General features: G+C 41.7%; 9 protein-coding genes across 13 annotated transcripts; 6 read left to right on the top strand and 3 right to left on the bottom strand.

Annotated features, from left to right (window-relative positions):
• Positions 1-1,161: 1,161 nt before the first annotated feature.
• On the top strand, positions 1,162-6,297 carry dact2 (dishevelled-binding antagonist of beta-catenin 2; the record flags this gene model as incomplete). Its single annotated transcript, XM_080739984.1, has 4 exons — positions 1,162-1,467; positions 3,333-3,468; positions 3,799-4,095; positions 4,439-6,297. 4 exons carry the CDS (start codon positions 1,162-1,164, stop codon positions 6,295-6,297), a joined length of 2,598 nt encoding a protein of 865 aa, XP_080596110.1.
• A 33,797-nt stretch (positions 6,298-40,094) lies between these two features.
• Positions 40,095-65,526, top strand: lrrfip2 (leucine rich repeat (in FLII) interacting protein 2). Of its 5 annotated transcripts, XM_080740968.1 has the most exons (15): positions 40,095-40,279; positions 41,792-41,944; positions 50,458-50,544; positions 57,873-57,914; positions 58,216-58,347; positions 58,999-59,070; positions 60,631-60,801; positions 60,924-61,016; positions 61,470-61,562; positions 62,389-62,490; positions 62,871-63,003; positions 63,888-64,058; positions 64,367-64,446; positions 64,619-64,723; positions 64,843-65,526. In XM_080740968.1, the coding sequence occupies exons 2-15, from the start codon at positions 41,855-41,857 to the stop codon at positions 64,951-64,953; spliced, it is 1,482 nt and encodes a 493-aa protein (XP_080597094.1). In that variant the 5' UTR covers positions 40,095-40,279; positions 41,792-41,854; the 3' UTR covers positions 64,954-65,526. The 5 variants fall into 5 exon arrangements, with proteins under 5 accessions (XP_080597094.1, XP_080597090.1, XP_080597092.1 ...); XM_080740964.1 differs by lacking the exon at positions 58,999-59,070; XM_080740965.1 differs by lacking the exons at positions 40,095-40,279; positions 58,999-59,070 and adding an exon at positions 40,292-40,565.
• Positions 65,527-67,405: 1,879 nt separating this feature from the next.
• On the bottom strand, positions 67,406-73,857 carry mlh1 (mutL homolog 1, colon cancer, nonpolyposis type 2 (E. coli)). The gene is made up of 19 exons (XM_080739973.1): positions 73,580-73,857; positions 72,897-72,987; positions 72,703-72,801; positions 72,336-72,409; positions 72,160-72,232; positions 71,975-72,066; positions 71,839-71,881; positions 71,315-71,403; positions 71,094-71,206; positions 70,804-70,897; positions 70,547-70,700; positions 70,100-70,422; positions 69,805-69,932; positions 69,535-69,643; positions 69,339-69,402; positions 69,077-69,241; positions 68,840-68,932; positions 68,110-68,223; positions 67,406-67,675 (listed from the first exon to the last, which is right to left on the bottom strand). The coding sequence occupies exons 1-19, from the start codon at positions 73,777-73,779 to the stop codon at positions 67,520-67,522; spliced, it is 2,274 nt and encodes a 757-aa protein (XP_080596099.1). The 5' UTR covers positions 73,780-73,857; the 3' UTR covers positions 67,406-67,519.
• A 1,474-nt stretch (positions 73,858-75,331) lies between these two features.
• Positions 75,332-77,700, bottom strand: LOC308297204 (DNA mismatch repair protein Mlh1-like; the record flags this gene model as incomplete). The annotated part of the gene is made up of 6 exons (XM_080740620.1): positions 76,926-77,700; positions 76,243-76,333; positions 76,049-76,147; positions 75,682-75,755; positions 75,506-75,578; positions 75,332-75,412 (listed from the first exon to the last, which is right to left on the bottom strand). The coding sequence occupies exons 1-6, from the start codon at positions 77,123-77,125 to the stop codon at positions 75,332-75,334; spliced, it is 618 nt and encodes a 205-aa protein (XP_080596746.1). The 5' UTR covers positions 77,126-77,700.
• An 8,465-nt stretch (positions 77,701-86,165) lies between these two features.
• Positions 86,166-91,635, top strand: fam83ha (family with sequence similarity 83 member Ha; the record flags this gene model as incomplete). The annotated part of the gene is made up of 6 exons (XM_080740619.1): positions 86,166-86,347; positions 87,196-87,652; positions 89,988-90,152; positions 91,077-91,201; positions 91,369-91,563; positions 91,611-91,635. Exons 2-6 carry the CDS (start codon positions 87,200-87,202, stop codon positions 91,633-91,635), a joined length of 963 nt encoding a protein of 320 aa, XP_080596745.1. The 5' UTR covers positions 86,166-86,347; positions 87,196-87,199.
• On the top strand, positions 91,626-97,151 carry LOC308297101 (uncharacterized protein). Its single transcript, XM_080740508.1, has 2 exons — positions 91,626-96,112; positions 96,229-97,151. Exons 1-2 carry the CDS (start codon positions 91,649-91,651, stop codon positions 96,238-96,240), a joined length of 4,476 nt encoding a protein of 1,491 aa, XP_080596634.1. The 5' UTR covers positions 91,626-91,648; the 3' UTR covers positions 96,241-97,151.
• A 1,617-nt stretch (positions 97,152-98,768) lies between these two features.
• Positions 98,769-101,013, top strand: LOC308297202 (androgen-dependent TFPI-regulating protein; the record flags this gene model as incomplete). The annotated part of the gene is made up of 6 exons (XM_080740618.1): positions 98,769-98,915; positions 99,022-99,147; positions 99,432-99,533; positions 99,618-99,733; positions 100,746-100,897; positions 100,991-101,013. The coding sequence occupies 6 exons, from the start codon at positions 98,769-98,771 to the stop codon at positions 101,011-101,013; spliced, it is 666 nt and encodes a 221-aa protein (XP_080596744.1).
• Positions 101,014-105,425: 4,412 nt separating this feature from the next.
• herc4 (HECT and RLD domain containing E3 ubiquitin protein ligase 4) lies at positions 105,426-120,618 on the top strand. Its single transcript, XM_080741163.1, has 24 exons — positions 105,426-105,687; positions 106,134-106,403; positions 107,032-107,191; positions 107,879-107,955; positions 108,079-108,300; positions 109,014-109,105; positions 109,456-109,586; positions 110,169-110,329; positions 110,741-110,817; positions 113,014-113,144; positions 113,326-113,385; positions 113,626-113,737; positions 114,757-114,946; positions 115,051-115,223; positions 115,339-115,458; positions 115,547-115,645; positions 115,763-115,930; positions 116,850-116,993; positions 117,101-117,267; positions 117,886-117,952; positions 118,098-118,180; positions 119,317-119,500; positions 119,813-119,915; positions 120,040-120,618. The coding sequence occupies exons 2-24, from the start codon at positions 106,178-106,180 to the stop codon at positions 120,246-120,248; spliced, it is 3,156 nt and encodes a 1,051-aa protein (XP_080597289.1). The 5' UTR covers positions 105,426-105,687; positions 106,134-106,177; the 3' UTR covers positions 120,249-120,618.
• A 1,133-nt stretch (positions 120,619-121,751) lies between these two features.
• cox5b2 (cytochrome c oxidase subunit 5B2) lies at positions 121,752-123,320 on the bottom strand. The gene is made up of 4 exons (XM_080739989.1): positions 123,170-123,320; positions 122,444-122,514; positions 122,151-122,250; positions 121,752-121,977 (listed from the first exon to the last, which is right to left on the bottom strand). Exons 1-4 carry the CDS (start codon positions 123,264-123,266, stop codon positions 121,865-121,867), a joined length of 381 nt encoding a protein of 126 aa, XP_080596115.1. The 5' UTR covers positions 123,267-123,320; the 3' UTR covers positions 121,752-121,864.
• Between the last annotated feature and the right edge of the window lie 1,308 nt (positions 123,321-124,628).

The raw sequence follows: 124,628 nt of genomic DNA, 5'->3' as shown, positions 1-124,628 counted from the left end.
ATGTCTTACAGAACATGTCACACTAACATGTTGCTGTTTTGTACCTGTTCCAGTGCCAGTATTCAGAGTAAAGTGAGTGAGTGAGTGACAAATAAACACTCTTGATCTCCTCTTGATTACTGTACAGTGTACAGTGTGCACTATTCCATACTGGCACAAGGGGTCAGTATCCTTCTATCTAGCTTTCCGTACTGTCTGACTAGAGTGTGATTGTCCATTATCTTTTCCAAAGTCACTTCCAGAAGTTAAAGGAACGACCTATGTTGGGGGCACTAAGTATTTACTTGCATGATGCCTGGTGCAGTTCTTTGTGACTCACAATTGTCACATCGAAAATGTAGTCTATATGGACATGAGAGTTGTTGACTCAGTCAAATTCTGAGTTAAATTTGGTGAGGGAAGACTGTCACTTCAGCAAAAGCACTACATTTACCACAGGGTTACATTATTTGGGCCTACACAACAATCTCATTATTTATTTAGCCTTTAGCCATTATATTATCGACTATTGTATACGAATTAATTGACAGACGTATTCCGTATCTCTTCGTTTTACCTTGTGTAATGTGCACTGGCCTAATGGTTAGGGTCAGGGATAGCGACCATGCATACCGTAGCCTATTAGCCTTGATACAAGGAAAGCATATTTATTAACAATATTTAGTTAGGCCTACATGCCGGGAACACTGGACAAATCCTTCATGTGCCTCAAATGCAACTGAACTGACCTAATCCAACCGGTTAATATGCATACATGATACTATATTAACATAGTACATGCCTGGACAAATCCTTTATTTGTGTAGCGTGTTGTTCTTGGGCGACTTGAACGCAGATCGTCAACAGATGTTCAATGGAAGAAAAGCAAAACCAGTGAGAAACCAAACCAATGGGGGGAGTGGTCGTTCGGCCAGGGGGCGGGGCATTGCCCCCTCTAACAGAACGCAGGGGGAGATAGTGTTGGACAAACAGGTTGGTTTCGGCTGGGCTGCAGGGCATCTCAGTTAGAGCAGAGAAGGAACTTTATCTCTGCTGCCATCTATTTCCACTCGTCTTGTCGTCGGTGCGTATGTACTGACACTGGTATTTATTTATTTTTGCACGTCTTTTCGTTGCTGGAATACTCTTGACTTGGACTCTGCTGCTCTGCAACAAAATAAAATGCTGGGAAGGAAAGTGTCTGGATCGGGGATGATGATGAGCGCGGCGGCGGGCACCATCACCACCGACCGCGGCCGGGTGGCAGAGAGGCTGCATGCGGCTCTGGCTGGACTGCAGGAGCTACATCTGCTGAAGGAGAAACAGGGCGACATGGTTCACTGGGCGCTCAGAATGGACCGGGAGGAACCCGTAGTGTCTTCTTCTTCTCATTCCTCCGTCCAGACGGCTGCTGATGCGGGTTGTCCGAATATGGGGGCCGAGGAGCAGCGCCTGGAGGCATCACTGACAGCACTGAAGCAACAATTGGTAAGATTTTTAATCATTAAGATGCACAGGCCTGTATGGCGGGGGTCTTCGACGTTTGAAGCAGGGACCCCTTAGCTTAGAGGATGAAGCAGGGACCCCCACAACCTTATCTTTATGATAGATTACGTATTGTTTCATCGTTTGACAGAACAATCATCATTTTTATTTAGGATTCATGTCAATTTGTGTTCTCAGATATTTAACCACTTGAACCGTCAATACTTAATAAACTTGACCTTTCACTCTGTACTTAGTCTGCTCCTTTTCATCTCTGCACCAAAGCGCTTTGCCGAAAATAGCCGATCTACAAAGCGTTGTGAGCTTGTAGATCTGCTATTTTTGGCTAAAGTTCTCAGAATATTGACACTATGGTTTGGAGGACCCCCTGTAGTAACGCCGAGGACCCCTTAGGGGTCCCGGACCCCCTGTTGAAGACCTCTGCTGTATGGAATTAGGTTTAAATTATCACTGTTTGTATTATGGAACAATATCCCAAAATGACATTGAAAATAAAAAATAAAGGACTTTACATAAGCTAGGTATGCCCGCTGAATCATTGTCTTTAGAATAATGCCCCTGATTACCGTTAGAATACCTTTTAGAATCAAAAGACCGTGAAACGATCAGCTGATCGACATTTACATTACATTGCAGTCAATACTAGTGATTTTTCCTTCTCTCAGTTGGGGGCAGGAAGTGGCCAAGGATAAAAAATAAAAGAAGTGTCATAAATCAAGTTTCATTGCAGGACCACGGGACTCTGGGGCAATGAGGTGGACTCTGGTGGGGGGTTCTGGTGTGCTTTAATTATTAACCACTTTAATGTAGGTGGAAACATACTGTAATAACTTCAAGGCAAGCGTGCTGGTTTGACTTTAGGTTTGTGTTTTTCAAAGGTGGGGGTTTTGCCTCATCACAATGCCACGGGACAGTCACATTTTCTAAGGACACTATTAAGCCATTTTATGAAGAGACTCTGACATGATTGAAGCTTCTCCGAGCAGAGATTGTTCCACAAATTGTATTTACAAATATTGTGGGGATTCAATTACTATTCTTGGTTTACAGCGGAACTGCATTAGCCTAGCCTACTCATATTGTAGAATATCCCCCAGCTGACTATATGAATCATAATCAAACTCAAAGGGGATAAAACATGACAGGGGCTTGTGTTTGTGTTTTCTTTTTATTTAAATACATTTTATGTACAGTATTTATTTATCTTATCTTTGTTTTGTCAAATGATGCCAGATGATGCATAACCTATCGAAGGGGAACCAGACCTCATAAGGTTGACACCACAGCTGTATACATGAAACGGGCTCTATCTTCTAATCTTCAGCAAACACACCCTCACACCAACCCTTCCTCCACCAGTAGTTTACACAATGGCCAGGCCCTCTCTGTGGGGGAGAAATTAGTTATCCACTCCAAACTCCTCCAGACTGCGCTCTGTCCTCCCGAGGTTAATCATCAGCCAACCCACTCGTTTGTTTTTTCTGATGGGTGTACATTAGAACCTCCTTTATACAAACAACACACTTACAACTGTCTGATCTTCCCTCCAGGCAGAATGATAAAAAAAAAAAGGTGTACTAAACCACAAAGTAAAATCCTCTGTCAATTTAATTCTGAGAGTGTGTACAACTGTAACCAAAGGTTTGCACAACGCATTTCAGAATGATTCACATTGAGAATACATGTCCTGACCTTTTGATTTGAACTTTATTCCCATTCAAATTTGCACTTGTAAAGTTTGCAAACAAAACAGAAATAAAACAGCGGGAATCAAGCTGTCATAGTTTGGTTCCTCCTGGCTTTGATGCAGGAGAGGTTCTGAATGTGTGTTTCTTTCTGCTTCACAGTGTCGTCTACGCAGGCAAGACGTCGGCCTGAAGAGCCACTTGCAGCAGCTGGACCAGCAGATCAGCGAGCTGAAGCTGGACGTGGGCAAAGCATCGACTGAACAACAGCTGGAGAGCGACAGTAGACCAAGCTCAGGTCAGTGGACGCGTGTGTCACACCAGTCCACAAATAAACAAACCCCAATTTACACAGCTGGAAGGCGTCTTGTATGCTGAGCTCCCAGTGCAACAAAGTACACTGTAAACACCCGAATTAACATTTTGGATTTTACAGTGTATACAATCAAGCAATCTAACAAAACACACACACACACACACACACACACACACACACACACACACACACACACACACACACACACACACACACACACACACACCACCCCCACCACATGCTGTCTCTTAGTCATTTAAAGAAGCAAAACCTGTTGTCACATACCATTCATATCATATCATTTCTCTTTAGGTTTCTATGAGCTCAGTGATGGCGGCTCCTGCTCCCTGTCCAACTCGTGCACGTCTGTGTACAGCGAGTGCCTGTCGTCCTCTTCCCAGACCAGCCTTCTCATCTCCGCGGGCCCCACCAGCCCCACTGCATGTCACACCCTTGGGCCCTCTTCTTCTCAAGCCGACGTGTGCCGTCGGCGGTCAGCTGACGAGACTGTCACCCAGCCCTACGCTCCACGTGCCACGGGTGTCCATCTGGGCAGCTGCAGGATTCGAGTGGGCACTGACCGGGCAAGACCAAGACCTGTGTCAACAGGTACGCAGCAGTCTCAGAAAAAAATGTATATAAATAGTAAGGTAAACATAAGAAAATCTGGGAACTAAATCCCAGAACATTGGTGAAGAAATTTCTTGGTAACGATTTAGTTCCCAGATTTGTCAAATATCTGATAAAATGCCCTTACTAAAAAAGCACCAGAGCCATTGTCAGTTTTACCAACGATCTCTTATTAATTGTATTAGTGGAGGCACCATGTAAATGTAGTTACTGTGGTTTATTGCTCATACTGGCATGCTGTATATTTAAATTGCCGGTTGCATTTCTTCAGTTTCGTTGAAAAGAAGCAAGTGCTGAATTTGATTGTGTGTTGTCTCACCAGGTGATCTAGATAAGGTGATGACCCTGGGCCTGGGCTGCTATAAGTCTGCGTGTGAAAGGAAATCGTCAATGTGCACCAACCTCAAGACCTCGATAGTGGACCCAAAGTTCCAGAATAACCTTGTGTCCCGCAGTGGGACAGAGATGTACCAGTACCCCAGCCCCCTCCACGCTGTTGCTCTCCAAAGCCCCATTTTTGCGCTGGATGGAGAACCGGCCATTCCCGGGCTCTCAGAGGGTACAGGGCCCCAAGCAGACGGCGTCCCCAAAATTGACACTCCCCAGAGAGCACAGGGGATGTCTGAGATCAAGCCCCTGGGTTACATAGACAAGGTTCTTCAACGCAGCATGAGCAAGATTAATATCCAAGGTGACGCAGGAAGAGACACTCTGCGTGCTGATTACCACAGAGAGGCTAGTGAAGTTCAAACGATGTCTCCTGAAGTGCCAAACGTTCAAGTATCTCCACTACAGCCGACATCAGTGCAGACACCGGACACCATCCCAGCCGAGAGCCACAGGAACAGACGGTGCATAGGATACTCCGGCAAGGAGCAGGCGAATATCGACCAATCAGTTAGAGCCCCAGACGTTTCATACCGCTACTCCTACCCTGCTGCCATGAGGGACTACAGCTCTAGTGAGGCTGTGACCTGTACTGCTCGAAACAATGGCAAGATCCCAGGAGACCATGCTAGCGCAGCAAGAACACACTCTGAGAAAAGGTACAGGGACATTCCAATGTCGAGGGGGGTTGAGAAGAACGTGGAGCAAAGGCACCTAATGAACCACAGCTCCAGCACGGAAGAAAGTCATGGTTTTGAGGTCCACGTGGGTCACAATTCCTCTGCCCCTGACTTTGTCCATGCCAAGTTCGTCCCTGCTGGGTCACAGCGGGTCAAGGTGAGGCAGGCAGACCGTAAGACCAAGGCTGTGAAGCTGAGAAGAAGAAGCACTGAGAAGCCCAAAGGTTCAAGACACCCCCAGGGCTACTCTGAAAGGACCGTGGAGGCCAGTGGTGGACTCAAGGCAAGGTCAGGGAAAGGAAAGATGACCCAGAGGTTGCCCAGCTGCCTGGAGGAGCTAGGGCACTCTGGCTCAGACTCAAGCCTCTACAGCCCCGGCCCCATGCACACCCACAGGGTCTATCCCAAGCCACACCAGATCCCCCCGATTGCCAAGTGCAGCAAAGGCCGCAGACCTCAGGGCCTGGAGTTGGAGCCATCTGCTGAACAGAGAAAGAGGAGGCAAGGGACCACAAAGTGGCCAACCGATATGGAAATGCACCAGGCGGCCTGTGGCCAGCGACAGAGGCCACGAGAGCCCCATACACAGGCACTAGCAAGTAGGCAGGTGGTTCGCAGCGTCAGCACCCGGTCACATTCGGACCACTGGGCAGGACATCGACGAGCCTTCCAGCCTGCTGTGTCAGCCGCTTCATTCTTTAGTAGCCTCAATGCCAGATACCCTGCAGCTCCTTTCCCCATGTCCAGCCAGTACCCACCCCGATGTGAGTCAGAGTACTCGGCGGAGTGCGCCTCACTGTTCCACTCCACCATTGCCGAAAGCAGTGAGGGGGAGATGAGTGACAACACCACCAATCGCTTTGGAGACAGTGAGTTCAGCCAGAGCTTCCGGTCCCACTCTGACTCTGACAGCAGCTTGTCCACTGACGAGGAGGAAGAGGAAGGCGGTCTGGTGTGGCCTGAGGCTGCTTTAGGACCCACTGCTGCCGGACTGGCCTTGCAGCAGCAGCCACGCCCAGAGCCCCCGGCCTGTCGCATCAAAGCCTCCCGAGCCCTAAAGAAGAAGATCCGTAGGTTCCAACCTGCGGGCATGAAGATCATGACCCTGGTATAGTGGAGTCTCTCCATGATACAGTGTGAAAACGGTTCAGACCCTTGAGAAGTGTCTGAAAAAAACTCATCTGTTTTGTGGATGAATCTTAATAACTATTTGTACAGAAACAAACACTGATCGAAAAGCAGTTTTCAGAGGGAGAAGAAAACAGCATTGCTAGAATTTGTAGCAGCAGCTGAAAACAAAAGATAAAAAAAAAAAATCTTATTGATTGCCATGCTTACTTTTGAAATAATTCCATTCTTGTGATTCTTTGCAAATGGATACAAGATATAATTGTTCAGAATTACAATAATTGTTTTTACGCTTCTTATATTTTAGAAGAAAGACTCCTGCACACTGTGTCCACGTGAAAAAATAAAGTTTTAATGGGAAACGCAACGTTTTGGTCCAGAGACCTTCATCAGATTATCTTGATGTTATCAAGTCTTGATAACAACAATAAAACCTTGTCTAAGGACCAAAACGTTGTTTCCCATTAAACGTTTATTTTTGCATTTGAACACAGTGCACAGGAGTCTTTCCTCTGTGTTATCGGCTCTTGGTCTTCTCTGGCACACCCCTTGTTCTGTAGGTGTGCAAAGGTTTTGCTTGTTTTTATACTTATATTTGCCATTAATGTTCAATTTCTGTACATTGATCTCTCTTTCTTCTTGCACATTGGTTTTACCTATGCATACCTGTATATTTCACTGCAGAATAAAACACTATTTAATATATGATGCTTCATCTCCACCTTTGTTTTTACTAAATTGCATTTACAATTTAGGCATTTAGCTGACTAATTTGTCCAGAGCTAATTACAAAGTCTAGGGTAAGTGGTATGAACATTAAACAGTTTTAAGTGGCCATGGATAATAATAAGCCATCGTACAACTGAAGGACAGCACTGGCAAATTCTCAGCAGTGGGCAGCTTTTAAACGGCATACATAAACATGTTTCACTGCTTATTACTTGAACTGGCACAACACTCCACTTGATGGACACCAATTACAGTAGCTTGAACTGCATTTGGCTTAAGTTCCAGTGTACACAGTCAAAACCAGAAGCTTAATGTTTAAAAATAGATCAGTGCTTATCTGTGCTCAGGCATTTTCCTATAAACTAAACATGCTCACAGGCACTCATACAATCTCAACAAGAATGTGGTTGATGAAATGAGCTCAGGTTTCTGGTTGAAGCCTGGTCTAGTTTTTAAAAAAGAGTTGGGGTCGATATGGCAGGAGGCACATAGGATTTAGTCGGAGCGACTGACGATAAGGGGTTCCTCATTTCAGAGCTGTCATGAAGAGATTAGACAGTGGGCAGCTGCACAGAACTGCCCAATAATCTCATTTCCAAAATCTGCTTTGGTATCTTGCTATTAAAATTCCTTCACTTTCAAAGTCCAGTTGAGCGAAAGGTTACTGTTGTGAATAAAACTAGTCGAGCCACAGGACTTCCAAACTCACAACTCCCCCAGGTCATTTGTACTAACATGATTTTCTCCCATTATGGTATGCAACCATTTAAAGTTTCCATCTAAGAGGTTAATGCGACTGACAAACAATTTCATTTAACCACATATAACACCTAAGTCCCTATTTTGGGATAAATTTCCAACAAAATGTTAAGTTTTCAATCATAGCGGGGGTGTCCGCTGGCCTACTGGTCACATTGCCACATAGGTATGGATGCCTGGTGGCGGCGCCGGTTCAATTTGGGCAAAAGCCCAAAAACAAACCTAATAAAATCAATCATAGCGAACCAAAGTTGATCTACAATCTCACAACACATCACATCTCGATGCGTTGTGACTCTTGTGAGCGTGTAGATTGCTATTTTAGCTATGACAAAGTTAATGGTTAAGGCTGATGAAGGCTGACTCTTCTGCTTGCTTTCTTTCTTTCTTTCTTTCTTTCTTTCTTTAAATGATCAATTCAGTTTCAAAAAGGAAAACCCTCAATTCTGTGGATAAGAGTGCCCATCAAAGGAGTATTTGTTAATTCACTAGCTAAATTTTTTTCTCAGAATGCTCAGCTCACACAGGTCCAAAGGGCGCAAGTTGTCATTAACATCAAAGATAACATTTTAAAAGTAGAAAGTTGTGCCAACAGCCACAATTGGGTCTTTCTTCTTCTTTTTTGTGAGGATTTGTAGATCCCGCTGACCTTTGAACCCCTCCATAAGCGCGTCAGGGAGTGGCCAGTGGGATTAGAGCTGTTGTTTTTCAAGCAGGCTCAGAAGGACAGCATGACATGCAGGCCTCTGGACAGGGCTTTGATGTAGAGTTGAGCAGGACCGTGGAAAGCTTGACCTTTTTAGTTTGCTGACCTTTCCAGCTGTTGAGATGGCTCATCTCTAGGCACGTTTCCCCCAGATTGGAGGGGTCATGGGCCGTTGTGCACCCCTTCTGTCTATAACTGTCTGTCTCTTTGGGGGTTTGTTGTTCAACTTGTTCAATTTGTCTGCTGTTTCATTCTCTCGGTTTGTTTGAGTCTGTCCTGGTACAACGATGATGATGGATCAGATGATTACCCAAGAACTGTTCAGTTTTACCATTTTATTCTACAATGTTCTCTGTGAAAGCTAAGTGCGTGGGGTTTCACAGTATCACTACCTCAACGAATACAAAACCAGGGTAATTGTATGCTGGTTTCATTGGTTAATTTGGTTCTCTGGCTGGGAAGGGAAAGCCCTGGGGTCAAGTTGGAAACTGAGACCTGTGGAGCAGGTGTACAAATCCACACCTGCAAATACGATTTGGTCTGTGGATGTTTTATGGGGTATGATATGAATTGAGGGAAAGATTATGTGTGTGTTCAAATGTGTGTGTAGAGAGGTGCTATTCTTTCACTGCCTCATGAAGTATGGTCCACGAGGGCTTGTCATGGTATACCATACTAAAGGATTACAGATGTTGAGTGGGATCTCATTACATTGATCTTGGTTGAAGGACTCGGCATCAGGAACTTAAAAGCTTAATGGGTAACTGATCATGTCTCACAACGTTCTATCTGATACCAGATCTGCCAATAAAGGGTCATGACTGACATATTTTACCCAAAGGCCATGAAAAAGGTGACTGTAACATCTTACAGTTCAGATTGATGTGAATCTTTGTATTGTACCTGGTGTTTCTTGGGAAAGAATAGCCGAACAGAAATAATCACAAACCAAATGAGTTGTTACTAGAGGCAGAAATATGTTCAGTAAACAATATACAACAACTAACGAAATCTATACTGCATACTGGTATCAGGAAATAAGCAATGAAAGTTGCTACTTAATCAAAGGAAAACATATCATGAGGTTTTCTTATCACACTCTCTTAAATAGTCTGCAGCAGCACACATGCTTGTCACTGTCCTTAGGGAGGCATATAAATAGATTGGTATGTCGCATAGCTCCTCTGAGGCTTGGGCCAGGTGAACACTGATAGGTAATGCAGGGAATACATGCCAGTGCATGAGCTACTTTGAGCAGTGATCTTCTACGTGTGAGAACCACCTTCATGTGGCGCACGGACGCAAACGGGAGCAGAATTGGAGCGGAGAGCGGGTCGGCACATAAATAACGTGCATGTTTACTATGAATGGCGACGCAGTTACCGTACGTAGTTCCTCACCCAAAACGTACACAAAATCAACCGTAACTATAAATGGCCCTTTACACATTGCACATCCAGTCGGCAGACCTTGCATTCCTCAAATCATTTTCCTCATCTAAAGATACAGTAGGCTACTAAAGCGCAGCTACCTTGTCAGGTCTTCCAAATTATTAAGGAATAGTTTGTGTTGACAAAGTAATCCAAGCAAGAATTTAATCTGGAAATAAAATCAAAGGCAGCACAGTTTTGTTGTTTTAACAATTATGTGACAATGTGACATCTTTGAAACAAGAAAAACATTGCAAATACACATTTAAGAGAAGAAGAAAGAACAATAAAAGTGTGTCTCACAGACAGGTGCTAATTAAATTTTGAATTGGTTCAGATTAGGTCACAGATGGGGGGAAAGGGAGTGAGGTACTCCTTTTACATCTGCATGAGGTAATCCAAAAGTTAAACATGGGCCCATCCCAGTCTGTCTCCAGACTGTCATTCCCAACACATAATATCTGCCTTTAAGCATGTTTTCTGTTTGTCTATCTTTTCTGTATCGCGTGTGTAAGTGCAATCATCGTCTGCACCATGCACCATATCTATACCAATTTGGGAAATGTGCTTTGATGGTGTCAGGCCTCTGTAGTCTGTATCCCTGTCTTGTAGCCTCAAATAGTGTTTTGCACGCACAATGGTCTGGTTGGATTTCTGTACAACAAGAGAGTGAGAAAGCTTGTGTGAAAACTGGAGGGCGAGTGCTGGGCCCCTGATATAAGATGTGGATTTAACATGTTGACAAGTAGGGAGCTCAGAAACTCATTACCACCCCGATGAGAGGAGCTTTCCACCCAACCCACAATGCACCCCTGGTGGAAACACAGAGGAGTCCATGCTTTCAGAGGCTTGCATGGCAAGAAGTAAGGAGGATTAACTCAGTTACAGGAAAAGCATAATCTTCTATATTCGGACATATTTAGTTATAAACACAATTACGTAAAATCAAATATCCTTTCCCAAAGGAGAAAAGATCAACCAAGCTGTTTACATGTTAACATATTAATGAATGAAACATCAGCTTGAATTTGCATCATGGACTCCGTCAGTGTCCGTATTGACACATTAGTAATAGTGTACTAGTTGAGGAACTCGATTAAACACCTGTTGATTTTACCTAGGACATGTGGATAGAATTTGTTTACTCTACCACTGCAGAGTTGTGTCTGCACTCTGCAGGCCTGCCATTGAGATTCACCCCAGTTCCTCCCTACCACCCTTGAATGGGGGAAGGGCTCTATAGGATTGGGTCAGTGAGGTAGCTTTTGTTCCTCTGCTTACTGTACATATGAATGGGGTTGGACCGGAATGTCCAGCCTCATGAATGTCAATTGGAGGAGGCTTGGGTTTTAAGGAGCAAGATCCTCTGGTTGCGTTGAAGTGGACAATGGAGATAGAGTAGACAGAGAGAGAGACGAGGGGACGGAAGGGGGAAATTATTAAGGGAGAGATGTGATACAGTGGACAAGTGTGAAAGACAGAGAGTGGCAGAGGGATGAATCAAGCAAAAGAGAGGGACATGCACGTTCCACTCATGTAAGGCTTGGCTAGCTCTGCTTTAAGTGCCACCTGCTTCTCTTTAAGCACATCCTGTCATTTAATACATAATCCCTTCATTCACTCTGCTGTGTTTACTAACCATTGTCTCATCTCCTTCAAGCTGTGGTCAAGAGGTAGTTCAAAAGTTCGTACTGTGTGTGTAGAGCATGCTCTCACAGTAACAGTGGGCATTGTGGCCCCGTTCGCCCCTGTGAAGTAATTGTCTTTTGACGCAAAGGAAAGCCTTGAGCGTGCTTCTGAAAAGGTCCTGAGATTTCCATATTTGTGGAGGCCAACGTCATCACCATAATGGGTCACACACAGTGGTGCTGTGAGCTTGCACATCTGCTATTTTTTAAACATTTAGGACAATCTTGAACGTGTGTGAAACCTTTTGGAAAATGTTCACATGTAATTACATGCCCAAAATAAGGATGTCAGGTTGAAAGTGGTTAACCACTTTAACCCTAGTGTCCTTATTCTGGGGGTGAACATTTGTGGAAAATAGCCACTTTACAAGCTCACAATGCCTTGCAACGTGATGCCTTATAAGCTTGTAGATTGGCTATTCGGTGAAGATATAGCAAAAACAGCGCTTAGTATAGGCATATAGAGCAGTGGTTCTCAAAGTGGATTTCAGGGACTCTCTATAGGTTCCTTTATGGGGGTCTAAATTGACCCTTACAAGTCTGTAACTCTGACAGTGTACAAATGTTGTACAGTACTCTGTCCATTTTGCACAAAGTCAAAGTTAAGGGGAGACCTTAAAGTTTGAGAACCCCTGCTATAGAGCCCTGGGGGGCTCCAGTCAACTACTAAGTAGTTAACATTTTGTGCAACATGTGGGTGTGCCATTCCAAATAATGGACGAATGAGAGAGCTTCAGGCAGGGTAGATAGAAACTGGACAATCCATACAAAGAAAAAGAACAAAGACAGACTACACAGTCAACCCAAAACAGCTCTCTGTATTTCCATTAGAATACACTCTGTTCAAGGGGGTGAGATAACTTTTTGTTCTACCAAAAGATGAGTATCACAGTTACCAAAAACTTGGTGCCTGGTGGCTTCACATGTTTGTCCATTGACCACATGTTCCTTGTGTCTATAGGAGGACCTGAGTTCAAATCCGACTCAGGACCTGAGTTCAAATCCGACTCAGGACCTGAGTTCAAATCCGACTCAGGTCATGTCTCACATGTCTAACTTCTCTCTGACCTTGATTTTCTGTCTCAGACTCTACTATCTAACAAACAAACAATTATAGTGCCAAAAAGTTATCTACAAAAAGGTTTTCCCTTAGCCTCTTCTGGAAAAGCCCCCTGGTCTGTTAGAATAATTATGAAGTTAAGTATATTATTGGGTCCTCAAAACACAGAAGTTAAAGAGTAAATTCTGGTAACAAGCTTTAGGGCTTGGGTAGGTGAAAATAATTATAGTTGAATCTCTCTGTAGCTTACTGGGATTCTACAGTGTGCTATTTGCAGCCTTTTACTTTAACCCTGGCGTACCAATTTTGGGCATGTCATTATAGGATTTTTATTTATTTATTTAATTGTTTTGAAAACAAAACATTTTTTTTAAATAACCGATCTACAAGCTCACGAGGTTGGCTATTTTCAGAATAGGAAGTTACTGTAAGTGGAGTCCTGTGAACCTTTTATTGTCATTCATATTCAGTGACTTCAGTGATGTAATTTACATCACATTGAAAGAAATGTTATGAATAATTCAAATAATAATAAAAAAGGAAATAGAAATAAAAAAAAAGGAAATGGGGGGGCGGGGGAAAACAAACAATAAAATATGTAAAAAAACGTAACATTTGCCTTGAGAGTGGGGTCCAATTGACTCCATCGACAGGAAATAATACCTAGTATTCTGTGTCCAGATATTCAGCCACTGATATCCATCTCTTTTTAAAGATAGGAAGCTTTAATTATAACTTTAATTAAACTTTAAAGACACACTGTGTTACAGTCTGTTTTTTCCTCCTTACTGTAAAGATAACGTTGCTGCTTTATTAGCATGGTATCCCATTTCAGAGGCCCTAACACTCTTTTGTTCATCTTCAGGGTTCAATTTAAAGAAAAAGGAAGAATAAATAATTAAAGCTGAATTGCCCCAGCACCAGATATCCGTGGACTCAGGGCTTTAGCTATCTCTATACTATTGTGGGTGTTGCCCGCTGGCTCATGTGTATATGAAACCACCAACTGTTATTAGGAGGTAGAGTTTAAGGACCTGACTCCTCTGAAGTGGTGTGTGTGTGTGTGTGTGTGTGTGTGTGTGTGTGTGTGTGTGTGTGTGTGTGTGTGTGTGTGTGTGTGTGTGTGTGTGTGTGTGTGTGTGTGTGTGTGTGTGTGTGTGTGTGTGCGCGCGTGTGTGTGCGTCTCAAGGGGGACATCAAAAGAGCTGTGAGAGTGACAGCTGGTCCTCCTCTTGGCTAGCCCCCCCGATAAGATCAGTGACAGGAGGACATGGGTCCTCAACAGGTACCACCCTCAGTGCCCAGCACGCCTCTTGATGTTCCCATATGGCCACTAACACATCTCTCACTTATCAAAACATCCAGTCATTTCTTTCTTTCTTTTTAGTCTATTTCAGAGGGTTTTTTTGTGTGGATGTTTGCCCTTGGAAGCTGAACATCAAATACTAATAGGAATAGCACAATTTATTATTATTGTTATTTCCCCATAATGCGGCTAAGAGCAAATACTTTACAAGTAGTGCACCCAAAGGAGAGCTTATTCGGGTCATTTGTCTTTCAGTTATCCTGACATGACACCTCCACACTGTTTGACTGGCCTTCACGTGTGACTGGTTTCCTTCTACAAGACGCCATAAACCCATTGGGAGTGCGTTCACAATGACCCCCTGAAAAGCTGTGGCTTCCTCAGCTCCAGGCCTAATGGACTCCAGTCTGGCATCTTTAAAATATTCCAGACATTAGGTAAAGCCCCCAGCTCACTCTCCCTCTTCCGCCAGTACACACGTGCCCCTTGAATAAAAGGTCATTTGCCATTGTTGGAAAGGTCAGCAGCAGTATCGTTTATGGCCAAGAAGCTCATCAGCTCCCTTTGTGGCTCTTAGCATACTCCTCGCCTCAGTCACTTTCATCATTTGGAATCGGTTTGTGATAATCTTTTTCCTTTAATATTTTTTTTAAAAATAAACACACCTTTAAAGATGGAGTGCCATGATAACAGGGATCTCTCTGTTATCCCAATCTCTGTAAATGTATTTTATGTTCGAAAAATAAACAAACCACCCTGGCGATTTTACTCAAACTAGCCCTTACCCGTTCAAAGATATGAGCTCCAAAATGATGTGCAGTATGTGGGTTATGGGATGTGCACTGTGCACACAGTATATGAGGGATGGAAAGTAACTTTAACTGGTTTAATGGCTACAGAGATACTGTCCCCCCCCCCCCCCCAGCCCGCCCGCCCGCCCGCCCGCCTGCACACACACACACACACACACACACACACACTCCCCCCCCCGTGTGTGTGTGTGTGTGTGTGTGTGTGTGTGTGTGTGTGTGTGTGTGTGGGTTTGTGTGTGATTGTGCATGGCCTGAACAACAGCGCCCCTCCCTTAACATGTGTGGTCACAAAAGGTACTGTAGGCTAAATAGATATAGATACAGCATAAAAATGCGAATATACAGCATACGATTTGTGAAAGTGACAAACGGGCTTCACAGTTATGTCAGGTGTGTTCATATGCTGATGGTGATGCGATTTCAGATCAATTGCTCGAGCCACCGAGGAGAAACGCTGGGACAGACAGACACTCACTCACTCACTCACTCAGTCAGACATTCGCAAAATTATAGTATAGATGGATATGAAGCATCGATTGAAGGTGAAAATGTAAAAATTTGCCCAAAGAGCAATCTGGCTAGCCATCGTCAAAAAAAAGTTATTGTGTAGCATTAGAGTCTGTTCTTGAGAGATTACCCAAAGAGTAACACAATAAACGCTAGAAACAAGTAAAAAAAAAAACCGGAGGTGTCACAAAAGGGGATATCCCGTTTTTCCGACGTAGCGATAAGGCAAAGTGTACTGACAGGGGCAAATGTACTAACGGGGTCTCATACCGTACTGATAGGGCGACATGCAAATAAATCCTGGCTTTTATACTTCTTCATCGTGGCGTGTTCCGTGACAAAAGTGGCTGACAAAAGTGGCTGATCTACAAGCTCACAGCGCCTCGCATCCGCGACGCACAGAAACTTGCAGAATGTATGAGCGAGTCACTGTGTCAGACGTCCAGCGCGGCGCAGCGCGGCGCAGCGCGGCGCAGCGCGGCGCAGCGCAGCGCACGTTATTATTTTTATTAATAATCAACGTAGCCTACAATTGAAACACTTTCACAAGCCACAGTGAGGCTTAATATTCACATTAAGGGTAACAAGCAGGCACGCTGCATGCACTGCATATTATTAGAACAAGTTTGCTAGTTAGTGTAAATCAGTGGCTTCCTCAAAGAAAAAGAAACGAGGCGAAAAAGCGTTGGAAACATAAGGTTCGGGCCTCGGCTATACCAGAAACCCTGTTTAGACTTGTATTTCGCCTTATCGCTACGTCGCCTTAACACTACGTCGCCAAAACGTGACGTGCCCGTCACAAAAGTGTAGTTTCTGACTTTTAAGGCAGAGTCAATTACATTTTCTCCAGAAACAGGCTATATCAAATATGAATGAATATCATAAACGATGCAGAATCACCTCCTGACAGAAATTCCCGGGTGATTTGTTTATTTTTGGAACACAGTTTGTATATGACGTGATCTAAGAGTCCCTTGTGGGGATTTCGACACGGAAAATAACAAGGGGAACCGCGGGGATCTAGTGGCAGTGACGTCAGACTTCGGTGGTCTATTGCTTGTCTACGGAACAGAATAATTATCAGTGGGGGAATAACCGTCCAAATTTAATTGCGATGTAAAAATGAAAACAGCACATTAAGCACACATATAAAAGACATTGCGGAGGTGGGGGTGTCCAATTAAATGTTATTCAGTTGGGGAAAACATTGCTTATGGGGGAGGGGAAACTACAGCATTTCCTTGGGGTCAGTAGCTTGCTGTTTGGTCTGTTTATCTCTGTCTCCAAGGTATAGTTAGTGGTTGAGGGTTGACTCACTTTCCAGATCTGAGACAGGTCCCAGCTCGTAGGTGTAGTGGAAAGGAACCAGGAGCCAGATATGGTACAGAGATAATAAGGCCCCTTTACCCAACACACCTTGAGCTGGGATTATAATACAGCACCCCCTGGTTCACTGTGTGTCTCTTTGTTCTTTTTTTATTATTTCAACCATTCTGTTTTGTTTATTATTTGAGAATAACAAGATATCCTGAATTAATTCATTTTTAAGGTCAGTTCTGTTCCATGTGGGTTTGTTCAAAGTGAAATACCGGTTTACTGGGCTTGTCATGCTTTTTTTCACAGCGCAAGTTCTCTAGAAATGGGTCTGTCCGTCTGTTCAAGGATAACCTCACAAACCACTGTACCAATAAGCACCACATTTATTGTGCACGACAGTTCTGAACTCAGCAATATCTGCACTTGGCTTCACGATAACAAACTACACCTGGGAAAGTCAGCGTCGGTGACACTGAAATCCCTAGCAAGGATGAGGTCACCTATTTGGGTTGTATTTTGGATAACAAACCTTCTGGTGAAGTTAAATTGGCTAATTCTTTAAATTATTTCTTCAGTAATGTAAAGTGTACATGATTAGAACATGCTTGAACATTCAACAATTAAGGTCTAATATTTCTACATTTGCAACAAAACTTGTAGAGCCATTTTGGGCATTAACAAAAATTTGAAGGTTATATTTATGTCTGATAATGATGTACCGTGCACGTTCAAAACATGTGTGACTATTGTTTGTGTAACTGCAAATTGTTGGAGCTTGTACTGAAAATAAATGATCTAGCCTGTAAACGTGTGATGTTCTATAACAGTGAAGTTGTCTGTCTGTTTGTCTGTTTTCTGGCATATATATGAACACACAGAGAGAGAGAGAGAGAGAGAGAGAGAGAGAGAGAGAGAGAGAGAGAGAGAGAGAGAGAGAGAGACTGGCCTCCAAGTACAGGGAGAGAAAGAGCGAAGGAGAGAGAGAGCCCTGTGTGACAATAAACCTGAAGTTGAGATGACATCATAGACTGGCCACGTGAAGTCTGAGAGCCATGCCATTAGCAGACCCTGTCCTGTCTCCTGAAAAGCGAGACAGTGGGGGTTGACTGGTGCATCATGGGACACCCTGAGGTCTTGTGTCTGCACTGGGGTTGGACTAGCCGGGAGGCAGCCCCTCTCTCAGTGCAGGGGTCAGGGGTCAGGAAGGGTGGGCTTTTGGGTCACCAACAGGAAACATGATGAGGGCAGACAGACACAGACAGCTGCAGCCAGTGGTGGAAAAAAGTACTCGCATGTTTTACTTACTGCAAGTAAAAGTATCAATATGGCAATGTATTCATGTACAAGTAAAAGTCCTCTATTCAAAATGTATTTGAGTAAAAGTACAAAAGTAATGGTATCAAAATGTACTTAAAGTACCAAAGGAGAAAGCAGTCATTATGCAGAATGCCAGTTTTCAAATATATAAACATCTTTGAAAATAACAGATCTACAAGCTCACAATATGACGCGATCAGCTATTTTCAAATGGACGAAATGTGTATATATAGGGCTAAATAACTGTAGTGGAGTAGAAGTACAGTGTTTGGATCTGAGATGTAGTGGAGTAGAAGAAAAAGTATTGGAAATTGGTAATACTCAAGTAAAGTACAAATACCTCAAAATTGTATTTAAGTACAGTACTTGAGTAAATGTACTCAGTTACTTTACACCTCAGCCTGCAACAATCAGATCCACCTGAAAGTAACACAACAGTCATGCATGGAGGTACTCCCACCGGTTCACAATCTAATGCAGTCAATATTAAAATACAGAATACCTGGCTAGATATAGGTGGACTATTTTATATATTGCCATCAAAACTGAGGTTACATTGAATGTGAAATCTAACACTAAATAGGATGTGTTGTACAGCTCTGTCGCAGTTTCTACACTTACATTGTTTATCCCAGTTACTACAATTACTAAATTGTTTTAGTTTCTCATAAGAGCTTATCCAGGTGATAGTAGATAGGATAAACGGATCAGGGGAGAAGGGCAGCTTAGATCTAAACATTTAAAAGCTTGTGAAATATAATAAACTCATAAGTATTTCTGTGTAACCGAAGAGGGTGAAAGTTTGAAGTGCGTCATGGTTTGGCCATTTGCTGTGTTTTGACACAGAACATGTATACTGATGAATGAGACTTTGAAACTTGACACAAAGCAACATATAGGGGAGATAATATGGCCTTCCTCAACCTTTTGTCCCGAGGCATTAGGAAGAGTTGAAGGGGAAGACTTGCAGGCAATTAAAATAAATTGATCTTTTTACTTGAGTGGGAGTAGGAGACAGGCCTACTCTGATGGGAATTGCGTTCCTGTCATTCTGTTGAATTCTGAATGGACTGATGCCCCAAATCCACAGTGATACTGAATAGCAACACATGGCAAAGCTTCCTTTATCTGCCGCTGACCATTAGCATTGCAGCTGACTGGCAGAGATATGCTAAATGAGTAGTAACTGGGCTTTCCTTTATGGTTCTTAAGATAAACATAACACCTGACGGTCGATGGGCTTAAAGTTAAACCAACATTTATTTTTATGTATGCTCCAGGCGACAAAGATGAAGGGATTTCTAAAGACACCTCCAGCAACACCTGGCTGTGGTTATCACGCCACTATCTCCTTAACAGCAGAGGAGTGGATAAAGTCTTCCGCAATCAGGACCACAACCCTGGTGAAAGTTCCCTAGACCTAAGGGTCTGGACATATGGGCCATTATATGGAGTCTATACAGTACCTACCGTGGCAGTAAATCATCACAAACCGTAAGGAAGTATGACAGTCTATCTGGTGCCCCATGTGCTACGGAGGAGGAGGAGGATTGTTTGGGGTGAACGCTGTCGCTAAAAGAGAAACGTTGACCCCTCAGGCCCCTTTGAACAGGACAATCCAGTGTGGCGCACCAAGGGACCGTTTGTTGGGGGATTTGCCAAAACCGACAGACTGAGGGGTTTAGAGAAGGTCTCAAGAGAATGGACTGTAATTGATATCCCTCATCTTGAATCCCTGCAGTATTTCTTACAATGCAATGAAAAGCAGACGGGGTCAGTTTTATCAAAACACCTTCGAGAATGGAGGATGAGAATGTGTTTGGGTTGCATATGGTTGAGGTGAGTCGGTCAGTCAGGATCAAAGAATCCTCCAAAATCCTATCTAACCCCAGTTATCCATCTACTCGGTTGGAACTGATACACTATCTACTTAATTGGCTGAAATGAGGTTAATGCGATAAAGCCAGAGGCTTAAATGACAGCTGCAATCCAGTTTTGTTCATCTATGCACCGACATTATATTGAGAGAACTATAGAAGGGTGTAAAGAGTCATAAAACACCTGCCTACATTATTGCCCGGTAGTAATTAGTTTAACTATGAGTGGGTGTCAAAGCTTTTAAAGCATATTAACACCACTGAGTCTGATAGCAGCATCGGGGCTAGAAGGGTAAATGGTAATGTTTGAACAATTCAGGATTAGTCACCCATCTTGCATGGCAAGGTAGTCCATTAAATGTTCCTGTTCATAACAACAATTATTTACCGTGAGAACAAAAACAACTCTTTTCAATTGACATAATCTCTCAGGCATGGGAAAGGTTGACAGTAACAGCAGATATCAACGGCAAGAGATTGCTTGCCTTGGAAACTCCTCTGTAATTGACCATGCTCACACGACATCCTTTTTGGCCTACTTCAAAATTTGGGAGGATTGACACAGAGTTACTTCCCCTCCAACCAATCCATTCTATTGATTGTCACTGGGCGTGCTCGCTCCAGTTGGATCAATATCGGTCCTGTTCATCACCGTCCACAGCAGCTGCACATCCCCCACGCAAATCAATCAGTGCCAGGACACCCTCAGCGGGATGGTTGGAAAGGAAGTCATTTTCACCTCTCTTGCCACTGGCCAAGTGTTTAGATGAAAAGGAATAGGGCGACAAAATATAGAAAAGTAAGACAAGTGGTGAGGGAGAGAAAGAAGGGAGGGGGTGGGTCAGCTTTGATCCTCGCTCTTTGTAGATCTGGCATCCAGATGAACTGTGTTCAACGCGACAGATTAGCCTTGACAGTTGTTCCAGAAACGAAGGCCTAAGCTGTCTGGAGATCCTCAGCCACGTCACATAAAGGCCAGAGCAGGCACACCGCGCCACAACCCCACAGCTGGGCTCCTCATCTGGCCTTATCACACGACCCCACAGTAAAGATCCACGGTGCAGATTACCGTGTTTACATTTATTTGAGATTTTTATCCTCAACATTCCTCTGGCATGAAGCGTGCTGTGAAACCCCATAGTGAATGCTCGGTTCTCAGAGAGATCCCGCGACCCCGCAGCGAAAGGTGCCTTATTTCCGTGGCGTGTGACAGACAGAGCGTATAAGCCAAAGCTTGATGCCCTCACACAGAGGGGCACTGCCTGGGCATATCTCAGTATGCCTCCACCAATCAGACACCGCAGCACCCTGGGAGATTCACTATGTGTTGTCATGGCAGTCCTCCAAACACAGTGGGGATGTAGTTAAGGGCTTTGTACTTCCTGTGTTTACCAAGTGTCTCAGGCAATCCTGCAGTGAGAACAGGATGCCGGTCTCCATAATAGCTGCAGTGAAATAAGCCCTGCACTGAATCCTCTGCAGACAGTTGTCCTACGTATCTTAACCTCAATTTATTCTCCATCTTACAAGTGCAACATGCTGTTGCACGCCACAAATAGACGATCTGCAAGCATACAGGATCGAATCTGTGCCACGTTGTGAGCCTGTTAATTAGATTGGCTATTCTCAGTGTCCAACACCGTTGCACGAGTCACGACACTGGTGTTGTACAACAAAGTGTAAATCAGGCTTTACACATCACATTACTACTCACGGCTCAACATTTGGCACACAATGTGACATTCTTACGCAGAGGTTAGTAGAGCCCTCAGTGATGTTAAGTGGATTTGTATTTGTATTTGTATTTATAGAAGGATCTAGGTAAGGACCAGAGGACAGTTAATCTGGCCTGTTTTAAAAAGTGGGCCGTCAGCAAATAAAGCCAACACCAATGTTGTCAGTACAATGTGTACCATACTGTGTTGCCAGTATACGCGGTAATTGCCGTGAGACTAATTGCCCAAACGTTGAAGCTCTGTATAAATGTATTTATAAATCGGGCTTAACACACCATTGAGGTGTGTGGAGTGGTTGCAGCTCCAGCAGGGAATAATTGTCTTCGCCTGGCTGTTGTAAACATCAGTTCCATTATGCGGTGATATGTGCTCTTGTCTAGCCATAATGAAAGGCCTACCCTGCCCCCTGTGACTGAATGGATGTTAATTGATGCTGTTGTTCTGTAAGATTGGAGTAAATAGAAATTTAGTTGATTTATTTTGTTCTACTACTGGTGGGAACACGCCCAGGTCCATTCCAAACAGTCTTTAAAACTCATCATTTGAATAAGCAGAGTAATGGCCACAAAGAAACTAAAGGTGCATACTTTATATATACGCTTAATGTTTGGTGTTTTATTGCCAGATGGCAGTGGTGGAAAAAGTACTCAAATGTACAAAAGTACAAAGGTATTTCCATCAACATGTACTTAGAGTACCGAAAGTAGAAAGTAGTCATTAGGCAGAATGTCCCATTTCAAGTTTTCAAATGTACGAAAATCTTTTGAAAATAGCAGCTGTACAAGCTCACAATGTGTTGCATCGCTACGCATTGGCCGAAATTTATGTTTTGTAAAAATAATCAAATAGACCTATACAAAGTAACAAGTATATTTCTCAAATAAATGTAGTGGAGTAAAAGTATAATATTTGGATCCGAGCTGTAGTGGAGTAGAAGTAAAATAATTATTGGAAATTGGAAATACTCCAATAAAGTAAATAAATAATAAATACAAATAAATAAAATTGTACTTATAAGTACAGTAGACCTACTTAAGTAAATGTACTTAGTTACTTTACACCACTGCCAGATTGTACTTTCTTCACAATTCCCACCAACTGTGTTATCTAACATGCCCTCAAGGCACTATCAACTCCCTTCAAATTTGTGTTTTACGTCACTGTAAAATGGCAGAGAAAGTGGTTCTTATTGGGTGTAATCAGGAAGACCAGAGATTTCTTTGGGTAGTGAAACCAGAGACACTTAAAAGGATATGATAACCTATCACAGGGTTGCCAACCCTCCTGAATCCGGCAGGACTCTTCTGAATTGCGACCCCATCTCCTGCGGTGCTCCTGAATTGTCATTGTCTCTGCCAGGCCGAAAGGCATGGGGAGACTATGTTTTGCACCCTGTCTGTCCGTCCGCGTGTCCGTCCTTCCGTTTGTAAACAGCTCTGGCACCATTGCCATCAGTGGTGTGATATGGATTTTAGAAGTGTGGGTCCTCTAAATTCATGACGTCATGCGCGCACGCTGTTTTTATTGTTAATTAGTGTGTGCATATGAGGCGCGCGTGCGTGCAGCAAAATAAGTGAGGGCTCGCCGAGCCTGCACGCAAGCCCATGGCATCTCACCCCTGATTGCCATGATGGCAGGGAAACTGTGCAGGCACACTCCCTGAACCTCTGCCCCCAATTTTTCACATGGGCCTGTTATAGCGCCACCAGGAGGTTGGTTTGTGCAAAACTAATTTTTGGACAGTACTCATACACATTTTGTTCAAAAACCATGCAAATCGGTAGACAATATGTCTACGGTCATTAAACGAAATGTGTCTTTCAGATTCCTTCTTGATTGGCTAAGATAAGATTGTCTTCCAAAGTTTGCAGGATTGGACCTTTTTGAACAAAATGCCTGAAATTATGAACACAGCGTGCAATTTTGGTGAAATTGTCCTTAACACAGCGGGTGCCCACGAGGTGTCTACGCGACAATTTCTTTGATGTCGCTGGAGGCCCACGACGCGTTGGACGCGTTTACTGTAATTACAGTACAACTTTATATCTCACCGTTAGGTCGGGGCTACGCCTGGATGTAGCCCATTAGCCGCTAGTCGCTTCGAGTCGACGCTGAGAGCATCGCGCGGCCGTTTTTCTCCGTATACTCCAATGCATTTCCCCATCTTTAAAGCCCTTTATCTCCGATGTTTGTTTTATGGCTAAAACTGTGGCCGCGTGCGGCAAAATGTCCAAATTTTGATCGGCAGTGAACAGCTATGATCAACATTAGCCCATACAGTAAGTTACACAATAACATCCTGTCTGCGCTCATGTGACCAAGTGACGTCATCACGCATGCATTGACGCAACAGGGCCTCGTATTCTTTTATGGAAGTGCTATGGGGGCACTCAGAGGAGATGACTGGCGCCACCTGGTGGGCAGTCGATGTGTTAATAGGCAGAGGAAGAAATTCCACAAAATTACAAAATAGGCCGAAGAAGACATGGCACCCTTTTCACATTGGCCTATTATAACCTTCCTGACCTGGCGGAGACCTGTGCTCGGAAGATCACTACTTCTAGTTTCTTCTAATTTCTCCTGTATTTGGTATCAAACACCCAAAATTCACCAGAACACAGGAAATTACATTTGCTATGTCTTGGGGGGTGTGGGCAATGCATGACAAATCATACAAATATATTTGCCTAAGTAATGACTAATAACTCATTAATAAAGATGTGTCTTACTTTGCTTCAGTCATCAAATCAATTTCTGTATGCCGATTCTGACAGTCCAATGTAGCAACCCTGACCTATCAGGATGCTTGTTGCATTTCTGGTGCTTGTTTCAAATTTCCTAAACTATTTTCAAAGAAAGAAAGAAAGAAAGAAAGAAAGAAAGAAATGAAGAAGAGAAGAAATGAAGAAGAGTAGAAAAAAAGAGTTTTATTTTCTGGAACATATGAGGCACATTTTCTAATAGCTGATGAATGGACAGGGCAATACAGGTTAAATCCGTTATCTTTCATTTATAGCAGTGATCCTTTTTCATCCACATAAGTTATATTAAGAAAATAAAAGAATATAGACAATCTACTGTACAAGCTAAAAATGTGTAGTTAATATTTGTGAACATTGTTCACCTTGAAATGCCCAAGATATAGGGATATCAAGTATCGAGTATATATTAAGTATATACCTGAGCAAAAACAATAAAAGCGAAGAATTAGTCAACAGGGAAAAAAGAGAAAATAGAAATAAAGTTCAAAGAGCAGTCAGCTGACTGGTGCTAGTCTTCACATTCCTGGTGCCCTTCCACTTCCTGATAGCCAACCCGATGGAATATAACCCCCAACAGAGCACTGAGAGAGGCTGGTGTTTAATGAGGGGCTTAAATTTAGAGCCATTAATTCAGTGTCTCATGGCCTATGTGTGTCACATCACATGGTTCTCCGTACCACTCTGGGTCCTGTTACTATTCTTTGTTGTTACAAATGTTTTCAAAACCAAATGGCGGCAAGTGAACCACAGCTAAACACCTATATTAAAGGCCCACTTGTGTTTACACAAAATACAACTTGCTTCAGGCACTCGACATAAAGGGCTTTGAAAGACGAACACCACAACAGACTGACTGCTTCAAGACACCTCAGTGGTTCTGAAGACATATTGTTCTAGATGTGAGCACAAGGGTTACACTGCTGCCTGACGCACCTCCTGGGGCACCAATCTTCCGGCTGCAGGGTCATCACTGATGTTTCACTCCTTTCATCCAAGAAGGCGGCAGGGATGTCTCCTAACTTGCAACTGCAGCCAGCTCAAGGATCCTTGCTCTCCTGACACTCTGTCACATATTAGTGCTTTATGTGTCTGGAATATGCATGAAAGGGGCATCCTCTTCCCTGAGTCAAACAAAAAACCTGATTGCATAACACATTTCAGGGAGGTGGAGGTAACGAAGGATGATTAGTAGGAATAGACACAGAAGCACCAATGTCTCTCTCACATGTCTCCCCCCTTGTCCACTCCCTCCACTGGCTCCCAGTTACGGCCCACACTGAATACAAAACACTGATGCTGACCTTCAAAGCAGCCAACAGTACTCCATACCTCCAAAACCTGATCAACCCCTACAACCCCACCCATTCACTCAGATCAGCCAACACAGGGATGCTGACAGAACCCTCTCTAAAACCCCAGGACAAAAATCCACTCGTCCTAGACAATTTGCCCTCTTGGCCCCCAAACTGTGGAATAAACTCCGTCGCACTTAAAAACTACAGACTCACTCCCTAGCTTCCGCCGTGGACTGAAGAAACACCTCTTCAGACTCCTCCTAAACCCATAGCACTACTATAACACTCCCCTTCCCTCAATGACCATACATGAAGCTAGATAGCTTTTCTCTTCTTTTTTTTTCTTTTTTTTTATGTTTCTAGAAGATGCATGGTCTACCTATGTTATTATTATTTTGTCTTTCTAGATTGATATCCCTATGCATTTGTTGTATTGTTATTGATGTACTGACATTATTATCTTGCTTATTATATTGATGTATTACCTGCTTATTGTAAGTCGCTTTGGATTAAAAGCGTCTGCTAAATGCCTAAACTGTAAACTGTAAGCACCGGGAAGGAAATGGACTGAAAGGTGGAGGAGCCAATCCCAAGTTCCTGTATGACACAAAAAAGAAGGTTGATTTTACTGAATGGGTTCCCAGATTGTTTTCCTCCAGGTGACAGGAGAGACACACCCTTATGCTGCTGTTCTGAGATGTGCCCCATTGCCTGACAATGTATCAGTCACTGTATTGTTTTCTTCCAATCTGCGTGCCTCCAGGATTCTATCTGGCTTAAGCAGAACCTTGTCATGGCGCCATCCATGACAAGGTTCCCTGAATGTGCTGCTGCAAGCTCGGGTTCTGGGAGTCGCAGAGTTTGCAGGTCACCTCTGAACCATACCAAAGGTGCAGGGACTGTGGGATGGGTGTCGTATGCAGTCCTGATAAGGAAACTCAGCCTCAGGGCCTCCTCCACATATCCACCCAAGTAATGACCCTATTGAGCATAGCTTCCCAGTTTCTCCCTCTACCGTGTTGCTATTGGCTCACAGCCTCTCCTCTTACATTTTCAGAGACCACAAGGTCTTTCGTTTATGGCTCTGGACCACATCCTAACCGTTATCCCCTAATGACCTGGCTGCAGACAATCAACAATTTCCTGCTGTTTCAGTCAATTGATATTTTGATTGATTGAATACTTTATTAACAGTTTGCAATTAGTACAGAGGTACGATTTACAATGATTGTTAACACAATTTAACACAAGAATCCCTAGGGGCTTATTTCCATTGTGGTCCTGTGTATTCAATTCATTAAGACATTTATAGACACTAGTCCTGTGCCCAGACAGATGGCGGACATCATCTCCAAATTTGGGCATCGTTTGAGCATGCGGCTGTTACCTCATTCTGTGCCAGATGCCAAAATGCCTCCAAGTTAGCTGTGCCGAGATTTTGTATGTTTTTCTTTACTATGCAATGAAAAAAAAAAGATTTTTTTAAATAATTTTTTTCCCCACAGAAACAGACACAGTTGTTGTGATTCAGTGGCAAAAAGAAATGGTTCCAGAGATAGAGCTGTTTGAATGAAAAAAATCACACTCGTGTGAACTGAGCGGTGGTGTGTGTGTGTGTGTGTGTGTGTGTGTGTGTGTGTGTGTGTGTGTGTGTGTGTGTGTGTGTGTGTGTGTGTGCAACAGCGCCCCTCCCTTAACATGTGTGGTCAGAAAAGGTTACTGCAGGAGTGCAGGCTACGGACACGGAGACAAACAGACAGACAGACAGACAAACAGACAAACAGACAAACAGACAGACAGACAGACAGACCCACACACACGGCCACGTATAGGAGCGTTGTGACCACCGCTCAAAAAGTGTCCATCCACTAGAATGGACACACATTTTCACACATTTTCTCAATCAGCTAAACGAGGGAGCGAACACACAAACAGAGAAAAGCATCTCTCTGATCTCAGGTCATTTTGACATCTTTAAAAAAAAAAATATATATATATATTTTTTTCTATGTAAAAAACACAAAAAACGTCATAAGCCGTCATTGGCACTCAGGGCTATTGGAAAAAAAACGTCAAAACCGTCATGTGGCACAGAATGAGTTACCATGGTGGCGACACTGTTTAGTATCAGTGATGTCAGCATGCTCATCTCCAAATTCGGGCAATGGACATTGTTTCAGCAAGCGGCTGTTACCATGGTGGATGTCACCATGCTCATCTCCAAATTTGGGCATTTTTAAGCATGCGGCTGTTTCCATGGTGGCGACACCTGACCGTCTGTCTGCATGTAGTATCAATGATGTCAGCATGCAGACAGACGGTCAGACAGTGGACGGACAGACAATTGGTAAATTAATAGTTAATATACAACAATAAACCAGTAAGGCTCCCTAATCGGGAGATAAGCGACCGTATGTCACTTATCTCCACAAATAGGGCAAAAATGTGTTTTGCCAAAATCTTCCTGATCCATGTTGATGACATGAGTGTAGACATACTGTGTACCGATTTGCGTGATTTTAGGGCGAAAATTGTAGGAGCAGTGTCCAAAAATGTGTTTTTAAAAATCGGCCTGGAGGTGGCGCTATATGGGACAGATTCATGTTGATGGGATGAGTGTAGACATACTGTGTACCGATTTGCGTGATTTTAGGGCGAAAATTGTAGGAGCAGTGTCCAAAAATGTGTTTTGCAAGAATCGGCCTCATGGTGGCGCTAGAAGAGGGCCATGTGAGAAATGAGGGGTGGGGTGTCCGCGCCGGCAAGGCGGACGAATAGGTACCGGCCCCGGCTGTCCCGGTCGCTCCTAGCCGGAGTTACGGCATTTTATGTGAGCTGCAGTGTAGGGGGTCCTCCACTGGGGGCGCCACCACTTTTGCATCCGTTCTGGAGCACCAGGAGTCGGTGGTCCCCGGGAATTCCCCGTGAGCAGCCCCGTTGGGGTGGTCATTTGGTCATGTTTGCGCATTTGGTCTGGGGGTCCCTGGAGCTCCGGGGGTCCTTGGAGGTTGTAGTTTGGCAGCCAAGGAACGTGTGTGCAAAATTTGGCATGGATCGGGGCAACGGTTGCGGAGATATGAGCAGGGAAAAAGTGTGACGTGTGAGGTGTGACAGACGGACTGACGGACTGACGGACTCACTCACAGTTTGTGCAGGTTTTGATAGTAAGTGCGACCTACGGTCGCAACAAGACATAGTCAACTAACTAGTAGCAATGAACGTCCATGTACAGTAAACATTTCTGGCGTTAAGCTTAGAGGGCTTTTCCAGGACCATTTTCAAATTTCAGACAGATGCTCTGTCTTTGGTGATGGCCTAGTCTAATGAATTTCATTGGAAGTGTCAGGGTGTTTCCTCCAAACAGTGCCAAGTTGGAAAAATATTGGGGTATTTGCTTTTGAGTCCATCTTGAACTGTTGTTAAACTGTTGTTGAGGTAATGGTCTGATGTCATACAACTTCAGGGGCCACATCAGATGTTGATAGCTGCGATGTGACAGAGAGGCAGCCATGCGATTCTCTGACCCGTAGGCAGTGTAAAGCCTTCTGAGGTTTGGCACAGGTTGGTTCGCTACAAGAGGGATTTTCTTGCCATCAATTGATAATGAGGTGTAGGAGGTGCGGGAGATGGCTGGTTTCATTTGCATCTGGGCCCATGTTATGATAGCAGCTCCTCAAGTCTTTTCAGGAGTCTGGAGGTGCAGCCTGCTGTCTGAAGGAGGGTGGTGACCAGGGGCGTCACAAGGGGGGGGAAAGTGGGACTGAGTTACCAGGGCCCAAGGTGGAGGGCCTTAATTGCGACCGGAGGTCGCACTTACTACAGAAAGCTGCTCGAGGTGTCCGTCTGTCCGTCACACACGTCACACGTCACACGTCACACTTTTGCCCTGCTCATATCTACGCAACCGTTGCCCCGATCCATGCCAGATTTTGCACACACACTCCTTACCTGCCAAACTACAACCTCCAAGGACCCCCGGAGCTCCAGGGACCCCCAGCTCCCTGGGGGACCCCCAAGTGTAAAAAATGAGCACATGTGCAAAAATTACCAAATGACCACCCCAACGGAGCTGCTCACGGGGAATTCCTGGGGACCACCCACTCCTGGTGCTCCAGAACGGATGCAAAAGTGGTGGCGCCCCCAGTGGAGGACCCCCTGCCACTGCAGCTCACATAAAATGCCGTAACTCTGGCTAGGAGCGTCCGGGAGAGCCGGGGCCAGTACCTATTCGTCCGCCAAGGCAACGCGGACACCCCACCCCTCATTTCTCACATGGCCCTCTTCTAGCGCCACCTACAGGCCGATTTTTAAAACACATTTTTGGCCACTGCTCCTACAGTTTTGGCCCTCAAATCACGAAAATCACTACACAGTATGTCTACACTCATCTCATCAACATGGATCAGGAAGTTTTTGGAAGAAAAAATGTTTGCCCTATTTGTGGAGATAAGTGACCTACGGTCGCTTATCTCCCGATTAGGGAGTCTTACTGGTTATTTTATACTTTAGCTATTGAAAAATAGCAGACAAGCTCACAGCGCGGCACTGAGTGCTGCGCTGTGAGCTTGTAGATCTGCTATTTTTGAAAACTCTTTGAATATTATGTATTTTTAAGCAAACATTTGTAACTCAAATTTTGCTTCTAGTGGTTCCCTCACTTCCCTGGAACTAAATATTTTGAGTTGGGGGTCTGTGGCCAAATACATACCATTTTGGGGGTCCTTCACATGAAAATGTTTGAGCACCTCTGACATAGAAACATAGGTTTAAAAAAAAAAAAAAAAAAAAAAAAACCTTAGAAGGATTTGAAATATTCAAAGACTTGCAAAAAAGTTCACGATTTTTCAAAAATAGCAGATCTACAAGCTCACGTGCCGCGATGTGAGCTTGTACATCTGCTATTTTTCAGTAGTTAAAGTACCCAGGGCCCAGAATTTGGTGCGACACCCCTGGTCGTGACATCATCATCTTTATCCAATGATCCAAGTAGGGATTAGATTGGTCTCTCTTTTATCTCATGTCAGACACTTAAAACAACAATCCCACTAAGCTGAGATAAAAAGTTGCACAATTATAAAATACAAAAGGACATTTGTCATTTTTAGACAAAAATACTGTCCACACACTCAGTATAACTCAGTATGTTTTTATCCAGCAATATTAGCTTTTCTGTAACAGTTGACAAAAATGTATATGAGAATCCTGACCTCAAGATATTGCAAAACAACAACAATAACAGCAACAACAACAACAACAGCAACAATAAGAAGAACAAACAAACAGATACTATTCTTTATGTTAAAGGAAGAGTAACCGTTTTTTCTTTTTCTTTGTTAAATAGCTCTATAACCTGATAGTAACCATTGCCATATAATCTGTAGTACTAGTAAGACACCTAAGGGCGACAGTGCCATGTTTTGGCCATCAGACTTACCCATATATGGAGACTCCTGGTACCCATATATGGAGATCCATGTACTGTATATGGAGATATGCTGTGAGAACCCAAACATGCCTTCTCAGTTATTCGTTATGTGAATGTCCTATTACGTCTATGACATCTGACATCATACATACAATCCCTTTTATGCCCATATACGGAGATCCCTGCTGTAGAACCAGCCCACAAATATGGGCTGTCTTCCTCCATATATGGGCATTCCCATATGAAGTCCTGTTAGATATGGGCTTAATATTGATGACATCAGGGAACTCCATATATGGGCATAAAAGGGATTCTGTTAGTGTGGTTCCCCTGACATCACAGTGATGTCAAACCCATAGACTGTATAAAAGCATACACGGACAGACGGCCGGAGACATGATGTGCCGTTTCTCATACTAAACTGCAACCTTCGGTTGCAATAAGTGTTTGTTCAGTAACAGGGGTCTCCCCATCTCCCCAGCTCTTTAATAAACAGGAAATTCATTTTCAGGTTGACAATTTTATCCCGTCAGGATATAGAACCCTTATGGCATAAAGGATAAACATGTGAGCAGACACATTAAACTGGGACACTATACATTTTAAGCTGAGAAATGAGTACTTTCTCCTGATTGGTTGAAATTGGCAACCTATCTGAAAATGTATTTTCTGTTTATTAAAGAGCTTGAGAGACAAGAAGACCCTTGTAACTGAACAAACACAACTATCGTTATATAGAGCTTTAACTTTTTGACCCAAAAAAGTTTTGTTTTAACCCAAAAATATCACTTAGGTTAACCTACCTTTAAAGAACGCCTTTAACATGAATAATCTCAACTGTGCAGTGTGCACAGTGACACACTTTCACACATAGCTCAGAAGGAGTGTGCTCCTTTGGTAGGATGATAGTAAAACAAGTTTCCTTTGACACACAAACACAACATGGCTGAATGAGGTGGTGGCCATTGGTGTGAAGTTCAAACCTCCCTTGCTTTTTCATCTAACACACTGCCACCAAATGTCAATAGGCAAACAAGAACACCAAACACCAAACCACCCAAGAGGATACAAGGTTAACTATTGGCCCTAGTATGACAGATGAAATGGGTTACATTCTGTTCAATTAAAAATTTCAATTTAGAAATGTAGGCCTAGATAGTTGCCTCTTCACACATGCACACACAGCAAACAAATTGCACATTTTACATGACAAATTTGATAAATTGGTTCCCGTTTTCCACAATACAACAAAAAAGTGGAAGAACCACATTAACTTATCTAATCTAAGATCATAAACATTCATCTCCAGAAATGTAAAGACACAATGTAATCAAACAGACTCCTTTCCATGGCCCTGAGATACAAGAGCAGCATTCTTTCCCCGGCCATTTGAACTTTCTCTGCTGCAGGCTATTTCTGCTCATCCAAGGCTACAATTGTTCCACTGTGGTCACCCACAATGACTTGGGTGTGTATGTACCTCGTCTACTCTGTGGCTCCACACACGCCGTTGATTCCTGTTTTGGCATCTGAACAGGCCTGAACGGGCACACCTCTTTCCCCTCTTCTCCCCAAGAGTAGGTAGGCGATAGCAGTTACAGACCTGTGTGAGGAAAACAAAGCCACCCAGGGAACAAATGCTTGACTGCTTGTGAAAAAGATAGTTGAACATCTCCGTGACAGTTGTTTTCTTGATGCTTTCTATACTGTGATGTGTTGGGACAGTCACAAATGTTGCGTAAATGCTGTCTACATATCAAAGACAGAACTGGTATTGAACTGAGAACAAACATCAAATGAACAACTGTAACTATAGGATTTTAAAACATTAACTCAAAGCATTTGATTACATGAGATCATGTTTGATGTTTAGATGAACAGCTGTCACTGTAGGATTTTAAAACGTTAACTCAAAGCATTTGATTATATGAGAACGTGTTTGATGTTTAGATTTTGTGCTTTGTTCATACAGTACAATTGTATTTTTTTCACTTAACCTGCTTGAAAAACAACAAACAACTTGTCTGACCACTACACAACACACAGATAACATAAAGTCATTGGGTTCATGTCCACAGGTGTCCAGGTTGGAAGCTTGGAGACATAAAGAGAATTATTTTATGACATCTGGTTTATGATCTATTTGCTCTGCTCATTTTGTTTACCCAAAATGTATTTTTCCAATGCTAGTTGAAGCAATTCCTAGAACTTTTCCATGTGCAGCATTATAAAAAAAAAATAGATGCTAACTGTATATGAATAATGTGTTAGTTGCAATATTTCAGATGGCTTTATTGTTGCTATACTACATTCTATAACCTTTGGCTTTGTCATTTTATATGCGCAACACACTAGAAGGTAATCTTTACGAGGCCATTCAACTGAGAATGCGGCTTCGAAAAAAAGAAGGACTCATTAAAAACAAGGAAGCACAAACATGGATGGCTGTGCCTGCACGTGTGAACAAGTTGATAACAAACTGCCTGTCTGGACAACATCACTGCATCAGCACACTGTCCAGGCAGCCAACACACTTAACCATTCTGTAGGCATTTAATTTCTGACATGGGCAGTTGGGCACAGGGCCATCTTTGTGTCCACGGACTGAGGACACTAACCATCCCCCTGCTATGTCTATTCCCTCTACACACTGTCCTTGGAAGTCTGCAAAAGGGGTAATCAATGACGCATGTGTCCCGATAACAAACAGCTCCCCATGGGGCAGCTTCAAAGGGTTTCAGAGGAGATTGGGAGAGGTTGCAGCATTGCTCCCTGTGGGGTAATTACATATTGGGGCTCCATCCTTTCTTAGCCCTTGTCTGAGGAGAGTCAGAGTTGGTTATAAGCAGACCAGTTAACAACTCAGCCAGTGCCGTTAGCGCAGTGGGAGACTCCTCACCGTCTGGTGCTATACACCAAGCAAAATTGCACCAATATACTCTCAGACGCACTCATAGGACAGCACACTGACATGATTGTGGACAATGGCTGAGTAGGAAATTAACTGAAGAAGAAAATTATACCGTCAAGCAAGATTGAGAGATATGTTCACTTTGGGTCCAGCTGTGTACACCCCTGTCCATTCCAGAAAAACAAGCAGAGCATTCAAGTGTTTATGAGTTAACGGGCTATAAAGCTAAGACAAGCACACTAAAACACTGTCTGTCTGACTGACTGCCTAAAGGGCCTTTTGTCTGTCTTCACAACTTCCACCTTTGATGTGAAGCCTGTCTAATAATATGCACACTTTTACTATAATTTCTGAGCATTCAAGCATTTCCTTCCCTCTTTAACACAAGAACCTTTCACACAATTCATGTCCTAAACTCAACTGCATTATAGAGCAAGAATAGATTTTATTGGCTTGGTACGGCTTCACGTTTACCTTGACTTGTTGGGCTGCTCTCAAGATTCATACATTTCTACAATTTTAATATAGAAATATAATATGACTCATGTGACGTTAGTCTCATGTGAGCTATTGGTACTGCATACATAGGGACATGGGACCTACACACAAAGTCAAATGTAGGAGCGGTTAGCACCGCTCAAAAACTAAAAGATATATTAAAAAAAGATGATTGATTAGTCCTATAGTTTCAGCTTTATGTGGCCCATCTGCTTTGGCAAAAAAACATTATTATCTTTATATTACAAAAGAGTAAGTGATCTACTTCCGGGTCATGTATCGCTAACTTAAATACCAAACCACTTGGCCAAGATGTACTACATATGTACTAAATATAGCTTAAAGATTCAAACACCCATGTCACCTTTGCAAGATGTCGTTTCCAAACCTCTGTATACAGTTGTATTCGTTATTACCCTCATATTTTGCCTCTGTATAAAATAGTCCGCCGGTCAAATATGTCCGACCGGAAACGTGCGCTGCGGCACAATAGTTCCGCCACAATAGTCCCCCCCTGCTTTCTGTGGCATTCTGGATCATTTGGAGGGCACGTACCTTTTAGGCGAAGCCCGAACTGGCGAAGTGGGGAAATGTCCGATACCGTAGCGATCTGGCGAACGTCTTCTGGACAGGGCGTTTATCGTGCGCTTGCCCAGGCCTTACGGCCTGGGCATAAATATAACGATTGCATTCACCACGGCTTCGTAACTCGCGCGGCGCTCCGCCGGCCGCGCGGCCCTGGCCCGCTCTTCGCGGCCACTCGCGCCTGCGGCGCTCGGGGGCGAAGAGCAGGACCAAGGTCCGCTGGCCTTCGCGCCGCTTGCAGTGTCGTGGACAATCGATTCGCCAGATCGCTACGGTAGGAGACAAATCCCCACTTCGCCAGTTCGGGCTTCGCCAGAACAGGACTTTCCCCATTTGGAGGGACTCTTTGCATTTGTAATATTATAATGTTATGTAACACATACAGACCTGAACAGAGTCATCGGAGTGGTTGTATAATAATCTAGATTGATTGTTGCCTGAACCTTGTCTTACTTTGTTCTAGTTATTGTACTCATTTTGCAGTTCTGGTCAAAAGTGATATCTAACCTTATTTATAATTATTGTCAGGGTATGATCAACAACAAGATAACTACACTCCACTGAACTAAAGTAAACGTGATGATCCTTTATTATTTATAACCTATCTGTAAAAGAGAGTTAATTCATGTTAGAAATGATGACTACATAGAAAGAAAGACAGTCAATTCATGTTAGAAATGATGACTACATGGAATTGAAAGACGGTGAATTCATGTTAGAAATGATGACTACATGAAACTTTTGCTACCAGCTGCAGCACAGAGACTGCATGGCTCATGTGGTCTCTGTGTTAAGACTGTAATCCCTGTCTGCACAGAGGTGATCAGAGAGAAAACAGTCATTACCGCTCCATGGAGAAGAAGAATATGAAAAATGATGCATGTAAAGTGTGTGTGTGTGTGTGTGTGTGTGTGTGTGTGTGTGTGTGTGTGTGTGTGTGTGTGTGTGTGTGTGTGTGTGTGTGTGTGTGTGTGTGTGTGTGTGTGTGTGACTGATCAGGGGATTCTCAGTGATTCCCACGCAGGTACTCTGATTGCAAATCCCTCTTACCGGTGTCATGTATAGAAAGTTTATATAGTGGGGTTAGAGAAAATGAAGGCACACTACACTCCTTCTATATAGTTTTTTCTTCACCTTAATGCATGCATAATAACATAGGGTAGTTGTACAAGTGGTGGTGTTTCTAAGTGGTGAACCGCCCCCAGTTGTACCATAGTTTCCCATGCAGTATTATATGAGCCATTAAACGAAACGGGTATTTCTTACATTGATGCTCCTACATATTATCATGCAAGCACCAGTTAAAGTTACTTTCCATCCCTCATATACTGTGTGCACAGTGCACATCCCATAACCCACACACTGCACATCATTTCGGAGCTCATATCTTTGAACGGGTAAGGGCTAGTATGATAAATAAGGCATTTGCTGACTTTATTTGTTTTGTGTGGGTGCTACACTATAGCTTTGCCCCAATTGCAATCCAATCCTTACTGTTGTTTATTTATAATGTTGGTAATCTAGAAATGTAAGATTATTGTCACAGTATACGGCCTATATTAGATAAAGCTAAAGTTTAACCACCAACTTTTAACCAAAGTTTAAAAAGGTAATAGGCCTACATTCTACCACAGTGTAGACCTACGTACATAATGATGCGATAGAAGAACTTTAGCCTTACTGGGCCTACACTTTCTTAAATATTATATTATACTGCCAATGTTCTCAAACCTTTTTAGGCTGTGACCCCCAAAATAAACATATACCGGGGACCCCCCCCCCCCCACAAGCACTTATAGGTAGAGGTATTACATTTTATGTGACTCGGTTCCACAGATAAATATTGTGAAAATAGCAGATCTACTGCATTGCGAGGCGTCGTGAGCATGTAGATCTGCTATTTTCACAATATTCGTCTCTTGCTTACTTAATATTTGACAGTTTGGCCAGTTCTGGTACCGTCTTGAAAAGCATTAAATTGTCACTTTATAAATATGTGTATACCCTGTATACACTTATGTTGGTTTGTTTACTGTTGAGTGAGACATTCTTTTTTTACATTAAGCTAATCACCTGGGGACCCCACAAAATAATTTGGGGTCCCGACCCCAGGTTTGAGAACCACTGTTATACTGTATTATACATATAGGTGTGCTTTCTATAGGTGTCACCATAATCATACCTTGACAACTATAGCAGCCTGCTCTGCCTGGCACTGAATCAGGTCAGGTCACAGGCCACAATGGGAGCCACAATCCTCTGTGCAGTTACAGTGGTGTAACCAAGTACATTTACTCAAGTACTGTACAGCTTTGAGGCCTACTTTTACTGAAGTATTTCCAATTTTCAGTACTTTTACTTCTAGTACATTCAGAGGCAAATATGTACTTTTACTCCACTACAATTATTTGAGAACTTTAGTTACCGGTACTATAGTTACTTTGTAGATTTTGATTATTATTACAAAACATACAACCACTTCAGCCCTTTGAAAATAGCAATCTACAAGCTCACAACACTTTGCATTGTGAGCTTGTAGATCTGCTGTTTTCAAACAATTTGTATACATTTGAAAACTTGTGAAATGGGACATAATGCACAATGACTTTCTACTTTTACTTGAAGTAGGCCTACATTTTGATACTTTTGTTCTTTTCCTCAAGTACATTTTTAATTACTTGTAACAGTGCATTTCTATACGTTGCAGTATTGATACTTTTACTTACAGTACAACATGTGAGTAGGATACTTATTCCACCACTGATCTTTACCAGAAGTTCGTTTTCACTGGAAACTTGAAACAAACAAAAACAAACAAACAAACAAACAAACAAACAAAACGCAAGTGATTAGTCTACCACTCTACCCAGTCCCAGACACTTAGCTAATAATTTGCCAACAGGTGCCAATGCTTTACAGACTATTTTATTTTCTATCCACTACTGCCTCCCCGTGGACAAGACATTATATTACGGGAGTCCAGCAGATGATGGGGGAAAAAAACAAAAGACAACTAATTGCACTGAATTAGACCTTACAATAATAACAAGTATATAGACAAATAAAACTATATATTTATGATTTATTAGCATTTCAATTATTTGTTGTTTTATTGCATTCTGATCTTTTCATATTCATTGTTAGGGAGGGACTGTGCCTAGCTGACATGTTTAGGTCCCCTGACTGACAACTCTGACATAACCAATTCAAACCTTTTAAGCAACTTGAAAATAGCTACAAAGCTCAGAATGCATACCGCATTGCTATTTTCAACATTTTATTACATTTAAAACGTATACTTATACTATAAAATGAGACATTCTGCATAATAAGTAGGCCTACTTAAATGATGGATAGTTAGGAACCCATGCTTACCTTTAACTCTGTGTTACAATGTAAATGTAACACTCTCAGGGTTATGGTGGTCTGTGGTCTAATGCAGTGGGGACCACCAGGGCCACATATACTTAAAAATATATATATCGTATTATTATTTGAAAATGTTACAATATTTTTGTCATTTTAACACTACAAATCTTGTATATGACTGGGTCCTTGGCACAACAAAGTCTATTCAGATGGAGGTCCGTGGCCAAATACACATTTAGGGGTCCTGACATGAACAGGTTTGAGAACCACTGCTGAAGTGTGCACTACCAGTAACAATATCCTACAGCAGGGGTCTTCAACAGGGGGTCCGCGACCACTAGTGGGTCCGCGGGGAGTGCAATTCCAAATAACGCCGCGGGGACACTGCAGGGGGTCCCCGAAATTGTTGGGGGAAAAATATATATATTTTTTATTTTTATTTAAAAAAAGAAAGAAAAAATAATAATTTGTCTTTAAAGGGATATTCCACTTTCAACAGGGAGCAGTGGAAGGGCCTCTCTCCACATACACACCCATTGTAACTTCAAAAATGTTAACCATGATAGATTCATTAAAAACACCCATTATTTTTTTCTGGTGACTCATACTAGATACTACCCTCCTAATACGTGAGCAGGTCGTGTTTTTTCGATAACTTTTTTCATTTATTTTTAATAATTATTTGGGAAAATGGAAAAAATGAAATACAAAAAATAATTATTAAAAATAAATGAAAAAAGTTATCGAAAAAACATGGCCTGCTCACATATTAGGAGGGTAGTATGAGTCACCAGAAAAAATAATGGGTGTTTTTAATGAATCTATCATGGTTAAAATGAAGTTTGAAGTTACAACGGGTGTGTGTGGGGACTGGGGAGAGGCCCTGGGCCTGGAGGGCCTGGTAACATTTACATCAAATATCTAAATATTCAATCAAGCTAATTCTGTTCAGGGTATTCATAAAAGCCTGATTAGATGATACAATTACCAAAAGTTTTTTTGAAAGTGAAATATCCCTTTAAATATAACAAAAAATCAAACCTCGGTTCGAAGTGGAGCGGTGAATTTGAGCAGCTGTACCCTATGTGAGTGAGTGAGTGAGTGAGTGAGTAAACTGTGCCTGTGAGTGAGTGGTGAGTGTGCCTGGCCTGCACAAAACAGCGCCCCTCCTTTAACTAGTGTGTTGTGTGTGGCCACTCAAGGTATTGCCAGGCTATTGCCAGCCAGCCACCCAGCCACCCACCCACCCAGCCACCCACGGACATACCCACGGACATACCTGTCTATTGGGAGCGCTTTCACCGCTCCAAAAACATGATTCTGTCTCTTTTGAAAAGCTTGTATAGGCTACATGAGTATTGTGCAATTGACAGATTGTTAGTGATAGATTGATAGTATTGACATTTATAAATGGCTGTGGTACAGCCACTCCGGGGTCCCTGCTCCATCTCCCCATCAGTTTGGGGGTCCCTGGTCTGAACACGTTGAAGACCACTGTGACCTACTGGTAAAGCCTGGTAGGCGAGGTTAACCTACTGGTAATAACCAGTAAAACACACACACACACACACACACACACACACACACACACACACACACATTCACATCCGGGACCTTCATTCCAGCAGTGTGTAAACTGTGGGTAGAAGGAGGAGGAGGAGGAGGACACAGGAGGAGTGGTGGAGGACAGACAGTGGAGAAAGAGAGGAGTGGACTGACTGCTGCTGCTGGAAAAAGCGCTCTGTGATGACAGCTGTCAGTTGTGGACAAAAACACTGTGAAGCTTTTGAAGAGAGGCTGAATCAATGGCTCTGTAAACGACCACAGGACAGGGGACGGAGCGGGGGGACACCCTGGGAGTATCGAGGCTGCTGTGGAGGTTCGACGTTGGGCCATATTATTATAAATATATATTTTTTTTTGGTGGGAAGAGGGGGAGAACCTGACGTGACGAGCAGTGGCAGTTTGCCTTGTCTGTCATAGGAAGAGTCGAAGAGGCTAGCCTAGCAGGCTAACCAAAAGCTAACTGGCTAAAATATTAGCTATAGCCTACGGACTGTGTGTGAGGGGGGGACTGGCCTTCAATGGTGGGGTCATCGCAGAGGAGAGGACGTGGATTTTGTGTGGATATTTTTCTTTTTCCCCCCCCTTTAGATTCAACTGAAGTAAGAACCCTGTGTTTAGTTTATATAACTTTTCAATTGTGACATTTGGGAGGTATTAAACGAGATGCTACTATGCAGTTAGCCTATCAATTAGCCCTGCCCAACGTTAGTTTGAGTAACGTTAGCCACTAGAATGAAGGAGCACATTGGTGTGATTTGGTGTTGTTCTGTTGTTCTGTTGTAGGCACAGCGAGTTTATTTTTGTATTTATTATTTTAGACACTTATTTCTAGGGGCTAAAGAAATCAGTATGGGTCAATATTCACTGAATATCTACGTCAATGTTTTCTATTTTTGTATATTAATGTGTGTGTGGTGTAACAGCTGAAGAATTCCAGGCGGTCCGTTACTTACGGTAGGTTAGTTTAGTGCGTTGATATTTACATGATCCAATCGGTCTGGTAACTTAACATGAATGACACAAAGCTGACTTGTCTAAAACCTTGACTGTCTCTCTAAAAGGTCTACTGTAAACTGTATTATGATCATCATAGCCATGTTCCAGTTTCTCAACCTGGTCCCCTATCTGGGCGTTTTCTGTACTTATCAGTGCCCATGCTGACTAAATTGCACTGCAGTCTATTGTCTGTTAACTTATTTCATGGCTAACAAGTTCAAAAGTTAACTTTGGCTTTTAATCATCATAGCTAACGTTATTGAGCCAATCAGGAAAATTGTCACATTCAGTGAGTACAAGGCTTATTGCTAAACATCCATGGCAATCAGATTAATATTAGTATAACATATGAAGTTAGGTGATCTGTAGCTTAATACTGTATTAAAACATGAAGACTTTAAGTAATGTTTTTTTTCTGGCTGCCAAAAGTTGACCAACCGGTTTGTGAGGTTGCAGGGGTCTTGCAAGTAAATTTTTACAGCTGGTCTCTGTCAGCCACAAGTGTTTATCCAAAGCCCTTATAGGAGCCAGACATGAGTGAATGTGGCAGTCTATTGTTGCAGGACTGAAACCAAGAGATAGGGATGGTGTTTTGTTCCTGAGTTGAGAGGGTGTCAGACCAGAGTGTTTGAAACTGGAGACATGCATTTATGCGTTTCCATCATTAAGTTCAGTGCTTTTGAATGCAAATGCAAAATGCCTCTATTTTATGATCTTACTCTGTGATGTATGGTTATGGCTGTGTGTTGCTTTATAGAATTAGGAACTATCACTCAGAAACTTACGTTTGTTTGTTTGTTTGTTTGTTTGTTTGTTTGTTTGTTTCCAGGTGAATTCCTAGTCCCTTGTTTTTGGCCTTAAACATCTTTGGAGGTGCAGTTGCTCTGGCAACATGGGCACACAAGGTGCTGGTAGAAAGCGCACTCCGCTTAAAGACCGCTTCTCGGCCGAGGATGATGCCTTGAGTAGCATCGCCCGAGAGGTAAGCTCATTCACGAATCACCATAATAACGCACCCTTTGTTTTTTGTTTTGTTTTTGCTTTTGTTGTTTGCAAGTGTGATCAAGTTGCACGGTTACTGAGGTGAACGTAGCATTCCAACTTGAAAGATGGGTCGTCAGATGATCCCCATATCAAACTTTAGACTAATTACATTTTCTCCCTGGCTATTATACAGCAATTTGGAAGTGATAGCAATGTATTCATAGTCATAGTTACTGGTGTTGTGCTTCAAGAGAGTGTTTTCTGCTGGTGATTCAGTCAGAGTGTATCAAAGGGTGCGTTCGTAAATGCGCACCGGGTGTGGTTAGGGTTAGGGGTTATGGTTAGGTTTAGGCATAGTTTTACTGAGGTTAAGGTTAGGGTTAGGCATAGTTTTACTGAGGTTAGGATTAGGGTTAGGTTTAGGCACTCACTACACTGAGCACACACCCGGTGCGCATTTCCGAACGTACCCTTTGATACGCTCGGACTGAAACACCAGTAGAAAACACCATCCCGTTGTGCTTCAGTTGTAGGCCTACTCTTAAGTTTTTTACTTAACCGTTTATGTCACTCATTCATGTTACTCTAGTCGTCCATGTAAATGTTTATTATACATAATTCCTCTGCACAAGGAGTGCTCAGTCCATCATTATTATGAAGCAGATATAATAAATCAAATGAGATGTGAAGGCAAATGTGAGGCAAATGTAACAAATGGGCCTGAAAGTTATATATTGACACATATTCACAATAGCGCTGATTTATCTGAGGTGGTCTTGTTATGTGGATATTCAGGTTTTGCTAGTCCATAATGTCATTGCCCCAGCCCAAAGGAGTGGAGACAGCTGGTTTGGACCACAGGGAGATTGACTTGTAGCTTGTAGCGTTTTTAGTTTGCTGTGGAAAAAAGGCGCAGAGGAGAGTGGCTGCCTGGCTTGTAATGACTTGCCCTGGGATTATTCCATTTAGTTCAGCTACAGGATTGTCATTCCTTTGCTCTGCTTGGAAGACAAGTCAAACAGGTGAAAACACGCAATGCAAGGCCAGCTTTTGCTTAGCAGGATATTGGCCAAATCAATTTAACCATCTTATCTGACCATGTATTGTCTCAGTCAGTAGTATGTCACTTTGCTTCTGATCCACTTCACAAAGGGCAGGGCATTTTCCCCATAGAAGTTAATATACCTATAAAATAGGTCCCCTGATCCACTCGAAGAATGTATCCGTCCTCGTGCGTGGAAGTTGTGTTGTCCCATTCTAAGGCACTAAGCATACTGTAAGACTCCATTTGCTCTCTTTATAGTCATGCAAGCCGATCATAGAAACATGAGTCATCTGACCCACCCAGTCAGGTCTTAAATGAATCACAGCCTTTCTGAAGCGAACCAAACATTGGATCAACTAATGTGCAAGGGGTTCATGAGGTCAGCCTCTAACCTGGCACACATCACCACACCTTCCCAAACAAATGCTCAAAACACAGCAGCTTATACTTCATCATGTGTATAGAGCTAAAGCATGCCTACCTCCCTGCTTGCTTGCCTGTGCTTGGCACGGATCACTGCTGAAAGAGACTGTGAATTTGTGAATTTGAGCCTGCACCATCCCCGGCCCAGTTTTGAGACCACTTGCATTACTGGGCACTCGGTTATTCTACATTAGTCAAGATACCAGCAGGTTGCTGGAAAATCTGTCATGGTCCAAACATTAGAATTAGATGATCACCTCATGCACATTGCCATACCCAGGCACAGACCTTAAGATCTAAGGGAGTTCATAGTATTTAATTAAGGAAATCACTATAAATCTGTGTGGGAGTGGACGCTATAGTTCATAGTCCATTTTATTTGAGCCGTGCTAGTTAATATCAACAAGACATTCTGTTGAAATGGAAAAGTGTTGTAGTCTTTTTCCATATACCATAAATCAGCCAACTGAGGCCTTTCACTGGCTGGAGAGTGCATGGGACATTACAGTTGTTGTCAATAACTGACTCTTCAGGCTGCTGTGTTGTAAAGAATTGATCCAGCTTTGACCTAATTGATGAAGCAGGCTTTAAAGATTCAATATTTGTGTGAAATGGTCTAGTAATGGTTTGATATCCCATAGTGTTTTTACTATACAGCATGGTTCCGCAGGAGGCTAGACAGTATCATAATGTAATTTTATGTTTCCTTTGCTTGATGTTTCGTTTAAACCACATTGAATTTCATTGTTGAAATGTGCTATACAAATAAAATTGCATTGCCTAGATGTCTATAAGAGGGTAGTTCTGTGTTCGTGTCCAGCGCTCGCTAATCTCACAAACTGCTGGACCAATAAGCGACAAAAATAGGGCCCCTTTGAACTTAAAAGCTCCAAATTATGTGCAGTTTGGGTTATGGGGTGTGTGCACTGTGCAGTCAGTGGCTGTGCACAGTATATGAGGGATTCAGTGTATAGGAGTCTCAGAAGTAATGTTGGAGAACCCAGACACATCAGTGATGTCAGTCATCTCCAAATGTAGGCACTGTTTCAGCATGCAGCTGTTCCCATGGCGGTGGTATCAGTGATGTCAGTCATCTCCAAATTTGGGCACTGTTTCAGCATGATCCATCGGCTCTGGGGCATATGCATCGGGGAACCAATGGAATCTGAATCGCTTCCATGTGCGTCACACTTCCATGTGCGTCACAGAAACAGAGCCTGCCTCTTCTAAGAACAGCTGAGGCATCAGGAACTGGATGGAAACATGCCAATAAAGTTGAATTGAATTGATAAGTCCCTGAAAAGACACGCTGTGATTGGCCAGTAGTCACTTTGACTGGCAGCGTTCCCTCAGTTTTTGTGGACGTCCGGCCTCCAGTTGTTACACGTCGCTCCAATGAACTGACGGCCGCGGACTTACGGACAGACAGACATTCGGTAAATTAATAGTTAGATGGCGGTGACACACAGGCGGTATCATTGATTTCAGTTATCTCTAAATTTGGGAACTGTTCATTCGGGCGTTTATTAGTAGGATATTGTGCTGTCACATGAAGCTGGACCAATCCTCAATATATTGTCCAATCAGAAAACCAGCAAAAGTAGTTAATGTAGCATCACATTTTAACCACTTTATCCATTTATATGTTGGCTATTCAAAGAATTGCTAATCTACAAGCTGTTTTTACAATGCAACAACTTGGTTCCACGCTGCGAGTTTATACAAATGCTATTTTTGAATTAGTTTTGAAAAATATCGATAATTTTAAATATTCAATCATTTAGAGTTTTTTTTGTTGTTGTTGAAATCCTCTCTTCTGGGGGTCCCTGACACAAAACCTTTTCAGATGGGGGTCTGTGGCCAAATCCACATCAATTTGGGGGTCCTTGACACAAAAGCTTTGAGAACCACTTCACGTTGTTCCGTTTTCTGTCTGACGTACAGTATCAGGCCCGCTAACAACCAGATTTCTATGATGGTGCACTTCTGCTGCAGCCGATCAGGTTTCCCCCCCCCCAGTCCCATGATGTAGGTGCCGGGGAGCTGGGGCCGGATGGGCAAAGGCTATAGATAGGACAGAGACACAGAGCTCAGCTGTGCTGGTGTGCAGAGCAGGTCATTCTGTCAGACAGCTCAACAGGTGCAGAGCACAGGGGCCAGCCATCGCTCTCTTCTCATGTGCTCGCCATCGCAACTCCCACTTCCTTTCGCAGCCTTGTGTAAAAACCACTGTGTGGCAAACTGGCAATGCATGTTTCCATTTACAAGTTAACATGAAAATGCCAAAGGATGATTGCCTTATTAGTCACACAGGCTAATGAGAATGAGCGTATAATGACGGGCATCAAAAGCACTCAAGATTCTCATCCGTTATGCCAGCACTTGGAGAAGGATTATGATGAGGAGGATTATGATGACTTTTGACAGATGCTAGTGAATACTATCGGGAGTCGGGACTTCCAATTAGGAAATACCACATGTCATGCATATTTGTTTTCTGTCAGTGCTGAGGGATTATGGCTTTTTTTTTTCTTTTTTTTTTTGGTTATGTAGTTTTATCCGTTGATCTGTGGAACATCCCAAAACCAGCTAATCATTAACCACTTAAACCCCATACGTTGTTGAGCTAAGATAAAATCAGCTGAGATAAAAACAGCTGTTGTGAGCTTATCGATTTGCTATTTTCGGCGAAGGTTTTCCCCTGAATACCAATGCTGCTGGGGTTTAAGTGGTTAATAATGCATTCCTTTATTTATACTGATTGAACATGTTGATGGTATTTTAGCTATATAATTGCTGCATTTGCTATAAATTAGTTTTAGTATGCTGTAAGTGACAATAAACCTTTTTAACCTAAGAATAGAATATCAAAGGTAAAGCCCCATATTGTATTTGTTTCATCATTTCCGGTTTTGTTGCTTGTCTTCTGTCCTGTATGAATTCACTCTCCTGATTGGATGAAATGAGATAAGATGTTTATTTGTCACTGTATGAAACATACACAATGTTGTTTAGTGCTTCCACATAAAGAAACGGCAGCATCAACAAAGAAAAATAAATACCCTGATCGAGAAACATAATGCCATCTGTTCATAGTCTGTTGTCAATAAAAACAACCCTAATGCATGCAGTAACTCTAATAAAAGATCTTGAATATTAAAATATTGAAATATAGAAACAAGGGGCAACCACAGGATATGCACTTGCCCAAATGGGTATCCTTCTGACCTCTAAATGTATTTTCTATTTAGTAAAGAGCTGGAGAGATGGGGAGTGTTGAACATACACCATAGCAATGATTGCTATGGGAATATAGAGCCATTTACGAACAAAAAATAAATACCGGACCGGCGGGTAGTTTACAGCACCTTTTTTTTTAATGGTGTACATGGAAATATATTTTTGAGGCAGATGGATGTACAGGCCACTTCATGTTTAATCACCTCTGCTTCAACTAGAATGCATTGTACCTATCATTACTGTTCGTAAGCCCTCTGACACACGCACAAAGTGTTGCTTTTTCTGTTGCTCTATTTTTGTCTGGTTTTTGGCACTTACTACTGCAGCTTGACTCAGTCCTTTAACAATAAAATAAAGATGTTAACCTCTCACCTTCATTGAGGTGCTCAGTAGAAACAAACAGGAATTGGAAATTAATCTGACATCTACAGTATGTAGCCCCTTTGAAAAAACTAAATAAAAAAGAACCTGGAAAAACTAAACACAAAATAACCGGTTATTTGGATAGCTGTTCAGCAGTAGTGGGTGGGGGTATCTTTTTAGTTTGCTTCATTCAGCTTCACTTGAGCCCATTATCAAAACAGGAATAGCCCATGCCCACAGGCCTTCCATTCTGGCAGCACTGATAAGCATTTTCCGGAATGTTGACTCTGTTTGTCTGCAGTGAGATACAGTATACATACACTAGACTAGTGTTTATGGGCTGCCCTATCCTTTACTTAGGGTGTGTGTATAGAGATAGAGAAGGTTTGGGTTCCATGGACATTTGTTGTTTGTGTGGAATGTTACGTTTCAGAATATTTAGCAACTGGGTGGTAAGGAGGGGTCGACTAGTTTACTGATTTGTGCCATGGGCCTCTTCTTGTGAGGGCTTGTCTAAATTAGCCCCTGCTGCTCAGGTATCTTGTATAATCAGCCCCTGTTCGTTTTCTGACTGTTTGGGGGCAAATTTGTGGAATGGCTCCTCTCACTTTTCACACACAGGACGTTTGAGGTGGCTGGCAACCTGGTTTATTACTAGTTAAGACTGTGTTTGCTATGAGGTGTGTTTCTTGCAAATGGAGTAGTTCAAGTTTGTGAAACCTCCATGTTTACTGACTGAACAAACCAAGCCCTCTTGTCTGTTTATCCTTTTTTTGATTCTTTGTCAGTTTGTTTGTTCTCCATTGACATTTCCCCGTACGAGGTCCTTAAATTAGCCTTCCTGGGTGATGGTTAGCACATGTTGGTGATGAGGCATCCCAGGAACTCACTCTGCATGGATTATGAGGCTGTGACTCATGGTTTGAACTGGTCAACCAGAGCAAACTGTCCAGTAGAGGCACTAACAAGAAGTATAAAGCAGGGGTCTTCAACAGGGGTTCCTTAGAGTTACTACAGGGGGGCCGCCAAATCCTTGTGTGATAGGATCATTCTTTAAAATGAACAGCTTGAACCCTCGCATCCCTGTTCCGAGGAGAGCTTTTGCCAAAAATAGCAGATCTACAAGCTCTCAACGCCTCGCAGCGGGAGCTTGTAGATCGGCTATTTTTGGCAAATAGGTTTGGTGTAGAGGTAAAAAAGAGCAGACCAAGTACAGAGTGAAAGGTCAAGTTTACAAAATATCAACGATTTAAGTGGTTAAATGCCTGAAAATACACATTAACATGAATCCAACATAGACCAATGGCAGTGCTCTCAAACAAGTACAGCGGTAATTTCCACATTAAACGTTTGCGAATCATGACATCCTTGATCAGAATGCTGTTTCTTAAGTTTATAACTTGAGAAGAGAATTGTTCATATTTACAGGCACTCATTGTTCTATTATAAATGATTAATATATTGTTTCAACAACTGTTGTGAAGATGACATGTTTAGCCAATGGGAGCTAGCCAAAGGCCTTTGGTAGGACATTTTCATCAGAGACATGGAGGCAGCATGGTACAGCATAGATACCTCAGTTAATGTTTAAGTTGAGTGTACATACTGTACATTCATAGAAAAGTAAGTTGTGTCTGTTTTCCATATTAAGGCCCCACTGACACAAAGCTGGCATCAGCCAAAAACAAGGTTCCACCACACGTCCTGGCCACGTCCTGGCCAATCTTGAAAACTTTGGATGTTTTTTTTTTTAATGCTGTTTTTCAAGTCACGGAAAAATGGATTTGAATGTCTAGTCCTGAAAATGTTGCTGTCCTGGAAAATATTTTATGTGTATAAAAACTGATGCAGATTAGGTTTTCAATCATAAGGTAGAAATCTGCCAGGGTTTACGCTATAGCCCACTTGATGTTTTGTCCTATAAGTCTTGACTCAAAATGTGCTTTCCCCTGGATTCCTCCATTCACCATCCTTATCGTAGCATGTCTCTCCATTGCTCTGTGCCTTTTCATACAGTACATGATGCCAAAACAATGTCATCAAATGAACTACAACGACACAACGTGCCTTCTGGCTGAAATCTGTATGATCCATTTAGTCCATAAAGAGTAGTACAAAAGTTATCTGATCCCACAGACATCTTGAAATGTTTACCCAGCAGTCAAAAACGTTTCATTATGCAATAAAAGAAAAGAGAGAGCCACACACTCATAAACATTATTTATTTCTCAAATAAATAGTGTCTGAGCAATTTACAAGTGTGGCTCTCTCTTTTGTTGCATATTGTAATGATTTGACATCGCCATCACTCAGCACCTCACAATATTATTACTGTGTGTGTGTGTGTGTGTGTGTGTGTGTGTGTGTGTGTGTGTGTGTGTGTGTGTGTGTGTGTGTGTGTGTGTGTGTGTGTGTGTGTGTGTGTGTGTGTGTGTGTGTGTGTGTGTGTGTGTGTGTGTGTGTGTGTGTGTGTACACGCGCGCGCGCCCTTGCTCTGCACAATGATATGCAACAAAGACTAGCATTGATGTTTTTGTGAAGTTGTTAATAGCACTTTATTTTTTTGATCAATGTTATAATTTTTGATCAATTACTTTATTAATAGTACAATGCAGTATTATCAAATATTACATGATAAGATATGGTGATGATATAGATGTGGGTCACATACAATGTCCTGGAAAGTTATATAAGTTAAAAGTGAGAACTCTGTCTGAGCTGCCCTTGGGCATCTTTGACCGTAGCTTTTGAATCAGAGGCAGAGGTCATCGTTGAGGGAGAGCTCTCTGTTTGGGTGTTTGGCCTGAGCAAATCAGAGAATGAGAAGAGAAACAGAAGTGAGTAGCAAGCTAATGACACATAATATGGCACACAGATGCAGCAATATTGACACGAGTGGCATGAAATGCTCAATTTGTTAGTCTTCCCAGTAGTGGTGCAGTGAACAACCCTATCCAAGCATATTTAGAAAATATGGAAAAATACAAACTAATCGAAAGACCCACTTATGCACACAATGAGTTAACCTGTTGATTGAGACAATCTGGCAATCAAAGCCAGGATTACATTAATGATTGGGAAACCCCAACACAGAGCTGGATTGCATTGGTTTCAGCAAGTTTGTACTTTGTGGCAGCTGACCACCCTGCCACAATGAATCTGAGTAGCCAGTATATCTAGCGAGCCTGTGCAACAGTAACATTAAATATTTAATTGAGTGCTGGTATTTTGGCGCTTCTCTTCAAATACAGGACGACCCACTTGAGCCCTTACTTTCTTGTCCACAGTGATATCACTGAATACTTATTTTGTTACTGTAAATGATGTATGAGAATATTACCCTGTTCTTGTTCTTTTTTTGTTGGGCAGGTCACTGCAGAAGGGCACCGCTGTCATTCTCCTTCAAAACTAATGATGTCAATGCCATTTGTTTCTTACAGGCGGAGGCCAGGCTGGCAGCAAAAAGGGCAGCTCGAGCAGAGGCGCGGGATATTCGAATGAGGGAACTTGAAAGGCAACAGAAAGAGGTACGCAAAGAAAAATAACAATTCAGTTGAATGTGATGTTCTTGGTCTTTCGGTTCTTCTATTCTTGATATAGGCCTTATCCTCCTGTTCCTGCAAACAATCAAGGATTTGAAGCAAAACGGCAACAATAAATTAACAGACAAAAAAAAGGAAGAGCTACTAAGCTCAAAATGTCACCTTGGAGGTAATAAATTACCTTTGCAGCTGTATCCAGTGTGCGGACTCTGTTTTCCTTTCACATTTGGCCTTTTAAATGTGTGTGCTTTATTCACTGTTCAGAGAAGAGAAAAATGCTCCCGGGTCTCAGTCTGATCATAATGTGTTCTATTGGCAGGCAAATGTGCAAAAGAACCATGCAGGCGGGTGTATGATGATAAAGTGTGTGTTTTCTTTGGCACTTCCTCCTTTCTGTCCAGATCTCTTACCACCACTCATCAAGCAGCAGTAGCAGCAGCAGGAAATGGGGTCAGATCCACCAGTGGATGGTAGGCAGGAGTGTTGGAGCGTCTCACTCCACTAACATAGCCTGCTGCGTCATACTGGGCTTCCATCTGAACCGCTTACTGCACCTTACCTCACAGAGGAAATATGCCTCTGCGTTGTATTTGCTTTGGAGACGTCGTAGTGTGTGTGCGTGCGTGCGTGTGTGAGTGCGGTAGAGTAGGCTTTGGCCTCTTGCCTCTATTTAAGCTTGACGGTTCTGTTGGTAAGAAAGCAGTTTGGACCTGGTCTTGACTTCATTCAAAGTGATGATGAATTGTTTTGAATAACGGCGTGTCATTTTGCATGGACCTTATCTTTACACCGTGGCAGTTTATGAACACGGTGAATAGAAGCAGACGTTTTTATTGTGTGCAGGCTTGCAGCTTTTTAATTACCGGTAGTTTAAAAAAAATGATAATAATTGATGAAGCTCTGAATGTACCTTGTAAGACCTGAATGTACCTTGTAAGAATTTTGGTTTGTTCAGACCGTATATGGTTCCTACTTCCTTTGCATGGATCTGCCATTGCAAAGCAGCGGTTTGGTGTTGCAGTGAGTGAGCGACTGTTCCCATTCAAGTCTCTCTGCGTCCCTCTGTAGTCTTCACCAACTTTCATTTCTACCTCTAGGCTGACTCGGACAAGGCCAGAACGGAAAAGGCCAGATCCTCTATTACTAGTAGTAGGTCCAACAGCCATCATCGCCGGGTCTGTATTTCCCACACTCTCACTTCCTCATTGTCTTATCTGCCTGCATTTCCTATATTCTGTCTCACTTATTCCTTTCTCTCATGATTCATGTTCCTCTGTCTGCAACTCTCTCTCATGGTTCTGTGTTTTCCACCTTGACATCAGCAGGGGTTGGATGATGACGTCATGTCAGTCCGCAGCTACAGGGTGTGTACCTAATCGGCTGTTAACAACATGCCCACATTTTTATATTTGGCCCGTATACTATTAAAGTGGTGTGCAGTACTTTGATTCAGAAGGACCATTCTGTTCTGGATTAGAAAGATTTTTCTCGAGGCTATGTTAATCACTTGAACCCAATGTACTGTATCTTGTTGTCCGTCAAATGCAGTGCGAGCTTCTAAGCTGCTATTTTTGCCAAATGTTCACCAATAATGACATGACCAACATTTCGCTTAGAGTTCATATTATATGGTTAACGCTGACATTGCTAAAGCGTTTATTGCTCATGATGATGATAAGATAATGTGCTGGAAGGCTGTAATATATTTACACTTCTTGAAGTGGCTTTAGTCTAATTTTTGTCTTTATTATTACTTCAAGTCAACAACTTCGTCGTTGCGTGATGGGGGCTCTACTAAGAGCCTTTCAAGCGCTCGTAGAAAAGAACTCATGGTACGTTTGTGTATGATATGCACATGCATGCGTGTGTGTGTGGATTCTGTGGAAGCACATGCATATTTGTGTGGGTTTTGTTGAATGCTGTGGATTGGGATATTTAGTTGAAGGTACAATAGTTACTGAAGCAATAGATGGTTAACTGACTAAAAGATGTTAAGGCAGGTCAACAAGAAATTGTTGAAGTTGAAATTGTTGTTGCTTACTTGCTTTTATTACACTAACCAAGCTATCTAGTACAGGGACAAATTACCCCCCCCAACATTATTCAATATTTTTGTGTTTGTACTAGATGTAGTAAAGATTAGGTCATGCATGTCTAAAGTTAAACATTCTGCCTGCCGTGTTAGCTTGTGTCTGAGAATGTGCATGAAAGATTTACCTTTATGTTGTGTTTGGCAACAAACTAACGCAGGGGTCTTCAACGTTTTCAGGCCAAGGACCCCTTAGCTGAGAGAGAGAGATGAAGCAGGGACCCCCACAATCTTTTAATAGATATAGTTTCATTGTTTGACAGCACGATCAACCGTGTAATTTGAATTCATGTTAATGTGTGTTTTCAGATATTTAACCAATTGAACGGTCAATACTTAATAAACTTGACCTTTCACTGTACTTAGTCTGCTCTTTTCCCCCTCCAAAGCTCTTTGCTGAAAATAGCTGATCTACAAGCTCTCAACGCCTCGCAGTGCGAGGTGTTGTGAGCTTGTAGATCTGCTATTTTTGGCTGAAGTTCTCAGAATATGGACGCTAGGGTTCAAGTGGTGAATATAAGAAAGGGGGGAAAAACAAGTTCCTATCACACAAAGATTTGGAGGACCCCCTGTTGTAACTCTGACGACCCCCTAGGGGTCCCGGACCCCCTGTTGAAGACCCATGACCTAACATATGATCTACTGTACTTTCACAGTTCACTTTGCAGTGTTGTTTGTGTCAGCACATCCTGGCGGCATGTCCGTGTGTGCAGAGCGCTTCCCAAGTGTTTAATCATGTCACAAGCCTAATGCCCGCAACTCCTGTTCTCCCTCCAGTCTGACTCGAGCATCTACTCGAGCTCCGCCTTGAAGAGCTCCCGCTCCACTGTATGTACCGTACAATGTGCCATTGACATTATATGAATTCACTCACTGCTGTTTTTAGCCTTGAAGACATTCTTTGGTTTCATTTAAAGAGGTTTGACATGGCATATTTGTTTTTTTTCCTCTGGGGGTGAACAGAGTTCTGTGTACAATGACCTGCATGGTCATTATAGGAAGGCCTCATCAACTATCGGCTCCTCTAGATCGAAGGACCTGCTGGTCAGTGCCCTCCCTCAATGTTGGTCTTGCTGGCTGCCGCCTCTAGCATGCAGGAGGCAAGGCTAGTTGGCAGGCAACAGCTTTTAATGTATACTATTGATCAGCTGTATGGTAATGGCAGGGTATCCTATTGATTGCCATTGTGCTCGTGTCGCTTAGATAATAACCACACAGTGTTAATTAAAGTTAGCCCTCCATTTATTTTTCCATTACATATCTTGAAGCTGAACTTGATCTCTGCTGTTTTTCTGGTTCGTACCATCCTGCTGCTCTTCCAGACTGGACTGTACCATGATCAAAGGAGCTACAGCAGCCTATCGAAGACCAAACCTCCTCCTCCCACTACTTCCACCTATCAGCCACGGGTCGGTCCCCCCCTCTTTGCTCATGTCCCATTTCTCAGCCCTGCTCCACATAGGCTCAAGTGGATGAGTGCCAGCCAGATTAACTCAAGCTAGTTGACAAAGTCTTATCTAGATGTTCCAGTTTATTGAACATATAAATCCACAGGCAGTTGAGGCAAATTTTAATACACTGATGGGTTGTGTTTCACACACGGCTGGTTTGTTTACAGCTTAAGGTGTTACAGCCAAGAACGTAACAAGATTTTCCCTCCTTGAACGGGATGTGTTTACAGTTTGAAGCTCTACAGTACATAGTCAAACAGTTCAAAGGGGAACCTTTCCGATAGTCTACAGTACGTAGTCTCATCGAAACGATTAAATCTTATCATACCCAACCCATTTGGAAGGAAGATTATGTCACATTATTCAAGTCATCCAATGTCTTCACAATAGAATGACAGGTTTTGCATTAAATTGATTGATTCAATATTTTAAATACCATTATCATATTTGATATTTAGAATAAGATGATTCAATTTGAGGGTACAATTTTCTTTCTCCATTCAGACCAGGAATGCTTTGCTTATTAAAAACAGACAATGGGTAAAGTAGTGTCACTTCTCATCTCAACACTAAAGCCCTTTTATCAGAGGGCCAGAAAAACACTCATCCTGTTTCCTCTTACTGCATCTCTCTCTTCAGTCCACCTCGCTTCACTTCCTCTGCTGTTATAACTTGACATTTTCACTGCTCCCCTGCTCCCTCAACAGGCCATCACCACCACAACAACCTCCTCTTCCTCCACCACCAATACCCCTGTCACGGGCCTGTCGCGCAGCTACAGCATGGTCAGTCTGCGTCCACGTGCTGCTGGCCAGTGCCCCTCTACATGCATGCTTCCTTTTACCTGATACCCAATCTTCTCTATTGACTCGTATATCTACATACAGTAGTATGTCCAAGCTTATATTTAGCTCCTTGACACTTTGGACACTTGATGGCGGGCCAGAGACTCGACAAGATAGGGCCTTGTGTCTCAATCCAGTGATATTAATTTCCCTACATAGTACAATTCTCAGTCTTTGAGAGACTTTGAGGGTGTCTGTACTCTAGTGAAAGGGTTAGTTTTTACCATCAGAGTACAGAGACCCGAGGGGAATAGCCTGCTCGATATGGGAATTAGTCAGAGGACTTGAATATTTAGGAAATGCTGCTTGCAGTCACAGGCATTCCACTCAACCCGTTAGCTAGTTCCACTTAAGATTTATGCTCCTTCTTACATCTTTTGCTGAGTCCTGCGCTCTCTTTCCCATGTGCCCTTAGGCCTCTATTTGTGACGACGGTATCTATGGCTTGGGCAACAGTACAAAAGCTGTAAGTCTGCTCAGTGTTTGTCAAACAGTGATGTCATTATAATCGTCATGGCGGCCCGCTCTACCAGACCATGGCTGGCCTGGCATCTGCCCTCATGTCAATACTGTCTGTTGCCCTCCCTTCCACAGCCCTCTGAATACAGCTGGTACTCTAACTCCACCCGTAGCAGCCCTGTGGTGAGCCCCTACTGAAACCACCCCCTTTCTCGCATGCTGTCAGTTAACCCCACACATGCACAGCCCCCAACTAACAAACGGCTGCCCCCACCTGTCCCCTCTGTCTTTCAATCCCCTATTCCAGGGGTTCTCAAACCTTTTTAGGCTGTGACCCCCAAAATAAACATATATGAACTGGGGACCCCCACCCTGACAAGCAAGTGAAAATAGCAGATCTACATGCTATGCTTATTTAATATTTGACAGTTTGGCCAGTTTGGTATTAAAACGGTCTTGAAAATCCTTAAATTGTCACTTTATAAATGTATTCAGATACCCTGTAGTGTATACACTTATGTTGGTTTGTTTACCGTTGAGTGAGACATTTATTTTACATTAATTTAATCATTTGGGGACCCCACAAAATAATTTGTGGCCCCCACTTGGGGTCCCGACCCCAAGTTTGAGAACCACTGCCCTATTCCCTGCCTCCACATACGGACACTAGAAACCAGAGATTCTCAACCTTTTTAATTTCAAGCTATCCCACTTTGATATGCATTTAGCTATGGACCCCAATTTTACTAAATAAATACAATGAGATCCCTGGGACGGTCGGACCTCAATATACACGGTCAAATCCTCAGTGTTTATTTAACTCTGAGAGTGTACAAATGCCAAACGGTCCATTTGCACACTTTTGGAGTGCGTAAGTGTCCATTTGAAATCCTGGTGGTGGTCCCTGGACCTCATGTGCGATGGACCATCAGTAGCAGGACTTGTTTTAATGCAAGTGCGTTGTTGGTCTTGCCTTGGAAGTGTGTGAATGTGATGTTGCTATGGCAATGCTGTTCAGGCTAGGCTGATGTTGTAGGTTTCATCCCGAATTAGTTCCAGGTGTTTGCATTTGATCAAACGGTCCTAATTGCATGAATTGGCGTTGCTTATTAGGGTTGCGGTCGTTGAAGTAATCCAATAATCCATTTATCAGAGAGACGGCTAGTGAGCTTAATCGATGTGTGAATGTGTGTGTGAGATGGAGAGGGACCCATGTGCATGTACAACAGCTTGCCTTTGCGAGTGGGGATTCTCACTGTGTGTTCGCTCCTCTCAGTCCTCAGACGATGACAGTGGAAGCACGGTTTCCCAGGAACGCTACAGGAGAGGTCGCAGGGACAGTGTGGTGAGCTACAGGGACTGAGATTGAAATGAGTTATTGGGCCATTCAGGACTATTTCACAATGGGAATCGCCTTCTACAACCAAAGCGAACTCCATTGTGACACGCTTAACTCTGTCAAAAGAATACAGGGATTACGTTAAGAAACCCTTACGTTGCATTACTATTGATTCATTGTAATCATATTAAGTCACAGTGCTAGAAGTTGTTCTAGATTTTCTGGTGGTTCTGTTTTGTCATTCTGGATAATGGGTTTAGCCAAAGAAACTGCCTAATATTATATAGAAATGTAGTTTTCTTGTTTCCTTTTTGTAAGTATGTCATTCTGTTCACCTGTGGCTCTTTACCAATCGGTCTCTCTATCACCTCTTCTCTGTCTATTTTTTGTTTTCTGTCTCCATCTCTGTCCCCTCATCCTTGTGTGTGTGTGATGATCAGTCGTCTGACTTCTCAGACTTCAGTGAGTCGGCTGCTGACTATTTCAGCCGCTCCAACCGCAGGGGTAGCATTGCAGGCTCTGATCTGGATGACGTGAGCATTCCTGACCTGGACGCTGTAAGTGCCTGAGCCTCTACCTCATGACGGTGGGCTGCCCAGTGCTCCGCATCACCACTGATGGTGGATGAGTGTTCTACTAATCTCAGACATAAAGTGCATGATACAATTACCTATAGTTGATTTCTCACTTCCCTTTTTTGGGGGGGGATCGCGTCTCACTCACAGCCTGCCATTTCCGGTGTTGATCTTGTTGGAGTAGTTTAAAGTGTTAATGGTTACTTAAGTGTAGTGTTGGCTAATGCTATAGATTTGGGAATGTGTTTTATTTTTGTTTTTGTTTTAAGATGACTGGTGTGATTGACCTGAGAGTGTTTTTTGTTTTGGTAGTCCACGCTGTGTGGACAGTGACACACACTTAACGCATCAGTGTTCTGGACTATGAGAGTGTTTTTTGTTTTGGTAGTCCACGCTGTGTGGACCGTGACACACACTAACGCATCAGTGTTCTGGACTAACTCCTTGATTCACAGGGAAATGACGGCTCCAAGCATGGACCACATTGGATGCATGTTCCTTAAGATAACTGTCCATTTCTTTTAATAAACTCTACTTTGTCTTCCTTCATTTCAGCTGGATGAAAAATGTGACAAGCAGTATTCAGACTATAGCCGGGTGAGTACTACAACACTATAACAGTCATGCTTTGAATTGAATTTCACACTTACTCTATGTAAAAGCACTGGGTACTTATATATACTCAAGCCAATGAGCTAAACCCATCTATCTACCTGACGGTTCCACTGTCAGGTATATAGGTATCAGGGCTCGGCATGTTCGAAAAAGCTGAGTTGGATCACCCAGTCTGGTGTCAGGTAGCGGTGTTGAATGACAGTCCTGAGCTTGGTTGCGCAGCATTTTCTGTTTTGTGTGTAGCCTGTCTGACCGGAGGTCTGTGGTGTTTTTGTGTTCCTAGCCGTCCTCGCGCTGTGCCACCCCAGGCCTCACGGCCGCCACGCTGGCATCCTTGGGGGGCACCTCTTCACGACGGGGCAGCGCAGACACTGGGAGCGTCCACGACCCCGACACTAGTCTGAGTGAACTTAGGGTAAGGTGCACACACACGCATGCACACAAACACACACACACACACACGTTTGTATTACTGTACTTGTGAGGACATCCACATTTTACACACTTCGCAGCGTGGTGTGAGCTTGTACATCAGCAGTTTTATGGTGTGCGACACTGCAACGCAACTAAGTATAAATCGGGCATAATTCTTTAACACGCCCTCACACATACACTCGCGCCGTACACACCAATGAGATTCATTACTAAACAACCTTGTTATACCCAAACGCTTTTGTGTACATAGTAACATTATTTATTTGCAATAGAATCAATATATCAAGTTATTCATCCATTTATATCAAATAGTGTTTTGTATTTATGGGTCATTTGGGTAAACACCTGTGTCATCTGCATATCAATCACACACCGTTCATTGCCTCTGTTATGTCATGACCTGCCTCCTTTCCTAAGTGTCTGTCATCACAGTGTTTTCTCCACATACAGTATGCACGGGGAGGACTGGATGTGACATGTGTCCTGTGAGCGCTGTGCCTCCTTTATCTCTGGGCGTAACTGGTCATTGTCATGTGTTATGCCAGCCGTGGACTTGTCTTTGAGATGTCAGCATGGGTGCTCTCTTTATTATCTCTCCTTTAACACCCGAACCGTTCCCTCTGCTTTACAGGATATATATGAACTAAAGGACCAGATTCAGGATGTAGAGGGGCGATACATGCAGGGGCTTAAAGAGCTGAAGGTAGAGGGGCTTGTGCTCGTGGCATGCCTTCTCTTGTCCTCTCAGAGCCGTATGGCGTCCCTAACATCCCCCCCCCTCTTCCCCCTTCCTGCCTCCAGACTCGTATCTCTTTTACTGTATATCGCTATAACACTCCTAACACCACGTGTATGTACAGGGCACCCACTCTGAATGGCTTGATCACCCCTCCCTTTTGCATGATCTTCATTCACTTACTTTATTTTTTCTTACAAGTCGTAAGATAGGACAGTGTTTCTCAAAGTGGATTCCAGGGACTCTGTGGGTTCCTTTATGGGGGTCTAAAGTGACCCATACAAGTCTGTAACTCTTGACCGTGTACAAAAGGAACCAAATGAACCCTGATGGGTTCATTTGGTTCCATTTGTACCCTGTCAGAGTTAAGGGGACACCTTGAAATGTGAAAGTTTGAGAAACACTGAGATAGAAGATTTCTTGCTCCCCCTGCTGACAGGTTCCTGTCATGGTTTGTGTGCCTGAAGTTCTTGTGATGTTCAGTGTTTGGATTTAGGTCTGAGGTCTGCACTCAGTAGTTCACTATTCTCTGCGGAAGTGTGCTGTTTGTGTGTTCCATTGACCACGGTAGTTTACTAACAAACCTGCCCTTTTGGCTCATCCTTGGTAGAACTGGATGCAGCTGGAACCCTAATAGTGTTAACTTCTTTTTCCCTGGTTTCAGCAGTCGTACTCTTTAAGATCCCCCTTCCTGCCTTGTTTCACTCCTCATAGTGATGCAATGCATTCATATAAGTTATGAAATTCAAAGATATTATCTATATCAGGGGTCTTCAACGTTTTCAGGCCAAGGACCTCTTAGTTGAGAGAGAGATGAAGCAGGGACCCCCACAACCTTTTCGTAGATTCCATTTAGTTTCATCGTTTGACAGCACAATTATCAGTGTATGTTGAATTCATGTGTTCAATTTGTGTTTTCAGATATTTAACCACTTGAACCGCCAATAATCAACTTGACCTTTCACTCTGTAATTAATCTGCCCTTTTTCCCCTCTACATTAAAGCTTTGCCAAAAATAGCCAATCTACAAGCTCACACCGCCTCGCACCGTGAATGCTTTGTGAGCTTGTAGATCTGCTATTTTTGGCTAAATTTCTCAGAATATGGACGCTAGGGTTCAAGTGGTTAATATAACAAAGGTTTGGAGGACAAAGATTTGGAGGACCCCCTGTAGTAACTCTGAGGACCCCCTAGGGGTCCCGGACCCCCTGTTGAAGACCCCTGATCTATATATAAATGTTGTATATCCCAGATTAGTCAAATTTGATCTACCAGTGATAATTCAGATTTATTTTTTATTATAATTATTTTTAAATATTGCAACACCTCTCCCCCATTTTTACATATTGTAGACATCTGAAAAACATTAAAGTAAAAAGGGAAAAGTTGTACTTACAAATACTCTGCATTCTCCCCCCCTACAGTTCCCTTTATGTTTAATTGTTTTACATCAGATGAGCCCACCTTAACTCCTTCTTTAGCAGCTGAACTGTACCGCAAGTTGAACTGTGTGAACCCCCTCCACAGGAGTCACTCACAGAAGTGGAGGAGAAGTACAAGAAAGCCATGGTATCGAACGCTCAGCTGGACAACGACAAGGCAAACCTCATCTACCAGGTAGACACTCTCAAGGACGTCATAGAAGAGATGGAGGAGCAAATGTCCGAGATGAAGAGGGAGGTGGAGGACAAATCAAAGGTGGGACCTTGGTTTCAGAGCAATGGAGATCCTGACACTTGAAATTCTGCCTTTCAAATTGTTTTGTATGGACTGGTTCGTCCAGTGTTTTTGGCTCAAAGTCTGTCTTGTATGTTTTCCAGGAACTAGAAAGACAAAAGCACACGTGTAATGTCCTGCAGCATAAACAAGAGGAGTTAAAAGAGGGAATTCGCCAGAGAGATGAACTCATAGAGGTATGGAAAACGTCTCGTCACACCTCGGCTCTGTCAGCGCCTTGCAGACTGCAGACGAGCTTCTACTCTACAATTATTTAATAATATGGATTGATTGACTCCATTTGCCCTAGCCCTTTTTAGAGTCTCGTATTCAAATGTGGCAGCTCTTAACCTATTTTCTCTATTTGTGAAGATTTCTGAAACTTTTTGGCCTACATGCCTAAAATAGGGATCCCAGGTTCAAAGTGATTAAACACGGTCCGTCCTGTTTCGGTCTCTTCGATTTTGCGTCTCAATTTCTGAATGATCATAAGCTTCACAGGCTGTACTTCACAGTTCTTCACTGACACATTTCAGTTGTCTCTACTCTCTACTCCGCTGTGCGTTTCCACATCACGTCTTTGGTTCATCTTTTTCCCCTCTTGTTGTTATTCTGTGCTGTCCTCTCTTTACCGTGCAACACCACCCCAGGAGAGTCAGCGAATGCAGACTAAATTTGATACCCTCACCAGAGAGGTGTTTGACCTGCAGGAAACGATAAACTGGAAGGACAAAAAGATTGGGGTAGGAGGTCTCAAAGGGGAGTGCCTTGACATAATATGACAGGCAACAGATGGCTGTGTTTTAAGCTTCAAAAGACAATTCATTTTTAACCAATCAAACAAAGTGCCACAAGCCATTTAGCTATGTTGCCTCTCATGTTGTAGCTGCATGACGGAGACCTTTAAACAGTAATCTACTGTTGGATCTAATTCACAGTTTGGAGTTTTGCATGTGTACTTACTATTAGAACACCACTGACAAATGTTTTAAGTCGGATGCTGCAGTGTCAGTGAAAAAAATGTATGGCATTTGTAACACTTTGGTTATGAAATCCTTATAACCGAAATGATCCCATTCATCCTTATGCAGTATCTTAGCATGACATCGCCAAACTTCTCCTTCACTTTCATTTACATTATAATAAATGTCACATAATGGCGCATTTTGTGAAGAATCATTCAAACTATATACAAAGTTTAGAGCGCATATCACACAAATAAGGCTTCTATAATCCTTGTGCACTATTAGAATACAACCCATAGCTGCTCTCTCATAAAGTCGGTGTTGTCGTCTGCCTTTTCCTTACATCAGGTTTGTTTCTTCTGTGGTGTGTGTTCTGCTAGCATGTCCAGTGTTCCTGTCTGTGTGCATTTTATACCGGTTCATACTGTGGATGCTGTGTGTGTCTGCATGCACACAATGCACATTTGTGCACGGTGAACCTGTCTCCGTAGAACACGGCGGTGCATGTCTTATCAAGCCCTGTCAATCCAACTTCTACATTGCCCTCCTCTCTTTCACTCTTCCTTCCCTCTTGTCTTTTCTCTCCCCTCTGTGGTGTGGCCAGGCCCTAGAGAGGCAGAAAGAGTACTTTGATTGCATTAGGAATGAGAGAGATGAGCTCAGAGATGAGCTGGCTGACCTCAAGGGGAAATCCAAAGCAGGCGAGGTAGGTAATCCTAAAGACTGGGCTCTGTGAATTCTCTCTGAAAGAGAAAGCAGGTTAGAGAAGTTACTGGCCAGTGAACCCAACTGCTGCCCGTTTATTTTGGTTGGTAGCCAGTAAAATGCCGTCACTCCTGTCACATGCCGTAGCTGGGAATGTCAAGCTTTTGTTGTTTGTGTTTGTTCCATTTCATTCTGTCCTGCTCCATCAACATTTTGGGCCCCATTCTAGCTGTGTAGTTTCCTTGCACTGTCTCGCGGGGAGGCCAACTTTAAAACCATGACTACAGTGCAAATGGCAGCCGTTTCAATGCTGGATTGGATTTTAGGTGGGTGTGCTTTGTCATTCTGTGTCAGTAATCTATGTACCTCCTTCCCTCACAGAAACACGGCCTGGTCATCATCCCAGAAGGTATGCCAAACGGGGATGTCAACCACGAGCCTCTATCTTCAGGAATCACTGTGGTCTCCCAGGAGGCTGCTCAGGTGCTAGAGTCAGCAGGAGAGGGACCACTGGGTGAGTCAGCCCACTTGGGGTGCAGCATTTAACACAGTGGATGCCACTTTTTCCTTAAGACGTCCACAGGCATCTTAGGGTCAAAGGTTAATTGGACGCCGAGCCGACTCACCGTTAAGATGTCTTGGGAAGTCTTACCTGGTTACCATGGTTACCAGGTAAACAGAACCTGCGGTAGCGGCTGGTGAGCAAAAACACTACATATCCATCCCATCATGCAACGCGGCTGCCAGCATCATGGTGCGTCTGTTCTCCATAGATTCGGTTCTATGCTGATGCAAAGAAACTGCTTTACTCTGAATCAACTTTCAGAAGGCAGGGAGACGCTCTTTTTCACGGCGACACTGGGCCATGGTTAGGATTTTAGTTTCGCGAAAGAAAATAAACTGACGTCCATTTTAAAACCGCCAGATTACACCCATGGCTCTTTTGGGCTCTTCAAAATAAAGCGTAAGTGAAGGGAGGCACTCTATAGGCAAATAATTGGGGTTAGATGGCAATGAGTTAATAAAACGAATCGATAGACATAGGTTAAAAAAATAAATGTTTTTTTTCCCCCTTGTCATTATAGGCAACAGAAAATAGCTCCACAAACTCGCAACATATTGACATTTTCTACCATTTCTGCACTGTGACAAAAAATCTAATTTATTTAGTCGATTATTTGTTGATTATAAAACACACAAAAAACATGCGCTTTGATTATTCGATTAATCAAGCAAGTAATCAATAAAATAATGACAGTTGCAGCCCTACAGCCAACATGCAGTCTGTCTGCTTATGCTCTGTCAACGCAGTCAGCCCACACTCTTGTCTGTCTGCTGATGGAGACGTTATGCTCTTTGTGTCAACACTACTGTAAATGTCATTAACTTGTTTTTTAGACGTCAGGCTACGGAAGCTGGCAGATGAAAAGGATGAGCTGTTGGCTCAGATCAGGAAGTTGAAGCTGCAACTGGAAGATGAGAGACAGAAGCACTCAAAGATGGACAGCGTGTACACAGACGGGGAGAAGATGGAGAACGGCACTGACCTGCATTTCATCGAGATGCAGAGTGAGTTTTTTGTTTTAGTTTTTAAGTGCACATTTATCCACATGCTTTGAGAAATGCCCTTCTTTTTCAAAGTGTTGATATCTTTGAAACCGTATGTCCAAGATAGCGCCGCCCATGGCTGCTGTGGTGACTACGTGTTGCGTTCTGTCGGTGTTGTTTGGTGTTTGTCTGTTTTTTATGTTATATGTGCAAAAATGATTTGAATGCAAAAATGTAGTATGCCAAAGCAAATTCCTATGTGTATTACACAATGGTTAATAAAGTAATCTGAATCTGCAATGTAAACGCGGTGGCCTTTCTCTCTGTAGGAGATGCCAACAGACAGATTAGTGAATACAAGTTCAAGCTTTCTAAGGCGGAACAGGAAATGGGTACAATGGAACAAAATGTAAGTCTGGTCATGTCTTCTTTCTATATATCCATCTGTTTGTCTGTGTATCTGTGTGTGAAATTGGTATTTTGACAGACAATTTGTTATACTTTTGCATTCACTGCTACTTTTATATACACATTATAGTTATACTTTTGCATTCACTGCTACTTTTATACCCATATTCTAGATCAACAGACTTGAAGGGCAGGTATTGAGGTACAAGTCATCAGCAGACAACTCAGAGAAAATAGAAGATGAACTAAAAGCAGAGAAAAGGAAACTTCAGAGAGAGGTAAATACTGTAGATGATCACAGACCTCCATAATTTCATTGTGACTGTGGTTTTACAGCACAAAGAGCTACAGTAGCTGTCACACAACAGTGAATTCCTCCCTTTCTTCCCACTTGCAGCTGCGTACATCCCTGGATAAGATCGAAGAGATGGAGATGACCAACAACCACCTAGTAAAGCGCCTTGAGAAGATGAAGGCAAACCGAAATGCCCTTCTGTCCCAGCAGTGAGGCAAATGCCTCTGGAGCACATTTCCATTTTTGTTTTCAGCTGTAACACTTTAAGTTGTGTAGCAAACCAAAAACACTTCAACAAACAAAACCTAATGTAGCACAGTCAAAAACTGATCTGTGTTTTTATAAACCATAAACTTTGGTTTTTAAGCCAGCATCTTTTGGAGAAATTACTCAACTTACTAAAAAGTAAAGTGGGAGAGATGAAATTTCTGTTATCACTACTTAATTTTTTCAAAGCTTTGTACTACATGTTATTCACAAAATTGTATTTCTCTCTGGCTGGGTGCTTGGCTATTCTTTTGTTTTTTTGATAAGTTGCATGAATGAATATAATGATGCTTTCAAACTGTTGAAACCTTCATGGCTGCTCGGGCCCTGCACCTCCCAGAACCCTCTCACACAGTGCCTTCTCACACCTGGAGACTGAGGGTTTGCACCATTCTGCAAATCTTTGTTTTTAACTGGTACAGAATAATGTATTTAAAAAGGTGCAGCCATTATTTGGGAATATATAATACCAATTGTGTCTGCTACAGTTTCATTGAAAGACTTTTTCATTGAAAGGATTTTTTTTGCAAATAATATTTAAGATTTGTTGAAAATAAATGTAATTGTAATTACAGAACTGTACATAGAATGTGAATTGTTGCCGTGTCATTTCATGAAATAAGGTAGGTGAAGATCACACTGGTGATCATGATTCAAATATAGTAGTCATGTACAGGTTCGCCATACAACCAGAATGAAAGTAGTAGCAAAAAAACTTGTAAATGAGTAAAAAATCCCTTTATATGACTTACCCAACATGTTTTGACCAAGACCTGTCAAAGTCTCTTTAATCACTCAAGCCCCATTTTATATTTTGGAATTGGCCAGTCTACAAGCTCACAAAGCATCACGGGCGTGACGCAGTGAACTTGTAAATGTGTTATTGTCTCCACCAGCCGAAGGCTAATCTCCGGCACCGTTGGCCCAGTCGCTGCCAAAATGAGCACATGCACTCCCTAGATGCCAATTCAGAACCTCTGCCCCACATTTTCCTAATGGCCCTGTTCTAGCGCCACCATGAGGCCGATGTTAGCAAAACACATTTCTGTACACTACTCTTAGAGATTTTGTCCACAAATCCTACAAATCGGTAGACTGTATCTACAGTCATGTGATCAACATGGATCTGTCCGATTTTCCATATTCCATCCTGATTGGCTACAATTGGCTTCCAAAGTTTGCAGGATTGCTCCGTTTTGAACAAAATGCTTGAAATCATGAACACAGTGTGCAATCTTGGTGAAATTGGGTGTGCACGTTCCCACTAGGCCGAGGAAGAAATGCCACTTCAACTTTCTCAAATCAGCCTCATGGTGGCGCTATAACAGGTCAATTTGTGTTTTTTACCTTTAACTCCACCGATAAGTGGGAAACTTTGTATGCACACTCCCTAGAGGCTAAGGATAAACCTTTGCCCTGCATTTTTCACATTTGCCTTTTATAGCGCCACCAGGAGGACAACTTATGAAAAACACATTCTTTGCTATTACTCCATCAGAATTTCTCCAACAATCATGCAAATCAGTATACATTATCTCTATAGTCATGTGATCAAGTCCGATCCATTTGATATTTCATATTCCATCCTAATTCATTGGCTAATATTGGCTTCCAAAGTTTGCAGGATTGCTGTTTTTGAACAAAATGCCTAGCTTCAGTAGCTTGCGATTACTGTGAAATTTGCCACACATTTCCACTAGGTCAAGGAACAAATGCTACCCTTTTCACATTGGCCTGTTATAGCGCCACCAGCAGGTAGACTTTAGCAAAACACATTTTCGGAACACAATGCCTCAAATCATGCATGCAGCGTCCGACTGCCATGAAAGGTCTAAGATTGGCGAAGAACACATGCCTCCCTTTTTACATTGGCTTATTATAACCACCAGGACGCCTGGCCTGGTGGAGACCTGCGCTCGGAAGAGCACTGCTTCTAGTTTTACTGTGGAAACCTTTTGTTTTGGGACTGGCCTGTCTGGTCTTGTCACGTTCACTTTCGAATTACTAGAACGCTTTTTATCTTGGAATAATGTTACAATAGAGATGAGTCAGAATATTTAAAAAGTAATCCTTCAGATATAACGAGATGGGTAATGTACAGGTTTAATTGTGTATTAAAGGGAATATACGTCATTTACATAAACCACTGGCACCCTATTAAATACAGTACCCTCCTAGTTACACATGTCCTGGCTAAATGGCAATGGTGTTGATTTCAGAATGCCAACTGTAATCTTGTGCAAACCAAGGATTAATTAGAGGGGCCACAGAGATCCTACTTTAAGTTATCAAAAGGCTTTGTCCCTTAAACTTACATTCATGCCCAGTTACAATTTATGGCTTCTAAAATTACTTGGAACACCAACACCTATTCTATATTGTCCATTTTTACAACAATTGTCAAACATTTGTAGAAATATTTCACAATGTTTATTTACACAATTACTTATTTTATACACAAAGTATAAAAGAAAAATAGCACCGTGACATTCAGTCAGCTTTGTCAACATATTCAACACCTCTCAAACACTTTATAGAGATCAGGTATGTTGGCAATCTGGAGCACACTGCCGTCTTCACTGAAGTGCTTTGGAGGGCTGAAGAGGTTTCGTAAAGCCTTAAAGATGATATGCTCCACCTTCCAACGCCATGAATTCATCTCGCCTTCCTGAAACAGGAATTTAAACACTTCTGATAAATGTCATGATGACGAATACCAAGTTTGTGTGCTCACATGCATTTTGCTGTTTACATATACTTGCTGCCAGGCAGAAACCTATCTCCATATTTAATATTATTTTGCTATATTTTATTTTGTTTTTTAGATTTTATTCATTTTGTTGTTGACGGTATCATGCAAAAGTAGTAAAAATAGCTGATCTACAAGCTCACAAAATAGGGATGCCAGATTGAAAGTCCTTTACGGTTTGTGGGTTTTATAAATACTTTAACACTGACACATTAAAGTATAACTACAATGGTTCCATTCCTTTCTCCATTTTCTGAAAAGTAATGGTTTTGAACATACAAAGGTTTCTGCCCGACAGTGACAATATACAATATTAAATGCGGTAGTAGAAGTAGTGCTGTTTTTCTCCATACCGTCTGCTCATCTCCAGGCCCAGTCTCCAGGATGTACTGCTTCCTGATAGAGTAGAACTGGCTGCATTCCTTACCAAAGTCTCTAAAGCACTCCTTCTCATCGTCCCAGTTCACCTGCTCAATGGCAAACAGCAGTAAGCCTTCAGACATACAGTATTCTCTCGTAATTCGGGTGACTTGGTTTGTATTGTAGATAGGGGTGAGTGATATGGTGATAAATATCGTGGAGACGATACAATGCCTCCACAATATGCCTTTTCAGAGATATCGTATATATCGTGATACAATGAGGGGGCCTTATAAAACAATCCTGTTGAATTGTTAACACAGATTCATTGCAGAATTCAATTTAAACCTGCATTTTGGTTTAAATCCATAGTTCTCAAAAGAAATGTCAAAATCTCATTCTTAACTCTGACAGTATACAAATGAAACCAAATGGATTTGGTTTCATTTGTATACTGTCAGAGTTACAGACTTGTGAGGGTCAATTTAGACCTCCCCTCCCCTGAAGGAACCCAGAGTCTCTCTGGACCCCACTTTGAGGACCACTGGTCTAAATGATCTGTTACTCCTTTTTCTTTTAGTTTGTGTTACCTTGTAGGTGGTTGTAACTTGAAAAGAATCGTGATAAGATTATGTATTGTGATACTGCTTGGAAAAATATTGTGATATCGTATTTTTCCATATCGCCCACCCCTAATTGTAGATTGACTGCAAGGAATCGTACCTCTGTGGCCAAGCGCAGGATGAACATTGGGAGGCCTTCCATAACGGGGGTGTACTTGTCAAGCAGTAACGGCAGCCCCGTTAGGTTTCCTTCCTGTAATACACAAAGCTTAGTGCCAGTTGACTAATAACGGCGAAGGCTATAATAATAGAGAATTCAGTACCTTTCCCTGCCCCATTTTTCAATATCAGTTAATTGTCTAACCAACAGACGTACAGCTCTACCATTTAAACTGACCTGGTCTATCTCCACAGAGAAGTAGTCCTCCAGCATCTCTGTTTTTTTCTTCAGGAAGTCTACAATGTACTGAGCCAGGCCCTCTTTCGGTCCGTCATCCTCCGTCCAGCCACTCTCCTCAGAGTCTAGCGCCAGCATGGCCAAATCATACAGTGGAGCGGGCTCCTAATACACAGAACCAGACGTGAGAATCACTGCATCACAAAGGTTAGATCTCTCATATACTGGCAATTTAAATAAGCTAATAAAATTGGATACTCACAGATAGTCTCAATACACCAAAATTGCCAAAGTCATAGATCAGTATTTGGTAGAAAAGCTCCTGGCTGGAATAGATAACAAAACAAAATCCAGAAATGGAAAGAATGAGATTTTCGGCAACCTGAGAGGAAGAAGACAGACACACACACACACACACACACACACACACACACACTGAACCAAGCTTTTGGACTGACCTGAGTTTGGTGGTGCTGAGTAGGTACAGTTTGGTATGATGTTGGATGAGAGTCCACTGGGGATCGACACAACCCACAAACGAGTGATTCTGGAGCATCTCTTGAAGACCTGAGGGAATAGAAAACACATGCAATTTCTGTTATCATTTAATGTACTATATACTATATGTACTTACTATACTTTATATTTTGTAAATCGTCGGATCAGAACGGCATACATTTCTGACAAAAAGAAGAAAAAATAAATGTGAAGGAACACTGTCAAATTACCTTTGTGTGTTTTCTCAGTGATCTCAGTTCTGAGCTCTTTGACACTCATCAGCTTGATGGTTCTTCTCCTGGGTGTCGCTGCAGCGGTCAGGTCTTCCTGTTCCTCTGGTCCTGTCCTGGGACGCTTCCTGTGTTTGAATACAAGATACTCTGAATGTGCAATGTCTTACTGTGTTACAACATTATAAAACTTCTACATTATAAATAACATTTGACTGAGTTAAGCCATAATCTTCAGTCCACGGTTCTGACAATAACACACAGAAGATCACACAACTTTGCAATCTGGCAATACCTGGTAAGATCTGGATTGGAGATGCTGGTTTCAGTGCCATCTTGTGGATCCCCCACCTCCTGCTCCGTCGCAGCCTCCAGCATCTCTGCATCCTCCATCTCATCCACATCGATGGACCCGGCCTCCCCGCTGCTTGTACCAGACGATTTGGTGACAGGCACGGCTGTTTTCTCCTTTGGCTGGAGGAAGGCATCCAGCTTCTGAGCTCGACAGTCGGTCCTCACCATCTGATGCGCGTAGACTCGCTCACCAGATTCAGACGTGGTGCTGGAAGAGGGCTTCATCTCACTGCTGGCGGAGACTGACAGCCCTGGCAACAAGGTCTGCACACAGAATAGAGCAGGATCTCTGGTATCATACACCTTTCACGTTTAATGAAAGAGATTGTTGGAAGATTGAAAGACTAACGTCTGTGCTTTTGTACCTGTATCACTAGTCATGCCATACCTGTGTGAAATACGTGCGGGAGAAGTTGGAGCCCAGCAGTTTGCTCTCGACGTGCTTCTGAACACTCTCAATGATGCAGTCTTCATGCAAAAAGTGCACCTCGTGTTTTGTGGGATGGACGTTCACATCGATGTTATGCGGGGCAATCTCAAGGCTATGGCAGTACAAAAAAGGTAGGTAAATGGTAAACGCAAATGGCATTTAACAGCAATGTCCTCTATTGAGGAATATAAAATGATACCTATAGTTGGATTTACCTTAGATATAGAAAAGGGTGGGTGTTCTTGGGTAGGTAAGCAGCGTAAACCGTCTCAATGGCTTTCTTCAAGGCACTTGATTCCACCAGACGATCTGCGGGAGGGAGACCACTTAAAACCATGTGTACATCTGTGTACATCTACAAGCTCACTGTTTTGTGAGCTTGTAGATATATTTTCGATATTTGCCGTACAATGAAGTGCATAGGGCTTAGGTAGGTGGTAAACAAAATGTAATGTTATCTACAATATTATAAGATTCTGACAATGTGACTGACTGTTCTACATACGATTGATGAAGAGGATGAGAATGCATTTCTTGACAGAGTAGTTTGCGTTGGAGATATAGCCTTTCAGCTTGTAGGCCAGTTTCTGATCCTCGCAGCCCACTTCGATCAGCTCCCTGGGAACATATACCACCACGTCAACGTTATTCACGTTATATCTGAAAGCAGTTAATACTGAACAGTACATCAGAGCAGAGCATGGGCTTCTCTTGTTTGATTTGTACCTGCTGACTGCATTGCCAAATACCCCACGAATATTATCCAGAATTGATGCGTTGGGTAAGGTCCTGACATCTGCCACAGTCTCACCTTGCTGAAGAAAAAGAGAAAGACAAGACTAAATTGAAGCTCAGAAAATGAAGTCTAAAGGAAAGCCCTAAGCCCATTCTCTCAGTATTTTCTAGTAATGCTGATCAATAATAGTCCACAGTAGTTGAGGGAGATCCAGTATACAAACACATATTTTGGGCTCCTTTGTATTTACCTTTTGTAACTTATTGTTTTCCGACCTTTGGGACACGGTTGGGCTATGATCAAATTTGTCTTGACTTGACAATTTGGCATCTTGGATAGCTTTGATAGGACAGGATATGCGTTATTTCCAACCACATGAACCACAGCTCAGCTGGTCCCTGTACTGGGCATGTGAACATTCTGCAAATATTCGCAGATCTACAAGCTTGTAGAGTGGCTATTTTCACTATTTGATGTACAACGAAGTATACAGAATTTAATAGGTCTATCTCACCTTTTTGACGGAAAAGCTCTTCCCAGAGTTGTGTATGGCATACCTGTAAAACATTATTTGTGAATTAACAGAGACAACTCAAATGAGAAGAATGAGCCAGTTAATAAACTCAAAGAGAAACGCCAGGCAGACAGACCTGCTGACCACCTCTACAATCCTGCCATACTCCTCACTGGGGCTCTTCAAGGCTTTCCTCCTGGTGGGCACATTATAGAACAGGTCCTCCGCCTGCAGGATTGATATCCTTATATTAATATGCTTAAAGTACAGTACATGCAGTACATCCGTCTCTGCAACAGCACGTGTGATCAATGAACTTACAAGGATCTGTGTCCCCTGATTCCCGGCACAGGGCTTAGGAGGGCTTTTGAGTTTCCCATCACTGTAGTTGGCTCTGAGTAACGACAGGAACAATTATGACTCATGACAGGAGCAGACAGAACAACAGCTTGCTCTGTGCAAGAGGAGTGATGAAACATGTGGATCTAGTACTGTACCTGTATGCACACTTGGCATCCGCTGTTTTAGTGGTTATTGTCACATGAGCAACATGACTTATACTGGCCAGTGCCTACAAAAAAGGTACAGCGACACAAATAAATGAGGTGCATTAACCATGAATGTATACAGTATATCCAGTGGTGGAAGAAGTCATCTTTTACTTAAATTAAGTAAAAGAATCATACCTAGTGTGAAGGGAGCAGTGCTATTTATGAGTTAATGTCATTAAAAGTATTGTTACTTGAGTAAAATGTACTTACAGTACAAAACAAACACTCATTATATATAATGGCCTGGGTTGATGTTTAAGTATAGTGCTTGAATAAATGTAAATAGTTACTTTCCACTCATTTTATAGCCTACCTCCCCTCTGAAACCGTATGTTGAAATGGCTGTAAGGTCCTGGAACGTCTGAAGTTTGCTGGTGGTGAACCGTTCACAGACTATTTCCATGTCTTCTTTCTGATTTGACATAAGACACCGGTTAATTGGTGAGTGACTCAAACAGTACCACTACCAGAGATAAACATGAACGATAACACTGCGGTCTGACCTACCCTGATGCCAGTGCCATTGTCTTGTATCTGAATGAGCTTCAGTCCTCCCTCTTTTACGGTCACCTGAATGTTGGTTGACTTGGCATCTAAACTGTGACACACAAACACAAGTGGGATGTATATGGTTTTCAACCATCTTCACATCAAGGTCCATTATTTATTCAGCTGACCATCATTTGATGAGATTTAGCCTCTCAGACCCAAAACATACTGTAGAATATGTTGTGTTTTGTGTCAGAAGAGATAACTGGCAAACATTGATCAAATAACAATTCATCTGTATACTATACTTGTTTATTTAGACTTGTAAATTAAGTAATGCCAATGTTTAACAATAATTTGACTCTTGGGAGCGTAAAATGAAACCAAATCTCCATTTGGTTACCATTACCAACTGTCCATCATTTAGCTGGGAACCACCTGGAACCCCCTCACTGGTGAGAACCACTGAGTAACGAAACAGCCTGTCACATGTATCCCTATGATTCCTAGTAATAAAATACTCTGAGAGCATGCAAATGTAACCAAATGGACCTGTGAACGGTGGATCGGGTCCATTTGGTTACATTTGTACCCTCTCAGAGAAATAACACTCGAGAATTAGTTAGCATGTGTACACTGTCTGTACTGCAAGGTTAACTTTAGCTTATGTAAAAAGGGTAAACGAGGGATTTTAGGGTTACCAGTTCTCCAGCATCTCTTTGATCGCGTTAGCAGGACGTTGGATGACCTCTCCAGCAGCAATCCGATTGACAACCGTTTCATCCAGCCTCCGTATAACTCCTGCCATGTTCACAGTACTGTCTGCAACAAGGTAAATAAACAACCTACAAACGTAATATGATGGCGAAATCAGATGGGCTGGCGATGTACTTCGCAACATACAACTAACTTTAAATGTATGTTTACGACTGCACCCTTTCCCTAGAATGTATAACTACAACAACAACCGTCAACACAGCATGGGTACCATTATGGGTACGCGCCATTGAGGTGACGCGCGGGAGAAGGGGGGAACATGCCACACCTCCTCTCGTGCCTCATTGGTTGCCGGCTGTGGAAGAGAGGCGGGCTCTGCAGCTAAATGAAATGATTGGCGGATATTCTTCTTCTTGTAGTAAGTTATTTATTTATTTACTTTCTGTGGTGGGTGGCGTGTGAAGATGCAGAGGGCCACCTGGCGGAGCGAGGTGTATCACGTCACGTTGACATTTCTGGTATGTCACTTTCCCTATGGAAAATCCCTCTCAAACACCAAACATCTGGTCTTCATTTAATGTCAATATCGCTATATAGGCTACACGGTCCACCCATAAAATTATCTCTAACTCTTGTGTCTCAATGTTCAAAGAATTGGCATCAATGGCATGTAAAGTAAAAGTACAGAATAAAGACAAAATCTGGATGTATTATCACTGTGGTATGATCACAACAAGATTACTTCAACATACAGTTTTGTTCACAAATCTATCTGAAGTGGCAGTTTTCACATTATATCTGTCTGCTGCTCTGTGTGTGGATCCATGAGAACTGATCATTCTACTATGATGATGATCAAATGTTATTTGATTATGTGTCTATATAATCTTATTCCTTTGAAATTGACATTTCATTTGAACATATAGGCTAAGGCCAATAAGGCTAAACACTATTATAAAAATACAATATATATTTTTTTTCTTAGAGTCTTCCTTGTTCCTTAATGCATAAAACATGCACTGATATAGGCCTAACTTTTAGCAATGCAGGTCAGTCAGTGTGGTATCATGTAGGCTACCTATAAGCTATAAAACTCTATGTCATGTAGGCTACACACACAAGCACACACATCTGCAAGTTCAACTATGAGAACAGTGTCTGTGTTACCAGATAAAACCATAAAGTCTATCTGAAGAAAAAGAAGATCAGAAAATGAAGGAAAGTCCTAAGCCCATTCTCTCTGTATTTTCTAGTAATGCTGATCAATAATAGTCCACAGTAGTTGAGGGAGACCCAGTATTGTTTGGACAAAAACCCTTCTTTCTGTCTGTCTGTCTGTCTGTCTGTCTGTCTGTCTGTCTGTCTGTCTGTCTGTCTGTCTGTCTGTCTGTCTGTCAGGCCTATAAGCCTGGATAGAATGCTGAAAAGAGTTTGTCCACGAGGTGGCGCTATTAAATAGCCAAAATGTGGTTATATCATTACCAGAATGAACTCGAGCTGAACTCAAAGCTGGGGACCGTCCTGGCCTGGGGACCATCAGAGTAGTGTGCTATAGTTACATGTAATTGCTTGTCCTTGACATGTTTCACAAGAACTTTGCAATAAAGAACATATTTTTTGATTGACATGGTTGATTAGAATGGTGTGTGTAGGTTTAGGCTACATATCCTCCTAGATGCTTTCTTATCAGTTCTTTACTGAGGCCTGGCTTTGTTTGTCTGCTCAAGCTGTTTCTTTCACACAATCCTGCCATACTCCTCACTGGGGCTCTTCAAGGCTTTCCTCCTGGTGGGCACATTATAGAACAGGTCCTCCGCCTGCAGGATTGATATCCTTATATTAATATGCTTAAAGTACAGTACATGCAGTACATCCGTCTCTGCAACAGCACGTGTGATCAATGAACTTACAAGGATCTGTGTCCCCTGATTCCCGGCACAGGGCTTAGGAGGGCTTTTGAGTTTCCCATCACTGTAGTTGGCTCTGAGTAACGACAGGAACAATTATGACTCATGACAGGAGCAGACAGAACAACAGCTTGCTCTGTGCAAGAGGAGTGATGAAACATGTGGATCTAGTACTGTACCTGTATGCACACTTGGCATCCGCTGTTTTAGTGGTTATTGTCACATGAGCAACATGACTTATACTGGCCAGTGCCTACAAAAAAGGTACAGCGACACAAATAAATGAGGTGCATTAACCATGAATGTATACAGTATATCCAGTGGTGGAAGAAGTCATCTTTTACTTAAATTAAGTAAAAGAATCATACCTAGTGTGAAGGGAGCAGTGCTATTTATGAGTTAATGTCATTAAAAGTATTGTTACTTGAGTAAAATGTACTTACAGTACAAAACAAACACTCATTATATATAATGGCCTGGGTTGATGTTTAAGTATAGTGCTTGAATAAATGTAAATAGTTACTTTCCACTCATTTTATAGCCTACCTCCCCTCTGAAACCGTATGTTGAAATGGCTGTAAGGTCCTGGAACGTCTGAAGTTTGCTGGTGGTGAACCGTTCACAGACTATTTCCATGTCTTCTTTCTGATTTGACATAAGACACCGGTTAATTGGTGAGTGACTCAAACAGTACCACTACCAGAGATAAACATGAACGATAACACTGCGGTCTGACCTACCCTGATGCCAGTGCCATTGTCTTGTATCTGAATGAGCTTCAGTCCTCCCTCTTTTACGGTCACCTGAATGTTGGTTGACTTGGCATCTAAACTGTGACACACAAACACAAGTGGGATGTATATGGTTTTCAACCATCTTCACATCAAGGTCCATTATTTATTCAGCTGACCATCATTTGATGAGATTTAGCCTCTCAGACCCAAAACATACTGTAGAATATGTTGTGTTTTGTGTCAGAAGAGATAACTGGCAAACATTGATCAAATAACAATTCATCTGTATACTATACTTGTTTATTTAGACTTGTAAATTAAGTAATGCCAATGTTTAACAATAATTTGACTCTTGGGAGCGTAAAATGAAACCAAATCTCCATTTGGTTACCATTACCAACTGTCCATCATTTAGCTGGGAACCACCTGGAACCCCCTCACTGGTGAGAACCACTGAGTAACGAAACAGCCTGTCACATGTATCCCTATGATTCCTAGTAATAAAATACTCTGAGAGCATGCAAATGTAACCAAATGGACCTGTGAACGGTGGATCGGGTCCATTTGGTTACATTTGTACCCTCTCAGAGAAATAACACTCGAGAATTAGTTAGCATGTGTACACTGTCTGTACTGCAAGGTTAACTTTAGCTTATGTAAAAAGGGTAAACGAGGGATTTTAGGGTTACCAGTTCTCCAGCATCTCTTTGATCGCGTTAGCAGGACGTTGGATGACCTCTCCAGCAGCAATCCGATTGACAACCGTTTCATCCAGCCTCCGTATAACTCCTGCCATGTTCACAGTACTGTCTGCAACAAGGTAAATAAACAACCTACAAACGTAATATGATGGCGAAATCAGATGGGCTGGCGATGTACTTCGCAACATACAACTAACTTTAAATGTATGTTTACGACTGCACCCTTTCCCTAGAATGTATAACTACAACAACAACCGTCAACACAGCATGGGTACCATTATGGGTACGCGCCATTGAGGTGACGCGCGGGAGAAGGGGGGAACATGCCACACCTCCTCTCGTGCCTCATTGGTTGCCGGCTGTGGAAGAGAGGCGGGCTCTGCAGCTAAATGAAATGATTGGCGGATATTCTTCTTCTTGTAGTAAGTTATTTATTTATTTACTTTCTGTGGTGGGTGGCGTGTGAAGATGCAGAGGGCCACCTGGCGGAGCGAGGTGTATCACGTCACGTTGACATTTCTGGTATGTCACTTTCCCTATGGAAAATCCCTCTCAAACACCAAACATCTGGTCTTCATTTAATGTCAATATCGCTATATAGGCTACACGGTCCACCCATAAAATTATCTCTAACTCTTGTGTCTCAATGTTCAAAGAATTGGCATCAATGGCATGTAAAGTAAAAGTACAGAATAAAGACAAAATCTGGATGTATTATCACTGTGGTATGATCACAACAAGATTACTTCAACATACAGTTTTGTTCACAAATCTATCTGAAGTGGCAGTTTTCACATTATATCTGTCTGCTGCTCTGTGTGTGGATCCATGAGAACTGATCATTCTACTATGATGATGATCAAATGTTATTTGATTATGTGTCTATATAATCTTATTCCTTTGAAATTGACATTTCATTTGAACATATAGGCTAAGGCCAATAAGGCTAAACACTATTATAAAAATACAATATATATTTTTTTTCTTAGAGTCTTCCTTGTTCCTTAATGCATAAAACATGCACTGATATAGGCCTAACTTTTAGCAATGCAGGTCAGTCAGTGTGGTATCATGTAGGCTACCTATAAGCTATAAAACTCTATGTCATGTAGGCTACACACACAAGCACACACATCTGCAAGTTCAACTATGAGAACAGTGTCTGTGTTACCAGATAAAACCATAAAGTCTATCTGAAGAAAAAGAAGATCAGAAAATGAAGGAAAGTCCTAAGCCCATTCTCTCTGTATTTTCTAGTAATGCTGATCAATAATAGTCCACAGTAGTTGAGGGAGACCCAGTATTGTTTGGACAAAAACCCTTCTTTCTGTCTGTCTGTCTGTCTGTCTGTCTGTCTGTCTGTCAGGCCTATAAGCCTGGATAGAATGCTGAAAAGAGTTTGTCCACGAGGTGGCGCTATTAAATAGCCAAAATGTGGTTATATCATTACCAGAATGAACTCGAGCTGAACTCAAAGCTGGGGACCGTCCTGGCCTGGGGACCATCAGAGTAGTGTGCTATAGTTACATGTAATTGCTTGTCCTTGACATGTTTCACAAGAACTTTGCAATAAAGAACATATTTTTTGATTGACATGGTTGATTAGAATGGTGTGTGTAGGTTTAGGCTACATATCCTCCTAGATGCTTTCTTATCAGTTCTTTACTGAGGCCTGGCTTTGTTTGTCTGCTCAAGCTGTTTCTTTCACACACACACACACACACACACACACACACACACACACACACACACACACACACACACACACACACACACACACACACACACACACACACACAGTCCACATCCATCATGTTAGGGGAATGAAACCCTAGGCTGATTTATCAGTTCTTAATCTTTACTTTACCTGCTCCAGATGTTTCTTTCACAAACAGGCCAACATCCATCATGGGAAAAGGGAATGAATGTTCTCCTGTGCAGGATAGACACTACAGATCAGAAAGATGTTTTTAAAAATGGCAGGCTGACCTCATAAACACTCTCTGTGATGTAAGCAAAGTAGCTGCAGCTAATACCATAATGGGTGTGTTAGATTTAGATGTGCCAATGTGCAAGTATTGACAGCAGTCAACTTGTATTGTCAATGTTTCCACACCGGCGCACCTAAATCTTCTTACACCAATTATATTTAATAGCTGCAACTGTGTTGCTTATGATTAAATCACAGTGAGAGTCCGGTCAGGGAGGATATGTCAGTCTGCCATGCATGTTTTTACCCTTCTGTAATTTTTCACTTTCACCACAGGACAACAAACTACACAATCAGCCTAGGGCTTCATATCCATTTTATGGCCATGAGTGGTTTCGCAAACTGTACAATACCATACCACATTGTCTAAAATACACTAGATACATACAAAATGTATGTATCTAGATACATAGAAAATGTGAAGGTAAAGGTACTTTAACATCTTTCTTTCTCACAGGATAGTTCCCATGCATTCTCTACAGTAGAGAATAGAGATATCCTCAATTTATCAGGCTGCATCTCCAGGATTCAGTGCCTCCAGGTAGATAGTGTTTCTGTAGTGTAGAAATGTCGCAGCCTGGCCAGAGGTATCCACCAACCGAAGCCACCTACAGCCACACATAGATGGAATGTTTAGTGTTAGTTAAGCTTAGAATTTTGAAAGGATATGTTGGTGTTGCAATGACTCCACGCCAAGGCCAGTCATAGTAGACCAGGATAGTTATGTCCAACCTGCCATACTTGATCTTGTCTCCTGCGTCTTTTGAGGTAAACCTTCCTCTCTAGGTCTTGAACCATTCAGTGAACTTCACCCCACTGACAATGTTATAAAAATTAAACTAACTATTTTTTGTATCTGGTTAACACACACACACACACACACACGCGCACGCACGCACGCACGCACGCACGCACGCACGCACACACACGCACACACACCCTCCTTTAGACGGTTCTGAGGAGTCCCACTATAAAAAGGGAGTATCATTACTATAACATCCTGAAAAAAAGGAAAGAAAAATGATAATCCTCAATTTTATTCTGATGCATGCTTGATGTTTAACTCATTCTGTGCCAGATGCCAAAATGGCTCCAAGGTAGCTGTGCCGAGATTTTGTATGTTTTTCTTTACTATGCAATGAAAAAAAAAGATTTTTTTTTTATAATTTTTTTCCCCCACAGAAACAGACACAGTTGTTGTGAATCGGTGGCAAAAAGAATTTTGGCAATTGGACAAATGGTTCCAGAGATAGAGCTGTTTGAATGAAAAAAAGTGTCCATCCACTAGAATGGACACACATGAACACACATTTTCTCAATCAGCTAAACGAGGGAGCGAACACACAAACAGAGAAAAGCATCTCTCTGATCTCAGGTCATTTTGACATCTTTAGAAAAAAAAAAAAATGTTTTTTTTTTTTTTTTTTTTTTTTTTTATGTAAAAAACACAAAAACCGTCATAAGCCATCATTGGCACACAGGGCTATTGGAAAAAAATATAATGGCACATAATGTTATGCACATAATGTTATTCATAATCTTGCACTCGTCCTCTTTGAGGATTCCCGGCCTATCCTGAATTGGCAGCGCCATAAGACTATACTAGACTAGAGCATCTAGTATCATCTACTTTTGGTGACTGGATACTGCAGTTTAGGAAGACAGCTTTTGGCAAAACGTTCAATAATAATTCATTTCTCATATTTAGCAATCTACTTACCGGTACTTGGCATTGCAATTTCGGGCATGTAATTTTCTTTCTTCTTTTTTTGTAGCAGATCTATAAGCTCACAACCTGCCATGTTACAACATGTGAGCTTGTAGATTGGCTATTCTGGAAATAATTTAGAAATGTTTTGTGGTTAATTGCTGAAGTGGTTAACTTAAGCACCTTTTTTCAGCTGCACTCAGACATTTACAGAGAAAGGCAAGAGATATTAGAATGAAGACAGGCACATTATTATTTTAGCTTTTGAATTATTACAACCAGATGTGTGTGCTATCTCTCTCTCTCTGACGTCAGTCGCTCATTCTGAATTTGCTCCACTTCTCCCCTTGGCTGAGAGCAGACCAGATTCCCTGGACATGTAGGGGAATGTGAGGTATCATGCTCAGTCTGTGCATGACTCATTGCATTCCACTGCAACCACAGTGTCTTAAGGCTCTGGTGCAGGACATGCCACAGGATAATGATACAATGGAAACAATAGAGGTCAGGCATGTAAAAATACAAGTTCAAGGCAAGAGGAGTGGTGAAAGGTAAACCACGGTCATTGAAGTCATACCTTCATAAGATCTTTACTGAAAGGCTGCTGCTCATAGAATACGTAAACATTTGCACTTTAAAAGTACAGACGAAACTGTAAACAGTGCCTTCGTGGAATGCTATTAACCAGCATGGCTCCAGGAGTGAGGGATGATGAAACTGGTTATGTCTCTCACCGGTCAGTCAATGCCTCTTCTTGCCTCTGCTCCTCTGCTCTTCTTTCTTCACTGCCTCCACTTAAATAACAATTTACAATTCAGGCATTTAGCAGACGCTCTTAATCCAGAGTGATTTACAATAAGCAAGGACAGCACAAGGTAATACATCAAATGCATAGAAATAGTCATCTAAAAACATACCGTAGAACAAGGAACAAGGATTGAACCAATAAAATAAAAAACAATCAAAACATCAATAATCTGTATATCGAAGCTAAACACACTATAGCTTTGATGTACGATAGGATGCCAAGTCGAAATAGGCCTATATAAAGGTCTATATAAAAATGCCTGCAACTGTACAATAACTGAGACTGAGATACCAGCTTTTAAAGACACCTGTAACACACACACACACGCACACGCACACACACACACACAACAATTATTAAGGTCTGCACTGCTGCAAGATGCCCCCCCAATGCAGATCGAAAGAGTGGCATCCACATCCAGCCAATTGCACTCTTAAATGCAACAATCTCTGCAGCATTCTCTATGAGTTGTGTTGATATTATGGGTACCAATGCATAAGTACAGTATAATCCCATTGAATTGGGACCTATCAGTTTGTGTTGGTGCAGAGTACTCTCACCTTCATGTTAATGTCTGCTACTTTCTCCACCAACAAGGTGATGATCTCAGGCTGACCCAGGCTTGCAAGTGCAACCTCTGACATGGCTGGGTTGCCATTGGCATCAGTGTTGTTTACTTATCATGGAGAGTTGGTTGAGAAGTTTCTCCCTCCTTCCTTGCCTCATCAAACTCAATACCACTTGTTTCTCCCCTTAATGTTGATACCTTAATGCCTGATTTACTTGGTTTTGCAATGCATTGTGTCCCACACCAAAGATGTCCGATCTACAAGCTCACAATGTGTCTCAGTGGGACACGTTCTGACCTTGTAGATCAGCAATTTTCGACACCAGCATGCAGCTAAAGTAAGTCAGGCCTTAAGTTGGAGCCTGGCTGCCTGAGTACAATCAAGTAACCACAGCCCACATTTTAAGTCTGGCATTCCCATCATTAAGAGCTCAGACATTGTGCAATATAGATTCATGATTTGTCATTTAATCTTTTCGATGTTTAAACTTGCCAACTGATTTCGCCTTCCTAAACTACATGGACTTACTGTGCCTCGTGATCAATCTAATACTGATTCCAGATGTACAGTAGGTTCAGCAATAGCCCCTTTTCGGCTTTTCCTTTTTCTCACTTCCTCTTCCTTTTTCCACTGACGCTACACCTCCTCCTGTTCTCTCCTCACAGTACAGTACTACAGAAGCCCTAGATACATGTCACAACAAAACATAACACTCGTTTCCAAGTTGTGCTTAAAGGCAAATCAACAGCTAGGTTTTCAGTAGCTCTTTTGGTTAAAGTTGCACAACAAGCTCACACAATGATGAGATTGTTCCACCCTTCACTGACAGACTTGTGAAAGACCTGTTTCAAGTAATTATATTTGAAGCTGCAATTCATAGCTTGCTTTAGTGAACAAAACATTATTTTGACCAATCTGTATGTGTATGGTGTAGTTAGAGTATGTTAATAAAACACAACTGCGGTGATTGGAAATAATCCCTGTGCCCTGACATTTTTTAAGATATCTTGGGGGTCCTTTTGCCTTTATTGATAGATCACAGCAGTCTGACAGGAAATGGGGAGAGAGAGACGGGGAATGACACGCAGCAGCAAAGGTTGTCGGGGATCAAGAGCAGAACCTGCGACACACCACCAGGTCGCATCAGCAGCCTAGGTGCCTGGATCTCCACCCCAGCCGTCCAGGCCAAATGGAAGTAACTTAACATCTCAAATTTGCTCTCCATAACCGTTACACCTCAAAGTAAAAAATCATTGAAAGTCACATGCAGCTTCAATGCGTTCTAATAATAAAATGTGACAAATGTTTAAGAAAACTGATGAAGCCTGATAGCTAAATTCATGGTTCAAACCAATGTATTGTTCATTTATTTGACTGTAGTAGTATTTCACTATACTGTAAACAGGAACACACATACACGTTGCTGTGGCCAGAGCATGTACAGTACTATACAAATTAAACCATTTAAACCCTTAAATACTTCATTGACAGGCGTCCCCCTGGGCTTTGTACCAGGTCCTTTCCTTTTACCCCCTCTACTCCAAATCTCTTTGCTGAAAATAGCCAGTCTACAAGCTCAGGTCTCACATGAACCCTAGCATCAGAATATGCTAGGGTGTATGTGATTAACCACACTTTCGCTAAGATTGCTAATGCTATTGACAGTGACAGTGATTATCAAGATGTTTTGTGGCCTGTTGCAACTTGTTTAATCCCACATTCAAGCCCAACACTCACCTGGTCCCACCCAGCTACTTTTAGGTTTAATTTCTAATTGTCAGCTATGTTCTATTATTTTTATTATTTTGTTTGCCCTGTTCTTCATGTTCTGGATGTTGGGATCTGTGTTGTTGGCATTAGTTTTATTATTTGGGGATTTAATATTGGTACTTATGAACATGGGAACCGTTTTTACATACAGGTGACATGTAATTAACCACTTAAACCGCAGCATCCGTATTCTGCGTAAAACTCTGCAGAAAACAGCAGATAGATCACCATACTCCTTACTTTAATGGTACTCCACTCTGATGAGGTGACCTCACCTTAACAAAAAAGAAACAATAAAAAGAAATCCTTTGTTAGTACCATAGACTGTAGGTTAGTACTGTGGCTGTGTAATCAAACACTGTGTGTAATCAGTTCCCCTATGTTTGTTCGATGCAAACATGCATGGCTGAAAAGGTATTGGGATGAGGAAGGGTTAAAGTGAAATACTACTGTTTATAATAGCTCACGTTTCATATCACTGCCTCCAGGGTTGTGCTAAGGGTTACGAAGCTGAACAAGCAGCCTAAGCACACAGTGCTGTTCAAGATTCAAGATCTTTATGGTTACAATTCATATTATTCAAGTACTCAAGACTAAGAGTCAAATACTTTGGTTTCCGGTTCCTCAACATTGTAGATGCAATTGCAACAATAACAAAGAGGTATTTATAGAATAACAACAGAGTCAGACTACTGACTAAGTAGAAGGTGGAAGAAATGTAGCCTATGTGCGTACAGCACTATGTGTATTTATTACTGAGATCCTCAGGACTCAGGAGTACGATTTTTTTCCTATGCTATATAGTTGCAGTGAAGCAACAATAGTATACTATACTTAAACCGGGTATACATACTACAACATATACGTAATGTATTCCCCCTGCTACTTTGTGTGCTCTGGGTGGGGCCTAAAGAAGGAACAATGAGGAATTGTCTCCAAGATGTATCACTTCCTTTACTGTAGTTACATCAGACTGCATCCTGAGTTGACTATTTTTATGTGGAGTCGCTCTTAAAGGGGGAATGGCAGTTAACTTAGGTTAACTAGGGTCCTGGTTCAATGATACATACCTCTGATTTATTTTTTAAACTAGGACTGTTTAGACACTCGCTGTACTTACATAGAATCCTGTGTATATTGATTCTGGCTTGTGATCTTTAAGTCAAAGGCAACACAATGCGTTGCCTATAGAACCTGAAGAGAAACAAAGTGAGCAAAAGTATAATGTTACTTTTCCTTCCTGATGGTGTATCTTTTTTGCCAGGAGTGTTACTTCTGGCCTTTCAAACTTTGCCCTGGGCTTGGTCTCTTTGTGCCGATCCGATGCTCTGTATGCGTTTAAGGGTTCATCTTTCACAAGGAGATACCAAAGTATAACTATCATTATCATAATCATTGTTACCATTCACCAGGCCTGGAGCCACGGGGTGCCAGAGGGGACTGAGATTAAGTTTTATGTCCTGGAGCGGAGCATGCCATTACCCCTACCATCACCACCATCATCATCACTGTCATATACGTTTAGTAGACTACACATACATTTTGTGTTGCTTGTTATAGCAACAAATCCCACGTTTCCCAGGTATTTGTAGGCCCCTATACTGAAATCATTTAATCATTTTATTACTGAAATCATACTAGGCCTATTGCTTTTACTAAATCAGATCCATTGGCTAATTTGGCTGTAAGAAAATCTTCTCCTGATTTCCTGGACTCTAGTCTTGGTGAGTGTCCATGGTAACTGTGTTACACACACACGCACGCACGCATGCACGCGCGCGCACACACACACACACACACACACACACACACACACACACACACACACAGTGCCAGATCAGCTTTTATTCTGTGGGAGAATGGGGCAAGATCAATCACATTTTGCATAATCACAATTGTTCACCACTATGTCTTTTCCCCTCCCAGCCTAGTGCTTTAACCATTAAGTTGATATTGGAAAATACTTAAATAAAAAGAAGTAGGTCACAGTGGTAATAGGCTACTTTTACTGTTAGATGGACGTACACGCACATGATGAACTTGAACCTGAAGTTACTGAATGTGCGAAGTCGGGAAGTGCACCCTCTGACGCTAATGATTGTGTGTAGGGCAGGCCTATGGAAGACCAGAATTTTTACACAAGAGTCAATATTGTATGTTAACTACGTCGTGAGTGCAGTGTGTAGGCCTACGGGTAAAGTTCAGCCAGAACTGAGCAAGCATAGAGTCAGTAAAAACATAATATTCTGTGTAAAGTACAGTGCGGTATGCGAGGCGGGGCGACAATGAATTCAGTTCCCTACTGAGTCCGCTCCGTCTGTCTCCTATCACAAACATTCTCGCCAACATGCCTCAAGCATGACAGTGTGAACTGGTTCTGCTGGCTGTGGAACTGAAGAAGCACTATGTCTACAGGCAAGAAAAACTTTTGACGAGTCCACTTCGGAGTTCGGACGATGATCGTAACACTTTTTATGACAAAAAGCAATTGATGGAATAAGAGAACAGTTGAAATGGCCGGCTACAGTTGAAGTGATCGATCTAAAGCTTGAAGTTATCTGTAAGGTAAGCCCACTGTTGTATCTTTAATGAGAACTTATAACATATGGCAAGCGCAACTGTTACAGTTTAATTACACTGTTTCCAAGGCAAGCTGTAACCACGAGATTTAGCTTTTCTTTTTTAAATCTAAATGTATCATGTTGAAAATCTACCCGAATAAACTGTAGGCTACATAACACCAAACTGTGAAAACTATCTAATCTAAGCGGATTCCACCCTCTCTGAGGCTAGGCTAGTTTGTTGTTCAGTTTCAGTGTAATTTATAAGTTATAACCTAAACTCTAGAGAGGTGTCTTTACTGTCTTATAAATTAGTTCTTCTCATGGGTCGCCTATTTTGAATTGGATGCGTTGTCTGTAGACCGTTTTCCACCTATTTCGTCACTTTTTCACACAGTACAGTGTGAACTTGCAAATGGTGGATTTGGCTTGTTTAGCCCACAGGGAGGAGCCACGCCCATGGCCATGCAATCCTGTGGTCCACTTCATCTGTGTTCTGTCCTGTGTTTTGGGTTGGCAAACTTGGCAAGGGCAGAGAGGATGTGACCCCCTAAATCACCCGCATGACAGTCACAGAGTCAAAGACAATTGTACATCCACACAGAATTTGTTATTGCTCTGAGACCACAGCAACTGGTGCTGCTCCATTGTTTGGTGTTTTGAAAATAATGTGTGGTTTTCAAACTGATCATTAAGAACATTATTTTCACATTGAGCTAGTACTGATAATTATAATAAGATTATTGCATAATGATAATTTGTAATGTGCTTTCTGTAAAAACAATATCGCTGTGTGCTGCATGAGAGAAATAAAAGAAAAACCCTTATATTTATTTTTGTAATCTCTCCTAGAATTATGGCACATCGCTCTCAATGTTCATCGGCTGGGGATAATCCCCTGGACCCAAACTACCTCCCTCCCCACTATCGTGAGGAATACCGATTGGCTATCGATGCACTCATTGAAGAGAACTTGGAGGGCTACTATAAATTCCTCCAGAGTGCGGATGTGGTGGACTTCCTGTCCAGACCGGAGATCGAGTACATCCAGTCCACCATAAAGGTCCCCCGCGAAAGCAGCCATCAGCCTGAACACCAGCGCTACCTTGAGTGTGCTCTGGGGGATGGCTCTTCAGACACCTACTGGCCCATCCACTCTGACCTGGATGCCCCAGGCCTGGACCTGGGCTGGCCTCAGCAGCATCGCTTCATTGGACCGACCGAGGTCACCACTCTGGTCAACCCTGCAGAGCCTGATATGCCCACCATAAAGGAGCAGGCCCGGCGACTCATTAAGAACGCTCAGCAAGTAAGTAGGTCTTTTACATTCTATCAGGTGGTAGACCTTATTTGTACACAGATGTAAGAATAGAATAATTCTGCACATGCATCTGCTGCTCCGAATAATAATTATTCTGAGCATCTCTGCCTGTGCTGTGGAGACTTATTTTATTCTCATATACAGTCTGTTGATTTTTGTCAGTATTCATTTAAAGGTGCTGATAAGTGATATTTTTGGTTTGGACCAAAATGGTTTTGATATAGAGTGTTTGTTCAGTAACATTAGTCTCCCCATCTTTCCAGGTCTTTAGTAAAGAGAAAATAAATGTTCAGGTCAGGAAATACATTTGTGTTCAGTCAGGAGATAAAACCGGTTCATCAGCTTAAATTTTATAGTGTTCCAGTTCCAGTTTTGTCAGCCAATTTTTATGGTTCATCCAGGGGCGCCGAATTATGTGCATGTTCCTGGGGGCTTAACCCGAATCAACTGAACATTAATTTTCTGTTCACTATGAATGGAGGGATGGGGAGACCCCTGTATGTGAACAAACACTTTTTCTCAGCGTGATCCACAAGGGATTCATTCTCTACAACACCACTGTTTACCAAACACTGGGTCGGGACCCATTTGTGGGTCGCGGACACATTTTTACAATGGGTCCCTTCATTTTTCAGTTTTTTACATTTGGTCAAAACATTTAAAAAAAACGTTCCCCCAAAAGATTTTCATGAATAAAAAAACATATATAACGATTTCACCAATTAATTCAATTAATAAATAAAAGAAAAATGTAAGACATTTCATAAATTAGAAAACAAATGTATAAGAAGTAGTGAAAATAGCTGATGTACAAGCTCGCAAGATTTATTTCCACAGGGCCATACTGACTGAAGTCAGTATGGCCCTGTGGAAATGTGTGTGAATTGAATTGAAACTTGAATGCATAGTGCTTAAAACTACATGAATTTGGTAGACATGCCAGGCTACTTTACAATACGGTACTTGCTTTCACAACTTAAAATTGAAACTGAAATGTTTTCAGCTGTAGGCCCTTCTGTATCACTCTGGTGTACTCTGGCTTTATACAAAAAAATATATTATTTGCATAAAACAATCCACAATGCTGTATCAACTATTATATGATATGCACCAAGCCATAGGTCACTGATAAAACACATTGCATTATCTTATAAATATGGACTCAAGTTTGACTGTTTCACTTTCATTATAATATAAACATTTGAGTACAGATGGAGGAATGCAGGTACTCAAATGGTAAATATTAATTACCATTAATTGGAGTCGAGTTAAATATTTTTTTTCTCAAAACCATTTAAAATGTACATTTTGTTAAGGGTAATTTTATTCTTTCAGGACTTGACGGGACTGATTGAGATGGTCATAGGGCCAGGTCCGGTCCCCAGGCCGTATGTTGCCCATGTGTGATTTAACGGGTCCATTTGGCTACATTTGTACAATCTCAGAGTTACAAATTGATACATGAACATTGAGGATAATACTGTGTAAAACAGGATTATTGTAGCGACTACTTCTATCAAAATCAAACCATTTAAAAATAGTTTTCTTGCAGTTTAAGTTGATGTATTAACTAAATGATAAAGGTCCAAAAAATGTAACTGAACTTAATTGAACTGATATGAAAATGAACTTAGAATACGAAACAAACAAAACGAAACGGTCAACAGAAAATATCGAGCCTAGCTAGCTCACCCCCATTGTCTAACCCATTGCCAGCCTCGGGCCCGAGACATACACCTGACATAGACTTTACCTGATTACAGACACACAGCCGGAGCTGGTCAATCAATTAATGCCCCGTTTTCATTGAGCAAAACTTCTGGAAGTTTCTTCAAAAATGACGGCAATTTTGAAATTCACGCCATGTGAAAACGGCCCCTTATTTTGTGTTCCGGGAGTTTTGGAGTCCTAAATCTGACGGCAAAATACCCAGTAATTTTTGCTGAAATTACCGTGAGAATACAAATTTCCCTTCTGTGAAAACGCATACCGTTATTTTTGACGGTTTTTGACAATTGTTTTTGAAAATTCCGGAACTGTAGTGAAAACATGCCTTAAGTGGCCATCAAAACAGAGCGTGGGAAAATAAAACAAAAACAAAACATCAATAAACAAAATGTATATTTTGGCTCTTACAGGATGATAAGAGAAATATGTATCTATTATTATATATTGCATTTATTTAATCCTTGATTGATTTTCAAAGCAAAACAGAAATGCCAGTGATTTACTTCTGCTGTTCAGTGTTTGTTTCATGTGAAAGTATTCAAAACACTCAGTCAACAACCTGTTTTCCCTCTGCGTGGCTTTTGTTTCTCCATAGGTGGTTGCCATTGTAATGGATATGTTTACGGATGTGGACATATTTGCAGATCTTATTAATGCTACCATGCGGAATGTGGCCGTCTATGTCCTTCTAGACGAACAGAATGTACATCATTTCGTCAACATGGTTTCCAACTGCCGGGTCAATCTAGAGAGCATTCAGGTGAATATGACGTTTTTTGGTCTCTTATATTGCTCTACAATAATTTGGAAGAACTTGGAAGCAACGGGATAGCTTCGCTGTTACTACATGTCATCTGTTCGGCACCCAACTCTAACCCTTACCCTAAACCTAACCTCCGTGGGGTGAGTCGCTAACCCTCCCGACGCTCCTTTGTCGAACTGGCGGTCGTTCGAAAGAGCGAGATTTCCCTGGAACCAACACAGCCTGCCAATATACATCACTTTAGAACAGGGGTCTTCAACAGGGGGTCAGGGACCCCTAGGGGGTCCTCAGAGTTATTACAGGGGGTCCTCCAAATTATTTGTGATAGAAAGTTTTTTCCTCCTTTTTTATATTAACCACTTGAACTCTAGTGTCCATTTTCTGAGAACTTTAGCCAAAAATAGCAGATCCACAAGCTTTGTGAGCTTGTAGATCGGCTATTTTCGGCAAAGAGGTTTGGTGTAGAGGGGAAAAAGATCAGACTAAGTACAGAGTGAAAGTTCAAGTTTATTAAGTATTGACGGTTCAAGTGGTTAAATATCTGAAAACACAAGTTGTCATGAATCCAAAATATACTGATGATTGTACCATCAAACAATGAAACTATATGGTATCTATGGGTTGTGGGGGTCCCTGGCTCATCTCTCTCTCGACTAAGGGATCCTTGGCCTGAAAACGTTGAAGACCCCTCCTTTAGAATGCTTGCAATGCTGCCATCTAGCTTGAGGTTAGCATCAGACAGTAAAATCCTCTGTAATAAATCCATTTGCGAGTGAGTAAACAGATACGGCTCCATTTGGTTACATTTGTACACTCCCAGGGTTAAATTAACACTCAGGATTTTACGTTGTGTAAAATAAAGAGGTTGTGTTTTACTGCTTCTTGATGTTTACTGTGTGCTGCTGACTGTCTGCCTTCCAGTTTTTGCGTGTGAGAACGGTGTCTGGCATTACCTATCACTGCCGCTCAGGGAAGACATTCAAAGGTCAGATGATGGATCGCTTCTTGCTGACTGACTGCAGGGCTGTTCTCAGTGGAAACTACAGGTGAGAGAACATTCAAAAATGTATCTGTTAGCTGTGTCAAATTATTTTTTGATTTTATGAATGTATTCATATTGCTCAGTTGGCAAAATGAGCAAAGGTTGAGATGACTCGATGTGCATGAATACAAAACTTCCATTAATTGATATTTATTATTTCTCTTTTTCCAGCTTCATGTGGTCTTTTGAGAAGATACACCGCTGTTTAGCACATCTCTTCCTTGGACAGCTTGTATGTACTTTTGATGAAGAGTTCCGGATTCTATATGCGCAGTCCCAACCACTGATCATTGAAAATGTGCTTGCTCAAATTGAGGATTTTAGCCTTGTACCTGAGGGGCAATACATCACGGACAACGCCCTGCAGTACCAAGACCCCAGGATGTCTCGGTCCCGGGAGCCCTCATGTCCAGACGAGTGGAAGAGACAGCCCTTTGATGACCGTGTGGATATGGACTGGAAAAACATGCCCCTAAGTAGACATGATTCTATCCAAAGGTCACGAGACCCCCCAGATATGTACATGTATCCCTCCCAGCAGTCACGCATGGATCAACCTTATGAGCAAGGTCACTCCAGGATGCCTGTCAATGTAAAGGATAGCCCCTCCCTCAAACGGCACAGTTATGCTGAAGGCACCCAAGGGAGACATCCTTACCAGTTTATGCAGCAGCAAGGATTGCCTAGCTTTGAGACCGAGGGGAGGCGGTTTTATAGAGAGCAGCATCCATTTCTGAGGACAGGACCAGAAACAGGTTATAGTGGCATTGATAAGTTCCGAGGCCCTGGTCATCAACCATCAGACCAGTATCCTGAGTCTGGTTTACCGCAAGATTTGGAGTCTGATAGCTTTGATCCCGTACTACACTATTTGTCATCAACCAGTAATGTAGAGATGGACCGGATCTCAGACAAAATATTACATCCGGGAGAAGCATCGCCTCGTCTTAAAAGATCGAATGTAGGCCAGCCCTATGCCTGTCAGACCTCTCCCACAGTTTCAAACCAACCTGATCAGAAGATGTTTTTTGAGGAGTCTAACATGGATCGTAAAGATCCTAAGGTGAAGCAAGGGCTAAGAAATTGGAGAATCTGTTCATACCTGAGTGCATATGATGATGACCCGGGAGATAAAGAGACACCAGTGCCACTTCCGGCAACGGAAGACCCCTTTGAAGAGTCCTCTTACTCCTTAAAACGAAGGTCATCAGGGCCAGAGTTATCGGTTCCAAAGATTCCAATTATTCGTGAGTTCAAGGTTCCACCAGTGCCCAGGGCAAGTCAGCTGCCAAGTTATATGAAACCCACTCTCACGGATCCTTCCAAAAGAATACCCGATGACTTTGTCACTATGGCAGCGGAAACCAAAAAAACATCAACGCCATCAGAATCCTCATCAACCACAGATAGGTCAGAGGAGTTAGAACCAAAGGAACCAAAAGACACCGTTGTTCGAAGGGAGTCATTCCGCAGACAAGTAAATCCTGCAGTACAAAGGAGCTCCAGGCTGAGATCATCTTTAATATTCAGCTCCCAACTGGAACAACAAGTCCCTCAAGACTCCCAAACTGCCTCTGGCCAAGCTGATGAGGAAACTGACAAAAAGGAGGGGGACATTTCAAAATTACCCTTTGCCTCTCGAGTTATGGGCCAAAGGCGATCTTTTGCAAAAGAACCAGTTGACTGGACTCGTTATATAAAGTCAGCCACTTTTGATACTCCAGATACTGACCCCACCAAAGCGGATGATAAGGATTTAACAAGTCAAAATAAATCACAGGACCTTCCAGAAAGAATGCAATCTTCTAAGCTTGCAGAAGGACCAGCTAAAATGACACCGTCAGCCTCTCAATCTGATGTTTCTCAAATTGAGTCACCCACAGTGCACCCACCCACATCTCTAATAAGCAACCTATCTTATGTAGACATGAATGATCCTGACAGCAGGCTCATGTTTTTCAAAGAGTTGGCAGCAAAACGAAAAGCTGAGAAAGCCGCCATAAAGCCCCCTCCTGAATCAAAAACTGCCCACAGCTTTGATGAGGAGTCAGCGGTAGCCTCAACTGATTCTGAGAAAATTGAGCTAAAGAGCAATAAAGCAAGTGTTCTATCTCATAGCCAATCACTTGAGGACCCAAAGCTGCCTGGCCCTGTTGTAAAAGAGTGCATCCCATTTCATCCTCCTACACAAGCAGATGGTAACATTTCTGTTCCCACTCTGACAGATCCAACAACACATAGGCCTTCTGAATCTAGGCCTATACCTCATCCCACTGGATCAAAATCCAGCATCCCTCATCACACTCCATTGGAGCCTTCTTCTGTGCACATTCCACCAGATTGCAATTTGTCTCCAGACCTTCCAGACAAAATTGAGGACGCTGCTAAGCCTCTAGAAGGAGAACCAGCTAAAATCTCTGCCTCTCAACCCGACCTTTCTCATGAAGTGTCACCCAAAATCAATAAGCCAGTACACCCGCCAACATCTTTAATGAGCAATCTATCACTTAGCAACCTATCTTATGTAGATATGAATGATCCTGAAAACAGACTCATGTATTTCAAAGAGCTGGCGGCGAAACGAAAAGCTACTCTGGCTGCAGAAGCTCCAAATAGCACTGAGAAAGCTGACATAAATCCCCCATCTGAATCAAAAATCGGCATCACTGTGACAGCAGAACCTGATCTCAGAGTTGACTCACATAATCTTCTAGATACTTCCATTAAAAAGCCAGTTGTGTTACATGAAGCTTCCTCAGAACAAAGTGGTACTCTACCGGATGTAGTAAATGCAACACCCACAAAAACACGTGGGCCAGGTGACACATGTGTCATCAACATGGATAATGCATGTGAAACGGATGAAAATCCTCCCCAAAATGACACCATCACTTCTGTTCCATTATTATCAAACTCTGCATCTGATTCAACTCCATTAGTTTCCCTTTTGTCTCATATCAACCCATCAGACTCAAGTTCCACCCATCCCTGTGGTGTAATGCAGTCCAGTCACAATCCATTTTCTGAGACAAACAAAACAGAGCCAAATGAATCTCTTGGGCCCTCAGCATTAGAATCCTCCCCGTCATCTAACAGAAGTCCACCAGAAACTCCCATCACACAAGCAGTGTTATCTGGGCCTGCTGAAGTCCAACCGGATTCCATTACGCCATGCACCTCATCTGAGAGCCCCTCAGCTCTTGTCTCTACACACAGGGATAATGCTCCATCTGACAGTCATGAAAATGACTCCAATCGACCAACAACTACAATTCAGTCTACCACAGAGCCAGATTGCGAAGAATCCCTTACTGCCAAACCTGTTACAGACCTTTCTATTTCAAAACCTGTCTCAGTGGAACACAGAGCTTCTTGTTCTGTGCCTCCATCTCCAAAGGATGTCAAAGATGAATTCTCTGCATCTATTAGCCATGTGTCCTCTGACTTTCTGCATACTGAGTCATCTTTACCCATCGCCTCTGCTCTAGAAATGTCAAATTCTGACAAATCTCTTGTAGACATAAAAGGAGGTTCCTCATCTGATTTAGTCAAGCCCTACCCAGGAGACACAGAATCCAGTGTGGAGTCTGTCATACCTGCTGAATCCAAATCTGACACCTCACCACATCGCCTATCGGAGGCATCTATACCTGTTGAAAATAACGATATGGACAATCAATGTGAAGTTAGCAAAGAACTTAAACAGAACAAATCCTCTGCTCTAGAAATGTCAAATTCATCTCCCATACACAACCAAAAAGAACCTGATCTCACCCTAAAAGGATATTCAACTGAGCACATGCCAACAGAGACTTGTTCTATTTTTAGTCCAGCCGATGACTCTGACTTCCCTCCTGATACTTCCCCATCTGAACCACGCACACTCCACACACTTACACAAACAAGCGTTCCATGTGAGCTTACCTCTACAGGATCTGTCTCCCCCACTTCTGCTGCTACAGTACTATGTTCTTCCCCTCTCTCAGACTCTGGCTCAGGTGGATTGTCTGTGTCCCCGAAACATGAAAAAGTAGAAGCGATAACCTCTCCCAAACACAATGTCTCAGAGACCTCCTCCCTTCCCAAACACACCCCAAAAGACTCAGACAAATCTACAGCAGACATATCAGAAGAATCCTCATCTGATCTTAGTCCAAATAAACCCTCCTCAGAAGTCACTACAGACTTGACAAAGCCCATTGTGGAGTCTACAGCAGACATATCAGAAGAATCCTCATCTGATCTTAGTCCAAATAAACCCTCAGAAGTCACTACAGACTTGACAGAGCCCAGTGTGGAGTCTGAAATGCCTGCCGAATCCAAATCTGTCACCTCTAAATACGAACTGTCAGAGGCATCTATACCTGTTGAGAATGACAATATGGATAATCAATGTGAAGATAAAAAACAGCCCGAACAGATCGACTCTTCTGCTGAGAAGGAACCTGGGGATGTCGAGGCCACAAATGTAATTAACAGAACAACTCCACAGGAATCGGTGTGCCCTGGAAAACCAAACAGTCAAACTAGGGAGAAGGGCAACTCTGAAACAGAGGTGAACTCACCGGATGAAGCTGTTCCCCTGTCACCTCAGACAAAGCTGCCTAAATCAAACCAGTCCCGCTACCATACATCAACAGCCAATGTGATCTCCAGTAGCAACCTTAGAGATGATACAAAGCTGCTTTTAGGTCAGATATCCGCTAATAGCCAGAGCCGGGGTGAGCCCCCCAGTGAATTTGCTGACACAGATGATTACAAAGAAGAAGAGGCTGACAAGCAAATGAGGATGGAAAGGGATAGTGGTATCAGATCATTAAGGAGAGGGCATCCAAAGAGCGCTCAGGAACGAGAAAAGCTGCTTGAGAAGATACAGAGTATGCGGAAGGAGAGAAAAGTCTACAGCCGCTTTGAGGTACATTTATTATTTGCAGTGTTATTACTGTATTGATAGCTCAGTTGAATTAAAAAATATGCTTTGTTTAACTCCACACTACAGCATATAATTATTATTATTTCTATATATTATAGATGGCACCTTAACTGCAGACCAAAAGTGGAGAGTACGGAGAACAGAAGAAGAAGAAGAGTCCAACGACAAGACCATGAGGATAAAGTCAACTTTTGAACAGAGATCACAAAGGATTTCTGACTGCTGTTTGTGAACATGGATTGAGGCTCCAGAAGTGTGAAACTATACTCCTTTGGCACTATACCTGCTTAAAGGATTATGTAGCAGCAGTTACTGAAACCTGCTGTTAATTACACTTGCCATGATGAACTATGTCATGAGATATCTTTGTCTCAGGTGGCACACTGTGGGTATTTCACTGGACTGCAAATTCTGCAATCAGTGTGAAAAGGAAATAGAGACATACTGTAGTGTGCATTTGAATTATTATTATGTTATTACTGACTGGGTCAAGTGCAATGTCGAGGTAACTGTACTGTAGGTATTTGGGTTTGTATATTGACATACATTCAGATGTCAGTCACATTTAAGTTGAACATAATTTTAAGGTACACTTAAAATCAGTGCTTCAATAGTTATTCCACACTTTTGACATTTAAGTTGTATAATCATGCATAAACATGGTTATGTAAAGGCATAAAGATGCAAAGGAGTTCAATGTCCTTATGCAAATAGGTTGCTATATCGATTTAAATGATCAAAAACAAACCAGAAATAAAAATGTAAATACATTATATTATTAGTCATTACACACTAATGTAAGTATTTCCTTGCACAAAGTATATAATCTACTTTTGTTTTTGCTAATGAACATAGCACAATATGTGTTAAATTGATATGTTCAATGACCTAGCTTGTGTGCCTTATGTTGTTTGTCTGAACTTATATTTTCAACGAGAACCTAGCATTGATGTTTTACAAGTAATCTAGTTTTGTTACTATGAAAATGTACATTTTAATTCGATTTTTTTGTAGAATTAGACAATACCGCATAGAATTTACACATAACAGTATTTTGTACACAGCTTTCTAAAAGCTCATTGTAGATTTAAGATTTTGTCTACTTGTTAATAAACCACCTTTTAAAATGGTCAGTCCTCTCATACATACTTTAATAAGCCTGAAAAAAACAGTTTTATTCCACTGCTTACGTGTTCACACTAAGCTCTGGGTTCCCTCATATACTGTGCACACCCCAGAGCTAGGTCCTAGTTCTGTATTGATGAACAATATGGATTACATAAAGCCCTGGAGGCAACAACAAAAGATCATGCATGAGAAGATACATTGGTTTCATTTTTTATTATTAAAACATAATTGTAAAAATGTAGGTTTCATAGCTTATACGAACCATTCATCCATTCATGAAATATTACAAATATCCTAGTCGACAGTAGTACACAGAAATGGTATCTTTTAACATACAGTAATACTGTCTGAATCCCTGGCAAGCTAAGCAGTTAAATCTCTGCACTTAAGAACAGGAAAGGTTGGAGACTGGAAGTAAGACCCAGAGTGAGCAAGTGATTTGAGAAGTATACAATGTAAGGTCTCCCCCTGGAGTTAATATTGGATAACACACTCTTGAATATGAATTGAACATCATCCTAAAGTAAAACCTCTACTGGAAATATAATACATGCAATGATTTAAAACATTATAGTGTTTCATATCTTACCATGCCTCAATCATCCTACAGCCCAACCTACACATGTACGGTCTGTTTTGTAATTAGAACCTGAGAATTTATTTTCCCAAAAATCGAAATCAATGGGGCTCTGATCGGGCTGAACCCTTGCCCAAGGTGGCCTGTTATTTTTCTGTGCCATGGTATAGCTACATTAATGGACTGTCTGATTATCCCAATTATTTGTTTTTTATTACCTACAACTAACTAAATGCTACACCTTAGTAGTTACATTTGCATGACTGGGGCCTACATAGGCATACATAAATTCCTTTCTTTATTCTAGTTACATTTTCGATTCCTTTTAAAATGTACTGTATCTGTGGGTACAACTCCAGATTTAATTATTTCGATTTTGTCAGGCTTGCCAGCATTATCCCATTGTTTTTTGTCAACTCATAGTTTTCATAAGGCCTCATGTTTTCTCGTCTAGTCATAGCATTCAATATACTTCCAAAACTCCACGCAGGGTTTCTAAATAAGGTAGTTATTGTCTCGTGATTTTCCTCGTTACTAATGACAGGCTTCACTTGACAGACTTCAAAACCAATCAAGCTTTCTGTGTGAACCTGCTACAATCACATGCTTCACTTCGATGGTTATGAAACAGAATACTTCTACGTCATACAGTGGGGCCTCTTGTCTTGGAATGTTGCTTTGTTTTCAGCACTTACTACACATACAGTAGTACTCTATATCTTCATAAGCCCATGCAGAGTAACACTAATCTTACAATAAAGAGCCTTTCTTTTGGAAAACCTTCACCACCATAGTTGATTACTCTCTGATGGGAAAGCACAGCTACTTTGAAGTTGTCCTTTTTCCCCCCTTTTTTTGCCAATGACAAATTTACCTTTTTGTTTAATTTTGCTGTTTTTGTGAAGATATTTCACCAGATAAACCTAGTTCAGAATGCGTGGAGCTCAAGCTTACCATTCCATAGCTTTCATCTGGTATGCTTTTGTTACGAAGTCTCTTGCTGATAAGGATGGAGAGGAGCTACCCGCAGGAATCTTTGCTTATGGAGGACCTTGGAAATACCTCACTTTCTTGAATTTGGTAAGATTCTGTCTGTATTTTGATACAACTGAGTGACGTGTATGACCACTCCAGGAGCTGATATGGTCAGATTTCAGCACTACATTGTTGTTTTGTTACATTTCAGTTATTGCAAACGGCATACTTTGGATTGGCTGCAGTGAATGATCTTCAACCTGGGAAGAAGTCAGGATATGGTCTTAACAGATTGAAAGACCTTCTCTTCTCTGTCTTTGCCTTCCCCGTAGGCATGGTGAGAAAGCACATATTTTCCTTGTAAAATAGTATTAAATAAATAACTGTAACACTTTCTATGAAATCATGTCTATAATGCCCATGAATAACATGTTAATGACGCACTGTCATTCATAAAAAAGAGCCATAACCTTACATATTAGACTATATATTCAGGCATTGTACAGTAACTGTAATATGATGTTGTACACAATGTTATATCAGGTGGCATCATTGATTATAATAATTATGAATGACTCCCTGTGCTTTACCTTGATGCAATGTTTTCTGTATCTTGTTTAGTTTGTTGTTCTGTTTTTCTGGAGTATATGTGCCTACAACAGGGAGTTAGTCTACCCAGCCTCTATTGATGCCTTCTTTCCACCATGGATGAACCATTCTTTGGTACGTATTCACATTATATCAGTTTATCTATACTCTCCATCATCTTTCAATACAATGACTTACACCTTAAATGTCTTCATATAGCACTCCTTGGTTCTACCTATTTTACTTGGCGAAATCCTGGTACAACCTCACTTCTACCCAAAGGCTAAGCATGGTCTGACAGCATTAGGAGTTGTGGGTTTTACTTACCTGAGTTGGTAAGTAAACTGGTCAATAATAATAGTGGTATCGATATTTGTAATTTACTGCACCTCGACAGAGTGCAGTTCTACTTATTATTTTTTTTATTCTGCCCTGAGAAGTAATTTGTAGTTGTTTGCTGAGGGAAAGCTTGGTAGGACATAACAGCAGATACCGTATATCACAAGACATACATGTATTCCGTTTACCATGTCAAAAGAGAGCTCAAGTGTAATGAAACTCTTCAGGTCTAGTCTAGAGTAGACTGATATTGCAACCACCAATATTTCCTGGGAGAAACTCGAAAGAATACTGTTAGACTGACTGTTTTGGTTTACCTACAATCCTAGATTACTATTGCTATGCATTTGATATATTATCTTGTGCTGTCCTTGCTTATTGTAAATTGCTCTGGATTAAAGGGATATTTCACTTTCAAAAAAACCTTTATCGTCTAATCAGGCTTTTATGAACACCCTGAACAGTTTTTAATTTGCTTGATTCAATATTTAGATATTTGATGTAAATGTTATCAGGGCCTCTCCCCACACACACCCATTGTAACTTCAAACTTCATTTTAACCATGATAGATTCATTAAAAACACCCATTATTTCTGGTGACTCATATTACCCTCCTAATACGTGACCAGGCCGTGTTTTTTCGATAACCTTTTTCATTTATTTTTAATAATATTTTTTTGTATTTCATTTTTTTCCACTTTCCCAAATAATTAGTAAAAATAAATGAAAAACGTTATGTAAAAAACACAGCCTGCTCACATACCGGTATTAGGAGGGTAGTATGAGTCACCAGAAAAAATTATGGGTGTTTTTAATGAATCTATCGTGGTTAAAATGGAGATTGAAGTAACTTACAATGGGTGTGTGTGGGGAGAAAAGACCATAAGGTGTTTCCCTGTTGAAAGTGGAATATCCCTTTAAGTTAAATGCCTAAATTGTAAATCGTAATTGTAAAATTAAATGATGCTAATGTCCCCCAATGTGTTCCACCTAAACCTGTTCTACAGGGTTATATGGGTGTACTTGGCTGTTGGGCTCTGGGTGTATCCTTTCCTTGGACTCTTCAGTAATGCTGGTCTAGTGGGCCTCTTCTCTTTTAACATGTCTGTGGTTACCTTGCTCTTTCTGCTGGGACAAACACTCAACAACTGTGTCTGGGGTACGTGATCTTGACATATTCACTACTGCTGTCAGATGGACAAAAAGCTGAACTCTCCTCAACTCTCACTCTCTCTCCAACATCCTACTGTAGGTAAAGACAAGAAGAAGAAGTGATTCTCAGCCTCTCTCCAAATATGAATTTGCCTGAAGCATACAGTATACCTTCTTCATTCAATGCCAAGTACACTTTTCATGAATAACTGTTTTCTGGCGTATGGCAACAAACTGTAATGAATATACTTCCAAATAGATACCTATCTATATAATGTATCTATTACCTTGCCTTTCTATTGTTATAGACTGTTTGAATACATTTTGGACAGTATGCATTTGAAGAAAAAGTTATTATTTAATAAATAAACATTTACAAACCACTCCAAATGCAGCGCACAAAGAAAGCACATTGAAGCAAGACATTAAAAGTGAGGAAACAATTCTCCATATGTACATACATTTGTGTATCTCTCGGTTTGAGGAGCCAATTGATGGCTGTTGTATGATGGATTTCCCTGTTACAATTTTTGGGATGTCGGCATGTAACGATTTATTGTAAATCGATTTAAATTGATTCAAACAGGTGACAATTAAATTGATTTAATAAAAAAAATAAATTTAGTTTTTTTTTAATGGTTTTTTTTTTTGTGGGGGGTGGGGGCTAGTGAAATGTGAGCTTACCATAATCAAGTAAGACTCAAGAGAAATACATCATTATTATTTGTCTGTAAAATAAATGTATGTTTAAAAAATCGTGAAAAATCACATTGTGAACCTAATATTGTGATCCAATCGTATTGTGAGTTGAGTGAATTGTTACATGCCTAGACATGGGTATTAACTGCACTTAGATTAGGTATCAGTCATAAAGTGCATATCGCTCCATTGTTCATCAAGTTGAACAGGAAATTATGTGAGTGACTGACTGTAGTTTAATTCTATTGTATTCACATAGCATTTGTAATTCCTTAAAATACAGCTGGATTTTCTGGTACTGATTGTGTGATACCCTTATGCACATTATGTCATCTCTCAGTAAAATATAAATAAAGTGGTAAAAAAAAAGAAGAAAGAAAGCAGGATTTCACATAAAGCTCCATTATCATCGCCTGTCTTTCCCATCATGAAGTAATGCTCCATAATGATCTCATCTCAATTAGCTGCTCCACGCCAGTCCCTGAATTGCTTGAGATGGTTAAGATAGTTGGGATCCGCATCCACCAAACCAACTGCTATGACTTTGGCCAAGATGTGGACATTATTGGGAGAGAGTTCAGAGATCTTTGGCATATTTCCCTGTCAACAAAAGGATCAGTGTTGAATAATTTAACCATGAAATTTAAAATATAGTACTGTAATGTTATATTCATGCTCAATGCTTATCACTGACTTTAGCTAGCCTACTACACATACACTTGTTGTTAAGAACGCTTATTAAAGGGTCTGTAAGGGACATTCTTTGGTTAAAATAAGTGTTGAATAGCTCTATATTCAAAGTAATCCTTTCTATGGGTGTTTGTTCAGTAACAGGCATCTCACCCAACTCTAGTCTACAGCTCTTTAGTAAACAGAAAAAAAAACATTTTCAGGTCAGGACACCAATTTTATCAATTGAGATCTCATATAGCACTGGTTCCAAAACAATGGGAACAAGTTGGGGACAAATCTTTATGGGTCCCTTAATTTTTTGTTTCCTACATTTGGTTTTTAATTATTATTTTAAAACATTTTCAAAAAACATTCCCAAAAACATTTTCATGGATAAAAAATAAATACAAATGATTGATCAATGATTTCATAAATAAATAAAAGAAACATCTAAGAAATGACAAATACAAAACAAATGTTTGTAGGCCTAGTGAAAATAGATGAACTACAAGCTCTCAACATCGTCGCTTTGTGAGCTTGTAGATGTGATATTTTCACTGGTTTAAGTCCCGGGCAAACATCTCATTTCTCTTTTGGGTCTTGAGCTAAACTGTGTGGGAACCAATGTCACACAGTATACAGGATAAACAAGAGAGAAGCAGACAAAACTGGAACTGGAAGACTATAACATTTTAAGCTGATGAATTATCTTTGTGGAGATCTCTCCCTGGGCCCTGATTGGATAAAATGTGTATCCTGACCTGAACTGAATTTTATTTTCTGTTCAAGAAAGAGCTGGAGAGATGGGGACTAGACCCCTGTTACTGAACAAATATAGGCCTACCATAGCTTTAACCTTTTAACAAAACAAAACAAAAAATGTTGTCTATTGTCTAAGCAAAAAATGCCTCTTACCACAAAATGGCAAACACGTTTTTATTAGAAATGTCCTAAATGGAAGCATTCTAGGTAGTAAAAAATATGAAAAATCATTATGTAAGGTACTCACCTCCTTAAGTCCATTTGAAATGCACATTATGATGAATAAAATGCCAACGATGACCTGAATAAGAGACAACAAGATCAACACCAATTCACTGGTCCAAGGTTTCACCAGAACTGATAATAAACATACAACTAAGGCAATAAAGAAGTTGTATACTTACAGATAGAAGGTACAACATGTGTCTCGCTCTTGTGAACAGAACTTTGCCTTAAGGTGTAAAAAAGAGGTCCTTTAGCTTCAAGCCAGTAGAATACAATGTGACAAACTCCCACAAATACCCACGACAAGAAACCTGAAATACAGGTTCCACCATTTTCACTTCAAGGAAGATGTAATGTTACGTAAGTGAAACTCCTTTATCCTTGGTTAATCAGAAGGAATGCACTAAGTGTAATTCATTGTTGTTCAGGGGAGGATTAAGACTCAATGAGGCCCCTGGCCAAATATCTTTTAGGTCCCCGTCCCCCGACCCAGGGCAGGGGCAGGGGCAGGGGCCACTGGTAGTCAAGGGGGTAACAGGTCAGGTGGGTAGTAGGGACATCTGGGCACCTCTATGTAAAATTGCCTATTTTGTCCAAAATGTAAAGAAAATGTAATATTTTAAAAAATAGTCTCAAGTAAAAGAAAGTATACATGATCATTACACACTAAAACATTTAACAATTAAGGTCTAATATTGCTACAAAACCTGTCATGTGGGGGGCATATTCCATAAACAAGAAGTTGGCCCTAGCCTAGTAAACTGACTCCTCCAGTCTGATAACCTGGCTCTAGCCTAGTAAACTGACTCCTCCCATCTTCTGGAAGAGTCTGGTTTACGAGGCTAACCTGGCCCGTCCATAATCTGTCTATAAATGCAATAGCTTGGACTTGGAGAATAATAAAAATGACAATAAACAATATTAAATGAATGTCCAATTCTCTAAAGCCTCTATTGTTGACAACTACTGAATTATAGCATCATCAATATGATGAATTATAATGAATATGCTGCAGTTATAACATATCATGAAATACCTTTTACTACATAGACATGTGCTGTACTTATTTCATCAAAGGAATATAGAATTGTTTGTTTCTATATTATTATGTTTATATATTGTTTCTATATTGTTTGTTAAATTGTTTCCCCCTTTTTTCCCCTTACTATATACTGCATACTAGTACTGTGTTCTATCCGTCTGTCATTCAATGTTATATGAGATACTTAAATGGTTTCCTATGGAAATATAGCTTAGTCTTTTCTAGGATCTCCTTTTAGTAGACCTTGTACCAGTGAACTGTACTGTCATGAAACTGTACTTTTTCCTATGCAACCTTCTTCTAATAAAGTCTTCAATCAATCAATCAATCAATCAATCAATTAATTTGATTGAATAATTTACTTTACTAGCATTTCGCATAGGAAAAGCACAGGACTAGTTCAGATACAAGGTGAAATAGGATTTAATTTAAACCCAAGAAAGCACAATGGCTTGTTTACATTGGGGTCCCTTTGTACTCAATTCATAGAGCACATTATTAATAATGTCTGGTCCCTTAATACAGTAGCCCTATTAAATATACGTCTATTTCAAGTTCAAACCATAGGCTAACGCCCTAAACGGGCTCTGCCGGTAGCCAAATCGTGCACACCCCCTAGAACACATTGGATTGTTCGCGAGTCTTCTACGGGTGAACCTCTTTCCCAGGCGTTTCGCCCAGGCGGACAGGGTTTTGAAACAATTTGAGGTTATACTTTCTGAGAGATTAGGGGTAAGGTTAGGGTTTAGGTATAGTGTTTGTGAAGTTAGGGTTAGGTTTAGGCATAGTTTTAACGAAGTTAAATATTAGCGTTTTAGACACAATCAAGGCGAAACACCTTGCAAAAGAGGGAGCCCAGTATTCTACGCCTTATTTGGGAGTATATACGCCGCAGTACGACGGTGCTTCTTGGCCCCAAAAGATAACCGATCTATAAGCTAACGACGCGTTTCGTGGCGACGCGTTGTAAGCTTGTAGGTCGGTTATTTATTCGCTAAGCGATACTCTCGCGCGAACCGGCAGGTTCAGACGCGTTTTACTACTGACATCTTGACAGACAGTTGCTTTTTTTCATCTCTCTTCTCCGCCTACAACATTCTGACAGCTAAAACTAAAGTTACCAAACTGAAGCGAATTGGTCTGTGAAGGCTGCTATTGCTTTTTACGCAGACCGGGCACGAAAACACGCGTTATCTAAAGAGTCATGTTCGGTTTACTAGCTGTCCAAATGTCAAGCTAAAGCTAGCCAAACAACAGCTTATAATATAACAGTCCTCGTGTTGTGTGGGGAAATATCTGCTCCTTTTCTCATTTTTGGACTGTGACTTTCAACGGCACGGCGGAGCTTTTGTTGGTTGTTGTTTTGGGGGGGTTGGATTTGATTTCGCAACCCGGGGGTAAGCAAAGAAAGAACACACTTTGACCAAAACATAAAATAAAATGAGTCATGGCTTATAAGTCTTGAGCTACATTGGTATGCTAATGTTATGATGCTGTATGTACATGTATCCATGCAGCAGAATAATGTTAATACATGTCTTGAATGGCTTACCGTTGCTTCCAGACAGTCAAACCCACAGACTAGCCTTCTAAAGCCCGTCCATCAGTGTTTAGCTAACCAACCATAGGCTTAAGGGAGCTAAGGTTAACTTAATTCTTGGTCGGCTTTTTAGGACGTCTGTTAAACTATAAGTTATTATTATAGCTGGTGAATTGGAGCTTTCTGAAGAACATGAGACCCACACAATATCTTGCGAAGCTGGATAAGCAACTTAACATCCAGCCTGTCTACTGAGATAAAACGTTAGCTAACACTGTCTGTCACTTTATCTATCTCCCCCAGAACGAGGATCCTGTTAGCGTGGCTACCTGGAAGGGAGACCCGCAATGCTGTGTTGGGGCAATGCTGCCTTAGGACAACTAGGTTTGGGTGGGATCGATGAGGAGGTGGTGGTCGAGCCACGGAAGTGTGAGTTTTTCCATGGTAAACAAGTGTGTGACGTGGGGTGTGGCCGGTGGCACACAACTTTCCTGCTTGAGGATGGTGCGGTGTATACCTGTGGCTGCAATGATCTAGGCCAGCTGGGACACGACAAGTCCCAGAAGAAACCAGGTTGGTGAAATGTTTTCATCTCGTGTGAGTGACAGTTCTTGCCAAAAGCAGATAATCATTTACCAATCCAAGCATGTTCAAGATTGTACTTTATTGTATCTTGTGTACAGGTACATAAGCGTAAAACTTATTTGGGTTTGGCTTCCTTCAGACAATGCAGCAGCATAGACAATAACTGCAGTAGAATAAAAATGGCATAGAATGATTTAAAGTGATCCCTGGCTAATACGACAAATATGCCTTTTCATTCTATGCCATTTTTAAATAAAAAGGAGTGCAAAAAAAGCAAGGAGAGAATAAAAAGAGCATCATCAAATGTACATGTGCATAAAAGTTTGGTATAGTGCATACAAGTTTGCTATATTATGTAACATAAATATTCCTTGTGTTAACCTATCTGTGATGCTCACCTACTCTTATGTCACACACACACACACACACACACACACACACACACACACACACACACACACACACACACACACACAGAGTATATTTCCTTACCAACACTACTCCTACATTTCTTCAAAATAGTGGCTCCACTTATGTGTTCACATTTAGTCCATAACACCAACACAGCATGAGAATAGGCGTAACATTTATTTTATTTTATTGTCTCTTCTACCAGAACAGGTTGTGGCACTGGATGCACAGAACATAGTGGCAGTGTCATGTGGAGAGGCCCATACACTTGCCCTGAATGACAAGGGACAAATCTTCTCATGGGGTCTTGGCTCTGACGGGCAGCTGGGCCTAAATAACTTTGAAGAATGTGTTCGTGTGCCTAGGTAAAACGCACTTCTGATGTTGCATATTCAGTAGTTCAAGTCAAATGCCACTTCCCCCTCATTCATTAGTAAGTCATTCTAATCATAATTATGATCATAGTTGAATAGCTAATTATTTTGTTTAGTACAACACAGACATATTTTGTCTATGCATAAACACAGACAATCTTCCATAAATGGCTTCAATTTTCGCTTTCATATGTTTACATGTTTTAATAATCAGTGAAACATTACTGATCTTGAATTAATTAGCTTCATGTTTTCCAAGCAATACTATGAGTCACTCACTGCTTGTGGGCTTGTGTGCGAAATCTGGAATGTGTCACGTGAGCCCCCTGCTGTGAGGACAGGTGTCGGTCTCTTTGGCCTATTCATGCGCAGCCCTCAGTCTTTTTTCTTGCATTCATGTTCAGCCTTGAAGGCAATGAACGGTGCAAGAAGTGGTTCATATTCCTAGTCCTTTAATATTGGTACCGCTGGTTATTGATAATACCATGGATTTATTTAGCTTGGTTTCCAGGTCTAAATTGGCCCTGGTCAGACAGCTAAATTGGCCCTGGTCAGACAGCTAAATTGGCCAATATGTCAGGTGAATGCAATGAACTTCCTGAGACAATACAAAACCAGCAGTAATAGGGCTCTGTGAAGACCAGGACTCATTGGTTTTCATTTTTTTTCCCCCTTCAGACAAACAAAGTGTTTGTCAGATGTACAAATTGCTCAGGTAGCCTGTGGATACCGGCATTCCCTTGCTCTTTCAAGAGGTGAGTGTGGCATTATATTTATTGTAAGCTATAATAAGATCCTCCAGGTTTTGTTTATAATTTTTGTCATTTTGTCACTCAACTTAATACTTTTTTTTTTATTTATTTTTTTACTTTGTTTAGGGGGACAAGTGTTCTCCTGGGGTCAGAATCGATATGGCCAACTGGGACTGGGAATGGATGGACAAAGCATTTCCACACCCCAACTCATTCAGTCTTTGCAGGGCATTCCTTTTGCGCAGATATCAGCAGGGGGCGCCCATAGCTTTGCCCTCACACTCTCAGGGGCTGTGTTTGGCTGGGGGCGGAACAAGTTCGGACAGCTGGGTGTCAATGACAATAATGGTGAGATTCTCAAATACTTTGGCAGGCAGGCGGCAATGACTCAGGAGGAGGTAGACTGGGTGGTCTTGGAAATGGAAGGTTCCAGTCTTGTGTTCTACCTAGGGTGACCAGACTGTCCCGTTTTCAAGCTACGTGTCCCGGTGTCCCGACAAATATCTCTAAAACACTAATATGTCCCGGTTTTCAACATTCACAACAAAATTGTCCCGGTTTTCGCCAGAATTAAAATAATAGTAGCTGTTTTCAGTGGTTGCATAGACATTTATCATGTTCTTTTCATAAAAAAATGCTCACAAATCAGAAAACATGAACAAATTCATTGCGTGTCGGAATTCAACGCTGAGGCTGTTTGTTATGGCTGAAAATATGGTCACCCTAGTTCTACCGTGTTACGCTATATGTGTAGTGTGACCTGCAGAACCTTTTTTTGTAGCCAAGCGTAGCCTCTACAAACCATTTCATCCATTGATAACGCGTTACTGTCCACAACACGTGCAGGTAGATTATTGTATCCCTCCTGAAAAATCTAGAACACACCACTGGAAGGTTCCAAGACCTCCCGATGAGCAGCTCCTGATAAGCAGGCGCTGCTCGCCTCTGTCATCGGAGTGTGAAGGTGTGTGTAAATAGGTGAATGTAAAGCACTTTAGATAAAAGCCTTATAGCATATAAACCCTTTAGACCTGAAATAATCCTTAAAAGCTCTTTTGCAGATCGACATTTCCCAACCCTACTGAAGTCCCTTAGGTCACAGAGGGTCATTTGCATCTGCTGCGGAGAGGACCACACAGCAGCACTGACCAAGTTAAGCTACATACTCAGTATTCTTTATGCAGTAGAGTAGCTCTAGTTGAGGTCTTATGCGGGCTACACACTAAACTTTGTTGCCCAGACTACTACAGCTTGTAACTGGCCTCAGTATCTCCTTTGCCAGGGCCTGCAATTTCTTGGCAGGGGATTGTTAGATCAATTACTCTTAAATTTGATTGTGTTTTTTTTTTTTTTTTTTTTTAAATACAGTAACAAGTTCACGTCTTCAACAGTATACAAACTTGTCATTAATAAAGAACTACTTTATATACTGAGACTACACCCTTAAAGTTGTAGTAATTGGTAGAAAGGTTATAACTGTAGGTTTTTCTGGTGATTATGCAGGAAGGAGGCGTTTTTACATTTGGAGCAGGAGGGTACGGCCAACTTGGACATAATTCTACTACCCATGAGATCAACCCCAGGAAAGTGTTTGAGCTCATGGGTAATGTCGTCACACAGATTGCATGCGGAAGGTAAGTTTTAGAAAAAAGGCATTGTTAAGCAATAATAATAGCAATAACATCATTTTCCCCTCATTTTGAGCTACATTAACAGGGAATTAAATATTATATTTTTCTTATTATGAAACGGTTCTGTTTATAAAATGTATGCTGATCAGCATTGGAACACTAGCAGAAGAACTAAAATATATATTATAATTGAAAGCAATAGAAATACTTCAAAACTTGAGACAAGCAAGAGGTAGAATTGGAAAAAGATTTAGTTTATGTTTCAAATATTTTTATTGTCAAAATGTCAACCACAGGATAAGGCATACATTTTCAAATCAGACATTTAAATAGTGCTTCCTTATTTACTGATATAGTGAAGGAAAACAAACAATTCTAAATAAGAAATAGTGAGTTTATGATTGAACACAGGCTCAAAGCCAGACCCTAAGAGCTGATTGCATAAATGATAGAAAATAAATAAAAGGGGGGGAGGAGAGAAAAAAAAAGAGGCTGGACTAGTCAGTGTTAGGCATGAATAGGCATATAAGCTCCATCTTATTGTTGAACACTGTTGATAATTTAATTTAATTCATCTGTTTTAAGGCAGCATACTTTGGCTTTCATCCCCTCCTTGGGAAAGATGGATGCATTTGGGCTTGGTGGCAATGGCCAACTTGGAACACGGTCTACCTGCAATAGAAAAAGTCCTGCCCCTGTAAAAGGCCCCTGGGTTGCTACTAATGGCCCACTTTCCTCACATACAGGTGAGTAATGTAACTCACATCAACTACATGAAGTTCAAGGGTTAATAATACTGCTTGTTGTATCTAGAAGGCAAGGTGAGGAATCGGCTTCAATCTGGGAATCAATTTGTGTAATGTGCTTGTTATGTGATGGTTGGTGTCTGCATACATGTACAGTATCTAGCAGAACTCTTCCATATATAATTGCTGTACCAAAACATTTTTCTCTTCATTGTAAGCTTGTAGATTCCCTTTTTGAATAGCCAAAGTATATAGGGTTTAAGTGGGGCTTTTAGACACTTTATCTTTTTTTTCAGGGCATGGCTAGCTGTCTATAAGAGGATATTTCTGTGTGGCTGTCTTATCTGTCTGTGTCTTGAGATAAAAATAAAACATTTTCACATTATGAAATACTCCTCCTTTTCATTGCAGATACAACACAAAGCTGTTGTGTCAAGCGGATCTATGCAGGGGGAGACCAGAGTTTTTCCCACTATAGCACTACGAATGTAAGTGTTTTTAACTTTTCATTTAGCCTCTGTTCTGTCCAAATTCTTTTGACTTTTTGAGGGGCACCTGCACTAATGTGAAAAAAGATTTATCAAAGAGGATGAAAAGTCCCAAGTGCTTAAGTAGAAGTTCTGGTTTAACAAAAGTTAAAAAGCCTATATTGGATCATTGCTGACACTTCACCATTAGGAATCTTGGCAGGAGCCTTCGTAGAGTTTTTCTTTATTTTTTACAAATGTATTGATATTTATGCAGACAGAAAAGAAGGCCAATTAAAAAATAAAGATTAAAACATTTACTAACACAAATAACATAAGTGACAGACAAAAAAAAACTAATATAACAAAAACATGATCTCTAAAATAAAACTAAACTGAATCAAAATAAAGTCAAATCTCGCACACTGTCACATTCAACCCTGGGTAAGGAAGAGAGAATTAGAGTTTTAGGGAAATTGCCATTTGGTTCAGAATTACATTGATAAAGGCTTATAAAATGTAATTAATGATAAGTTGCATATTTTTGTGTTGTTGGTGTATGACTAAAATGTTTGTCGATAGAAATAATTTCCATCAATGACCACAAGACAAGTGTGAAGGGGCAGATTAATGCACCGAGGAAAAGTATCATGTTGCAAATGTAGATTTTATGTCATAGTGGTAGCACTACAGCTTTTCTGTGCAAGCACTTTGAAATGAGGTGAGTTGTAGCTGAAGGCAGAAGGAGAATTAGACTGTGTTCAGACTTGTAGAGTCTGAACAGTGACTTTTTCTTTTGAAAGCCATACTTGTCCATCTTGTCCACACGCAGCAGCCTCACAAACTCTTTTCCTCTCCCTGATAATGGGGCGTAAAGAGGACTAGATCAACACATGGCTGGATGTTAAAGTGACCCGAGTAGAAAAATAAGCTTTTCGATAAGATCCTACCATATTGTCATATTTTGCACCTATTTAAATGTAATAAAGAGTATCTATGTACCGGTATGTAAATTCTTCACATACAGTTCGGTAACTCCGGTTGATTATTTCTCCCATTCAATAATACCAATTGGTATTTATTTTTATCGTTGATTAGCCAACTTTACAGCCATAACCTGTAAGGCCTGTGCAATAGGGCAAGTGGAAGCTGGTGTTCTGTTAAGCAGAGTGGCAGCATTATTTGGTGTCAGCTCCTGGTCCAAGTTTAGGACCAAGATCCATGAGACAGGTGAAGTCAAAGGAAGACAACACCCCAAGAACACCGGTTCCTCAACCTTGCTTCACTGTGAGGAACCATAGGCTTTCTACCAGAGATTTACAGGCATGATTTGCACAACGGTACCACAGACAGATGTCAACGTCGCAGGACCCATGCTCAAGTGCCAGTCACACACCTCTGTGACTGGCACAGGCAGCTCAAAACGAGAGTGATTACCAGCAGAAGCATATAAGGGATTTAGGCAATCTTTGGCAGGGCGCTAACCACACGTTTAGCTGTGTTGCTCATTCCACGATTGCACAATCCTTACAAGTACCTAGTTATAAAGGTGACTAATCAACAATAAAAATGATATCAAATACAATACCAATTATAATGCATGCAGTACCAAACATTTCAAACAATAATATGACAACCACCCCATTAATTCACACTGAGATTTATCCAAAAATACTCTTTACAGAGTCCTTATGCTACAGACACCAGAGGGCAGTATTGTATGAATCTGCCCTATCCAACATTGGATCCACAATCCACATTCCAAATGATAACATTTTACAGCTAAACAGTACACTAACAATACAGATATTTACGAAATAGACAATGTAGTAAAAGATGTTTAATATTTTATCAGCACTGTATTAATCGTTTTTACTTTGTAGTCTGGGTCCTCTACTTGAAGCTACAGGGTAGACTGAAGTTGTAGTAATGATGGGGTACTGTTAAAAATGAATGTGTCTTATATGATAAACAATCAATCAATGGTAATAACTAGACTTTTCTAAAATGTCAAAACAGTAGACATACTGTTGTCTTTTCTCAAATGCTTAAACAAAATCCTGAACCATACATCTACAATTTCATTTTGCAGTTTAGTAACAGTTTAACATTGGTGAATATAAATGTGGGTATAAATAACAGTTGGATTCAGTGCATTATTTTCCCTGAACAATTATATTTTAAAACTTCGGTTTGAAATGTTCTTCATTGTCCTAGAACCACCAAGTGTCAGATAATAGGAGGACACAGCAGGACCCCCGTAGGGGACAGATTTGCACCTTGACAGCTGATCTCATCCAGAGTTGGCTGAGCCAGTCACAAGGAAGACTCCCACAAGAGATATCCAAGTAAAGTCCTTACCTCACAAAAAAACACACTAGTGTAGCTGCCTGCATGCTATCTTTGTAATAGTGATGCTAGGTTTGCCTTTTTGATACATTGTCATGACATTTGTAAATTATGTAAAAAATGTGTGGTTTTGTTTGAAAAGTAGTCCCACTAATTACTTGTATTTACTACTTGCTGTAGTGTGATTGACCTGGTGTTCTCCTCAGCGAGTTGTCTCAATGGGTCCTTCTTGGCGGAAAGGTAACCACACTTGAGCTGCCTTGAATTGATATACTTTTATATATCTCTGTCAAATGTTCAATATACAGTATACAGTACTCATAGTTTCTTCTTGGGCTGTATCTCTCTGAAAGATTGTGTAGCCATGTTGTCATGTTCTTGATTCTGTTAAGATATTATAGAAGTAAAGATTGCGAATGTTTGCGAAATCTATTTCCCCTGGACCTTGAATTTGACTTGTTTTTTTATATCTGTTCCAAGTCATCCAGATCACTACAACACCAGCAGTAAATGCTCAGGGGTGGATATGAACATGGCACGTATCCTGTTTCACAGAGTAGTTCAGCATGATCACCCAGAACTAGCTCAGCAGGTGAGTGGTCAGGAGTTGAATCCTACTATAGTCAAAGCACCTACTAGTCCTTTTATCATCCTTTCATTAGTGTGGTTGCCCCAGACTATTAGTTGTCCGACTTTATTCTTCCAATTAAACTTTTCTTTGCCGCAGAATTCCTACCACATTTCTGATGGCATGTACTTGGACCATATTCAAATCGACCGGCATCATCAACAGACGCATGCGTGCTACTTTGCTAAGAGATACGTTATATAGTTTAATTTATATAAATGTATTCGTGAATTAATTTTCTCCATTGACTTTAATTAAAAATAAACTTTTCCCAGATATAGATTTGATGTCTGACATCATCATGTCTGACATCAATAGACCACATGAGACTGACAGAGTATGTCCATATATGTAAAACTCTTAACTTTGTATAATCTTAATTTTCCCGATTTCTCTGTTTAATGTTACCAGATAATATGGTTGTATTGTTGTTTTTTGTCTTTTTTCTTTCCTGTATGTCATGTTTTTATTGTCTATTACCTGTGCTGTTTGAATACCTGAATATTTTGTAAATTGTATATTGTTCAATAAAAAAAAAAAAAAAAGTATGTCCATATATAGACCACTTGAGAATATATGTCCATATATGGGCATTCCAAGATATGGGCTTAATATTGATGACATCAGGGATCTCCATATATGGGCATGAAAGGCCATTAAAATATTAGTGAATTAACTTTCCACTTGAAAGGGGACCACGGCAACCACACTTGCAGTTTCCAATTGCATCTTTCTAGTTAAGTACTAGGTCGGTGGGAGCGCAATCCCTCGATTATGCAATACCTGTTGTACCCGTTGTCAGAGCACTTAGTGCAGTACCATACCATTATCATCAGACTATTACATTGGTACTATAGCATCATAGTATCATATTGATGTTGTCAGGGTTGGAGGCCGGTCTGTGATGTCAATAATACAGATCTGGTTAATTATAATTATAGTATTTGGCCATTATAGATTACATCTTCTATTCTGCCCTTCAGATTGCTGCTAGTCTGGAAAAGAACATGATTCCCAGACTAAACAACTCTCCGCCAGACATTGAGGCTCTGAGACTCTACCTCACTCTTCCAGAATGTCCACTCTTCAGTGACCCGGGCACCTACGTGACTCTTGCCATCCCCTTTGCCAAGGCACTGATCAGCTTAAAAGCAGCTCCACTCAAAGTGCTAGGTAGATTGAAGACTGTTGTTGCTACTCATGAACATGTATATTTCTCATTGTTGCTGTCAAGATACATTTATTTTAGGACATCATTGTTTATGCTCGCACTATAGGAAATTGGTGGTCTACATTTGAGGCCCCAGGGTTCCAGAGGCTGGTGGAGCTGTACAAAGAGGTGGTGGTGTACCTGCTCAGGATGCACAAAGTGGGCATCCCTCATTCAGAGCAGAGGATCTTCACCTGCTTCCTGGACACATCCCTCCGTCTCTTGGAGATCCTGCATGGAGTGAGTTCTGAGAAAATATTGCCTCTTTCGCATGTTTGGTTCATGCACTTTTCAAGAATAGCCTATTCTCATTCTAATAAGTAGGTGGTTGAAAATGTCTATTCTTGATCCTCAGGTAAACGAGAGAGTAGCACAGATCATACAGTATGATAAATTCTACATACATGAGTTGGATGACCTGATAGATATCAGAAATGACTACATCACGTGGATACAGCAGCAGATGTACCCTATGGTGAGTCCCTTGGTTCATAATCTTAAGATTACCAGTTCTGAAAGTTAAATGAAACATAATAGAGACTATCTCTGTACTGTATGTTCAGGGCCATGATGGCGCTGTCACCCTGTGCAAGTATCCATTTGTATTCGATGCCCAGGCGAAGACCACACTACTTCAAACCGATGCTGTCATACAAATGCAGGTAACCTATGCTGCCGGATGCTTAAGAGGCCCGTGCTTGTATCTCAACTTCATAAAAATTGTGATAAAATCACAAAGTGAAAATATATAGCCATGTACTTGTGTTATCTGTTGCCAGATGGCAGTCGACCAGGCACAGAGGCAAAACTTCAGCTCCATGTTCCTACCAGTGGTGGAGTCTGTAAACCCTTGTCTCATCCTCATTGTTCGGAGGGAAAACATTGTCGGAGATACCATGGAGGTTCTCAGAAAATCCAAGAATGTGGACTACAAGAAACCACTCAAGGTGAATTGTGATTTTTGAGTATTAAAGGGGGAGTTCAGACCAGAACATGACACCCCCCTGAATGTGCATGTTTTCATAGACCTTCCTACCTGGTTAGGTGGATTTCCCTTATTGCTGCCCCTGTTCTGAGATCTGTTGATCCCCATAGAGTTATAGGGGAGCCCAGCTGGCCCAGAAGTCTCACGAGAAGGCGAGAATCTCGCCAGGGCTGAGGCAACGAAACTCCACTGACCGGTTCTCATGCTCTTACTGCTCCCAAACGCAATAACAGCAGGTCTGTGCGTCTTTAGGAACCATAAATAGATGATTCATTAAAAAGGAAAAAAAACAAAAAAACAACAACGTTGGCCTTTGGGAGATGATAAAGGGGTCCGATATGCCAATGGGCCGGTATGCAGACACTAAAACTAACCCTAAACCTAACCTCAGTAACCGTGACGAGTAACTAACCTGCCAACGCTACTCGGAACAACGGACCGGTGGAACAATGAGCAGACCCCATGATAAAGAGCCTGTTTTAGCTGTGGGGAGGGATCAACAGATCTCAGAACAGGAGCAGCAATAAGGGAAATCCACCTAACCAGGTAGGAAGCTCTATGAAAACATGCACATTCAGGGGGGGTCATGTTCTGGTCTGAGCGCCTCCTTTAGGTTCTTTGAATTGAACTTTGAAAACTTGGTTAATGGGAAGCACACCTTATGCAATATTATGTAGTAGTGGCATCCTAGATGCAATTTCCACATAGTGGCAACATATTTAATTGTAAGCCCCTTGAGTCATTTTCGGTGTGATAGGGTCTAGGGTGGCTATCAACAAGGCATTGTAGGCTCCAACAAAGTTCAAAGATATATTTCACCATGTTCATGCTTGCAGATTGCAGCCTTAATAATGCATTGTGTCTGATATAATTTGTGGCAGGTGATATTTGTTGGTGAGGAGGCAGTCGACGCTGGAGGGGTGAGAAAGGAGTTCTTCCTCTTGATCATGAGAGAACTGCTGGATCCCAAATATGGGATGTTTCGCTACTATGAGGAGTCCAGACTCATCTGGTTTTCTCATAAGGTACAATATGACTTATCCATAGCTTTTCCTATTTCACTGTTGAAACTTTATTTCTATTTTCTACTGTGTGCATCTGACTGACAAGTGACAATGAATGTCCCCTCCAGACCTTTGAGGACATTGACTTGTTCCACCTCATTGGAGTCATTTGTGGCCTGGCCATCTACAACCTGACCATCGTAGAGCTCCACTTCCCTGTGGCTCTTTACAAAAAGCTGCTGAAGAGGAACCCAACACTGGATGACTTGAAGGAGTTGATGCCAGATGTGGGAAGGTTAGGTTAAGGATTATTAACCTTTGGATTTGTTACCCTTAACCACTTAGGCCCACTGTACATTTAAGACAAATAGCAAAAAATAGCAGGTCTACAAGCTCGCAACACATTGTGAGCTAGTAGATAATCTGTTCAGTAATCATTGCTAAATAGTGTTTGTCCAGGGGTCTCCCTCTCTCTCCAGCTTTAGTAAACAGAAGATCCATTTTCAACTTCATCCATACAGGATAAATAAGTGAAATTGATAGTGATTAAATAAGTAAGCAAACACATTTGGAACTGTAAGTAACACAACTGATAATTCTCTCCTGACTTGGAAACAATTTTTAGCCCACCTGAAAAGATATTTTCTGTTTACTAAATTGAGTTGGAGAGAAGGGGAGATCACAGTTACTAAACAAACACTCAATGATTAATATAAGAATACAGAGCTTTAACTTTTTAACAATAAACTAAACAAATATATAACTTATCGCTTATAATGACATGCCTAAAATTGAGACAACAATATAGAATTGCTCTCTTTGTTATTGTATTCAGAGAATTTGATATGCCATCAGAAATGTGTAGGTTCTAAAATAGAATAAATCCCTAATTCTATCAAACTCTTAAAACTAGGAGTCTGCAGCAGTTACTGGACTACACCGAAGATGATCTTGAGGATACATTCTGCTTGAACTTCACGGTAGGTTGATTGCCAGCTTCAAAGCCACATATAGGCATTTATTGCGTTACTATGTTTACAGTGTTGTAGATTAAAGATGCAATGAGTTGTGAATGTGAATGCGATATGTCCAGTGTCATGTCAATGTTTGTGTTAACATTTCTAGGTCACAGAAGAAAACTTTGGTGCCACAGAGGTCTTGGAGCTTGTTCCGAATGGGGACAATATCTATGTTAATAAGTCAAACAGGTAATTCTTCAGTCAACACCATAGTACAAAAAGGCTGCCTCTGGCTGGCTGATAGTGAAATATTTTCACTGTAGATTACCTATATTTAGTAATTGCGACCGTAGGTCGCATTTACTACCAAAACCTCCACCTGCTGTCTGTCTGTCTGTCTGTCTGTCTGTCTGTCTGTCTGTCTGTCTGTCTGTCAGTGAGTGAGTGAGTCCGTCACACTTTTGCCCTGCTCATATCTCCACAACCGTTGCCCCCATCCATGCCAAATTTTGCACACACACTCCTTGACTGCCAAACTACAACCTCCAAGGACCCCCGGAGCCCCAGGGACCCCCAGGTCCCTGGGGGACCCCCAGATGTAAAAAATGACCAAATGTGCTCACACGTCACACGTCACACTTTTTCCCTGCTTATATCTCCCCACCCGTTGACCCGATCCATGCCAGATTTTACACACACACTCCTTGCCTGCCAAACTACAACCTCCAAGGACCCCCGGAGCCCCAGGGACCCGGGGGACCCCCAGATGTAAAAAATGACCAAATGTGCAAAAATTACCAAATGACCACCCCAACGGGGCTGCTCACGGGGAATTCCCGGGGACCACCGACTCCTGGTGCTCCAGAACGGATGCAAAAGTGGTGGCGCCCCCAGTGGAGGACCCCCTGCCACTGCAGCGCACATAAAATGCCGTAACTCGGGCTAGGAGCGTCCGGGAGAGCCGGGGCCGGTACCTATTCGTCCGCCAAGGCAACGCGGAGACCCCACCCCTCATTTCTCACATGGCCCTATTCTAGCGCCACCTTCAGGCCGATTTTTAAACACATTTTTGGACACTGCTCCTACAGTTTTTGCCCAAAAATCACAAATATCACTACACAGCATGTCTACACTCATGTCATCAACATGGATCAGGAAGATTTTGAAAAAACAAATTTTTGCCCTATTTGTGGAGATAAGCCACCTACGGTCGCTTATCTCCCGATTAGGGAGTCTTACTGGTTACCTCAGTAAATGCCCTAAAATGACAATGAACATTTTGGACCCTGCGTTGGTCATATCTTTACTTTAACCGGTTACATATAGATTCACTGCTGATTTGATTATAATGTGCATGCTATTAAAACTCTTTCCCCTTCTCCTAGACAGGAGTTTGTCAACGCATACGTGGACTACATCTTCAACAGGTCCGTAGCCTCGCTTTTTGAGAACTTCTTTGCAGGGTTCCACAAAGTGTGTGGTGGAAAGGTTCTGGAGCTGTTCCAGCCAAATGAACTGCAGGCCATGGTCATCGGCAACACCAACTATGACTGGAAAGAGCTAGAAAAGGTATTTTCTAGCTAGAAAAGATTTAGATTTTCCACCTCAACAGCTGATGCTGAGCTACTTGTAAGAGACAATATCCAAGTAAAGCAAACGGAGCGGTGGACAAAATGTGTATAGTTGGGAAGCTTTTCTTTGGAAATGCATACCGTCGCTCCGGATTAAAATAGTAATTCTTTGCATATTTATAGTATGTCCACAATGAATCCAAGTTCTATACTAAGGCTTAATTGTTATTGTTGATATTCCTGTCAGGCTGTTTACAGTTCTGCAAGTTTACTTATTCAGCACTAATGTTTTCTTTTTACTTTTCATCAGAGTACTGAATACAAAGGAGAATACTGGGCTGAACATCCCACCATTAAGATCTTTTGGGAGGTTTTCCACGATCTCACTGTAGAAAAGAAAAAACTGTTTCTGTGTAAGTGGTCACCTTCATCACACAAGTTCTTAAACATACTGTATGTTTCATCCTTTGTGCATAGTTGAGATACATTTGACAATGCTTACAGTAGGAATAAATTACAAATTCCTCTTGGCTTCAGTGTTCCTTACAGGAAGTGACCGCATACCCATTCTGGGCATGAAAAGCCTGAAGCTGGTGATTCAGCCAACTGGTGGAGGAGAGCATTACCTGCCTGTCGCACACACTTGCTTCAACCTGCTGGACCTGCCCAAGTACACCAGTCATGAGACACTCAGTGACAAGCTTCTTAAGGCTATAGATCACAATCAAGGTTTCAACCTTGCCTGATGGTGCTCTGAAAATGGCAAAAACGTAACAGACTGTCGATGGTAACCACATGCACAAATGTTTTGCCTCACAGAACGTTTGTCTGCTGAATCTTGTTCTATTAACTTACTACACTATCAGTGTGGAAAAAGAACACTCCGCAGGGGGCCAAGTGACACTAAACGGGCATAAGGGATTGGATGTATGGACTTTCAAGTTCAGCTTTTTTCTTTCTTTTTTTCCTCATGCCAACGCAGTATTGAACGCTGAACTAATTTCAAGTCAATTCACATGGTTTGATATCTATTGTAGAGATGCTTTTTCATGTTTGGATATAAGATTAGTGTAATGAAACCAAAGCATTGGTACAGTATATACTTTGAATCTTTGGGCTCAGATGGTGTAAACCAGTGTTAGACCATATTTGTTAACAATTTGACAATTTTGGTTGAGAACAAAGTATGAAGATATGCTTTAGAAGCTGAGTGGGTTTGCTTGGCTGTAAGCCTTAAACTAGTCAAATAAAAACAAATTACAGCCATTCAAATGAGTTGATATTAATACTGGAACTTGTTTTTTCAAGATCATCACATTTATGGACTAAATGTGAATTAAGCTTTATCAAGTTTGATTGTCACCAGTTGAATTCAAGGCCAAATGTTTTCCACAGTAAATGCAGAATTAGCCATCATATCCATACTCCAATAAGTGCCAGTATAATTTATCAATTGACCTTTTTCATGGCAGCCATATTGGCATGTATCAGTTATACTAATTAAGGCTTGGTTTTGTTCAGGTCAAATCTGATGCTGCTATTGTGCATGTTGGCTCACTGGAAAGGCTCTGCTAGACTATGGAACATCAATTATAACACCTGTACGGGATGTAACGCCCCATTTGTGTCAATGTTGGCTGCTGAAAAATGTCATGAACCAGGGGCACACTACAGTATAAATGCAACTTGCACTTTAAAACAAATGCTGAAGCTTTGCATCAAACCAAGTGGCACCTGGTCACAATTTGGTCAGAGGTTGTGAAAATATATATTCCAGTGGTGAAAGAATATTTCATTATCTTTGAAGTAAGCCATTTACCATGAGTGGGTTGTTGGCTGATTTACCACAGTTTCAGGGTTGTGCCACGAGCCGCAGGCTGAAATGGTAAATTGCTTTTCTACCACTTTTTCCATATAAATGAAAGAAAACAGTTGTAACTTGCAAGGATCTTTAGTTACAATCATCAATTGTTTCGGTGGGCGGGGTCCATGAGCCAACTCAAGGTTGTTGGCCTATTTACCACTGTTTTAAACCAATCAGAATAGAAAAAGTGGTAGAAATACTCATCGTCTCCAGGTGCAATGACTATCAGGGGTTGAACATCCTAAACTTATTCCCTGACATAGTAGTTTCCTATGTCCTAATTGTACCATGTTGCGCAGGGGATGAGTTTTTATATCAGCTCAGCCCTTTTCACAAGAGTGCCCAGTTCACATGACACCCGATGTAATTTGCAATGAGAATCTAGTTCAGAGTTAACATTTTTATTGATGAGAAACTGTACATGTTCAATAACAGGACCATATTGATCAGGGTATTTGACTATGAATGGTGTCCAGTAGAATAGCTTGGAGTCTTGTTTCAGTGGGGCACCTCTGTATGGACAAACTGATAGTAGGACCCACACTGAGGACAGCGCTGTGCATTTCCCTCATGGAGCCAGAACCACACGATGGCACTCTGGTCCTCCTCACCTACAGAGAATTACAAAAATACATTTTATTAACCAGATAAATTGGCATTCCCATTTTGGGTAAAAATAATTAAAATGTAAAAAATAGCAAATAGTAGTTCTACAAGATCAAAACACTGAGCTTGTAAATGTATAGGCTCAGCATATGTATTAATTGAATTGTGTTGCACTTACACAGACAGCCCACCAGCCTTTTGTTGCTGACGCCTGGGACAATGTGAGGCTCTTCTTTGGTTCCAGGATACTCCTTGGGCTTGAGAATGCTGTATGGATCCTGTATTGTAAATATATATAAAAGTTGAAAGCCTCTGCCATATTGTACACTGGAAAATATGCACATTATCATCAGTGGTTCTCTAAAGTGGGGTCCAAGGACCCTCAGGTCTAACTCAAGAGTGTACAATAGGCTCAAGTTGTATTGTGTAAACACAACAGAGTTCTGGCCAGGAATACAGAAGCATACCAACCTGTCCCTTCTTGAACCCCTGCAGAGCACGACGTTCCAACCCAGTGGCCTGCTCCTCATCTGTTGGTACCCCTGCAATAGTAGGTCAATGTCATTAATGACACCTGTGTGATACTTTAACTTAACTAGCTAAATGGGCAGAATCAAAGTATTATTTGTTTGTTACCAGAACAGCACGTCCGCAAGATACCATCTACACAGCAGCAGGGCTAAATTCTGTCCTGTGCACTGCACATGCTGGCACAAGTCCAGTATCAGGTGCCATGATGTCACGTATGCCAAGGAAGGTGGGTCTATCAAAGGCCTGTATACCAGTTCAAATCCAAATGACCTTCATTAATTTAGTCATTTTAAGTCAATCGCTTGTGTAGCCTACATATCACTATTATAAGAAAGGGGAAAATCACAAGGGCAAAAACTGCAGCTGCTTTAATAAAATACAATTCTTGTGCGTGAAAATGCGTGTCTCTGACCAGTTGACAAGCTTGGTAAACAAACAAAAAAAGTTAACGCCTATAATGCAACGTCAAAGTAACGTTCCACTCTACATTTAATAAGTCTTTCGATTTGTTCATTTCAAGTGAGTCATGAAAAACGTCTGTGTATCTTTATGGGGCCAAAAAAATGGCACCCTAGATCTTCACGGTCTCTTAGAACAGCTTAGGATCTTAACGTTACATTCAGTGGTTTCGTTATTACACACGACACTGTAGACGCATCATCTTACCTCTCATAGTCCCCATGGCGCGTTGCAGTGGTCTGGACACGACATTGTGTCTTGTTGCTAATGTACAAGCTCTGACTAGAAGAAGACGTCCCGCCATGTTGATATCAGTGAATGAGTCTGACTGGCACTGCTTTTCAGTTTGACCCTAAACATTCGCTTGTCCTGAGATGAACCCATATATTCGGACATGATCTGAGTGACAGGCGATTGTCCACTCACGGCTCAGACGGTGGCCATGCCGGCCAATGAAATTGAGCGCAGGATTTGGAACAGCGCCAGACTGTTGCTGATCCTGTCTGGTTTTCAGAGCGGATAAGGAAATGGTGTATGCATGTAGCTGTGTGTGTGCGTGTGCAAAATACCGGATACAGTAGGTGGGTTCTAGACCGGATCAGAGCAATACTCCCTAAATAGAAAGGCACTGCGGAAAGCCTGGTGACGCGAGGTCACGACAGAACAGGTGCTAGGCGCGCCTGCGCAGCCACGTTAAAGGGGTAGTTCACCCCCAAAATGACTTTTTATCTGGTGTAAACCAGATCATTAAAGAGATCATTTTCTGGCAGACATTCAGGCGACCTAGGCGACCTATTTGCCGATTGGCTGTCCAATGTCACATGGTAACCGAGCTAGTTTCATGATTGGAAGCGGCCCTCCAAACGATGGGATGGGGGGTACTGCATTAGGGCCAATAGCAGGGGACTTTCCCGCTCCTCCAGGCTATGGAATCCTAGACTGGTGTAATGAAATATTTTGTCCAGCAGGGAGCACCATTCCTTCACACTTCACAGGTCAGGCCCTAGAACTCTATGGTCAGGCCCTGTGGTCACACATTTCTGGACACCAATATCTGTGTAACATCCATGCATTTATACAACTGCGAGTCTGCCGCTGCGTGCTTGATTTGGCTGTACTTGTTCATCAGGAAACATGCTCCCTCGTCGATTGGATTTTACAAAACAGACCCGCGTCGTCACATTGAATCCTGTTTAAGAAGAGCTTAAACACAACTTTCTAATGTTACATTGATGACGTGAGGAACGCTAAAGTCGTCTTGGTTACATAGTAGGCTATGCGAAAATAACAAAGCTCAGAGTCGCAAATTCAATGATCGCTGCATCAGCACACACAAAACACGGGCGTGAGAGAAGTAAATGAATGAAATGGACATCACGTTTAGCCGATTCAACGATTCCAAAAGTCATACGATTGGAAGTTATTGCTACATGCAGCTACATGCGTCTCATGCTGGTTTTGTTAGGCAATAGCCAGGGTCCAGGGAGTGCACAGAATTTTAGAGAGGCATGGGCTGACATTTCTAAAAGGGCCTTTTCATACGGATAAAAGTTAAGGGCTCAAGCCCCTTTTGCTGTATGTGCGCACGTGCCTGGCGACCAGCGCGTCACATTACAGACTTATCATTTCAATCCGTTTCTTTGCAAAAACACATTTCTTTTAGAAA

Source organism: Nannobrachium achirus, assembly GCF_963921795.1.
Source record: "Nannobrachium achirus genome assembly, chromosome: 13".
Taxonomy (NCBI): domain Eukaryota; kingdom Metazoa; phylum Chordata; class Actinopteri; order Myctophiformes; family Myctophidae; genus Nannobrachium; species Nannobrachium achirus.
The sequence above is the reverse complement of the archived record's forward strand: the minus strand, read 5'-3'. Positions and strand labels throughout refer to the sequence as shown.

What these genes read in the sequence shown, in the direction of transcription:
- lrrfip2 (XM_080740968.1), top strand. Translation starts at nt 41,855, where the DNA reads ATGGGCACACAAGGTGCTGGTAGAAAGCGCACTCCGCTTAAAGACCGC. An exon ending in TTGAAAGGCAACAGAAAGAG is followed by an intron (nt 50,545 to 57,872) that starts GTACGCAAAGAA and finishes CCTTCATTTCAG; the next exon opens with CTGGATGAAAAATGTGACAA. An exon ending in GGAAATCCAAAGCAGGCGAG is followed by an intron (nt 62,491 to 62,870) that starts GTAGGTAATCCT and finishes CTTCCCTCACAG; the next exon opens with AAACACGGCCTGGTCATCAT.
- mlh1 (XM_080739973.1), bottom strand. Translation starts at nt 73,779, where the DNA reads ATGTTGCGAAGTACATCGCCAGCCCATCTGATTTCGCCATCATATTAC. An exon ending in AGAGCTTTTCCGTCAAAAAG is followed by an intron (nt 71,404 to 71,838) that starts GTGAGATAGACC and finishes CTTTTTCTTCAG; the next exon opens with CAAGGTGAGACTGTGGCAGA. An exon ending in TTTGGCAATGCAGTCAGCAG is followed by an intron (nt 71,207 to 71,314) that starts GTACAAATCAAA and finishes ATATGTTCCCAG; the next exon opens with GGAGCTGATCGAAGTGGGCT.
- LOC308297101 (XM_080740508.1), top strand. Translation starts at nt 91,649, where the DNA reads ATGGACTGGAAAAACATGCCCCTAAGTAGACATGATTCTATCCAAAGG.
- herc4 (XM_080741163.1), top strand. Translation starts at nt 106,178, where the DNA reads ATGCTGTGTTGGGGCAATGCTGCCTTAGGACAACTAGGTTTGGGTGGG. An exon ending in CCCACTTTCCTCACATACAG is followed by an intron (nt 110,330 to 110,740) that starts GTGAGTAATGTA and finishes TTTTCATTGCAG; the next exon opens with ATACAACACAAAGCTGTTGT. An exon ending in TATGTTAATAAGTCAAACAG is followed by an intron (nt 118,181 to 119,316) that starts GTAATTCTTCAG and finishes CCCTTCTCCTAG; the next exon opens with ACAGGAGTTTGTCAACGCAT.
- cox5b2 (XM_080739989.1), bottom strand. Translation starts at nt 123,266, where the DNA reads ATGGCGGGACGTCTTCTTCTAGTCAGAGCTTGTACATTAGCAACAAGA. An exon ending in CGCCATGGGGACTATGAGAG is followed by an intron (nt 122,515 to 123,169) that starts GTAAGATGATGC and finishes CTACTATTGCAG; the next exon opens with GGGTACCAACAGATGAGGAG. An exon ending in AGGGGTTCAAGAAGGGACAG is followed by an intron (nt 122,251 to 122,443) that starts GTTGGTATGCTT and finishes TTTACAATACAG; the next exon opens with GATCCATACAGCATTCTCAA.